The 119,544-nt window shown below is 45.3% G+C and overlaps 1 protein-coding gene across 2 annotated transcripts; it reads left to right on the forward strand.

The window, feature by feature from the left end:
• Window positions 1-2,645: 2,645 nt before the first annotated feature.
• On the forward strand, window positions 2,646-85,840 carry LOC142290619 (phosphatidylinositol 3,4,5-trisphosphate 3-phosphatase TPTE2-like). Of its 2 annotated transcripts, none has more exons than XM_075334588.1 (19): window positions 2,646-3,032; window positions 17,638-17,707; window positions 27,932-28,006; window positions 32,123-32,170; window positions 42,370-42,531; window positions 48,789-48,908; window positions 53,608-53,707; window positions 57,287-57,350; window positions 58,709-58,773; window positions 60,057-60,117; window positions 60,422-60,503; window positions 63,844-63,932; window positions 64,567-64,628; window positions 65,400-65,480; window positions 73,061-73,166; window positions 74,814-74,911; window positions 78,476-78,571; window positions 83,618-83,688; window positions 85,537-85,840. In XM_075334588.1, exons 2-19 carry the CDS (start codon window positions 17,658-17,660, stop codon window positions 85,634-85,636), a joined length of 1,530 nt encoding a protein of 509 aa, XP_075190703.1. In that variant the 5' UTR covers window positions 2,646-3,032; window positions 17,638-17,657; the 3' UTR covers window positions 85,637-85,840. The 2 variants fall into 2 exon arrangements, with proteins under 2 accessions (XP_075190703.1, XP_075190704.1); XM_075334589.1 differs by lacking the exon at window positions 2,646-3,032 and adding an exon at window positions 3,147-3,230.
• Window positions 85,841-119,544: the final 33,704 nt, after the last annotated feature.

Consider the following 119,544-nt stretch of genomic DNA (forward strand, 5'->3'; position numbering starts at 1 on the left):
ATATTGCACTGCACTTGGATGTCATCCAAGTGCAGTCCAATGTTTCACTCGCACCCATAAACTTGTATGGGTGCGAGTGACACGGCTCTCGCAGACAATCGCAGCATGCTGCAACTTTTCTGTCATCCAGAATCTGGATGAGAAAAATGCTGACCATATGCTCTCCCTCATTGACTAAAGGGCCATTTACATGCTGCGACATCGCTAACGATATATCGTCGGGGTCACGATGTTTGTGACGCACATCCGGCGTCGTTAGCGACATCGCAGCGTGTGACAGGCTGGAGTGACCATAAACGATCGCAAAAGAGGCAAAAATCGTTTGTCTGAGAGAGGTCGTTTATTTATGAAAAATCGTTGTCTGGTAAGTAGTGATGTTGTTCCTCGTTCCTGCGGCATCACACATTGCTATGTGTGACACCGCAGGAGCCACGTACATCTCCTTACCTCTGTCCACCTGCAATGAGGAAGGAAGGAGGTGGGCGGCATGTTCCGGCCGCTCATCTCTGCTCCTTCTCTGCTATTGGACGGCTGCCGTGTGACTTCGCTGTGGCGCCGCACGAACCGCCCCCTTAGAAAGGAGGCGGTTCGCCGGCCAGAGCGATGTCGCAAGAAAGGTAAGTCCGTGTGACGGGTGTTAGCGATGTTGTGCGCCACGGGCAGCGATTTGCCTGTGACCGCACAACCGACGAAGGCGGGTACGCACGCTAACAATATCACAATATCGATACCGATATCGCAGCTTGTAAAGTACCCTTAACATTGGTCCGAGTGCAATACGAGATTTTCTCACACTGTACTCGTCCGACTCATACACTTGTGTGAGCATACCCTAATACTGATGTCCACTGTGAGTCTTTTTATGCAGAGGACAATGACCGGGGGGGGGGGGGGGTTTGCGATTTTGTCATTTACAGTATGTAATTTCTCTTGTGGCAAATCTGTGTTTTATTTGTAAAATTTTCCTATTTTCTTGGATGAGATGTGGAAAAGCCACAGATAAATAAATACATATATACTTATAGTGCATTTGTCGCGGGTGGAGAGGGGTTTTCGGGAACGCCGCTCGCCTGGGGGAATCTTTGGCGCTCGGGTCCGATGCTTCTGCTCCTCGGTGGCTCGAGCACGGGGCCGAACCCGGGGGCTCGAGCAGCACCTCCTCGCCTACGAGTGAAAGGGGAAGGTTTGGTAGTGGGATGTCGGTTGTGACACCACCCACGGGTTTGTGGTGATGGTGGGCACCACCGCTGCTGATGACGGGGGTTCCCGGGAGTGATGGCAGGGAGCAGCTGAGGTGTTGGCCCCTCCGTGGGTAGGGGCGGTTGGTCCTGGGGCCCCGGTTGGGGGGAGAGGTGTTTTCTTAGATGGATGTTGGTGGGTAGGGGCTAGGTGCAGGTGCCAATGCGAGGATGCAGCGCGGCAGCGATACGGTTCAGCGCTGTGCCGGATGGCACTGGTGTACTCACTCAGGTAGTCAATAACAGAGTCTCTGGTAAACTAAACGGCTGGATGGACGGGGCCCACAGTCGGCTGCGGCGTCTTCACTCTCCCCGGAAGGGTTGATGGCGGCTGTCTTTCCCTGCACCTGTGTGTGTTTGACCCCTATGGATTCCCACGCGTGGTCTGCTCCCCAGCTTGTACGTGTCGGGAGAGCCCGTTTTGCCCGCAGGGGCTGGCCCTTGGATCTCTGGCCGTTGGCGGTGGCTCTTATCCGGACGGGTTGGGCTGTTGCCTTCTGACGGGACTTAGGTGGGAATGAACCCCTGAGGTCCAGACCGCAATCAGAGAATTTGACCTTTACGGCGGCTTCCGAGCCTAGTCGGGGTCTGAGTACCCTGCCTTGGTGCTTAGCTTCAATCCGCTCCCCGGTTCGGTACCGGCGGGCCACTGCCCGACCCCGGTCCTACGGTTCCGCAGACGTCCACTAACTCCTTAGACGGCCACCACCGTCTGCCGACCTTGCTGATGGTGCCTGGGCTCCAACCCAGACACACACAGTCAGCACTTCACTCCTCAACTCCAACTCTCAAACTGCAACTCCACTCTCTACTTTTCCCGCCTCCAGGCCTGTGAAATCCTCGGTGGGTGGGGCCAACCACCTGGCTCCGCCCCACCTGGTGTGGACATCAGACCCTGGAGGGGGCAACAAGGGTTTTTGTTTGACGGATGTTCCCTACCAGGGGTGGGTGTTTGTGTGTGTGTGTGTGATGTTATTCTGTGACCCCTGGGGTCCAGGGCGTCACACATTTCTGCAAGATTACATGTCTAAGAGTGCTCATATACAGAGTAGTCTCAGTGAAGACATTGAGCCTACAAGGAAAGATGTTTGATTACAGCTCTGAAGCTTACAGAAGTGTAAATGCAGTTTGGACAGTAATTCAGGATCAGGATCTGTTCCCTGCAGTGATATCCTCGTACATGAAAGTGACTGCTGCAGCCAATCACTGCCCTCAGCGTTCTGGTATGGTAGGTATAGTACAGGACAGCTGAGGTCTGTGATTGGCTGCAGCGGCCACTGAAAAAAAAGACTGAGACCGATGGGGACCATTAGAGTGGCAGGTGTGGAGTTAAACAGATGAGTGTTAGTTTTTATTTTCAACTTTTTTTGCACAATGTTTTTAAGATCCCGGACGCCCTCTTTAAGGGCAGAATTGGCGGAACATCTGGCAAGTCACGAGTTGCTTAGTCCTTGCTGGGAATAATCATCAGAATGAACACGCGACAGATTCCTGAAACTTCCTGGTCTTGGAATTTGTTACAATAGTAGTAAAAAGCTTAAAGTGCACAAGAGATAATGTCAGGGACAAGGATGGCTGAAGCAAGCCAGAGTCAGCAGAAGTCAGCAGAGGAAGTGGAAAGTGCTGGGTCTGCACTCACAGGAGAGGGAAGGGGGGCAGAGGAAGAGGAGACAGCAGGAAAGAGGAGGAAGACAGGAGTACAACATCCTGAAAGCCACTGGGATGGAAAACAAGGGGGAAAAGAGGTGAAGAAGAGAAAGGATTAAGGAGAAGAGGCAGAAGCGGTGTACAGAGGTGAGCACAGACTTCACCAGTGTTTTTGTTTCTTTAGCACACTCACCCTCCCCTTCTCAGTCCCTAAGTCCTTCCTCCCTAATCAAGTTCATTCAAGAAATGTGAGGAGGTGACATGATCTGGAGCGCTCCAGGTGCAGCCATCCAGCCCTGACACTTTATTGATGAGCAGTGTACAGAAGAGGAGCTGGCGGCAGAGGTAAGACTACAACACCCATCATACACCCATCCTACAAGACCACACTCAGCTATCACCACTCAGACAATGGCTCTTGGGACTCCTTTGTGCGGTGCTATGAAAGGGATCAGATATTTATTTCAGATTTGACCCCAGTGACCATGTACAATGTAGGAGGATGGAAATCTCCGAAATGTTAGAAACACATTACAACAAATGGTCAGATATTATCAGTGATCACAGCCTTGTGTCCATGTAGGTATCCCAAAAATGTACGGGAGATCACAAGGAATGACCAATCTCTAGTGATTCTTACGTCTCACTTTATCATGTACAGAATCTAATACACACGAGTGGGAACCAATGTATGTGATCACGGGATATAATACACAGGTATACACATCCTTCTGGAGTGTGTATGTGTATATATATATATATATATATATATATATATATATATATATATATCAGATGTACAGTCTGGCGGGTTTATATACAGATATTCTCTGCATATACCCACATCTCATATAGATCTGATAGGTATTTATACACACATGTCAAGTATATACATACACATCACACATAGTATTTGTATAAACACACACTATATACATACACATCACACAGAATCTGATGGGAATGTATACACACTATATACAAACACATCACATATAGAATCTAATGGAAATATACACACACACACACTATATACACACACTATATACAAACATGTCACATATAGAATCTGCTGGCAATATATACACACGCACACACTATATACATACACATCACACAAGATATGATGGGAATATATACACATATACACACACTATATACAAAAGTCACATATAGAATATGATGGGAATATATACAAACACACTATATACTAATACATCACATATAGAATCTTATAAATATACTAGAAGGTGGCCCGATTCTACGCATCGGGTATTCTAGAATTTACGTATTGTGTAGTTCATGTATGATTTTTGTTATATATATATATATATATATAGATGTTGTTGTGTGTAGTTACCAAGTGTTTGTGTAGGGCGCGATGTGTGTGATGGGGGGTGAGAGCAGTGTTGTTTGTGTGTTGCGTTGTTTGTGGAGCGCTGTGTGTGTAGCGTTTGTGTGTGTTGCGCGGTTTGTGTGTGTGTGGTGTGTTTTGGGGGGAGGTATGTTTTGTGCAATGTGTGTGTTGTGCGGTATGTGCGTATATTTGTGTGTGCAGCGTTGTCTGTGTGTGGGTGTCTGTGTAGGGCAGTTGTTTGTGGATCCCAGTGTGTGTGTGTGGTGTGTTGTGCAGTGCACGCACGCGTGTGTGTGTGTGTTGGGGGGAGGTGTGCACTTCCCATCGTGCTCCATCCCCCATGCAGCGCACTCCCCATCGTGCTCCATCCCCCATGCAGCGCACTCCCTATCGTGCTCCATCCCCTATGCTGCGCCCCCCCCCCCCTTCGTGCTCCATCTCCCATCCTGCGCACTCCCAAACGTGCTCCATCCGCCATGCTGCGCACTCAGAAACGTGCTCCATCCGCCATGCTGCGCACTCCCAAACGTGCTCCATCCGCCATGCTGCGCACTCCCCATCGTGCTCCATCCCCCATGCTGCGCACTCCCAAACGTGCTCCATCCGCCATGCTGCGCACTCCCCATCGTGCTCCATCTCCCATGCTGCGCACTCCCAAACGTGCTCCATCCGCCATGCTGCGCACTCCCAAACGTGCTCCATCCCCTATGCTGCGCACCCTCCATCGTGCTCCATCTCCCATCCTGCGCACTCCCAAACGTGCTCCATCCGCCATGCTGCGCACTCCCAAACGTGCTCCATCCGCCATGCTGCGCACTCCCAAACGTGCTCCATTCGTCATACTCCGCACTCCCCATCGTGCTCCATCCCCCATGCAGCGTACTCCCCATCGTGCTCCATCCCCTATGCTGCGCACCCCCCATCGTGCTCCATCTCCCATGCTGCGCACTCCCAAACGTGCTCCATCCGCCATGCTGCGCACTCCCAAACGTGGTCCATCCGCCATGCTGCGCACTCCCAAACGTGGTCCATCCGCCATGCTGCGCACTTCCAAACGTGCTCTATCCGCCATACTCCGCACTCCCCATCGTGCTGAATCCCCCAAGCTGCGCACTCCCAAACGTGCTCCATCCGCCATGCTGCGCACTCCCAAACGTGCTCCATCCGCCATGCTGCGCACTCCCAAACGTGCTCCATCCGCCATGCTGCGCACTCCCAAACGTGCTCCATCCGCCATGCTGCGCACTCCCAAACGTGCTCCATCCGCCATGCTGCGCACTCCCAAACGTGCTCCATCCGCCATGCTGCGCACTTCCAAACGTGCTCCATCCGCCATGCTGCGCACTCCCAAACGTGCTCCATCCGCCATGCTGCGCCAGCATCAGCCTCTCTACCCGCAGCATCAGCCTCTCTGCCCGCAGCATCAGCCTCTCTGTCCCCAGCATCAGCCTCTCTGTCCCCAGCATCAGCCTCTCTGTCCCCAGCATCAGCCTCTCTGTCCCCAGCATCAGCCTCTCTTCTCCCAGCATCAGCCTCTCTCATCCCAGCATCAGCCTCTCTGTCCCCAGCATCAGCCCCTCTGTCCCCAGCATCAGCCTCTCTGTCCCCAGCATCAGCCTCTCCTCTCTGTCCCCAGCATCAGCCTCTCTCCTCCCAGCCTTCCCCAGCATCAGCCTCTCTCCTCCCAGCCTCCCCCAGCATCAGCCTCCCCCAGCATCAGCCTCTCTTCTTCCAGCCTCCCCCAGCATCAGCCTCTCTCCTTCCAGCCTCCCCCAGCATCAGCCTCTCTCTCCCAGCCTTCCCCAGGATCAGCCTCTCTCCTCCCAGCCTCCGTCCTCCCAGCCTTCCCCAGCATCAGCTTTCCTCTCCCAGCCTCCCTCAGCATCAGCCTCTCTCCTCCCAGCCTCAGCCTCTCTCCTTCCAGCCTCCCCCAGCATCAGCCTCTCTCCTTCCAGCCTCTCTCAGCATCAGCCTCCCATTCCCAGCCTTCCCCAGGATCAGCCTCTCTCCTCCCAGCCTCCTTCCTCCCAGCCTCCTCCTCCCAGCCTCCTTCAGCATCAGCCTTCCCCTCCCAGTCTCCCCCAGCATCAGCCTCCCCCTCCCAGCCTTCCCCAAGATCAGCCTCTCTGCTCCCAGCCTCCTCCAGCATGCCGTGCTCCTCTGCCGACACTCACACACACGATCGCATACACTCACACACACCCGATCCCGACACTCACACACACCCGATCCCGACACTCACACACACCCGATCGCATACACTCACACACACAGACACTGACGATATTGCACATACGCGCTCACAGTCACAACATCCGGAGATACCACATGCTTTTGGCCATGTGATCCTCCGTCAGGTCCTGGAAGGTCACAACAGCACAGTATCGAGGCCGAGAAGCAAGCGATATCGCCGGATGCTGTGAGTGTGTGGATGCGATGTGATGTGTGTGTGAGGTGTGTGTGTGAGAGTGAGTGTGATCTGATGTGTGTGTATGTTTGTGTGTGTGCTGTTATGTGTGTGCGTGTGGATCTTCCGCCGCTGCAGGACCTTGATGCGCTTGTAACCATGCCAACGCATCCCGTCCCCCGCTCGCACGGGAGCCCACACCACTCCCGTGCGAGCGGGGGATGGGGGACGGGGGGGGGGAGTACAGTACTCACCTCCGTGACAGCCGTGTCAGTTCGGGGAATGCGCGGGGGGGGAGAGGCGGGGGGGGGAGTACAGTACTCACCTCCGTGACAGCCGTGTCAGTTCGGGGAATGCGCGGGGGGAGGTGGGCGGGGCCAGAGCTAGCGTGCGTTGCGTGAGGGGGGCGGGGCGTGGCGTGGCCGAATTGCCAATGCCTGCAGGGTGCCGGGGCGAGAGGCCAATCTGTGGGGGGGGCGGAGCCTGGGCGAGCGGCTGGCCAATCCGTGTGGGGGCGCAGCCTGGGCGAGCGGCCAATCTGTGTGTGGGGGGCGGGGCCATGGCGAGCCCAGCGGACAATCAGCTTTGTGTCACCGTAAGGACACAATTTTGGAGCATGACAGACAGACAGACAGACAGACAGATAGACAGACAGACAGAATAAGGCAATTATATATATAGATAAACATACACACATCATATATAGAATCTGATGGGTGTATGTACAAATCTGCTGAATGTAAATGTCACATTTAGAACCTGATGTGTATATATACCAGGTCCTTAGTATATGCACATCTCACGTAAAATCTGATGGGTTTATACAAATATCATTACATACATGTCACATTTAGAATCTGATGAATATATATATATATATATATATATATATATATATACTGTATATATATATATATATATATATATATATATATATATATATGTGCACGCATCCTCTATATGTGCAGGTCACATATACAGTAGAATCTGATGTGTATATGTGTGTATACACATGTCACATATGAAGGCTAATGGGTCTACATATACACATACTCACATCATATATAGAACCTGATGGCTATGTATGCACATGTCCCATATAGAATCTGATGTCCATATATACACACATGTCTTCGGTGTATATATACACAGGTCACATATAGAATACAATGTACATACACATCCTCAGCATGTAAATATGTCATACAGTTTTCAGTGTACACATATAAACATCCTCAGTATACATACATATCACATAAATAATCCAGTAGACATACATTTGCTTTTATGTGACATGGCAATTAGTATTGTATACTGGTATATTAGTATATTATTTAGAAATGCATACCTATAAATATTGCGCAAAATGTGGTTAAAAAGTAAATTAATAAATGTTAAAAATATTGGTCTGAACACCACGTCTGCAGAAACTCTGAACATCTTAGGCTATGTGTGCACTATGACTTTTTTGCACTTCTCAAAAACGCTGCGTTTTTGGCCGCAAAAAACCGCACCCGCTGCAAAAATGTAGCAGTAAAAACGCATGCGTTTTTACGTTTTTACCGCATTTCGGTGTGTTTTTGGCTGTGTTTTGCTGCATTTTTGATCACTGCGTTTTTCGTTTAATATTTCTTTATTGTTTTCAAGAAAAATTATATAACAAAGCATGAATATAGATAATTTTGTAGTGCCCGGTTTTACAGAATATGGAAAAGTTGCAGTTTGGTCTGGGCATTTAAATCTTATACAGCATATACTACAGTGAACTTTATCGTAGGTCTTACAAGAAAAATTCTTCATAACATCCTTAATGACATCTTATCCCAAGTATATATCAATCGTTTATCTTTTGTTCTATTTAATATGTAGATGCCAATATCATTCTGTATAATCTTGCCATATATTTCAACAAGTAAACCTATGTACACTAATTAGATAAGCAAGAGAAGGAAAAGAGGGGAAAGAAAGAAAAGCAAGGGATGAAAGGAGAAGAAGAGGGAGAAAGAGAAGAGAAAGAAGGAAAACACGAGAAAGAGAGAAGGGGAGATTCTGTAGGGTTCTGTAACGTGGATCTCTGCGTTTTTCTGCATTTTTCCAATGCATTCCATGGGTGAAAAACGCAGTAAACATAGGAAAGAATTGACATGTCCATGTTTCTTTATTTTAGCTAAAAAACGCAGATAAAAAAAAGCTGTGTGCGGACAGTAAAAATGAAAAGTCATAGACTTTGCTGGGGAAGCAAAGTCATGCAGTTTGGAGCCCAAAAACGCACAAAAACGCACCCGAAAAACACGCAAAAGCGCTCAGTGCGCGCATAGCCTTATTGATACATTGAGCTCACCTTCTTAGTATGTAGGATGCACAGCACACAGTGTATAGTAGGTTGGGTGGACGGGCGGGATACCACTCTGTATTTAAGTCATCAATTAAGACCCTGGCTCTCTGTGTGCCACTGGTACTTCTTTAATGGGCAATTCAATAGATTTTCAGTCTATATTGTCCGACCTTCATCAGGCTCATCAGTCAGAGAAAGGCTCGAGCAAATATAGGATAGCGCTGTAAGGCAAAGCCATCACTGCCGCTGGCGCACATAGCTCTGGAGATGTAGTATATGGATACATGAGCGGCCGGTAATGTTTATTTTGGTTTCTAGGTGTATTTTACTACAGACGTATCTTATTGAAGTCGCTACTTTTATCTGTAACTTCTGGGAGATCCCTGTGTGTAAGCCGCATATGAGGCAACGTTAGTATCTCAGCAGCCTCCATTGCAGAATATGTCCTGTTTGATGTGAATAGTAGTACTATGGGCATAACGGTGGCTCAGTGCTTAGCGCTGGGGTCCTGGGTTCAAATCCCACCAAGGACAACATCTGTAAGGAGTTTGTATGTTCTCTCTGTGTTTGCCTGGGTTTCCTTCGGGTTCTTCCCACACTCCAAACACTGAAAGGGACTTTAGATTGTGAGCCCCAATGGGGACAGTATAGATATAGTATAGATCTAATATAAACAGTGGGACTAGTCCAGAGAATATATGCGCCACTAGTCTAGTCCTGACTAATTACGGTAGCGTTTAATCAGCAGTGATATAAAAGTGTTCCGACCACTTGACGGAAACTGGTGGTATTTGGGGGCCTTGGCTAACCTGACGGGTCCCTTTAACTCTTGGTCTTCAGTTATTTTACTTATTCTCCATATAAACAAAAAAGAAGGAGGGTGGCCGATCTTTCCTGAAAGACCAGAAAGACTAACCGATGCCCAAGTTTAAAATATAGGCTCCTAAAATATTTCCATCTTCCTAGGATGACCACATCTGAGATTAATCAAAGCCCCCCATTACACGGACAATCTGCTTGGCTAGACAGCCTGTTATTTCAGGAGGAAGGGGAAATCTGTGGACCTCTCTGGCACTTCCAGAAAAAGAATACTCTGAACAGGGATAAACCTTCAATGCTTTGAACTAGTTTAGAAAAACATGGTTATTTTGTTTCCACAGCGCCACACCTGGCTGCAGGTTAGATGTGGTACTGCAACTCAGCTCTGTTAACAAACAATACTTATATGTTAATGGTGTCATGTAAATAATATGGGGGGCTGCCATTTATTTGGGGTGACCACATGTATCCGTTATAAATCTCCAATGAATTCACATAGACTAGCACCATTAAGTTTATGGTTTGTTTGCCATATTGCTCTCCTGGAGTTATTAACTCATTTATAACATGTCCTCACATTGAAGGAGAGGAAACAGATACCGGATAAGGCATTGTAATTGCTACTGATACCTGGCATTGAGCTGGTTAGTTTATTACGTACCATTTCAGACACAATTGGATGGTAATTAGGGCTGACATCACTATAATAGATAATTACTGGATAAAGGAGTTGTCTATCTTCAGACAAGATTGGCCTTCAGTACTTTAAAGTACCTAGTTAGGCATTACTCCCTGTCTTGGACCCTGCAGCTTCAGCGCTGTCTCTGCTTCTCCAGCCTCTGTAGACAGCGCTGCAGCCAGTGGCGCAACTAGAGTTTGATGGGCCCCAGTGCAAAATTTGGACCTTGGCCCAACATGTTGGTCAGTAGCTTTACATTTAGCGTTCTAAATGCTATAAAGACATATGAGTTGCCCTCCCCCCATTATGTAGTAATGTTCTCCATTCTGTACAAATATACCCTATCCTGGGCTTCTTCCTGATAAATATGTTCCCCATCCTAGTAGATATGTCCCCCATCCTGGTAAATGTCCCCCATCCTTGGCCCATCCTGGTAAATATGTCACCCATCCTTGTATATATCTCCCATTCTGGTAAATAAATCCCCCATCCTGGGCTCCTTCCTGGTAAATATGTCCCCCTTCCTGGTATGCATGCCTCACATCCTGGTAAAAATGTCCCCCCATCCTGGAATATATGTCCCCAATCCTAGTCCCCATACTGGCATATATGGCTTCATCCTAGGCCATATCCTGGTAAACATGCCCCCCATCCTAGAATATATGTTCCCATCCAGGTTTATATGTCCCCCATTCTGGTGAATGTCCCCCATCCTTGACCCATCCTGGTAAATATGTGCCCCATCCTGGTATATCTCCCATTCTGGTAAATATATCCCTCATACTGGACTCCTTCCTGGTAAATATGTCCCCCATCCTAGTATGTACAGTATGCCTCACATCCTGCTAAAAATGTCCCCCCATCCTGGTATATATGTTGCCCATCCTAGCCCCATGCTGGTATATATGTCCCCATCCTAGGCCAGAGCCTGGTAAATATGCCCTCCCATCCTAGAATATATGTTCCCATCCTGTTTTATATGTCACCATCCTGGTAAATGTCCCCCTCCTTGAATATATGTCCTCATCCTCGGCTCCTCCTTGTATACATGTCTTGGTTTATTTGTCCCCTCTTGGTTTATTTGTCCCCCCTTCTGATATACATGACCCACTCCTGGTTTATATGTCCCCCTCTTAGGCCTCTCCTTGTATATGTCCCATTTTGTTTCTTATAGCAAAAATATAAGAAACATCATACTCACCCTTCCTGGCTCCAACATTGCACAGCGTCCTCCTGTGTAGCCAGCCCAACTTGGCCTCACAGCTGACATAGGCATCCCTGCTATAGTGACGCATGACGTCACTGTCATGCACCGCCCTCAGTCACGCTGTTAGCTGCCAGCCAAACAGCTGGCAGCTTGCATTGCAGTACAAGAACTTGAAAAATGTCTCTGCGCTGCGATGCATTCAGCTGGATGTGTACCCTAGGATGCATATCCTGCTGAAGCAGGCGCTGGAGTTGGCAGGCCCCCTGCACCCCTGGGCCTGGTCATGATCCATGTAACCGCGATTGTTCTCCCTCTGCACTATGTGTTAGAGTATCTAGCAAATTATATGAATATCCTAACATTTCCCTGCAACCTGAAAAAATGTAAGACCTGCCCATTTATATTGACAACGGACAAGATACAGATTCCCAGATCACTTCAGGACTACAAGATCCCAGGTACCTTCAGCTGCACTACAACCAATGTGGTGTACTTAATTATATGTACCAAATGTCCAACTGGGGGTCTGTATGTAGGGGAGACAGGACAACAGCTCCGGACAAGGATGAATTCTCACCGCCACACAATTAGAGAAAAAAGGATGGTCTTACCTGTGGCCAAACATTTTTGTAACCCAGACCACAGCATCATGGACATGAAATTCCTGGTATTGAAAGGGAATTTCAAGTCCCAAAGAGACAGGAGAGTCTGGGAGTACAAACTTATGATGACTGGTGACACATTCAGAGCAGGAATGAATGTGTCTCATGGATTTATGTCTTTTTACATCAATTAAGAAATGTGCTCTTCAGAGCATCCGGGGGCATCCTAGCTCTGGACGAGACCCCAATCAGAGGACAATAAAACTTTCACACTGCTTATCTATGAACTGCAGCAATATTTATGGCCACAACAGTTTGCCCTCTTGCCATAGTGATAGTTCTGCTTCATATAACTTGTTTTTTTTGGGGTTTTTTTTTCACTGCACTATTCTGTCCTGTTGTGTATAAATATGACTCTTCAGATTTTGTGTTATACCATGCCTGATGAAGAGACCTGAGTAGTCTCGAAAGCTTGCTATTATTACCATCTTTTCAGTTAGCCATTAAAAGTATCAACTACTGAGGACCTCAGTTCTTTTAAACAAATCTTTTTTTTATGAATATCCTAGACAATCCCCTAAAACAAATGTGCTAATTGTGCACTTTTTTTCCCTGTCTTGTAGCTGCCATTCACTGACATATAAATTGGTTTATTCAATCTTTTATTAGAAAAGATTTTGCTTCCGAGTTTGACTACAGTTAGTTATACGTCTTCATCATTAACTCTGAGTTTGTGTATTAATTAACACAGTAACTATTATTGGCGTATAGGACGCGATGTTCAGTGTCTGTACACACGAGTACGGGGAATTCATGCACTTGTGACCTAGAACTGCAGGAGATGATTGTTGTTTTATGCAACAAAGATTATATGATAAGGAAGACTTGACTCAACATGGAAACATCACTTTACAACTAATCCTAATAATTACTGGCTGACTGCGGTCCGGGCAGATACAGGAGCCTTAAGGCCCTGTCACACACAGAGATAAATCTGCGGCAGATCTGTGGTTGCAGTGAAATTGTGGACAATCAGTGACAGGTTTGTGGCTGTGTACAAATGGAACAATATGTCCATAATTTCACTGCAACCACAAATCTGCCAAAGATTTATCTCTGTGTGTGACAGGGCCTTTAGTGTGCGTTTAAAAATTTGATGGATTATAAGGAACAAGGGTTCTAAGAAGAATCTTTTCCCAATAATCGTGAAGTCTAAACAGGCGACTAATCATCATAGGACATGACAGTCAATGGACACGAAACAGAATGCCCTATCCTGTCTGAATCCATAAGTCTGCAGTCACTCTATGTAACTGCAGACTCCTGAATCCTCACATCACACGCACTGTTCAGATTCACCGGTGTAAAGGCTGCTTTACACACAGCGACATCACTAGCGATGTCGCTCGTGAAAGCACCCGCCCCCGTCATTTGTGCGTCACGGGCAAATCGCTGCCCGTGGCGTACAAAATCACTAGTACCCGTCACACATACTTACCTTCCTAGCGACACACAGGAGGCGTCCAATAGAAGCGGAGGGGTGGAGAGCTGCCACATGAAAGTCACGCCCACCTCGTTGCCGGAGGACGCAGGTATGGTGTAGTTTGTCATTCCTGGGGTGTCACACGTAGCGATGTGTGCTGCCTCAGAAACGACGAAAAACCTGCCTCCAAAATCAGCGACATTTGGGAAATGGACGACGCGTCAACAATCAACGATTTGCTGAGTAGTTCTGATCGTTAGCGGTCGCTCGTACGTGTCACACGCAACGTCGCTAACGAGGCCGGATGTGCGTCACGAATTCTGTGACCCCAACGACATCTCGTTAACGATGTGGTTGCGTGTAAAGCCCCCTTTAGAGCCAGGAACTGCGGTCACGTAGCCATGAGTATCCAATATGCAGACTTCTGGCCAGAAGCCGACTAGAGGGGCAAAGCCTCACTCAATGCAAGAGTATTGAGCGAGGCCATATCCCTCTATTCAAGATGTGGCCAGAGCACATCGTATACTCACAGCCATGTAAGCGCTGTTCCTGGCTCTTAAACTGGCGAATCTGAAAAGTGCATATGTTTGAGGATTCAGAAGTCTGCAGTTATATAGAGTGACTGTAGACTTATGGATTTAGACCAGACAACCCCTTTAAAGGGATTCTGTCACCAGGTTTTTGTCACGTAATCTGAGAGCAGCATATTGTAGGGGCAGAGATCCTGATTCCAGCAGTGTGTCACTTACTGGGCTGCTTAGTGTAGTTTTGATAAATCACTGGTTAATCAGCAGTAGATTAGCATTAGAGGACTACTTGGCGTGCTTCAGGTAGTCCAGCATATTTATGAACTCTGTATAACTGCTAGATCTGCAGCAGAGAAAACATTGATTTTATCAAGATCAAGCAGCTCAGTAAGTGACACATCACTGGAATCAGGGTCTCTACATTATGCTGCTCTAAGATGGGGGAGCAAAAACCTAGTGACAGATTCCCGTTAAGGGAAGTGTCTTTGTAACATTACTCGGGGTGATGATTGTGGGGCAGGTACTTGTTTCCATGTGTTGGCACGCTACAGAAAGATGCGGGTCCACAGTGTGTGTTTGGTTGTACTGTTGCTGCTGTGGACATCTTCAGGTGCAGCCCTGCCGTGCTCTGAGCCGTGCCAGAACCCTTTACTACCAAGATGAGGAATCCAGACAAGTTTGTAAAATCAGAGTCCTTTTTACTGGAGGCTAAACTTAGGTACAAAGGGTAGTAGGTATTACACTTGTAGGTTCCTTCTGCGCAATACAAAGGCACATGCATAATGGTTCCAGATGGCGACACAATACTTGTGAATGTTTCAGATGAACAGCGTGTCAATAGCGGTGACTCCAAACTCTTAGGAATTAAAAAGGTTGTCCGACCTCGAAATCAAACATATTTTTTAAGCTAATCTGTGCTGTATTGTAATATATGACACCCCTATAAAATTAGATTTTTCTTTTTACCTTTCGTTCCTCCTGAATTTCACTAAATTCTCTGCAGTCACTTTGTATATTTGCACCTCTACCAAAACTCGACAGCTCCCTATGTTTGTATACCTATCATCACAGCCAGAGCTGACATCACCTGGTCTCAGTGTCCAGTCCTGTTAAAAAAACAGTGTGGGGTCCCCCCATTGTTCATAATCAGCCAAGGTACAGCAGACAGCTGGGGGCTGGTATTATCAGGCTGGAAAGGCCCATGGATCTTTGGCCCCTCCTAGCCTAAAAATAGTAGACTGCAGCCACCCCAGAAGTGGCAATTGCATTAGATGTGCCAATTTTGGTGCAGTACCCGTCTCTTTGCCACCGCACCAGAGCAATAGGAATCAGGGTAATGGTTCACGGGGTTGTGAATGGACCACTAGCATCAAGCCCTGGTATTAGCAATGGATGGGCATCTATCAGATGCCCCCATTGTTAGCCCAGTAGATGTAAATAGAAATAAATAACACAAAAAAATATTTTATTTTAAAAAACACCCCCTGAGTCGAGCCGTCATTCCCCAATTTATTAAAGTTTAAAAAAACTCTTGAAGTTCCACCATAATCCACATAGAGGTCCTATGACGTTCCACAAAAACGAACTTGAAAGATATAAAAAATGAGAATTAAAGAAATAAAGACAGGACAAAGACCCTCATACACCAATTTATTTAAAAAAGCAAAAAAAAAGTTCCGCCGTAATCCACGTGGAGGTCCCACATGCTACTGCAGTGATCTCATGAGGTCACCACAGTTCACTGCCAGTGGCTGTTCTCACACATCAGCCAGCAGTGGCTGCTGTGCCAGCCTATGGGGTTCGTTCTCTGAACATTCTTCATAGGCTGGGCCACTGAGTCAGGGAACGTAGTGAGACCTCCATGTGGATTGCGATGGAACTTTTTTTTTTCTTTTTTTTTTTAACAAATTGGTGAACAAGGCACTGTGTCCACCAAGCAGGTCCGATGTAGTCCACAGCAAATCTGACGAACAATCTTTATGGAGCAACTTTATGACAGACTGACATCAGTAACGTTAACGCTCATCAGTGTCTCCGAGTTATGAACAGCGTAGAGGGACCTTGAAAAAGCATTATCATTACTGGTGTCACCATTTTTTGGACGTTTAAGGTCAAAAGTGACAGGGTGACTCTGAGGAGCAGTAACGTTACTGCACAAGCCCTAACATAGTATATATTACACACCTTAGGGCTCTTGCAGACGACCGCATAAATCGGACAAGTGCTATTTGTCATTGTGACAGATGGCGCTCCTCCCCATGTTATTCTGTGTTATGCATGTCTGACTTTTTCCTATAGGTTTATGAAAAAAATCGGACCACACTTGAATGACATCCATGCACCTAATCACGCCACTACTGCCATGCCCACGGTAGTGACGTCCATTAAACCGGGCCCTCTAGCTAGACAAAGTACACCATTCCACAGCGAAAGATACAATCCTAAAAGCACTGCAACAATTTATTCCACGTGGCTCTCCTCTTTTGGTAACTCCCTTGCCTTAATTTACTTATCCACAATGTTTCTATCCCCAACCTTTATAGGCAACAGCCCTCCTGCCCTCATTTATACAATTGTTTCCCATCATGGTCCCCATACTGACCAGATTTTACTGCCTTTCTTTTTTCCATATGTCTTTGCACATATACTGTATACATTCAATGACCTCTGTAGTCTCCTGGGGAGACTCTCTGTTACTTGGAATTTATGTTTTTCTATATAATTCATAGGTTTTATACAGTATGTCTTGTATTATATTTTCCCATATACCTGTATCTTTTCACAACCCTATCATTTTAATGTACCTGTTTGAATTTCCTTTTATGCAATATGGCTTTTATATACCCCCTATCAAATGTTTCCATGTCTTTTGTGTTTTTTTTGGTTGTTTCCATCATTGCCTCTTTTTTGCCTACTTTTATGTTTCATTCCATGTCGGTTTTTTCTTACACTGTATATTCTTTTTATTGAGTATTGTTGTCAATTTATGTTTACATTTTGCGATAAAATTGTTTTTACATTCCAGTGTACATTTCAAAAAGGTCATTGACCTGAAGCATCACACATGTACCCACACGCCACGTTATCCTTAAATAAAGCCTAATTTTCATTTCTCTGAGTGCCGGATTCCTACAATTTTTCCATGTATGTGTTTAAATGCTCCGTCACATTCTCTATGAAGTATTACAGATTATGTTGATACTATGATAGTAAAGAAGAATGAACATGCACAATAACTTCAAACCACATTAAACCTGTGGGTTATGAATTCTAAAAACAAAACTGCATATCTGAGAATGTACCATGTTTTAGTTATTTTTTTCCTTTTCGTCTTAGCTCCAGCATTCATTGACAAGATGTCAGCTGTAAGATTTGCTCCGAGGGCAGAGGTCGTTGAAGTCAATGGGTGAGTGATCAGCTCTGATAATATTTAAACAGTGTGTTAAGTATTAATATAGTAACAAAAAGGAGATAGCTGCACTCTGTTTTGCTAAGATGTCTGAAACAATGAATATGGGAATATAGACATGCATTACTGCTATGAAAAACATGTCAAAATTGAGATACGTAGCAAACAAAATTGGCCAGTTTTATGTGAGCCCAACAGCCAATTACAAGGCCACCTCATTTTTGTTGGGTCCCTATCAAACTAATGCCTTTTTTTGGGTTAAAAAAACTAGCAATTTATGGGCGGACAGGAACCTGCAAATGGAGAATTAAAATCGCCTGTGGCTGAAGAGCATGAGTACTCAATCAGAAAGCAAAACCCAAAAATGAGGTAGCCTTCCCGTTGGCTGTTGGGCTCACATAAAACTGGCTAATTTTGTGTGCTAAGTATACCCATTTTTACATTTTTTTTTATAGCAGTAATACTTCACTACCCCTGTGCTCCTCTAATGCTGCAGAGGCAAAGCTACCTCTGCTACTAGCCTAGGAGAGCACGCAGTTCAGACTTGGAGAGAAACCATGTTGCTTATCTGAACAGTCAGTCTTTAGGTACGCACGGCACAACCTTCTGGAAGGTGGGACGTAGAAGAGAGTTGGGCTTCTGAAGATTGGATGACCCCTTTGAGTGATTTCTTCCTTTTTACATTCTCTTGCGCTGATCACAGATTATACAGCTGAATGTAACCCTAGCAATCATCTCTAATCTATGGGGGAAAAGTTGAATTCAGCTGATGAGGCAAAAAGGGAAATTTAAGGAATCCTCTAGTTTGTCTCATTTTCATTCATCATATTGCAAAAATTTTTCAAGTGTACTGGTATTTGTATCACCATCATGCGGTAATTATCTAATTACCGTACATTCGTTGAGAGTGAATGGAGTGACACAAATATTTTATTTAGAAAAGCCCCTTTCCACACTTTCCCTAGTTCACCATTTTATTAAAAAAAAAAAAACCCCATGCAGGTCCGCTGTAGTCCACGGAATCCGATGTAGTCAATAAATGGAAACCTGAAAGACATAACTAGAGAGCGATAAAAACAAGACACTGTCTCTCATTCACCAATACATTAGAAAGCAAAATTTCCTGGTTCGAAATAGTCCAGCGGTTCCCATGATTTTCCTTTCTGTACATTCGATAACCAAGGGCCTTCCCAGCCTGATAATAGCAGCCCGCAGCTGTCTTGCTGGATTTGGGACCCCACGTCATTTTAATAAATTATTTATTAAGTTAAAAATCCTTTAGTGCCACATGATAGGTACTAAAGGGCGTAAGTGTATAATATGTAGGGGTATGACATTATATAGCTGCAGGATATCTATCATCTATCTACCTATATGTTTATGGGTTTTTTTTGTTGTATATGTGTGTTTGTGTATTGGGACATTGAACTCTTTGCTCTTCCTGGTTGTTCTGCTACCTGTGTTTAATCCAACTTTATTGAAACCTGATAAGTTTTCTTTAGATGCGTTTTTGGTGCATTTATGCTGCATAAACACACTAAAAGGCATATATTTTTTTACCTGCGGATTTTCCACATCTAATGCAAGTCTATGGGGAAATTCCGCACTGAAAACTCAGCTTACCTGCAAGATAAATTGACATTCTGCTACTTGGAAAATTGCACCACAGGGGTGTTTAGTGTTTACGCAGCGTAAAAAAAAGAAGCACAGTGGACATGAGATTTCTATTAGTCTCATCCACTTTGCTTGTACTGTAAAACGATGCATTTTTGACACAGCAAAAAAACGGGGTCAAAAACGCGAGTGGCACTCATCGTGGCCACGTACCCTAAGAGGTACTTTACACGCTGCGACATCGCTAGTGATTGCTAGCGATGTTGAGCGCAATAGCTCCCGCCCCCGTCGCTTGTGCGACATTTGGTGCTCGCTGTCGTAGCGAACATTATTGCTACGGCAGTGTCACGCGCACATACCTGTTCAGCGACGTCGCTGTGACTGCCAAACAATCCCTCCCTCAAAGGGGAGGTGCGTTCGGCATCACAGTGACGTCACTGCACAGTGACGTCACTGCGGTGTCACTAAGAGGCCGGCCAATAGAGGTGGAGATGAGCGGGACGTAACATCCCGCCCACCTCCTTCCTTCTGCATTGCCGGTGGAGGCAGGTAAGGAGAGGTTCCTTGTTCCTGCGGTGTCACACATAGCGATGTGAGGTGCCGAAGGAACGACGAACAACATCGCTACGTACGAAACCAACGATTTTTGTCTCTTTTGCGATCATTTAAGGTCGCTCGTACGTGTTACACGCTGCAATGCCGCTAACGACGCCGTGTGTGTGTCGCAAACACCGTGACCCCGATGATAAATCTTTAGTGATATCGCGGCATATAAAGTACCCCTAAGACTCATCGTGGCCACGTACCCTAAGACTCATCGTGACCACGTGCCCTAAGACTCATCGTGGCCATGTACCCGAAGACTCATCATGGCCACATACCCTTAGACTCATCATGTCCACATACCCTTAGAATCATCGTGGCCACATACCCTAACACTCATCGTGGCCAGATACCCTAAAACTCATTGTGGGCACATAACCTAACACTCATTGTGAGTACGTACCCTAACAGTCATTGTGAGCACGTACCCTAACACTCATTGTGAGCACGTACCCTAACACTCATTGTGAGCACGTACCCTAACACTCATTGTGCGCACGTACCCTAACACTCATTGTGAGCACGTACCCTAACACTCATTGTGAGCACGTACCCTAACACTCATTGTGAGCACGTACACTAACACTCATTGTGAGCACGTACCCTAACACTCATTGTGAGCACGTACCCTAACACTCAATGTGGGCACATAACTTAACACTCATTGTGGGCACATGACCTAACACTCATTGTGGGCACATGACCTAACACTCATTGTGGGCACATGACCTAACACTCATTGTGGGCATATGACCTAACACTCATTGTGGGCACATGACCTAACACTCATTGTGGGCACATGACCTAACACTCATTGTGGGCACATGACCTAACACTCATTGTGGTCACATGACCTAACACTCATTGTGGGCACATGACCTAACACTCATTATGAGCACGTACCCTAACACTCATTGTGAGCACGTACCCTAACACTCATTGTGAGCACGTACCCTAACACTCATTGTGAGCACGTACCCTAACACTCATTGTGAGCACGTACCCTAACACTCAACGTGGGCACATAACCTAACACTGATTGTGGGCACATAACCTAACACTCCTCGTGGGCATGTACCCTAACACTCATCGTAAGCACGTACCCTAACACTCATTGTGGGCATGTACCCTAAGGGTGCATGCCCACGATCAGTGTTTGCAGCGTTTTAGACGCAGCCTGCGTCCAAAACACTGCAGTGTACAGTACAAGCATAGTGGACAGGATTTCTAGAAATCCCGTGCTCACTGTGCTTGTTTTTTTCCGCAGCAAACACTGACCTGTGGAATGTCTTTCCAGACCACAGCATGTCAATTTTTGCTGCGGAATTGCATGCAGCGAGTCCTGATTGTGGGCACATACCCTAAGGCTATGTGCGCACGTGTGCGCTCTGCACCGCACCTAAAAGGTGCGCTTCAGAGCGCAGCTGAAAAGCTCCGTTCTGAAGCGCATGGTGCCGGCAGACAACGTGCGCTCTGCATGCTGCCTCTCCCTATAGACAGCATGCAAACCGCACGGAAGAAGTGACATGTCACTTCTTAGAACGCAGCGATTCGGACAGCAGCCGAATCGCTGCGTTCTAATATGCCATGTGCGCACGACTCCTGCACAATCTCCATAGACTGTGCTGGGGACGCAGGATGCATGCAGTTACGCTGCGCTGCAGATCGCAGCGTAACTGCATGTAATATGCACACGTGCGCACATTGCATAACACTCATCGTGGGCATGTGGTCTAAGATTTAGGAATCTGAGAGTGGGTTAAGTATTGAGTCAGAACTGTCTCCATCCCTTTAATTGCTTATTCAAAACATGAGAGACACCAATATCTTACACAAATAGTGATGACTATAAAGACTGAGCTATGTTGACATTCTTTATTGCTTTGTATTTCCACTCACAGTTTTGTTTATCAGTGTCAGAGGTCGCTCTTGGATCTGCTTTGTGAGCAAAGTATATTGTAGGCGAAATTAGAACAATGCAAATAACTTGCTGAAAAAAATATGCAGCACTTCTAGATGCAAAATCTTTGGTCTGGTATAATTATTGTATGGGTTCAAAATACGACTCATTGCTGAGATAATCCTATTTCTAATTTCATTAGACAAAATATATATTCATTTGTTCCGGGGGTATATTTCTAACGTCTTTTCATCATGTGCTTGGATGTTTGTTCAGTATATACATTAGTATATGTTTAGTTCAACTTTCCAAAAAAAAAAAAAACAAACTTCAACTTTCCAACACCTCTTTTGCTTACAGTGAATTTCTATTGCAGACACCTCCATGGAGTTGAATGCGTCAAAATTGGACATACTTTTTGCAGCACTGTTTAAACATGTACTCTAATTTATGAAGCTAGCCTTAGTGGCTCACAAATCAAGTTACATAAAGCAATAAATTATACATAAGATAGATATGTCCTTAAAGGGTTTCCACTACTAGGATAACCCCTTCTGATTCTGCTTATTTCCTCCAGTTAAAATAGAAGACTCTATTCTCACCTCCCGTTCTGGCGCCATTCCAGCACTGTCAGTAACTGTGGTTCGGGCTCACGTGACATCACTTGAGCCCCAAGTTCAATCACCACCGGCTTCTCTCTTCCCGCCTTTGCACCAAATGAGTTAACCAACAGGAAGTGACGCTGTGGCTGCCACTCCCTTCCTGTTGATTGCTCATTTGGTCCAAAGGCAGGGAGACAGAAGCTGGTGGTGATTGGACGCGGGGCTCGAGTGACGTCACAAAGTCATGTGAGCCCCGAACCATGGTTACTGACAGCACTGGAACGACGCCAGAATGGGAGGTGAGTACAGGGTCTTTTATTTGAACTGGAGGAAACAGGTGGAATCAGAAGGGGTTGTCGTAGTAAAGAAACCCAGAAAAAATAGTTAACAACCAATATACAAGCCACAATAACTACCATTTCTTATTACTTCTTACTATTTCTTCTGTGACTGTCAGCGTTATTGGAGTGCCGCAAGATGCTGACCCCTGTGACAGACATTAGTGGCATATCACTAGATTATGCCACCAATGAAGGATCAAATTAGAGATGACCTTTTTAACTCTCTGCCTAGCTAGAAGAATGCTATGGTAGTTCATGTGTATTCTTCTCGGCTGCTTTTCAGGCAGACGCTTGGTCATTTATTAAAGGGGTAGATAGCAGCAAGCGGCCCTGAGTACCCCATTTTAATAGTGTGGCGCTCAAGCATGTGCCCTACTGCTCTAATCAAAGTCTATGGGACTGGCGGACATAGCTGACAAAAATGTTTGACAACCTTGATCAATCGCACTGCGTTTGTATGAGTACATGTGCATGAAAAGCCTACAAATTTTTTTCAAAAGAATGAACATAAGCAATTGAATGTAAAAAGGACTTGCTGTTACAGCTTTTGAATGTCTTTAAGGCCTCTTTCACACGTCCATGCAAAACACACACGTTTTGCATGGTCTGTGGTGTAGGTGCACATGCGCATCGGTGTGGTGCGTGTGTCCGTGTGTGTGTGTTCAGCATGTGCTGTTACTGTGCTATCCGTGTGACATCCGCATAGCACACAGACAGCATGAACTTCTATACTCACCTGTCCCTGATGCTGCTGTCTCCAGCGCTGCTGCTGCTTCCAGATCCATGGTGCTGTGAATATGCATGAGCATAATGAGCAGGCCTGGAAGCAAGTGACAGCAGCGCTGCAGACAGCAGTCGTGGAGACAGGTAAGTATAGAAAAGCATTTAATTTCAAAGATACGTGTTTTCTCTGGTACGTGTCACACGGATCACATCAGTGTCCGGGATGTGTGAGACATTAGTGCTGCCAGAATAAAATGGACATGTCGCTGTGTGTCGCACACGGACATGCGTGTGCTCCACACGAACATGTGGTCCATGTCAAAACACTAAGGTGCGCGCAGAACCATTGATTTTATTGGGTCTATGTGTGTCCGTTATGTGTGAAAACGGATGTCAGACGTACCAAAAACACGGACGTGTAAAAGAGGCCTTAAACACTTTCAGGTTTCTAAAAACGTCTAGCAGTTAAAAGACGTGACATGTCCAATCTTATGGCATTTGCCACTTGGAAGACGCTCTATACTTTAGAATACAAGTCAGTAAGAGAGCTCAAAGGATGCCCGGAAGACACCCTGACATATTTGGAGCGTTTTTCCATTGCTTGTGCTTAAAAAATAGTAGCAATTTCTTCATTCTTTAACGGAGTGAAAAAACGACAATGGGAAAACGACACTAAACATGACTTCCCAAAAACCATGGGAAAAGCCTAAAAAAACAAAAGTGGATAGAACCATCAGAAGGATGCTCAGGAAAAAATGACCAAAAGACACTTTAGGAAAATGTTCTGCATGAAAAACTCGGCATGTTCGCCGAAGTTTTAAAGATATCGCGACTTGAGTGATCAGCAATTCGTCACATATCCAGACAATTGTGGCGGAAGTGATTTTACTAAAATGTTGAATCTTTTTGCAAAAACTTTACTCACCTTGAAATCTTTTTTATTCTGTTAAGTTTTATTCTGTTTTTGAAAACAGGGAACAACATAGGTAAATGTGTCTCAAAATGTAAAATACAATATCTGTACAGAATTGCAGATTTTCCTTCTATGTGAATTTCCAGAAGTTTGAACTTTGAGATTATTCAACTAAAGCAGACATAAGAGTTAATGCGAAATGAGTCACGGGATTATTGCTGACAAATAATTCAGCGTAAATGAGTCACAGGGTGGTTGTGACTGCAAGAGGCCAAGTCATCGTCAGTCTTATTATGAGCGCACTGGTTTGCATTTGTTCAGTTTCATTTACGTAGAATGTGATGATAAGGATCAGCCCTTTTATGAATGAATGATATATACAATCATAGAAATACAATGGCGCACAGATGTAGTAGGGGCAGTTATTTTTCACGTCTCGTCTTTACAAATCATAATGGAAGGAATCCCAGCAAATTAGAGAAGACCTGTCACAAGGCTCACAAGATAATAATGCAGAGCAAGCCCCCAGAGAATCCTTTGAGCCTCACCCCCTTGGTAAAAAACATAAAAACTAGCAAAAACAAACAACAGATTACTCAGAGTAGTATCAGCAATAAAGCCAAAGAAAAAATGTGCACTTTTGACCCGGTCACAGGATTTCTTTAACTATTTATGGACTGCCCCCGATGATAAATGTCCTGGTGGTCCGTTTTCTATTCTGTAGTGCAGGGGCAGACATATTATTGGTGCAACCTGTGCAACTTCACAGGGGCCCAAGAGGAAACAGGGCCCATTTCCACCTCTAAAACAGGTGGAATTGTGCATTTTCATGAGCTTTTCGAAGGGCCCATATATTGTTCTTGCACAGAAACCCTTTTCTGCCTGTGTCCACCAATGCTGCAGAGACATTGTAAAATGTTAGTGTCGCGGGCGGAGGAGGGGACGCTGCGCTCTCCCACTGCTCGGGTCCGGCCGCTGCTGCTGCTGCGGCTGCCGCTGCTACTCGGTGGTGGCTCGAGCGGTGGGCCGGATCCCGGGGACTCGAGCGGCGCTCCTCGCCCGTGAGTGAAAAAGGGGATTTTGATTGTGGGGGTTTTGATTATTGTCCGTGACACCACCCACGGTTGTGGTGATATTGGTGACACCACCGCTGCTCTAGACGGGGATCCCAGGAGCGGTGACAGGGAGCAGCTTTGTTGTTAGTTCTCCCCTCCGTGGGTAGGGGGTTGGTTGTCCCGGGGCCCGGTGATGGGGTAGGGATGGATTGCAGGCGGGCTACGGGGCCTGGTGAGGTGCAGGGTCGCGGGGGCAGCGCTGTGCCGCACGGCACGGTGGTACTCACTCAGCCAATGATGAGGACACAGTTCTCGGTAAAACAAACGGCTGGATGGACGGGTCCCACAGGCGGCTGCGGTGTTGTTTCTCCCGGCAGGTTGGTGGTGACTGCCTTTCCCTGCACCTATGTACGGTAGATGGTTCCAATGGGTTCCCACCGGTAACCTGCTCCCCAGCTTGGATATGGGCTGGAGGAGCCCCTTTTGCCCGCAGGCTCTGGCCCTGAGAAACGGTTGCCTTGGCGGTGGCGGTGTCTCCCTCTCTTGGTTGGGCTGTTGCCTTCTGTCGGGACTTGGCTGTTGGGAAACCCAGGAGGTTCCCTTCACTAATGAATTCGGCAAATTCACGGCGACTCCTTGCCTTGCCGGGGTCCGTAAGCCCCTGCCAGATGGTGCTGGCTTCTTCTTACGTACCGGTCCGGTACCGCCGGGCCACCGCCCGTCCACGGTCCTTACGGTAGACTCCGATAGGCCACTCCTTCAGACGGTCACCACCGTCTGCCAACCTTGCTGTACCGCCCGGGCCACACACCCGGACGCTGTCAGTTAGTTGCTCTACTACCACTTTCCTTCCTCTCACTTTCACCTCCAAAACTAATCTGCCTGGTTTTCCCGCCTCCAGGACTGTGAACTCCTCGGTGGGCGGGACCAACCGCCTGGCCCACCCCCTGGTGTGAACATCAGCCCCTGGAGGAAGGCAACAAGGGTTTTGTGTCTGACCTCGGTGTGCCTGCTGGGAGTGTGGGGTGTGTTGATGTTGTGCTCTGTGGCCCCTGGCTTGTCCAGGGCGCCACATTAGCGCATTGTAGAGTAGCTGAATGATAATTTGCAGCTGTTGGAGTGGGGAGCCAGCTGTCAGACACAGCCAGACTCCCCAGAGAGAAGGCAAAGGCAGTTGGTTTCCATCTTTGCTTTGCTTATCTCTGCATATACTGTGATAAACAAGGGCTGTGTATACAGTAAAGGAAGTGCTAATGGCGCTTCCTCCTCTGGACCCAGTGGTCATGTGATCGTGGGTGTATGAAGGGAGCAGGAGCTGTTGAGTCCTAGGAGACCCAGTCAGCACTTCTGTGCATCTAGGAGGCTGAATTTCCCCTGTAACTGGGGATAATATACAAATGTATAGTATATATCACTGGGGATAATATACTAATGTACCAATCGCTAATCGTCATGTCATTTGGATTCAGGTAATTGATCTTCTATATCAGTTGAATGTGATGAAAATTGAAAATAATAAATAAATGATAACTCTAGTGTGAAGATCTTGGCAATCTATTTTTTGTGCAAGGATCTGCTGACTCTAAGATGATCTGGGTTTCTTATTGATGGGATTTTCTGCAAGATCCTATTTCTCCCTAAAGGAGATATGATCTCCAAAATCAGCACTTGGGGGCACAATCTTAAGTGCACATATTAATTAAAGGGATACTCCAACTATAGACAAGGAACATCCACAGTATATGCTCTAGATATCTGATTGGTTGGATTCTTACTACCGTTCAGTAACCCAATAGGATAGAGGACTGGTAATCTATGTCAGTTACAGAAGAGTGATCAACACACATACACAGCCAGCTCTCCAGTTTACCTAATGTAATATGCTGCCGGCTTTGGGTTGCCAAATGGTAGTCAGTGTAATCTTAGGTTAGGAGATAATTTGCCGATTGCTGTTGGTCCAAACACTTGGATTCTCCAAAAATCCCAAGAATGGGATTCCAGAACCTCACAAAGCTGTTTTGCATGCTTGCACTCCATACTTTGTGTGATTGATGGAAAAAGTCAAGTACTACACTCAGTAATTTCCAGCAGCATCACTGACAATGAATAGAGCGTAGGCCAAACATCTGCATCTCCACTTGGCCCACACCATACATTATGCAGAGCTATGTTTAGGGGGTTCTGGAGTCCAGTTCTCGTGATCGCAGGGGGATCCCAGTGGTCGGGATCCTATCATCCTGTAGATGGGAAATAACTTGCAATTTTGAGAAAATCCCTTTAAGTACCCTCATTTTCACATGTTTATGTCATATTGAAATACACAGTTATTTTATAAAAAAAAAATACATAAAAGTGTACAATTTAGTTTTTTGTTCTTAGACTTACAAATCATTTGCTCTTAGAGATTTAAAATAATTAATTATTTATTATTAATATTCCTAATATTATATCTAACTTTTATGGTAAATAGGTGTAAAAAAACAGAAGAGAAAGTGCAGATTGACGATGGAAAGACTGAAACAGAGGAGCCGGCAACATGGAGCAGGTTGGTGCTGACTGACTGTAAAGAGCCATTGACTACACAGCTATATACAGTTAGGTCCAGAAATATTTGGACAGTGACACAAGTTTTGTTATTTTAGCTGTTTACAAAAACATGTTCAGAAATACAATTATATATATAATATGGGCTGAAAGTGCACACTCCCAGCTGCAATATGAGAGTTTTCACATCCAAATCGGAGGAAGGGTTTAGGAATCATAGCTCTGTAATGCATAGCCTCCTCTTTTTCAAGGGACCAAAAGTAATTGGACAAGTGACTCTAAGGGCTGCAATTAACTCTGAAGGCGTCTCCCTCGTTAACCTGTAATCAATGAAGTAGTTAAAAGGTCTTGGGTTGATTACAGGTGTGTGGTTTTGCATTTGAAAGCTGTTGCTGTGACCAGACAACATGCGGTCTAAGGAACTCTCAATTGAGGTGAAACAGAACATCCTGAGGCTGAAAAAAAGAAAAAATCCATCAGAGAGATAGCAGACATGCTTGGAGTAGCAAAATCAACAGTCGGGTACATTCTGAGAAAAAAGGAATTGACTGGTGAGCTTGGGAACTCAAAAAGGCCTGGGCGTCCACGGATGACAACAGTGGTGGATGATCGCCGCATACTTTCTTTGGTGAAGAAGAACCCGTTCACAACATCAACTGAAGTCCAGAACACTCTCAGTGAAGTAGGTGTATCTGTCTCGAAGTCAACAGTAAAGAGAAGACTCCATGAAAGTAAATACAAAGGGTTCACATCTAGATGCAAACCATTCATCAATTCCAAAAATAGACAGGCCAGAGTTAAATTTGCTGAAAAACACCTCATGAAGCCAGCTCAGTTCTGGAAAAGTATTCTATGGACAGATGAGACAAAGATCAACCTGTACCAGAATGATGGGAAGAAAAAAGTTTGGAGAAGAAAGGGATCGGCACATGATCCAAGGCATACCACATCCTCTGTAAAACATGGTGGAGGCAACATGATGGCATGGGCATGCATGGCTTTCAATGGCACTGGGTCACTTGTGTTTATTGATGACATAACAGCAGACAAGAGTAGCCGGATGAATTATGAAGTGTACCGGGATATACTTTCAGCCCAGATTCAGCCAAATGCCGCAAAGTTGATCGGACGGCGCTTCATAGTAAAGATGGATAATGACCCCAAGCATACAGCCATAGCCACCCAGGAGTTCATGAGTGCAAAAAAGTGGAACATTCTGCAATGGCCAAGTCAATCACCAGACCTTAACCCAATTGAGCATGCATTTCACTTGCTCAAATCCAGACTTAAGATGGAAAGACCCACAAACAAGCAAGACCTGAAGGCTGCGGCTGTAAAGGCCTGGCAAAGCATTAAGAAGGAGGAAACTCAGCGTTTGGTGATGTCCATGGGTTGCAGACTTAAGGCAGTGATTGCCTCCAAAGGATTCGCAACAAAATATTGAAAATAAAAATATTTTGTTTGGGTTTGGTTTATTTGTCCAATTACTTTTGACCTCCTAAAATGTGGAGTGTTTGTAAAGAAATGTGTACAATTCCTACAATTTCTATCAGATATTTTTGTTCAAACCTTCAAATTAAACGTTACAATCTGCACTTGAATTCTGTTGTAGAGGTTTCATTTCAAATCCAATGTGGTGGCATGCAGAGCCCAACTCGCGAAAATTGGGTCACTGTCCAAATATTTCTGGACCTAACTGTACATCATATATTATATATTCACATGTATTATAAGGCCTCCTGTGCAACACAAGCCTGATAAATAATATATGTGACAGACTGAACGTGACAGGGATCTATTGCCGAGCATTTTAGGAAAAGGCATTAGTATTATTAGTTTATTTATATACATGACACAGTATGCTGGAAATGTGGTGACAACAAAACACATTCAGGCTTATTTATTAGGCCTTTGTAAAAGTAAAGTTATTTTTGTTGCCTGTAGCAACCAATCACAGTGCAGCTTTCATTTTACCAGAGGAGAATATGAAATGAGAGTGGAGTTCTGATTTGTTGCCATGGTCTACCAGGGCAATTTTACTATTATGTGTAGGCCACTTATCGGCAAAACAAAATAGCCTGAGTTATGGTCAATTTTATAAGGTGTGTGAGAGGCGGGCGGCGCGGCTGGTGCAATCATGAGCCCACACATAGGAAGCAATAACATCATTTCATATTCAAAGTTGTGAAAGAGTTAACACAGGACCTTATGTAGTTCAATAAAGATAGTGTCATTTAGGAGGACGCGTCCATACAGTCATATTTCGCGGTTCTTATATAGACTGACTGCTGTTCTACTGACCCAAAATATCTTTTCCTGGGACAACACTGAAGATAGAACACTTTACAATGTAAAGTAGTCAGTGCACAGCTTGTATAACAGTGTAAATTTGGTGCCCTCTAAATAACTCAACACACAGCCATTAATGTCTAAACTGCTGACAACAAAAGTGACTACACCCCTAACTAAGTGAAAATGGACAATTTGTGCCGAAAGTGTCCATATTTTGCGTGACCACCATTATTTTCCATCACTGCCTTAACTCTCTTTGGCATGGAGTTCACTAGATCTTCACAGAAGCCGCTGGATCCTCTTCCATCAACAACATCATGGAGCTGAAGGATGTTAGAGACCTTGCTCTTCTCCAACTTCTGTTTGAGGAAGCCCCGCAAATACTCAATAGGGTTTAGGTCTGGAGACATGCTTGGCTAGTTCAGCACATTTACCCTCAGTTTCTTCAGCAAGACAGTAGTTGACCTCTAGGTGTTTTTGGGGTCGATATCATGATGGAATACTACCCTGCGGCCCAGTTTCCGAAGGGATGAGATCATATTCTGCTTCAGTATGTCACAGTACATGTTGGCATTCATGGTTCCCTAAATTAACTGTAGCTCCCCACATTCGGCAGCCCTCATGCAGCCCCACACCAAGGCCCTCCCATCCTCATGATTGATTGTAGGCAAGAAACACTTGTTTGTGTACTTGGTTGCCGCCACACACACTTGGCACCATCTAAACCAAATAGGTCTATCTTGGTCTCATCAGACCACAGGACATTGTTTCAGTAATCCATGTCCCTTGTCTGGTTGTCTTCAGCGGGCTTTCTTGTGCATCATCTTTAGCAGAGGCTTTTTTTCTGGGATGACCAATCTGATGCAGTGTGCAGCGTGTGCTCTAAGCACTGACAGGCAGACCCCCCACCCATTTAACCACAGCAGAACACCTATGTCCAACCTCTGGATATGATGCTGAGCCAATGCACTCATCTTCTTTGGTGGACCATGGCAAGGCCTGTTCTGAGTGGAACCTGTTTTGTTAAACCACTGTATGGTCTTGGCCACCATGCTGCAGCTCAGTTTCAGGGTGTTGAAAATCTTCTTATAGCCTACGCCATCCTTATGTAGAGCAACAATTCTATTCATCAGATCCTCAGAGAATTCTTTGCCATGAGGAGCCATGTGGAGCTTCCAGTGACCTGTATGTGAGTGTGTGAGCGAAAACACTAAATTAAACACACTTGCTCCCTATTCACACCCGATACCTTATAACACTAATAAGTCACATGACACCGGGGAGGGAAAATGGCTAATTGGGCACAATTTGACCATTTTCACTTAGAGGTGTACTCACTTTTGTTGCCAGCAGTGTGGACATTAATAGCTGTGTTGAGTTATTTAGAGCGCACCAAATTTACACTATTATGCAAGCTGTACACTGACTACTGTACATTGTATCAAAGTGTCTTATCTTCAGTGTTGTCCCATGAAAAGACATAATAAAATATTTACAAAAATGTTTTGGGTGTACTCACTTTTGGGATATACTGTACAATATATGCCTATGAAACCAGCTGTCAGTCCGGGCATTGTGGTACAGATGTGACAAGTGACATTTTATCATTATCTATTTTTTTTTTAAAAAAACAAAAAACCTTGTGACCTCAAAAGAAACTTCAATGTTTTATTACTTTATGTTGTGTATATATTAGTGTGGCTTGTTGATCTTTTATGTGGGGCTCGTCTAGGTCCTACAGTGTTATATGATACCCCACATAGAGGAGTATTTGTCTTAGATTTATGTTTTTCTTTATTTAATTTTATTATGTCTTGATTTTTAGCAAGGTGAAGAAATTTATTGCTCCCATCGTCACATCATTTGGATTTAGGTAACTGATTTTCTACCGTATAACAGCTAGAATGCATGAATATTAAAAGTAATAATTACATAAATGATAATTCTACATAAAGATCTTGGCAATCCATTTTTTTGTACAAGGATCTGCTAACTCTAAGCTGGTCTGGGCATCATCAGACCAGGGCTCACGAGCGCTGTAGTCCTAGCAGTGATTATCTCCTGGTGATAAAACATTCTTTGTGTGGAGACAACAGCACACAGCCTATTAAGTGACACATCCCTGAATTCAATGTTTTCACCCCTACATCATGTTGTCCTCAGATTACATAGCAAAAAAACTGCTGATAGATTACCTTTAAAACCCATAATTCTGGTGTTTTGATTTTTTTTCTCGTTATGCCGTTTACTGATCAGATTAATTTATTTTATATTTTGATTGATCGGACATTTCTGAAAGCAGAGATATCAAATATTTTTTTTAATTGTTTTATTTTTAATGGGGCAAAAGGGGGTGATTTGTACTTTAGTTTTTTTATGTTTTCATATTTTAAAAACTTTTTTTTCAAACTTTTTACTGCATTCAATAGTTCTCTTGGAGGACTTGAACTGGTGAACGTCTGATCGTCAAGGCTAGAAATCACAATCCCCTATGAACGCCGGCGTTCACAGGAGTATCATAATGAGAGGAAAGGAGGTCATCAGCAGACGCCCGGCTGTCATTACAACCCATCAGCGCCCAGCGATCACGTCACGGATGCGCTGAAGAGTAGAGGGAATGACGTGCTCCCCGCCGGTGTATGTTAAATCCCACTATCAGAGATTGACAGCAGGATTTATCATGTTAAGTGAAAGATGCAGGCTCAGCGTGCAAGCCTGCATCAAAGATAGGGACATGACTTTTGACGTACGTGTAATTCAAAAGTCGTGAAGGGGTTAATGCCACAGCCAACTGTGACCCTTTGGTACATTCATACGATTAAATAAATAAAATAAAAAATAAACAGATGGATTGCTAAGGACAGAGCCGCCATTATTTAAAAAAAAAAATGCAATAAAAAATGATCAAAACGTTGTATATGCCCCAAAATGGTGATGTCACGGGTAACAGACAGTCATGTGGTTTCTGGCTATAGAAGGTCACAGCGTTTGGCTGTGCAGAATGCTCCCTGACTTTCCATTGTTCCTGCTGTCAGTATTTATTGGTTTAGGTAGCTTTCCTGCTGGGTTCATACCTCTTCCTTTTGGACCCAGCAGGAGCTCACCTCCACCGAGCTGTTGATTGTCAGTATTCCCTTGGTGTTTAGATACTCCTTCCTTCCTGTGACTGGTGCTGGTGATATTTATTCCATTAATTCAAGGCTTGGTTGCAAGCAGGTGGCTTGTACTCCTCTGTGATATTGTTGCTGAAAACTTTGCTGAACTTCTTCTACCTGTGTCATCTGCAGATAAGAAGTTCATGCTTTTTCCCCAATGTGTCCTCCTTGTGTCATCTATAGTTGTTTAGAGGGGTTGACGAAGATCTCATCCCATCTGCTCCCTATTTAAGGCCCAGCACTAGGGATATCTAGGGTCAGATATGCGGCTCGGCGCATAGGTGCGGAACCTATCTAGGGTGGTGAGGGACCCCAGGGACCAGCAGTAGGTTTGATCAGGAGTCACCATCTTCCCTTTCCCTAGACACAGGGTTTCCCTTCCCTTTTGCCGTGCGCTTGGTACTTCTCTGTACCTAGCGTGACAGGTGCCAATAAAAATGCCATCTCACCATGTAAAAAAAAAGCCCACACACCCCTCCATTGCCTAAAAATGAAAAAAAGTTATAGGTCTCAGAAAATAGCAACAAATATAATTTTTAACCACTAAAATAATAAAAAAATACTAGTTTGCTATCGACTTATTCATACTGACCTGAAGAAACTTATTGCCGGTCATTTTTTATCAGAGAATGAACATCGTGATAGCAAAACCTTAAGACTGAGGCCACACAGGGATTACTGCAAGTCCTCGCATGACACTCGGCTCACGCTCACAGCACAGTGGGAGCTGAGTGTCATGCGACTATGGGTCAATCGTCCGATTAAACGACAGCTGCGGAGGGGGGGTCGGCGCTGCGGAGGGGAGGGACTTATGTCCTTATCTCCTCCGTTGCCGGCTGATGCGAGAATCGCACTGCTTTCTCGTTACACCGGCGAGTGCAATGCGATGTTTCTCTCGCCCCATAGACTTGAATGGGTGCGAGTGGAAAAGCATCGCCTTCCACCCACAGCATGCTGCGACTGTTTTCTCGTTCCGATTAGGGCTGAGAAAACAATAGCTCTTGGGTGCTGCCCCATAGAGTAATATTGGTCCGAGTGGAATGTGATTTTTTTTTATCGCATTCTACTCTCTCCGTATTACTTGCCGTGTGTGCTGACCCTAAAAACAATTTGCGGAATAGCAATTTTTTCACCATTTTATTCTACTTTTTGCCATTTTTCAGTACATTGCATAGTAAAATGAATGGTGTCATTCAAAGCTAAGACTTATCCTGCAAAAAAAGAACAACATCTGCTCATTTGATTATGGTGATCAAAAAATTAAAAAAAGCTATGAATTTGGAAGAAGGAGAGGAAAAACAAAACTGCAAAAACAAAAAATACCCAGTCCTTATTTTCAGATCTGGGAATATGTGACGAGTGATGTAAGGTAAAGATAAAAGTTCACTAAGCTATTTAACACAAATCATAATATCTGCACACGTGAGTTCAATGCGGCCAAATACCAAGAAGGAGTCTGTCTGTCTTGGTTCACCTTCAACCGCACTCGACAACATTTTGCCAGTGAGGGAAATGTCTTAGTTTACAAAACAGATGAAACGTAGACTTAGGTGGAGCAGAGATTTCCGTGACAGCGACGAAGAACAACATTTAGAGTACAATGAACTCGCCAGCATTGATGTTTATATTCTGGTGACTTGAAAATGAGATTAGCTGCAATGATTGTTTCAGTTTTTTAAGAAATCCTCCAGGGGTGATCTTACAGGTTTGGACAGACATTGGGGTAATTACTTTGAGTGCTATGTATGCTTAATAGCTTCCAGCTAGAAAAGCATTCCAGGCCACCAAGCTACGACAAGGACTAAGGTGTACTTTGCACGCTGCAACATCGCTACTGCGATATCGTCGGGGGTCAAATCGAAAGTGACGCACATCCGGCGCCGATAACGATGTCGCAACGTGTAAAGCCTAGATGCGCCGATTAAACGATCGCAAAAGCGTCGTAAATCGGTGATCTGTGTAGCGTCGGTCATTTTCATAATGTCGCACCAATAGGAGATACGATGTTGTTCCTCGTTCCTGCGGCAGCACACATCGCTGTGTGTGACACCGCAGGAGCGAGGAACATCTCCTTACCTGCCTCCACCGGCTATGCGGAAGGAAGGAGGTGGGTGGGATGTTTACGTCCTGCTCATCTCCGCCCCTCCGCTTCTATTGGCCGTGTGATGTCGCTGTGACGCTGCACGACCCGCCCCCTTAGGAAGGAGGCGGGTCGCCGGCCAGAGCGACATTGCAGGGCAGGTATGTGTGTGTGAAGCTGCCGTAGCGATAATGTTCGCTACGGCAGCTATCACAAGATATCGCATGTGCGACGGAGGCGGGTACTATCGCGCTCGGCATCGCTAGCCGATGCTAGCGATGTCGCAACGTGCAAAGTACCCCTAAGACTAAAGCCCCTAATACACGTAAAGGAAACCTGTCACCAGTTTTTCGGCCTATAAGCATTCTAACATGCTGTATGTATGTTAGAGCCCAGGCCGCTGGGTAGACTGTAAAAAAACTCTTTATAATACTTACCTAATGGTTGCGCTGCAGTGGATTTGAGTCATATGGGCATCTCTGTTGTCCGGTCCCGGCGCCGCCTCATTCGGCCATCTTTGTCATCCTTCTTCTGTAGCCGGGGGTGCATGACGCGTTCTACGTCATCCACACTTGCCGACATTAAGTCCTGCGCAGGCGCACTTTGATCTGCCCGGAGAAGGGCAGATCAAAGTGTGCCGCCCCAGCAGCGGATTGAACCGCTCGGATCCGGGGGTAGTGTCCATTCGTGGCTCGAGGGTCTCCGGACCCGGGGGCCTAGGGGCCACACTCTAAAGGAAAAGGGGATATTTACAGGGGGAGTTATAGTTCGTGATGCTACCCGTGGTGTGTGGTAACTGGGGATACCGCCACTGCCGTTGGGAGTACCCGGGGTGATGGAAGGGGGCAGCCAGGTGTCGTTGCCCTCCATGGGTAGGGGTAGGCCCCGGGACTCTGGATGGTGTTATTGGGTGCCGTGAAGGGGAAATCTCTCAGGTACTCACTCAGTCAATAAGCAGACGCTGACAACCGGGTAAACCAAGTCTCTGGTGCCACTGCCGTTCAAGGGGAGCTCGTCCGGGTCTCGTCCCTTGCAGTGTTGCCTGGTGATCCATGACCTGCTTCCTGGCACAAAGTGTAAATTCACCGTAGTGGCCCAGTAGTTTGGAACTTGCTGGGCCCCTCTCCCACTATGGCTAAGTGTGGGAGCTTGCTCTCAGGGCTCACGCACAGGATTTTTATAGGCCGCTTGTATGGAAGGCCCTATCCCCCTCGTTGCGCTAGTTCCCCGATTCTGGAGCTGGTGGGAATAGTCCATAAAAGCTCCGTTCTGCGCAGGCTAGTTGCCGGGTTGCCTGAATCTTCTCCCTGACGTAGGGTCCGTGTACCCCGCCGTCCCGGACCAGTGATAGGACCAGGCTGTTGACCGTCCTCTCTGACAGGTCCCAGGCACCTAGCCTCAATCCCCTGCGACCGGGGGTCCAACTCCTCTAGGTCCAGACCACCGTATGCAACCTAGTAAGCTTCTCCTGGGAGCCACTACTCCCAACCTCCTTCTCCTTACCCCTCCACTCGACTACTCTTTACTCTACTGCTCAAACACTCCTCACCCCTAGGTGGGTGGCCCTATTCCGCTCAAGCCGCCCACTGGTGTGCTTGGTGGGTGTGGTGCAGGGTGTATCTAGGATTTAATTTGCTGTTGGAGGCAACACTGCACGAAAGGGACCCAGAACCATGAGGGACTTGGATATTGTACTTAAGAGAAAGAGCATACAGCACCCTGTGACGACCTGATAGTCCAGGGGCGTCACATTCCCCCTTGGTTAAATGTAGCTCGTCCTTGAGCTACAGGACATCCAGAGGTTTATTTTGTAACTAGGGAAAAAGCAGAAGAAATAACATTTTATTAACAGGTTCTCTTCCCTCACAGGGGAGGCACATCACTTAAACGTTGCATTAACTTTGGAGTTCATCTTATTAAGTAACGCTGGAACACTACTGGTTATGTTAGTAGTGGAGGCTCAACCTGCTCTGTTGCAGCCTCTTCCTGTGACAGTCCAGTCCCAACGTCCCGGATCCCATTAACCTGCCACCCAAACAACTTGAACCCCACTGGTTCCTAATTGGTTCCGTGACAGGGTTAAAGTCCCGGATTTAAAACGACAACTCTGGTAACAGTCCTGAGCAACTGAGCAGCCTGGTATCTGTTGCCCTTTTACGCCAACCCCCACGGGGCCCCCTGGTGCTGTCTACCAGCACTGCACCATTCAAGGCTCTGATGGTCTTTTCCCTATAACAAAGGGTAGAAAAAAAGTTCAACAAGGAGGGCGCAGTCTAATAGCAGCATAAACTTTCCTGTCACCTTTCATCAGAGACCCTTCAGCCAATCCCTGATAGCCTCCTCCATTTGGAACACTGGAGATTGTTCAACAAAGGTGACAGTCCGCACAAAACTTTTATAAACTTGCAGGTTCCAGTCCCTTTAACGTTGGACACCTCCTGGACACACTCTGGCAAAGTGCCCTGGTAAGCCACAGCGACGGCATATAGGCACCACCACATCCATGGTAGTGATCGGGGCCTCGTCATCCGAAGTAGACTCGTCTTCTACCTTCATTATCTCCAATTCTTGTATGGCCCGTGATGACAAGGACATTCGATAGCCATTCCCTTCAAAGCGTGGCACCTAGGCAGCCTCTGGAGTGCTGGAACCTGAATCCTCTTCCTCCATTTCTGAGTCTATTATCACCGGGACAATCTGGTCAGGAGTTACGGCCTGACCTTCTTCAGCGGAAGATGAGGAACCCGCTGCCGGTGTTATGGGCAGCGTCTCGGGGTCAGCTGTGGCCGGGAGCAGAGGTGACAGGGCAATGGCGGTGGCTGGGTGCAGACTGGACTCCACAGCCGCATTGGCCGGGTCAACCGGAGCTGGGTTTCTGCTTACCCGCTCCACGCGCATGGCCTCTCTCTCTTGGGCCCGCACCACCGTGGCCGTCCTCCGCATTTCGATCCAGGCAGCTGTACCAGGAGCAGCATCCTCGGCTGAGCAGTCACGCCTCTTCGACATCTTTCCTCTGCGGTGCCCAGGAATGTTATGGCAGAGTCCTAGCATCCCTGCTCCACTTCCGCTGCTACATGCTGTCATGCCCCCTCGGTTTTCGCCAGCCACTCACTTCTGCGCTGGGGCCCTCTGGGAACTTCCGGTTCTGGGCAGACTCTCAGGATGAGGGGCGGGACTTCGGCTTTGCACGCTTTTGATCGAGAAGATGGCGTTTTGGTGCCAAAGATGGCGGAAAGTGGCTGGAAATGTCAGGAATGGGACTTTTGACACGCAGTTTTCAGATTTTAAGGTGCACGTCACCCAGGATCCTGTCCGAATCCTGTTCATGACGTCAAGTTTTTAGAGGGTGTGCCGCCCCAGCAGCGGATCAAACCGCTCGGATCCAGGGGTAGTGTCCATTCGTGGCTCGAGGGTCTCCTGACCTGGGGGCTTAGGGGCCACACTCTCTAAAGTAAAATGGGATATTTACAGGGGGAGTTATAACTCGTGACGCCACCCGTGGTGTGCGGTAACTGAGGATACCGCCGCTGCCGTTGGGAGTACCCGGGGTGATGGAAGGGGGCAGCAAGGTGTCGTTGCCCTCCACGGTTAGGGGTAGGCCCTGGGACTCTGGATGGTGCTATTGGGTGCCGTGAAGGGGAAATCACTCACATACTCACTCAGTCAATAAGCAGACGCTGACAACTGGGTAAACCAAGTCTTTGGTGCCGATGCCGTTCAAGGGGAGCTTGTCCGGGTCCCGTCCCTTGCAGTGTTGCCTGGTGATCCGTGACCTGCTTCCTGGCACAAAGTGTAAATTCACCGTAGTGGCCCAGTAGTTTGGAACTTGCTGGGCCCCTCTCCCACTATGGCTAAGTGTGGGAGCTTGCTCTCAGGGCTCACGCACGGGATTTTTGTAGGCCGCTTGTATGGAAGGCCCTATCCCCCTCGTTGCGCTAGTGCCCTGATTCTGGAGCTTTTGGGAACAGTCCTTAAAGGCTTTGTTCTCTGCAGGCTAATTGCTGGGTTGCCTGAAGCTTCTCCCTGACCTAGGGTCCGTGTACCCCGCTGTGCCTTTGGTCCCGGACCGGAGATAGAACCAGCTGCTCACTGTCCTCTCTGACAGGTCCCAGGCACCTAGCCTTAATCCCCTGCGACCGGGGGTCCAACCCCTTTAGGTCCAGACCACCGTCTGCAACCTAGTAAGCTTCTCCTGGGAGCCACTACTCCCAACCTCCTTCTCCTTACTTTTTATAGGCCGCTTGTATGGAAGGCCCTATCCCCCTCGTTGCGCTAGTTCCCCGATTCTGGAGCTGGTGGGAATAGTCCATAAAAGCTCCGTTCTGCGCAGGCTAGTTGCCGGGTTGCCTGAATCTTCTCCCTGACGTAGGGTCCGTGTACCCCGCCGTCCCGGACCAGTGATAGGACCAGGCTGTTGACCGTCCTCTCTGACAGGTCCCAGGCACCTAGCCTCAATCCCCTGCGACCGGGGGTCCAACCCCTTTAGGTCCAGACCACCGTCTGCAACCTAGTAAGCTTCTCCTGGGAGCCACTACTCCCAACCTCCTTCTCCTTACTCCTCCACTCGACTACTCTTTACTCTACTGCTCAACACTCCACACCCCCCTTCCTGACCCCTAGGTGGGTGGCCCTATTCCTCTCAAGCCGCCCACTGGTGTGCCTGGTGGGTGTGGTGCAGGGTGTATCTAGGATTTGATTTGCAGTTGGAGGCAACACTGCATGATAGGGACCCAGAACCATGAGGGATTTGGATACTGTACTTAAGAGAAAGAGCCTACAGCACCCTGTGACGACCTGATAGTCCAGGGGCGTCACAAAAGTATTGTAGTGCGCTTGCGCAGGACCGGCAAGTGTGTATGACGTAGGATGCGTCTTGCACACAGGCTTCAGAAGGATGCTGTATATAAGAGCCCACTGGTGATGGCCGCAGCTTATAGGCTGAAAAACTGGTGACAGGTTCCCTTTAAGAAAACTGTCTCTATCATTCGTCTGGCAGCAATCTCTGACTCCTCCATACACAGGAATGTTCTGAGATTGCTCCAATGTTCTCTACAAAAGAGCCACTGTCAGATACGTCTAACAGCAGGTTGTCTGTTAACCCCTTCACCCTCCCCGGCAATTTTCCGTTTTTTTGTTTTCCTTTTTTCCTCACCTTCTTCCAAGAGCCATAACTTTTTTATTTACAAAAATATATGAGGAGCTAACGCCAGCTTACCAATTTGATGTTTTCTTGTGAATCATAGCCTGTATTCAGAGTCTGCATGGAGGAGGGTGGAAGCCCGCCACACAAGTCAGCAAAGGAAAAAAGGAAGAGAATCCAGCGGACAAGAGAAATGGAGGAAATATGTGGGTTCCTTGACAGTTGAAAGTCTTTATTCATCCAAAAATGTAAAATTAAACTACTTCACTTCTATGGCAGATCACAGGGTGTAGGTCTAGTAGGGACAACGCATTTCGCCGCTACAATGTGTCTTCCTCACGGTTCATGGACAAATGCTTATGATTAAGCCGATACATTTATAATGCCTTTTTCCATGCATGAATTAAATAGTAAAAAAATAATGTATTTTTTTCATTTTTGGATTCTACTTCACTTGTTATTTACAGATAGAACATGTTCCTATAACCTATGCTGCTATTCACACATACGTGGTTTTTGTAGACCATGTGTCCGTGGAAGAATCATGGAGACATGTCCACTTTTTTTCCGGCAGAACATATTAAAAATACCAATACAAGACTATGGGTTTGTGATAAACACAGTCAGAAAACAAGTATAATCCCTCTTTAACATTGCAAAGAATAGGAGAAGCTTCAAGAGGTGGGTCCACCCATATTTATTATTGGCCACATCTATATTATGTTGAGAAACAAGGTTTCTCTCAAATAACTTGTGTTGCCAATAGTGCCTGTGAGTGGTGCTATTACAGTCCGCACTTCCCCGTCGCCTGACCCCCGGGCTCTGTGACCTCGGGGATCCGGTGATGTCACATCAACTTCCTGCTCACCTGATATCACCACAGTCTCTGTGAGTGATTGGGCTGTGGGCGAAGTTTCACCGCTCGTCACAGCCCAGCATCGCTCCTGCGCACACTCTGCAGCGAAGTACGAGGGAGCTGGAAAATGCTGTGCTGTGACGCTGCACTGTGATCAGCGGGGAAACTCCGCTGTGGTGTTTAGTTTGGAGGAGCTTTCCTTTTGGTGTCTATCTTCCCTTTGTTTGTCTCCCTTACCTTGTGTTGTATTACGGAAGTGGTGAGACTAGTGTTCTCGCTGGCCTTCTCACTAACCAGGTTGAGATAAGGGCAAGAGAAGACCTAGGTTTGTGGTGGCGATATGGGAAGGACCCATATAGGGACATTAGGGAGCGCAGGTTACAGACTCAGGTGAGTTACAGGAGATGTCCCCTCTCCCCTCTCCCTATCGCCAGGGCCTTCCTTCTATACCATTCCCGTTGTTACCTTTGTGTTGCGCCGCACGCTTTGACGTGACAGGTGTCCATGATTACTGGAAAACTACGTCATATCAGGCATTGTTTTTTTTTTTTTTTATCATGTTATTAGCTACCGTAAGTTGTGATATTGAAAAAGAAATTGAAATTGAAAAACCATTGACTTTAATGGGTTCTATTACCGCTCCAGTATTTTTGTAATACAGAATATGCTGCAGATTACGCTATTCTTGCCCTCTAAATAACCAAAATAGTCAATGAAAACCTCAACAATATAGTTTGTATAAGAAGCATGAAGCATTTACAAATATATATGGATCAGATTTGATGATATCACCACCGCTTCTGCTTTATGAGCCTAACTTCACATCTTGTATTTATTTCAGGGTATTTGGGGTTCTCCTCATCTTTGTGGATTTTGTGTTCGTAATTGTTGATCTCTCGGTCATGGACAAAAGCAAAGAGACAGCAGCCATCATATCTGGCATTTCCTTATCTATTTCAATCTTCTTCCTGATAGATGTCCTGCTGCACATTTTCGTGGAAGGGTACGTGACAGATACCTGTAATTTCTGGTATATGGTAAAACTGAATAGTGTAACACATGATGACTTCAACAGATTATTGAAAAAGCAAATATATCAACTTGATGGTAAACATGACACTGTGTACATCTGATCATTCAGCTAAATTATTATCCAAACAGGCCATAAAATAATAAAATACATTAAATGTGCTAATGCCTGTTCTGACATACTTAAAGGGAGTTTGTCACCCCAAAATGCAAATTAATCTTCTTATACAGTTATTTAGGGGATTTTTCCTTTAAATCATGCCTGTAAAATAAATTTCAGTGTTTTAGTGGCTGAAAATAAGCCTTTTATTTCATATGCAAATGAGCATTCTTCTGTGCTCCCTTAGCATACACCAAGAGCTCAGTGCACCATTACGCTCCCACAAATTGCATTCGGAGCATGTGACCTTATCCTGATTGATAGCGCCTGCTTGACCACATTAAGTGCTGACTGAACTCAATCCGCAGCACATTATGAAAGAGGTGTCAGGGTAACTGGAGCAGGGACCTCTACACTAGTCCTCAGACTAGGGACCCTGTGCTGTCCCTTATCCTTGAGGTAGGCTTGGTGGTAGCCAGGTCTGGACCGCCAGTGTGACCTTAATTTCTGTCTGAACCCTGATCTAACATCCACTCTCCCCCACCCAGGGAGTGGAGATGCAAACTCCACAAATACCACAGACAGGAGGAAAAAAAAAATAGTACACACTGCACACAAACACAAAAGAGAGACTATACGTGTATGGGAGGGAATAAAGTATAAGGAAGGAAGGAAACATACAATGGGGAAACTTGCACACTACCCAAATAGCAAACTGCTAGTCACCAAATATAGGTTCGCCACAAAGACCGCAATCGCAGAAGCATAAGCTGAAGCTATTATCGGTAGCAACAAACAGACTCCCAAACCTTAAATAAGGAGGAGAAAGCTGAATAGGAATTAGCAACCTGAGTCTCAAGGAGCCACATAACACTCCACAGGAATTATCTCCAGCAGCACTGGAAAAGACTCAGCCGACGCCCGGCTGAGGCTGAGCAACTAGGAGAGACTCTGTCAGACCCTGCAATGTAAGTCCGATGCTGTGGCACCCCGCGAGTGTGGACCTGATGACACACATTGGCACTGAAAGAGCCCAGCATTGCTAACACATTGGCAGTGCAGGTGCATTCACAACCATATTGCAAAAATATGTACACCCCAAAGAAAGTCTTAGGTGCAAAACTTAATTCTAATGAACAGGAATTAACAGTTAAGCCTAATTATGTTAATAAATTTGTCCAACAGACATTTGGCTATAAAAGGGCATAACTTAACATAGAAAACCCCTTCCCATTTCATGCTGACAGCAATAGCACCATATGAAAGAGAAATGTAACAAGACCTGTGAAAGAAAATAATTGCTTTATACAAGAAAGGTGAAGGCTACAAGAATATCAGCAAAGCTTTACTTCAGTCAAAATACTATAGCAAAGATGATAGAAAAATTTAACAAAGAACTGAAACCATCTCACAGAGACGTTCAGGCCAACCATGGAACCTAAACAGGAGCATTTTCTAATGAGAAGGGTTGAAAAAAATCAATGCAAGTTCACTGCAGTTAGCTAAAAAAGTAGAAAGCTAAACCGGTGTGAGTGTTTCCCCTGACGCAATATGTGTACACTGCAGAGGAACTGCATGCATGGGTGCTGCCCATGAAGGAAGTCTCTCCTAAAGCCAATGCACAAAAAAGTACAGTTTTCCCGGGCCCATGCTGGAAAATATGATGACTTTTGAGATTCTATACTGTGGAGTGATGAGACCAAGATAACTGTTTTTGGAACTGATAGCTTCAAAACTGTAACAATTCATGGTGCCTATAGTGAAACCTATCCTACTGTGGGGATACATGAGCGCTGCTGGAGTCAGGCAGCTACATTCCATGGATGGTATCACAAATTCACAGATGTACTGCTCTATATTGAAAGAGAAGATGCTGCCATCACTCCATGCCCTTGGTAGACGTGCCCTTTTCCAACATGACAATGATCCAAAACACACATCTAAGGCCATTGTTGCATTTCTGAATAAGAACAGGGTGAAAGTGATTCATTGGCCAAGTATCTCCTGATCTAAACCCAATTGAATACCTATGGGGAATTCTGAAGAGACAAGTTTGTCATCACTCTCCATACAGCATCCAGGCTCTAAAAGAGGTCATTCTTGAAGAATGTAAAAAGTCAGATAGCGCAATTTCACAAACTTGTTCATTCCATGACTAGAAGACTTGGTGCTCTTCTTAAAAATCATGAAAGCTAGACAAAATACTAGAGGTAGTAGCTTTTGATGTTTGGTGAATTCATTTTTCCATCAATTAATTTGAGTAAAGCTGAAAATATTTCCATTAAAGTTATATTATTTACCTTACTTTCATGTTATGGGTTACAAAAATGTTCTAAAAAAACTCAGTCTTGTTACAATTTTCAAAATTCTCTTGTGTTCAGTGAGATAATTAATATCTTCCTTTTCAAAAGGATGTTCTCATTTATGCTAAGCACTGTATATCTATGTATTTATATACACTCTATATATACATACTGTATAGCTATAAGTGTTGTTGCAGAAATACTGAGTTTAATAGAATTCATTTGTAAAGGTTGTCTGTAATTGTTAGAAAAAAAAAGTCTTAAGGCCGCTTTATACGCTACGACATCGCTCAAGCGATCTCGTTGGGGTCACGGAATTTGTGACGCACATCCGGACGCTTTAGCGTCGCAAAAACGTGCAAAATCGCTAATCGGTGACATGCCCCCCTATTCCCAATTATCGTTGCTGCTGCGTGTACGATGTAGTTCCTCGTTCCTGCAGCAGCACACATCGCTACGTGTGACACTGCAGGAATGAGGAACCTCACCTTACCTGCGGCCGCCGGCAATGCGGAAGGAAGGAGGTGGGCGGGATGTTGCGTCCCGCTCATCTCCGCCCCTCCGCTTCCATTGGGCGCCCGCTTAGTGACGTCGCTGTGACACCGAACGAACCGCCCCCTTAGAAAGGAGGCGGTTCGCCGGGCACAGCGACGTCGCTAGGCAGGTAAGTAGTGTGACGGGTCTGATCGATGTTGTGCGCCACAGGCAGCGATTTGCCCGTGTCGCACACAACCGATGGGGACAGGTACGAATGCTAGCGATATTGGTAACGATATCGCAGCGTGTAAAGCAGCTTTTAGAGCTAGAAAGGTGTTAATATACTAAAATAAGCATTATTTACCTATTCAGACCCCACTACTCCAGTGGCAATGAGATCATGTAGAGTATTCAGTATGACCACTGCAGTCAATCACTGTGTTCAGAAGTCACATGTCATACACCTGTGAGGGAGGCCAGGGGTGGTAGCCGTGGTTGATGCCCCGTTCATCCCCACAGGGTGAGGGATATTGTGTGTGATGGTGTGGTTGACCTGGTTGGTTGCGAGGATTTGAATGGTACAGTTTGTACTTTTGGGGCGGCATCATATCGCCAGTGTCTACAGTAAACTTAGTCCCATCTGCAGTGAGTAAATTAGATCAACCACTAACTGCAGCTGTTAACACGACCTGGACATCCGAATTCAACTGTAGTCAAACCCTATTTGAAGATCTAAGATGGAGTCAGTCCTGTTCCCTGCAACTTGCTACTCCCACATCTTAACTCTTGCTTACTTGCCCTGTAGTCCCCTTCCACAGGGCAAGTCCTAACTAAGCAACCTATACCTACATTCCCATTATATACACATGCATTCCTACATAACAGGCCTACTCTCTATATTCTTATCACTCTACGCTATTGTTGAAGTAATTCTCACTTTAATTAAAGGTTTCTGGGATTCTTTCTACAGTGCTGGTGAGAATTAAAGAAATACACAAGCATGTGCTTTCCACTGATTTTAATGAGCATCATGTTTTTATAGTCCTCGGAAACAGGCATACCATCATAAATGTAGGCTTCTTGTGACAGCAAAGAGCAGAATACATAGCTGCATAGTAAATGCAGACACTCCTAGAGTCCACCCAGCATAGCCCACTACCTTCTCCTCCCCCCAAGCAGTTCGTTGTCCAAGGAGTGGACTCTCACCCCCTATTAACAGGTTGTGGCAAGTTTGAAGATTTTCAAATCCTTCCTTACTTTAAAACCGTATACTGTATACAGTGGGGGATAAAAAGTGTTTAGTCAGCCTCCAATTGTGCAAGTTCACCCTCTTAAAAAGATGAGACAGGCCTGTAATTAACATCATAGGTAGACCACAACTATGAGAGACAAAATGAGAAGACAAATCTAGAAAATCATCTTGTCTGATTTGGCAAGATTTTTTTTTGGCAAATTATGGTGGAAAATAAGTATTTAGTCTCCTAAAAACATGCGAGATTTCTAGCTCTCACAAACCTGTAACTTCTTCTTTAAGAGGCTCCTCTGTCCTCCACTCATTACCTGTAGTAATGGCACCTGTTTGAACTTGTTATCAGTATAAAAGATACCTGTCCACAAACTCCACTATGGGGACGACCAAAGAGCTGTCGAAGGACACCAGAAACAAAATTGTAGCCCTGCACCAGGCTGGGAAGACTGAATCTGCAATAGGCAAGCAGCTTAGTGTGATTAAATCAACTGTGGGAGCAATAATAAGAAAATGGAAGACATACAAGACCACTGATAATTTCCCTCGATCTGGGGCTCCATGCCAGATCTCACCCCGTAGGATCAAAATGATCACAAGAACGGTGAGCAAAAATCCCAGAACCACATGGGGGGACATAGTGAATGACGTGCATAGAGCTGGGACCACTGTAACAAAAGGCTGCCATCAGTAACACACTACGCCTCCAGGGACTCAAATCCTGCAGTGCCAGACGTGTTCCCCTGCTTAAGCCAGTGCCTGTATGAAGTTTGCTAGAGAGCATTTGGGTTATCCAGAAGAGTATTGGGAGAATGTCATATGGTCTGATGAAACCAAAGTAGAACTGTTAGGTAGAACTCATTGTGTTTGGAGGAGACAGAATGCTGAGTTGCATCCAAAGAACACCATACCTACTGTGAAGCATGGGGGTTGCGACATCATGCTTTGGGGCTGTTTCTCTGCAAAGGGACCAGGACGACTGATCCGTGTACATGAAAAAATGAATGGGCCATGTATCGTGAGATTTTGCGTGCAAACCTCCTTCCATCAGCAAGGGCATTGAAGATGAAACGTGGCTGTGACTTTCAGCATTATAATGATCTCAAGCACACCACCAGGGCAACGGAGTGGCTTTGTAAGATGCATATGAAGGTCCTGAAGCGGCCTAGCTAGTCTCCAGATCTCAACCCCATAGAAAACCTTTGGAGGTTTGCTCTAGAGGAGATCTGCATGGAGGAATGGGCCAACATATTACCAACAGTGTGTACCAACCTTGTGAAGACTTACAGAAAATGTTTGACCTCTGTCATTGCCAACAAAGGATATATAACAAAATATTGAGATGAATTTTTGTTATTGACCAAACACTTATTTTCCACCATAATTTGAAAAAAAAAAATCTTATCAAATCAGACAAGGTGATTTTCTGGATTTGCTTCCCCACTTTGTCTTTCATAGTTGTGGTCCACCTGTGATGTTAATTACAGGCCGACCTCATCTTTTTAACTGGGAGAACTTGCACAATTGGTGGCTGACTAGTGACTTTTTTTTCTCCACTGTGTGTATATATATATATATATATATATATATATATATATTTTAATATGCTTGTGCCTTCAGTGGCAGGAAATCGGTCACCTCCTCATACCCGTAAAGGTCAGCGCTAAGACTGGCGAGGGTCCGCAGAGGTCACATGAATGATAGATATCATCACTGTATAACAAGTAAGGACCACTACAGTGACTCCTATAATGCAGTGGGGTATTGAATAGATAAGTAATATTTATTTTATTATGTTAACTCATTTCTAGCTTTTAGCTAGTTTTATGAAAATTCTTAACAACCTCTTTAAATATGATAAAGAGAGAAAGGAAGGAAGACAGTGGTATTTATCACCAGGACAGTGTTAAATGATCTCTATGAATTATTTAGATGATGACCTGCAGTGACATTTTCCATTTCCTCGTATTTCCTCATTGTTCCTGGCTCTCCATCATCACATCTATCACTCATTGTCCAGAGCTCGTCTCATGATCAGGTCATGTGCTGATGTGATTGACTCCATTAACTGTTTGGTTCTTTTTGTTCTCATGTTTGTCTTCCAGATTTAAGAAATATTTTAGTGCTAAACTGAACATCTTTGATGCAGCTATTGTTGTGGTCACGCTCATCGTAACGCTGATATACGCATTTACAGATTTTAGTGGAGCAACAAATATTCCAAGGTATAATGTTATTTTCTGAAGTATTGTTTAATCTTAGGAGATATTTTATGCTTAATTTAACAAGGTACAAAGTGCCACTATACAGATTTAGTGCTGTTATTTTGCAATTATACAACTATCATAGATGTGTATTATATCTACAGTATATATTCCGTAGATTCCTAGCTGAGTCATGCCTAAAATGGCTGACCCTATAAGATAGATGTCCACTTATATGCCCTTTGCTTATTCCTCCACCTAAGGCCTGAAACACACATCCGTGAAACACGTGCGTGTTTGGTCCGTTTCCGTGTATACTGGAGACACGGCCAAACGTGCACCAATGTTATTGTATGATAAAAGCTCCACGTGCGTTTTTGATGCATGTCCAATTGTCCGTGTCCGTGATCCGTACCTGTGTGCGTTTTGCACGGCAGCATGTCCGTTTTCTGCACGCAACACGCAGCACGGACCCAATGAAAGTCAATGGGTCTGGGCGCACGTCCGAGTGACACGAACGCATCTCTGTTTGCTCCCTGTACGTTTTGTGCTTTTTTCATGTGATGTCGGTCTTTTTTCTTTTTCTGTTTCGTTCTCTCCCTCAGTCCGTCGGTCGGTCTCTCTGTCTTATCTGTCCCTCTAGCTGTCTGTCGGTCAGTTCCCCCCCTCTCTCATACTTACCGTTCCCCGATCTCCGGCGCGGCGCTGCACGGCTGTTATAAAAACTTCGGCGGCTTTTACTATTTTAAAAAAGCCGGCCGCTCATTAATCAATCTCGTATTCCCTGCTTTACCCGCCCACCGGCGCCTGTGATTGGTTGCAGTCACACACGCCCACCATGCTGAGTGACAGCTGTCTCACTGCTCCCAATCACAGCAGCCGGTGGGCGTGTCTATACTGTGCAGTAAAATAAATAAATAAATAATTTAAAAAAACGGCGTGCGGTCCCCCCCCATTTTAATACCAGCCAGATAAAGCCATACGGCTGAAGGCTGGTATTCTCAGGATGGGGAGCCCCACGTTATGGGGAACCCCCAGCCTAACAATATCAGTCAGCAGCCACCCAGAATTGCCGCATACATTAGATGCGACAGTTCTGGGACTGTACCCGGCTCTTCCCGATTTGCCCTGGTGCGTTGGCAAATCGGGGTAATAAGGAGTTATTGGCAGCCCATAGCTGCCAATAAGTCCTAGATTAATCATGTCAGGCGTCTCCCCGAGATACCTTCCATGATTAATCTGTAAGTGACATTTAAAAAACACACACACACCCGAAAAAATAATTTATTAGAAATAAAAAACACTAACAAAGTCCCTCATCACCAATTTATTAACCCCGTCAAAGCCCTCCATGTCCGGCGTAATCCACGGACCTCCAGCGTCGCTTCCAGCATGAAGGTGACAGGAGCTGCAGAATACACCGCCGCTCCTGTCAGCTCCACGCAACAAATGAGGTGAGTAGCGCGATCAGCTGCTGTCAGTCAGGTAACTCGCGGCCACCGCTGGATCCAGCGGTGGCCGCGGGTAACCTCAGTGTCAGCTCAGCTGATCGCGCTACTCACCTCATTTGTTGCGTGGAGGTGACAGGAGCGGCGGTGTATTCTGCAGCTTCTGTCACCTGCATGTAGCAGAGCTGGAAGCTGGAATGTTAGCTATAAAGCCCCTTTACACACTGCAACATCACTAGCGATATTGCTGTAACGTCACCGGTTTTGTGACATAATAGTGACCTCCCCAGCAGCATTGCAGTGTGTGAAACGCATCAGCGACCTGCCCCCCCCCCCCCCGCTGTGAGGTTGCTGATCACTACACATCTCTCAGGAACTTTTTTTGTTCCTTTGTTTCCCGCTGCGCAACAAGCATCGTTGTGTTTGACACTGTTACAATGACTTTGTTAGCGACTTCCATTTAAAATAGCTGCTTTGACATGTCCCCAACGACCAGCAAGGTCGTTCTGCAGGTCCTGATCGCTGCTGTGTCGTTGGCCAGGTTTGCCTGTTTGACAGCTCACCAGAGACTTTCCAGGTCGGGATCGCTGGTGGGATCGCTAGAAAGTCTCAGTGTCTAAAGGGGCCTTAAGCCTCTTATCTTTATCATTAGTGGATCTCAGTTGTGCATGAGCTGTAGTCCGATTCCATCCCCCTCTGTGATAGCAGCTTCTGTCTATGGAAATGTACACTGAAAGCCTGGTGTGGGAGGGGGCAGTTGTCAGAGCGCTGTTACATGCAAAATCTCAAATCTTTCACTGTGTTAGAATGGCTGCAACCGCTAATACACGTGATACATCGTTGAACTCAGGGCCTCTTTGCCTACATCATGCTGCTCTCAGATGAGGTAGCAAAAACCTACTGACAAATTCCCTTTAAGAAAAAAATCCAACCCATAATGACACCCTCTTACCATACCATAATTAACCCTTACTGTGCTCAAACTCCCTTAATGGCATAATTTCCCACCCCAAACCCTCTCATATTGGCCTCCATTTTATGGCTGTGCTCCAGTAAGGCCTCACTGGAAAAACTGTTCTGTGTCAAACACTAATCAGAAGAGGACATGCTGGAGTCAGGATTGAGAGTGCAGATGAACACTGAGGCCCTATTCCAATATGAAGTTTAATTGGATGACCCCCCCCTTAAACTTATCCAATTTTTGTCCCCATTTATCTCACTTGTGTATATTTATATTTTATGGACGCATCATTATGTGAATATTTTATTTATTCTCATTCTATCACAGTAATCTTTTTGCTTGCAGACCCTTTGGGGTACTTTGCACACTACGACATCGCAAGTCCGATGTCGGTGGGGTCAAATCGAAAGTGACGCACATCCGGCGTCGCTGTCGACATCGGAGTATTTGAATTCTTTTTACTACGATTAACGAGCGCAAAAGCGTCAAAATCATATGATCGGTGTAGTGTCAGTCATTTCCATAATTTTGGAAGGACCGATGTTACAATGTTGTTCCTCGTTCCTGCGGCAGCACACATCGCTGTGTGTGAAGCCGCAGGAGCGAGGAACATCACCTTACCTGCGTCCCGGCTGCAATGAGGAAGGAAGAAGGTGGGCGAGATGTTTACGTCCCGCTCAACTCTGCCCCCCTTTTTCTATTGGCCGCCTGCCGTGTGACGTGGAAGGAGGCGGTGGGCCGGCCAGAGCGACGTCGCCGGGCAGGTAAGTGCATGTGAAGCTGCCGTAGCGATAATTTTCACTACGGCAGCTATCACAAGATATCGCAGCTGCGACGGGGGCGGTGACTATCGCGCTCAGCATCGCTACCATTGTCAAGGGAGGAATTTGGGTGAAAACTGCTAATGGAGTCTTCGTTTGGGATATGCAGAGACGGTGCCGTATTAGCTGTATATCAGTGCTGATATTTCAAGGTATCAGACAATGAATACATGAGACATGTTCACCTTGAGCCAGCGTCATCAACTGAACTCGTGTATTGCAAGACACCTAATTATACAGTTTGCATCTCTAACCTTGAAGCTAGACAGGGAGTACTTTTACTCCTTAATTTCTCACAGCGCAGTGTGTTTCTTGTACATTATTTCTGTGTGAAAGCTACTGATAAGACTTTGCAGCTTCACATTCTGGCTTTATTATCTTTGGTTAACTCCTTCATGACTATACAGCTTTGAACAGGGAGTATTATAAATCTGTGTAATTGCTACACAGACAGACAGATTATTATACAACTACATCTACATTTTGATTATTTACATACACAGATATTCTTATTACGTTTAAACAAACATACTACAGCTCAGGCGACCTCCACACCACCGGCTTGCGATGTCGTAGTGTGCAAAGTACCCCTTAGTTGGTAGTTGATAAAAGTCTACCATGACAATTCCTATGCCTCTGATGTCAGCAAGCTCTTTAGTAAATGTAAAAAACATTGTCCCTTGGTTACTGCACCACTAATTGTCATCAAAATGCAGGTTTTTATGCTTGCCTCAAAATCATTGGGCTCTTAAAAGACCAATGTTCTTGATACATTTTTTATAAATTTCTAACTAAATTCAACATACTTAATGGTAATGCAGGTTTGGGTAAACCTCTAGCTGCCACAAGGGAACTTAGAAAACAATGTTTACAATTTTGTACTCGATAGAGTTAAGCAACAAGATGCAAAGGACCCTGGTCTAATGGTCAGGTTTGTGGATGCCAGAGAGAGCCTGAAAACCTCCTCCTCCCTGGGGCATATGCACCTCACCACAATGTAACTAATCGGTAGGGGTACGAGAGATGTTACAAGTAAGAGGAGGTTCTCAAGGCTCTACCGGTAGTATGGCGGCCATAGACTAGCGATAGACCCCTGGAACACAAGCCTAGGACAATTTTTTCTAAACTCTAATGGTCAACATTGATGGGCTTCTTATAGTTTTCAGTGAGTGCCAAAATCCCACAATTCAAGCCTTCTTTGCTCTGACATCTGCTGTCTGGAAAAAGCCAGGACAGAGCAATACACTTGCGATGGGATGTCTGTTGTACCAAAATTCAGCCAATATTCAAATCAGTATGTGTCCACCTTAAGAAAAATTTGCATATTCTTATTTTAAACTATTAAAACATTGCATCTTTGTTCTTTTAATCAATAGATTTGCTTGCTCAAGGTGTTCCAGTTAATAAGTAGAGTTATTGACAACACTATACAAAATGCATGCAAATAAACAACTAATAACTATTCATACGCTTTTTTTTTTCCCTTCTAGGCTGGTAAATTTCTTCCGAGCCTTGAGAATAATTATTTTGATCAGAATATTCCGTCTGGCATCTCAGAAGAAACAGCTTGAAAAGGTTACTCGTAGAATGGTGAGTAACATATTACTTGGCTCAAGTAATTCGATTTGATTACTTCACCATTATTTAGCCGGTGACTGATCCAAGAAGAGGTGATCTATACATATAAATTTGTGCTGCGAATAAAAGGTATTAGGCTTTGTGCGCACGTTGCGTTTTTTCACGCGTTAACACTGCGTTTTGAACTGCAGCATTTCAGTGCCAAATAGCATGCATTCTGCTTCCCCAGCAAAGTCTATGAGAAGTCCGAAAATTCAATGCGCACGCTGCGTTTTTAAACGCAGCGTTTTGGATGCCAAAAATCGCTGCGGATAAAAAAGCAGCATGTCACTTCTTTTGTGCTTTGTAACTGCGTTCTCCACCCATTGAAATCAATGATGTGGGTCAAAACGCAACCAAAATGCACTTGGATTGCATTTTTCTTGTGTTCCGCATGCTTGTTTGACAAGCAAAATGCAGGTCTTTTCAATCTCTCTCTGTCGATGTCGGTCAATCTCTGTCTGTGGATGTCGGTCAGTCTCCCTCTGTCTGTCAGTCGGTCTCTTTCTCTGTCAGTTGGTCACTCTGTCTGTCTCTCTCTCTGTCCGTCAGTCTCTCTCTCTCTGTCTGTCCCTCTCTCTGTCTGTCGGCCTGTCTCTCGTCATAAACACATACACCCGATAAAATCCTTTATTTGGAATAAAAGACAAAAAAACACCCTCTTTCACCACTTTATTAACCCCCAAATACCCATCCAGGTCCGGCGTAATCCACACGATGTCCCACGACGCTCTCAGCTATGCTACATGAAGCTGACAGGAGCGGTCACAGACCAAACCGCTCTCTGTCAGCTCCATGCAACAACTGAAGTGAGCCGCACGATCAGTGATGGCGTAAGTCAGGTTACCCGCGACCATCGCTGGATCCTCCAACTGTGACAGCAAGTTGTCCGACTGACTGAAGTGAGCTGCGCGATCAGCGATGACGTCACTGGTGAGTTGTGGTCTCGGGTGGAGGACTCCAGCTGGCCGCGGGTAACCTGAGTGACTCACCGGTGAGTCCTTCCCGGGTAACCGCTAATGAGGAAGTGACACAGACAGAGCCGCGGTATGACAATGAAGTCAGGTGAAGTTCATCCGAGTTCATTCTCATCGCGCGACTCTGTCTGCTGTCAGCAGGCATGTAGCAGAGCTCAATTGCCGTGGGACCACACTGCAAAAAATGCATCCAAAACGCATGCAGACGCATACAAAATGCATGCAAAATGCATCCAAAATCCATCCGTTTTAGATGCATTTTTTTTGACAAATGCAGTATTTACAGTTTAGAGGGTGCATTCTTTTCCGCACTGTTATGAACGCAATGTGCGCACATACCCTTAAACTTTCCTTCACAACAGGGCCGGATTTAGATAAGGTGGGGCCCTGGGAAAAAGATAAAAGTGGAGCCTCAATTACTAACATATTGCACCATCACATACAAACATTTAAGTTGCATTTACAGGAGCCGATTTTAGACCATTAAACCAACACGATCGACTATTGTAATGTCATCCGGCGCTTGTGTATAGGCCTGTTCACACGGGCGGACAAAGAACGAATAGATCATTCTGTTCCTATACAGATCATATCATTGGAAGCACATCTGCACTTCACACCGGCTGATGTCCTGTTGAGAAAAATGGCCCCGATTCATTATCATTGTCATGCCAGTCTTAATAAATGAAGCCACTAGAGTATTATTCACCCAATTCATTAAAAGGCGCACACCACTTCATGAATTAGGAATCTTACAAGTCTCTTTCACCTCAGGCAAAAATGTACATACACACACATGCATATACCCACAGAAGAAACATACACTCACACATATATATATATATATATATATATATATATATATATATATATATATATATATATATATATGTATATGTGTGTGTGTGTGTGTCTAAAAGTATACAGTGCTTGCAAAAGTATTCATCCCCTTTGCTTTTTACCTATTTTGTTACTTTCCAACAAGAAGACAGGCACCCGGCTGTTCGTTCATTCATTCATTTATTCATTTCTAGGGGAAATAGTAGAGGAAAAACACAAAGCAGTGTAATGGGAAAAGATGTTCCAGTATTGATATTTTTGTGGAGAACTCATTAAGTATTTTCTTAAAGAGAATCTGTCACATCCAAAAATGCTTTTCACCTGTGAACAGATTGGTAATCTACAGGTATATAGCATATAAATCATGTCTGGCTGCCTTACTGGAGCAGTGGCCATAGGGAAAAAAATGCAAGTTTTTATCCTCTTAAAAAATTGCAGTCATCATAGTATAAGACACCGTCAGCTTACAATTGCTCATTTTGCCTTTCTACCCAGTTAATTCTTCTCTTTTCTCTGCTCGTTTTAGAAACAGGAAATCACTTTTCCTGCATGAATCATTCCCTTCTTGAACTCCTGACTCAGCTGCTCCGCTCCTCACCCCGCCAGGGACTTTTGCTGTGACTCATGACACATGCAGGGAAAAGATAATTCCTGTTTCTACATAGAGCTTAGAAGGATTCAGCTAGTCTGTTTTTAATCATGTGATGTCATAGACCTAATTGAAAAAAAGAATAATTAACTGGGTAGAAGAGTAAAAGGAGCAATTGTAAGTACACAGTGCTTTATAACATGATGATTGCAATATATTAGGAGGATAAAAACTTTGATGGAAATGTTTCCTAATGTTTTACTCTCTCTGTAGCCGCTTGCTTCCAGTCATTGGGGCAATGCAGAGAGCGGTTACAGTAATCACTCACTACACAGTATACATTATGTTATCACTCCTTGGCAAATTGATTGACAGTCTGCTCTACAGAGTATGTGTGCAGCATAGTCCGTCTGTCAAGGTGCAGGGAAAGTGATTACAGCATTGGTAACTATTTAAAAAGTGGTGACTGTTACAGCCATCTGCACAGCCTCAAACACTGAAAGCGAACGGCTGCAAGGAAAATAAAACTTAATTTTCTCCCTGCAGCCGCTGCTTCAGTGAGGCAGCCAGACACAATTAAAATGTTATCCCAGTAAATACATATGTTGATGGCAGAATAAACAAGTAAAGATACATAAGCAAAATATATCAAATTACATATAATTAATAAATAATTAATTTACACCTATAAATATATGAAAATAATCATTGCTCAGCACAGTTGGAATAAGATGAAACCTGTAGGTATTATGAATGGATCATATCAGGGGTAAGGAAACCCCATATTACAAATAAGATACAAAAATTAGTATCATTGTTATAAATATATAATACAATGGGACCTAGAGGACTAAAGGAGGCAATACTCAGGGAGAGACAAAAGAAGGGGGGCGCATAGTTGTTATGATTAAAATGTTATTTACATGCAGATTACCACTATATCTGAAGGTAAATGCCATTTTTGAGCTGACAAGTTCCCTTTAAACAGACATAACATGAGTCAGACACTATTGGGCACTCTGTATAATAATATAGTGCCAGTGCCTACATGGGCAGTTATCCTCCTAACCTCGCTATAAGGATAAGATCTTAGACAGAATGAGAAGTCATATATATTTTTCAAGAGTAATATTTGTTCTTTTGAAGGTGTCTGAAAACAAAAGAAGATATCAGAAAGATGGATTTGACCTGGACCTCACTTATATCACTGGTGGGTGTCACAGATTGTAAACCATAGAGTAATAAAAATATTCATAAGCATAAAACGTAATAACACCAACCAAGTAATAAGAGAATCCATGGTCAGCGAGAAAACTGAGATCACTTAAGCAAAAAAAACAAACCCTAAAGAAGATTCTGTATCCATAGGCTGTTGATCCCTAGTGTTTATGTGGCGCCCCTGAATACATCAGGGTGCCACAGGGAACTGCATCCTTACCCAGGGTGCAGGGCCTACCCCCCATGGTTCCAGGTTCCCAAGAAACCGATGTCTCTCCCATCTGCACCACAAAACCCAATCACCTCACATCAGTCACTGCCAGACACACCAGGGGGGTTGGACTAGCTGGAAAATGGGCTAGCCACTGGGGAACAGAGCAGACTGTGAGAGGGAGACAGAGAGTGAAGAAGTAGGCTGCAGAGAGAGAGGAGCTGGGAGAGTGAGCTCCTGGGGAGCCAGGGAAAACTGGCTGGGTCGCAAGCAGTGATCCGGGTCCAGAGGAGTCGGGGACCGGTAGCAAGGACATTGGACAAGGGTGTGATGTATGTAGTCTTTTGGGACTGTCGGCACCAGAAGGGCCCAACAAAACTGACCAGTACCGAGCACGACGGGGTACAGGACCCTAGGTCAGGAGCAGATTTAACGTCCTGACAATTCACCTGAAAGGGAGAGCATCTTCAAGGACTTCCTTAGATGCTCAGAGACCACCAACGGATAATAAATTGTGCACGGAGGCAGGCTCCGAATCACTAAGTGACACCGGTGGGACCAGGTACTTGGACGGGCTCCCGGCAGCGGCAGCTGTACACAGAGACTTTGGTTTACCTACAGTGTGTGTGTGTCCTTTCTAAACCTCATCCAGCACCACGACTAACCGCGTGAGTACCCTGGTCCCTGCAACCTGTCCTCCCAAATCTACCATACCCCTGAGCCCGGGGCCTTCCCTACCTGCGGAGAGACTGACACCTTGCTGCTTCACACTATCTGCCCCGGTACTCCTACCAGCAGCGGCAGTACTCCCATTACCGCAACCCGCAGGTGGCGTCACTAACCTCTCCCCTGTAAATATCCCCTTTTACGGATCAAAGTGTCCACCAAGCCGGGTCCAGACCCCTCGAGCCATGACGATCCCGGATCCGAGCAGCCCGACTAACACCGAGGTGGCACATTTATAATATGGGTGACTTCCTATAGGACCTTTGGCCCATTGACATAAGTTCAAAAAGCTAAATTTTATTAAGAGTTTATACAACAGTATCGGAAAAACAAACCATCCTATAAGTAATTAGATCAAATTTGTAGGTTCTAGTTTATTAACACCATTTGTATTTTCTTTCTGATATTTATAGACAGGATCATTGCTATGTCGTTCCCATCATCTGGAAAACAGTCCTTCTATCGGAATCCTATAAAGGTATGTCTTCAGTAGTGCATTGTTGGAAATCATTCCTATGTTCACAAGCCAAGTCTTCTTGAGAGCTTCTCTTGGAGAATGTTAAAGATTTGTTTATGAAGGGTCCCCATAAACATCACATTAAAATCAGCCAACCGTCTAATGTGTATGGGGTCTCACGATTCTCCCCTGACAGACCGTGCTGGGCATCTTAAAGCTCATCTGTCTAAAAGGGAACCAGTCACCAGACTTGTCCCTTGTAAGCTGCGGCCACCACCTCTACACCCTTATATACAGCATTCTAGAATATTGTGTATAAGTGCCCAGGCCGCTGTGTAGAATGTCAAAAACAGCTTTTATTATACTCACCTGTGGGACAGTCGGGTCCGATGGGCGTCACTGGTCTCGATCCAACACTTCCTCTCTTCCTTCCATCGCCATCCTCCTTCTCAGCGCCGTGTGGATGACGCCACCTTCGTCATCCACACAGAGGATTCCATTGCGTGCGCGCACTTTTCTCTGCCGTGTTGAGGACAGATCAAAGTACTGTAGTGCGCATGCTTGGGCGTTCTTTGACCTTTCCCTGCGCCTGCGCATTACAGTATATTGCTCTGTTCTCGGCAGGTCAGAAAAAATGCATAGGAGCGCAATGGACGACTCTGTTTGGATGACGAAGAACTCATGTTCCACCCAGAGCTATGAACGAGGAAGGCAATAGAAAAAAAAGAGGAGGCGCCGGACTAAGAGCAGCGGCACCCATCGGACCAGACCGCCCCCTAGATGAGTATAATAAAGGTATTTTTTACGTTATACAGAGCGGCCTTGGCTCTTATATACAGTATTCTAGAATGCTGTATATAAGAGCTTACCGGTGGTGGCCGCAGCTTATAAGGGACAAATCTGGTCACAGGTTCCCTTTAAAGTCTGGCTGCTGTATGTAAGGGCAGCATTTTACAGGGACTGGTTTACTTTACTATTAGCCAAAATAGCATAAAAAATGTCTTTTGGCTAATATACTCAGTAATAAATATGTATTGAATTTATAGTCCTCTGTATGTATGAGAGGAGCGATCTCCCTTTCCTTTTTATTGGTGACTTATATGAAAGATAATTCAATTCTCTATCCTCTATTTTTCTCCTTTAGGTTAATCTTCTATTTTCCGCTTTCCACTTTGATGCCTTTTTTTCTGGTAAATTGTCTCCTTTCCCTCCATCCTTAGAAAACCTGTTTTTCATTGTTTTTGTCTTAATCATTCTCAAATTAAAATTTTATACCTGAATTTATGATATTTTTTTTTTCTCAGGAAGTTGCACGATTTTTGGACTCTAAACATAAAGATCACTACAAGATCTACAACTTGTGCAGTAAGTAGTGACTGAGAAAATGACATGATGTTTGGGTGTAGATATTAGATAATACACCCTTCATACATAGACAATTAAGGAAGCCATTTTTATTCCTATTTACCGCAGCCATATTAATATTGTTCTTAGTAACTAATGGGCATTATCATGAAAAGGTGATGCTGGAGAGGGGCAGTGATTGTGGCATTTTAGTTCAGATATATTTGCCGGAGAGTCGTTGTACATGTACATAGTTGTGTGTGCGTTCATAATTCTGATTCCATGTGTAATTTATAGTTTTTAGCTCATGAGATCTCTCTTACAGGTGAGAAGGGCTATGACCCGGAGTTCTTCCATTACAGAGTGGAGCGAATCTTTATAGATGATCATAATGTGCCGTCTCTAGAGTAAGTCTAATGAGCTTAAGGGTAAACTCACTCAAGCGTATGACTCGGAATAGTGCAATGCGAAAAAATCTCACATTGCAATCAGACTAATGTTATTCAATGAGGGAGAGCAGATGGTCAGCTTTTTTCCCCATCCAGATTCTGGATGAGCGAAAAATCGCAACATCCTGTGATTGTCAGCGAGAGACGTGTCACTCGCACCCATACAACTCTATGGGTGCGAGTGAAACATTGGTCTGCACTCAATTGTCACCTGAGTGCAGTGCGATAATCGCATTAGCTGACAATGGAGGAGATGGGGAGATTAATAATCCCTCTTTCTCCTCAGCAACTGTGATCCGATCACAGGATCGGATCAGTCGCATGACACTCGCATCAGAGCGGGAGCCAAGGGTCATTAACATATCGCATCTGATGCACTCACATCGGATGCTATTCGATTTTGTGACTCGAGCCCTATAAGTCTACTCTTCATGGAAAATGGAAGACATTGTCTCGTTTAGCAACTTGTCCACTGTTTTTGCTTATTAGGCCTCATTCAGATGACAGTTTTACATTTGAGAAAATGATTAGCTGTTTTAAATCCGTGTGCTGGATCCGATTTTTGTCAGTCTTTGGCCCATGTGTCAATTTTTACTGTCAGTTTGGCATCTGTTTTTCTCATATGCAAAAAAAATAATTCAAAGCTTCTCCTACCCATTAAAACAGTAAAAAGTAGACAGCACTCAGATCACAGACATATGGCATCAACGTGCTAGCAGTTTTTTTCATTATCCAACTGTCTTGTATTGGGGAATTTGCTGTGTGACTCAAATCAAAAAGCAGAGGTCTCCACTTTCTTTTTTGTGGACTCTCGGCCCTCAGAAATACACCAGCTCCATAGGCCATAATGGGTACTTGTTCTCTTAGAATAAAACATGTACAGAAAAAATAGACATTTGAAAAATAAAATCAGAAAATACTAATGGAATACACATGTGAGTGAGGCCTTGTACCGAGCAAGTCAGGAACCGTTTCCAGCCTTTAAAGAGAACCAATCAGCAGGATTTTCATATATAGAGTAGAGCCAGTGCTATACTGGCGCTAGGATGCTAAATGTAACCATACCTTTTGTTCTGAATTTCGTGTTGACGGGCTACCTGGTTGATCCTTCCAGTAGCATATGCTTGTCTCAAAGATTAAGCCATGCAAATGTCAATACACATGGTCGGTACACTAAAACTGCGTATAGCTCACAAAATCAGCTCGCCGCAGACTGCACCCAGAAGAAAATGAGCTGCACGCTTCACATGAGACTGCTGAGCTGATTTTGTGGGTGGTTTGTAGTTCTGTTGTGGCCGTGCACGCTCCAACGATCACAACGAGAGCAGAGGATGCAAGGACGCATGTACCGCCTTCACATAGCGTATACGGTCGGTCCACTGAAAGAAGACAGTGTTCACAAAGATGGCACCAGTGATAGCGCTATGCGCAGGCACCGACTCCAACGCCATCTCAGTGAAGACTTTTATGCAATACTTACAAATCATAGTGCGCAGGCGCTGAAATTAACGTCTATGATGGCGACAAAGGGAGGAAGGTCAGGCAGCCATTGAGAAGCGGGTATAGATAGCAAGACCCGACCCACATATTCCTGCCCCTGTTGCAACTGTCAATCAAATATCAGTGTGTTGCTGGAACTTTACTTGCACATATTTCTGAAATAAAATATCCAATCTCAGAACAAAAGCTATGCTTACATTCAGTATCCTAGCTCCAGCTTAGCACTGGCTTTACTTTATATATGAAAATCCTGGTGGTTTATTCCCTTTAAATAATATAAGGATATTTCCATTTACTGGCATCCAACCGAGATCTTGAACATGATGAGGAAATAAAGCAAAGTATATTTTTTACATATAGTTACATAGTTACTCAGGTTGAAAAAAGACCTAGGTCCATCTAGTTCAACGTTCCTCTACCGATTCTACATTTTGTCCCTAAGTGTGGCTTTACAAGCTACGATATCGGTACCGATATCGCTAGCATGCGACCCACCCACATCGTTTGTGCGAAACGGGCATATCGCTGCCCGTCGCGCACACAATTCGGCACCCCCGTCACACATACTTACCTGCATAGCGACGTCGCTGTGACTGGCGTACCGCCTCCTTTCTAAGGGGGTGGTCCGTTCGGCGTCACAGTGACGTCACTAATCGGCCGCCCAATGAAAGCGGAGGGGCGGAGATGAGCGGGGCGAACATCCCGCCCATCTCCTTCCTTCCGCATTGTGGCCGGTGGCAGGTAAGGAGATGTTCCTCATTCCTACGGGGGTCACACATAGCGTTGTGCACTGCCGCAGGAACGAGGAACAACTTCGGCAAAGCGATAGCATCGATACTTGGGAGCGGACCCCCATGTCAACGAGGAGCGATTTTGGACGTTTTTGCAACGATCCAAAACGCTCCTAGTAGTAACACACAACGAGTTCGCTACAGCGACCGGATGTGCGTCACAAATTCCGTGACCCCAACGAGATCGCTGTAACAAAATCGTAGTGTGTAAAGCCCGCTTAAGTCACTTATAACCAACAATGTTGTGTGTACTGAGGAAATCATCCCGCCCTTTTTTAAAAGCCGTTATAGTATCTGCCATTACTACCTCTTGTGGTAGGGTATACCACAGTCTGACTGCTCTAACTGTAAAGAACCCTTTCCTATTTAGCTGCTGGAATCGCTTTTCTTCCACTCACAGTGTATGCCCCCTGGTCCTTAGTATTGTCTTTGGAAGGACTAAGTCATGTGCCAGTCCTTTATATTGACCACACATGTATTTATACATATAATTACCCTATATAGTTTATACCCTATATCCTGTAGGGTATGTTCACACATAACAGGTTCTGTACTATAGCATCTGAATAGGTTTGTGCAAATCCAATGTACATGTTGCTGGAATATCCCCAGCCAGATGTAGGGGGATTGGTAGTGTGTCAGGATAAAGTAGTGCTCTGTCCACACTGCATGTAGACTAATCCAATTGCCCGCTCTATGGGTTTATTCTTCATGCACTGTGGACAGCGCACTGCTTTATCCTTACACACCACCAATTCCCCACTTACTGACACCTGATCAAGATCGATAAGGTACATCAGTTTTGTGACAAAGGTGAATGTACATATACATTGTCATGCTTTAATTACCCATATTGGGCGCCAACACAACTCTCTTCCTTGTAAATTCCAGCCTAAAGTTTTGAGATAGATATCTGAAATCTGTCACATGAGAACATACCTTGCCATATTTTGAACAACCTGTCAATTAACTAATAGATTAGTAACTACTATTTTCTTCAAATTTAGGGACATGTTAAAGTTCACTGCCAGTGTACGCTCTTGGATGGCACAGGACCCAAAAAATGTTATAGGCATTCACTGCAAAGGAGGAAAAGGTAGGAAAGTAACAGGGTGACATAATAAGGAAGGGGTCTGTATTTGCAAAACTTTCTCAATGTTCATCCCCATAAAGCAGTATTCCTGCAATCAACATTTATCACCTATCTACAAGATGAGTGATAGAAGTTTGATTGCTTGGACCAACACTGAACAATGAACACTAGAAGGGGTCCAGAGCCCCTCCTTCCTCCTCAATGCACCAGCACGGTGAGGAGGAGAGATTGGAGCGGAGATCGGACATGGACCCTATCACTTCATTCAATATCTAATGGTAGCATGAAGATAGCCGAGAACTGCACGTTCCCTGCAATAGTCCGCCGCCCCCCGGGATAGTCGAAATCTCAGCATGAAATCTTAAGTTATCATTAACTCTGAGGATCTTATTTACCATCCCATAAAAATAAGTCCTGTAAAAATATATTGCCTGGACAAAATTAGATAATTGTTACCTCTTCTAACGGTAGGTTGGCCATTTTGTAATATTACGGTGAAATTAGCCAGACCGCTCGGGCTCAGTAGTGTTCTATAGTTATGTAAGATTAGTCCTATACAACCTTGGGAGGTCCAAGAACTGGCCGGGAAGAGATGTCATTATTTATTATTGCTGTGATATTATTTTCTTTATTATAGGTCGGACTGGCACTATGGTTTGTACATATCTCGTTGACTCAGATCAGTTTGAGAGTGCAAAGGTATGTAGAGTGTGAACCAGCATTGCATTATCCTCAGTGCCCAATGTGTTAATTATAGCTGATGGAACATGGCTTCATTTGGGAATCTCTTCCTCCCAAAATAATTGCTTAGCCTCATTCAGATGTCAGTGATTTTTTTGGTAGACAAAAAAATTGAACGATTTTCATCAGTGTTCTTGACCCAGTTCATCTGTATTTAGTCATGTATGTCAGTTTTTACCATCAGTGTTTCATCAGTGATCTTGTCTGAAAACATAAAAAGATTACAATACTTTTTCTATTCATTGCAAAGTTTAAAACGGACAGCACTTGGATGAAACTGTGTGGTGTCCATGATTTTTCACAGACTCATAGACTTGTATGGGTAAATTTGATCCAAGACTTGAATAAAACATTAACATCCCTCCAAAAATTAACATCCCTCCAAAAATTAACATCCCTCCAAAAATTAACATCCGTCCAAAAATTAACATCCGTCCAAAAATTAACATTCCTCCGAAAACACACAGACATTTTGTCAGTTGTATAAATTATAATAGGTCCGTGCTCTATCCGTGAAAAACAGGGATATAATAAGTACGTGAAATACGGATGTCTGGATGAGGTCTTACGGTGCAAACACTAAACAGCTTGCTGATATCATCATATTCAGCCCCAATTTGTCGACTACAGGATGAACACTTTATAGTATAAGAATTAAGCCATTGTTATCATTTGTGATATAATGGTAGTCTTAGATGACATACTTATTTGTTGTTTTTTTTTTTTTAGGAAAGTCTAGATTATTTTGGAGAACGTAGGACGGATACATCTGTCAGCACTAAATTCCAAGGTGTAGAAACACCATCCCAGGTGAGTCTCCGAGTACTAGTCATTGTATAGCAGTGGTTTGGATGACAATATTAGCATAGAGCCAAAACTTTTTAATTTCATTCTTGCCTTAAACATAAAGGCCCCATTTCATTATTTGCATTTTGTCTAAGTGACTTTTGTTTTATGGTATTATTTGCCATTATTTGCAACAAATTTTTCAAAATGGAGTACGGGGTTGATTAATTTTTGAGTAAAGTCGAAGATGCTTAACTTTTTTGTCTTTTTACTTTGTGGCATCTTTGTAGAACAAAAAGTTCCATGTTCCTTTAAAATTCTGCATGTTAATCTTCAACTGCTCAGTAATAAAATCACATATTTAATACTCCACTACAAGAGTATACAGTAATTGAGCAAAACCTGTGCCACTTTTGGAAAAGTCACAAATGATGAATTAGGCTAAAACCTTTGGATAAGGAAAATCATACCCACATTGTCAAACAAAAAAAAACAGATGAAACCAAGTGTAATGCTCGCAGCCGGTGTAGAGGGAGTGAGCGGGAGAAGTGTACCCTCTGGACCACAGGGGGAACCCGGGCTTACCCGTTAGTGGGAAGTTCTTAACTAAGCTCCTGCCGCAAGGCGGATGTCAGGTACCACTCCCAGGGCAGTGACAGGGACTGTGACAGCTGATCCCCAGGGTAGGTAACGGACTCAGGTATAGATGGGTACCGGCTTTTCTTTGTCGCTCTATTGGGAGACCCAGACAATTGGGTGTATAGGCTATGCCTCCGGAGGCCGCACAAAGTATTACACTCAAAAGTGTTAAGCCCCTCCCCTTCTGCCTATACACCCCCGTGCTCCCACGGGCTCCTCAGTTTTTTGCTTTGTGCGAAGGAGGTCAGACACGCACGCACAGCTCCACAGATTGGTCAGCAGCAGCTGCTGACCATGTCGGATGGAAGAAAAGTGGGCCCATATAGGGCCCCCAGCATGCTCCCTTCTCACCCCACTCTTGTCGGCGGTGTTGTTAAGGTTGAGGTATCCATTGCGGGTACGGAGGCTGGAGCCCACATGCTGTTTTCCTTCCCCATCCCCCTCAGGGTTCTGGTGGAAGTGGGATCCTATCGGTCTTCAGGCACTGAGACCGTGCTTCATCCACAACTCCTGTGGAGCCTGCTGGATAGGAGCCGGGTATCGTTCAGGGACATGGCCCTGCTACTTGGAGGTACTCTGTGTCCCCGTGGGGACCGCGCACAGCAACACTCCAGCTTTGCTGGGCATGCTAGTGCACCGGGGACCGCGGAGCTGACCGGGTTAATATGTGCCATTACACACTCAGCGTTGCTGAGTGTGTTTATGTATAGGGACTGCCGCATTGACCGCCGCTGCCTTGGAAATACTGCGGCGCGGCTGGGACTTGTAGTGCGCCGGGGACTTCCACGCCGGCCGCGCTTTTACGGCGGCCGCGTTTATTACTAGAGTCCCCGGCTTTTTGCGGCCTAGTTTCCTTTCCTCCCGCCCATAGCCCTGACAGGCAGGGGAAGGGCGGGACGCTGCATAGAACGAGCAGCACTGAGGGCTGGAGCATGCTTTGCATACTCCACTCCCCTCACTGTGCACAGTGCAGGCACCAGTTCCCGCTCTTTCTGGGTCACGCCCACGGCTCCCTCCTCTCCTCAGGACGCATTCCTGTCAGCTCCTCGGACGCTGCAGAGGGGGAAAAAATCTGGGAGACCCAGGCAGGGACTCTGGTGGCCTCACAACCGCTTTAAGCGGGTGGTAAGCAGCACCTGTGGTGCTAGCCCATTGTGCAGTAGTGTAACATTATATGTTTATTTTACACTGTATAGTGCACAGTTGATTTCTGGCTATATACCCTATTGTGTTGCTCAGGGAAGATAATAGCATGGCGCCCACGAAAGGCAGGGGTGCCAAAACACAGGCTTATTATGTTGCCTGCGCCGCATGTACGACCCCGCTACCGGCAGGTTCCACTGACCCTCATTGTCTGCACTGTTCGGCCCCTGTGGCACTTGCTCAGCCAGAGCCTCTGCTAGGGGGGGCCCAGGGGGAGCCACCTGCTAACACTGTTCAGGTGACAGGGACGGAGTTTGCAAAACTCTCTGAGACTATGGCTAAGATACTAGAAGTCTTGCAGTCCAGGCCGGTATCTCAGCACAGGGACTCTGTTGATTCTTTGTTCCCGGGCCCACCTCAGCTGGACCAACAATGTCCTCCCGGGGTATCTCATGGATCCCAAGCTGAGGGTTCTGACACAGACCCCAGCCCCAGACCGACTAAGCGAGCTCGCTTAGATTTTCCCTCGACATCATCATATTGTTCAGGGTCTCAGCGAGGGGAATCGCTGGTCGATGACGCGGAAGTAGCTGATCAGGATTCTGATCCTGAGGCCGCTCTCAATCTTGATACTCCGGACGGGGACGCCATAGTGAACGACCTTATTGCGTCCATCAATCGTATGTTGGATATTTTTCCCTCAGCTCCTCCGGCGGAGGAGTCGGCTTCCCTGCAGGAGAAATTCCGTTTCAGGTTTCCCAAGCGTACACAGAGTATGTTTCTGGACCACTCTGATTTCAGAGAGGCAGTCCAGAATCACCATGCTTGTCCAGATAAGCGTTTTTCTAAGCGCCTTAAGGATACACGTTACCCTTTCCCCCCTGACGTGGTCAAGGGCTGGACTCAGTGTCCCAAGGTGGATCCTCCAATCTCCAGACTGGCAGCTAGATCCATACTTGCAGTGGAAGATGGGGCTTCACTCAAAGATGCCACTGACAGGCAGATGGAGCTCTGGTTGAAATCCATCTATGAAGCTATCGGCGCTTCTTTTGCCCCAGCATTCGCAGCCGTATGGGCGCTACAAGCTATCTCAGCAGGTCAAGCGCAAATTGACGCAGCCACACGCACGTCCGCGCCACAGGTGGCGTCCATAACCACTCAGACGTCGGCATTTGCGTCTTACGCTATTAATGCTATCCTGGACTCTGCGAGCCGTACGGCGGTTGCAGCCGCCAATTCGGTGGTACTCCGCAGGGCCTTGTGGCTACGGGAATGGAAGGCAGATTCTGTTTCCAAAAAGCGCTTAACCAGTTTGCCAATTTCGGGCGAACGATTGTTTGGCGAGCGTTTAGATGAAATCATCAAACAATCCAAGGGAAAGGATACATCCTTACCCCAGCCCAAACCGAAAATACCCCAACAGAGGAAGGGGCAGTCGAGGTTTCGGTCCTTTCGGGGCACGGGCAGGTCCCAATTCTCCTCGTCCAAAAGGCCTCAGAAAGATCAAAGGAACTCTGATGCATGGCGGTCTAAGTCACGTCCTAAACAGACCACCGGAGGTGCCGCTACCAAAGCGGCTTCCTCATGACTTTCGGCATCCTCACTCCGCATCCTCGGTCGGTGGCAGGCTCTCCCGCTTTTGCGACACCTGGCTGCCATGGGTAAAAGACCGTTGGGTGAGAGACATTCTGTCTCACGGTTACAAGATAGAGTTCACCTCTCGTCCCCCGACTCGATTCTTCAGGGCATCCCCGCCTCCCGAGCGAGCCGAGGCTCTTCTGCAGGCGCTGGGCATTCTGAAGGCAGAAGGAGTGGTGGTCCCTGTTCCTCTTCAGCAACAGGGCCACGGTTTTTACTCCAACTTGTTTGTGGTCCCAAAGAAGGACGGGTCTTTTCGACCTGTCCTGGACCTGAAACTTCTCAACAAACACGTAAAGACCAGGCGGTTCCGGATGGAATCCCTCCGCTCCGTCATCGCCTCAATGTCCCAGGGAGATTTCCTTGCATCGATCGATATCAAGGATGCTTATCTCCACGTACCGATTGCTCCAGAGCACCAGCGCTTCTTGCGCTTCGCCATAGGGAACGAACACCTGCAGTTCGTGGCACTGCCGTTCGGCCTGGCAACAGCCCCACGGGTTTTCACCAAGGTTATGGCTACTGTAGTAGCGGTCCTCCACTCTCAGGGTCACTCGGTGATCCCGTACTTGGACGATCTGTTGATCAAGGCACCCTCTCTAGAGGCATGCCAACACAGCCTCAACGCTACCCTGGAGACTCTCCAGAGTTTCGGGTGGATCATCAATTTTCCAAAGTCAAATCTGACACCGGCCCAATCGCTGACATACCTTGGCATGGAGTTTCATACCCTCTCAGCGATAGTGAAGCTTCCGCTGATCAAGCAGCGGTCACTACAGACAGGGGTACAATCTCTCCTTCAAGGTCGGTCACACACCTTGAGACGCCTCATGCACTTCCTGGGGAAGATGGTGGCAGCAATGGAGGCAGTTCCTTTCACGCAGTTTCACCTGCGTCCTCTTCAATGGGACATCCTTCGCAAATGGGACAGGAAGCCGACGTCCCTCGACAGGAACGTCTCCCTCTCGCAGGCGACCAAAGCTTCCCTTCGGTGGTGGCTTCTTCCCACTTCATTATCGAAAGGGAAATCCTTCCTACCCCCATCCTGGGAGGTGGTCACGACGGACGCGAGTCTGTCAGGGTGGGGAGCGGTTTTTCTCCACCACAGGGCTCAGGGTACGTGGACCCAGCAAGAGTCCTCGCTTCAGATCAATGTTCTGGAAATACGGGCAGTGTATCTTGCCCTGAAAGCGTTCCAGCAGTGGCTGGAAGGCAAGCAGATCAGAATTCAGTCAGACAATTCCACAGCGGTGGCATACATCAACCACCAAGGCGGCACACGCAGTCGGCAAGCCTTCCAGGAAGTCCGGCGGATTCTACTGTGGGTGGAAGCCACGGCCTCCACCATCTCCGCAGTTCACATTCCAGGCGTGGAAAACTGGGAAGCAGATTATCTCAGTCGCCAGGGCATGGACGCAGGGGAATGGTCCCTTCACCCGGACGTGTTTCAGGAGATCTGTTGCCGCTGGGGGGTGCCGGACGTCGATCTCATGGCGTCCCGGCACAACAACAAGGTACCAGCGTTCATGGCACGGTCTCAAGATCCCAGAGCTCTGGCGGCAGACGCCTTAGTTCAGGATTGGTCGCAGTTTCAGCTCCCTTATGTGTTTCCTCCGCTGGCACTGTTGCCCAGAGTGTTACGCAAGATCAGGGCCGACTGCCGCCGCGTCATCCTCGTCGCTCCAGACTGGCCGAGGCGGTCGTGGTATCCGGATCTGTGGCATCTCACGGTCGGCCAACCGTGGGCACTACCAGACCGACCAGACTTGCTATCTCAAGGGCCGTTTTTCCATCTGAATTCTGCGGCCCTCAACCTGACTGTGTGGCCATTGAGTCCTGGATCCTAGCGTCTTCAGGGTTATCTCAAGACGTCATTGCCACTATGAGACAAGCTAGGAAACCAACGTCCGCCAAGATCTACCACAGGACGTGGAAAATTTTCCTGTCGTGGTGCTCTGCTCAGGGTATTTCTCCCTGGCCTTTTGCTTTGCCCACTTTTCTGTCCTTCCTTCAATCTGGACTGGAAAAGGGTTTGTCGCTCAGCTCCCTTAAGGGACAAGTCTCGGCGCTCTCTGTGTTTTTCCAGAAGCGCCTAGCCAGACTTCCACAGGTACGCACGTTCCTGCAGGGGGTTTGTCACATCGTCCCTCCTTACAAGCGGCCGTTAGAACCCTGGGATCTGAACAGGGTGCTGACGGTTCTTCAGAAACCACCATTCGAGCCAATGAGGGATATTTCTCTCTCACGCCTTTCGCAGAAAGTGGTTTTTCTAGTAGCAGTCACTTCACTTCGGAGAGTGTCTGAGCTAGCAGCGCTGTCATGCAAAGCCCCTTTCCTGGTGTTTCACCAGGACAAGGTGGTTCTGCGTCCGGTTCCGGAATTTCTCCCTAAGGTGGTATCCCCCTTTCATCTCAATCAGGATATCTCCTTACCTTCTTTTTGTCCTCATCCAGTTCACCAATGTGAAAAGGATTTGCACTTGTTAGATCTGGTGAGAGCACTCAGACTCTACATTTCTCGTACGGCGCCCCTGCGCCGCTCGGATGCACTCTTTGTCCTTGTCGCTGGCCAGCGTAAAGGGTCACAGGCTTCCAAATCAACCCTGGCTCGGTGGATCAAGGAGCCAATTATCGAAGCTTACCGTTCGGCTGGGCTTCCGGTTCCCTCAGGGCTGAAGGCCCATTCTACCAGAGCCGTGGGCGCGTCCTGGGCTTTGAGGCACCAGGCTACGGCTCAGCAGGTGTGTCAGGCGGCTACCTGGTCGAGCCTGCACACTTTCACGAAGCACTATCAGGTGCATACCTATGCTTCGGCGGATGCCAGCCTAGGTAGACGAGTCCTTCAGGCGGCGGTTGCCCACCTGTAGGAAGAGGCCGTTTTACGGCTCTTTTACGAGGTATTATTTTACCCACCCAGGGACTGCTTTTGGACGTCCCAATTGTCTGGGTCTCCCAATAGAGCGACAAAGAAGAAGGGAATTTTGTTTACTTACCGTAAATTCCTTTTCTTCTAGCTCTAATTGGGAGACCCAGCACCCGCCCCTGTTTTTTTGTGTACACATGTTGTTCATGTTGAATGGTTTCAGTTCTCCGATATTCCTTCGGATTGAAGTTACTTTAAACCAGTTTATAATTCTTTTTCCTCCTTCTTGCTTTTGCACCAAAACTGAGGAGCCCGTGGGAGCACGGGGGTGTATAGGCAGAAGGGGAGGGGCTTAACACTTTTGAGTGTAATACTTTGTGCGGCCTCCGGAGGCATAGCCTATACACCCAATTGTCTGGGTCTCCCAATTAGAGCTAGAAGAAAAGGAATTTACGGTAAGTAAACAAAATTCCCTTCTTTGACTGAGGCAAGCTGGACAGGCAGGTATGGACAGGAGTGGTGGATAGACAGGTATGGGAAGGCAGGCAATGATGACAGACACGGGTGTAATGGGACCTGACAATTAGCTAGCAGACTGATATACTACATAACTGAATGTGTTGCACATTCACCTCCCCTAATGGGAGGGTGCCTTAAATACACAGTGCATTCCTGGGAATGGCGCGCTCTCCTTTTAAGCGGAGGGCCTGTGTACGTGCGCTCACCCTAAGCACACTCCTTGGAGACCGGGGCTGTGTGAACAGACCCTGGGAAGGGAGGGAGACAGCAGCACACATGGATAGCCGGGGGAGTGAGGCGGAGGACACAACCCGGGCAGGATGGTGAGTAAGTCAGCGTCTCTGCAAGGATGCTGGCACTACACCAAGTAAAATTAACTTTAAAAAAGTACAAATTAAATAATGAAAAAATATATAAAAGTCATGAATAGAACCATTTTTACTACAAAAAAAGGCACTGAGGTCATAGAATTTTGTTTTGCTAGGGGAGCTCTATGAGACAAAATCTGCTTATTTTTCATTAAAGAGCACCACCCTCATTACAGGGACGTAATTTGGGACTGCAGTTCAGTTTTCAAATAAAATGTCTGGAATTGAGCTGAACAGAATTACCAACCTTGCCAATGGACAGGGGTGGGACATCTTCTGGGAAAAATAATCCAGTCTTTAGATTTCTTCCTGGGTTCTTCTTTCCCCATGATACTACTCCATGTTTGGATCATCTACATAAGCTGACCAGATACTTATGTAGTCAGTGCTTCTGCATTTCCAGATCTGACATGTCCTTCCTCTGTGATATTTCAGAGTAGATATGTATGTTACTATGAAATAGTGAAGAACAAGTACAGTTTGCAGATGCCTCCAGAGAAATCGCTCAGGATCCGGAGCATTAGAATCCACTCCATTGAAGGTAACTGTGCTCAATATCAGGTAGTTAGTGATAACATGACATCTGGATTGGTAGTTGGTAATGTCCGTCTCATAGTAAAAGGGGTTGGTGGTCCCGTGGAGATCTAAAGATGGGCAAACACATGGATTGGCTGTCGTCTGAATGACAACTGTCTCTCCCAACCCTCCATACACATGAGTTCTTGGCTTGAGAGAGAGAAGAACTACCCCCATAATATTTCTCCTCCGACATCTAGCGGTGTGTCGGGAGGCCCCCTTATTCATGAGATAGACGGCTGAAACTGGCTGGCTTTCATCTAATGTGCTCCTTTGCTTTGGCTCAAAGAAGAGAGTCCCGAGAAGGGAAATACCTTCTATATGTAGTATGCCCTATGAGGTTGTGTCGATGTAGAAACTTGGCACTCAAGATAAATGTGAATAGTGGTCTTTTATTGAGAAAAAGTTGTAGGATCAGCACAAGCACAGATGTTTTGGTCAAAGACCTTCATCAGTGTGCGTGCAGGGGTCCTCAGAAGGTGTAGCAACTGGCGTAGTCAAGTATGACGCGGTGCCCACCGCTGTTTATGTGGCAATGCCAAGTTTCTACATCTACTTGAGACGGTTTTGGACCCTACTTAAGCACCTCCCCAGAAGTGCCGTGTGTATCAACTCACTAATAGGTTATGTAGACATGGACTGTACTGCAGCAGCTATATGATGATGAGTTCAATGGGGCTTAAACAAAGCAAAGTCTGAAGGGGTTAACAAGTGAAAACTGCTTTGCTGCACACACAAGTTTAATATGTCAATGAACTCTCTTGATTCTTATGCTCTGTAACTTCCAATGCTCTTTTTAAGTGGGCAGTTACTATTCATGAGCATTCTGCCAGCACTATAGATGCAGGAACTTTCCTCTTGATCTCTTCCCAGTATGCATTGCTCATGTTATTGCTTGCCTAATGGTTTGCCTATCACAAAGCCAGCCTCTCAGTTATGCCAGTTTGACCTACAAGAGAGCAAGTACAGAAGGACAAACACCATCTCCCTCTTCCTATAAACTCTCTTGGGGTCTCTTCTGCTAGAGTCTGATTACACTTGTTAACACGCAGTGGACAGAAAGTCTTAAGCCCCCGTCACATTTAGCGACTTACCAGCGATCCCGAAAACGATGCGACCTGATAAGGATGGCTGGTAAGTCGCTGGGAGGTCGCTGGTGAGATGTCACATAGTCAGACCTTACCAACGACGCAGTAACGATACAGGTCGCAGTAGCGACCTGTATAACGTTCTCTGCTGTCATTGGGACCCTGTCACACAGTGTCAAACATAGCGATGTGTCCTGCCCAGCAGGACAATCGCCTTTGAAGAAAATGGTCCAGGACATTCAGCAACGACCGGTGACCTCAGAGCAGGGGCCAGGTCGTTGCTGGATGTCACACACAGCAACATCACTAGCAACATCGCTGTTACGTCACCAAAACCGGGACTCAGCAGCGATGTCGCTTAGTGAGACGTGGCCTTAAGATCTCTTTTTCTTGTTTCACTATGAGTTTTGTAATAGCTCCATTCTTATATGCTGAAATATTGTTCATAGGTATTTTTATCCTGTGTTACAGACTTTGCGGTGCTGTATGCCTGACCTGTACTTCAATCACTTATTATATTATAGGGATAGGAAAAAACAATGGGAGCGACATAAAGGTCCAGATAATAGTTAAGAAGGAATTGGTGTTCCAGTGTGTTTGTGAGACTCAAGACAATTGCAAGGTATGTATAAACCAAGCAGTATTAAATGGGATTGTGAGGAGCATGAATTGTAGGATTAAGAACAGTGATTGGCCACAGGGTGGAGAACCGCAAAAGATGGCAGGGTTATGAGTACTAAAAAAAGACCATAGACTTGAGAGAAGAGAGGGCCAAGAGAAGACACATTATAGAGCAGGGCTCCCCATCCTGTGGTTCAGGAGCCACATGTGGCTCATGGGCTTATGATGTGTGGCTTGTGGCTGACTACCAGCTTGGTGTATTAGCACCAGGTCCACCAAAGAGCTATGAAGACAAGGTCTTCAGATGGGGACTTTTGTGAGTAGCCCCATACAGAATAGCAGATCCCAGGTAGGGTAGGAAACCCCTGGATCTTGGTGTACTGCCTTGGTGTGATTTCTCTTTAAAAGCTTTGGCTGTTATTATACCGGTAATGGGTGCGAGGGGGGTGGCAGCTGGATTTGGCTCACGACCTTCACTCAAAGTTGAATGTGGCTCTCAAGGTCGGAATGGTTAGGGGTCAAGGCAATAGAGTGAAGAGGAGTACAGGGTGTTAGGATTATCTGACCAAAAGGTGACGAAAGAGTACATACAGATAAAGTCTGCACATCAAGTAAAAAAGTATAGAGCTTTATTTACCGTACATAGAAATCCACAGACAAGTATATAAACATGTAAAAAGAATTCAAACTTTCCAAAGATAATTAGGTTTCAGGTCTTTGTCAATAATAATAAAACCTCCCCACAAGGATAACAAATAACAATTGTATATTTAGCTCAGACTATGAGGCAACAAATCACTATCATTACCATAATAGTGATACAACAAGCGTTAAAGGGACTCTGTCACCAGATTTGGTGACTATAAGCTGCGGCCACCACTAGTGGGCTCTTACTGTATATACAGCATTCTAACATGCTGTATATAAGAGCCCAGGCCGCTGTGTAGAACGTAAAAAACACTTTATAATACTTACCTAAACTGTCGGTGCGGTGCAGACGGGTCAAATGGGTGGCTCCGTTCTTCGGGTGCAGCGCCACCTCTTTCGGCCATCTTCGTCCTCCTTCTTCTGAAGTATGGGTACATGACGAGTCCTACGTCATGCACATGCGCCGGCATTGAGGTCCAGCGCAGGTGCGGTACAATACTTTGATCTGCCCTGCTCAGGGTAGATCAAAGTGCACCTGTGCAGAACATCAATGCTGGCTAGTGAGCATGACGTAGGAAGCATCATGCACCCCAGCTTCAGAAGAAGGAGGACGAAGATGGCCGAAAGAGGAGGCGCCACACCTGAAGAACGGAGCCACCTATCTGACCCGTCTGCACCGCACCACCCGTCAGGTGAGTATTATAAAGTGTTTATGTTCTACACAGCGGCCTGGACTCTTATACAGTTAGGTCCAGAAATATTTGGACAGTGACACAATTTTTGCGAGTTGGGCTCTGCATGCCACCACATTGGATTTGAAATGAAACCTCTACAACAGAATTCAAGTGCAGATTGTAACGTTTAATTTGAAGGTTTGAACAAAAATATCTGATAGAAATTGTAGGAATTGTACACATTTCTTTACAAACACTCCACATTTTAGGAGGTCAAATGTAATTGGACAAATAAACCAAACCCAAACAAAATATTTTTATTTTCAATATTTTGTTGCGAATCCTTTGGAGGCAATCACTGCCTTAAGTCTGGAACCCATGGACATCACCAAACGCTGGGTTTCCTCCTTCTTAATGCTTTGCCAGGCCTTTACAGCCGCAGCCTTCAGGTCTTGCTTGTTTGTGGGTCTTTCCGTCTTAAGTCTGGATTTGAGCAAGTGAAATGCATGCTCAATTGGGTTAAGATCTGGTGATTGACTTGGCCATTGCAGAATGTTCCACTTTTTTACACTCATGAACTCCTGGGTAGCTTTGGCTGTATGCTTGGGGTCATTGTCCATCTGTACTATGAAGCGCCATCCGATCAACTTTGCGGCATTTGGCTGAATCTGGGCTGAAAGTATATCCCGGTACACTTCAGAATTCATCCGGCTACTCTTGTCTGCTGTTATGTCATCAATAAACACAAGTGACCCAGTGACATTGAAAGCCATGCATGCCCATGCCATCACGTTGCCTCCACCATGTTATACAGAGGATGTGGTGTGCCTTGGATCATGTGCCGTTCCCTTTCTTCTCCAAACTTTTTTCTTCCCATCATTCTGGTACAGGTTGATCTTTGTCTCATCTGTCCATAGAATACTTTTCCAGAACTGAGCTGGCTTCATGAGGTGTTTTTCAGCAAATTTAACTCTGGCCTGTCTATTTTTGGAATTGATGAATGGTTTGCATCTAGATGTGAACCCTTTGTATTTAATTTCATGGAGTCTTCTCTTTACTGTTGACTTAGAGACAGATACACCTACTTCACTGAGAGTGTTCTGGACTTCAGTTGATGTTGTGAACGTGTTCTTCTTCACCAAAGAAAGTATGCGGCGATCATCCACCACTGTTGTCATCCGTGGACGCCCAGGCCTTTTTGAGTTCCCAAGCTCACCAGTCAATTCCTTTTTTCTCAGAATGTACCCGACTGTTGATTTTGCTACTCCAAGCATGTCTGCTATCTCTCTGATGGATTTTTTCTTTTTTTTCAGCCTCAGGATGTTCTGCTTCACCTCAATTGAGAGTTTCTTAGACCGCATGTTGTCTGGTCACAGCAACAGCTTCCAAATGCAAAACCACACACCTGTAATCAACCCCAGACCTTTTAACTACTTCATTGATTACAGGTTAACGAGGGAGACTCCTTCAGAGTTAATTGCAGCCCTTAGAGCCCTTGTCCAATTACTTTTGGTCCCTTGAAAAAGAGGAGGCTATGCATTACAGAGCTATGATTCCTAAACCCTTTCTCCGATTTGGATGTGAAAACTCTCATATTGCAGCTGGGAGTGTGCACTTTCAGCCCATATTATATATATAATTGTATTTCTGAACATGTTTTTGTAAACAGCTAAAATAACAAAACTTGTGTCACTGTCCAAATATTTCTGCACCTAACTGTATATAGCATGTTAGAATGCTGTATATAAGAGTCCACTGGTGGTGGCCGCAGCTTATAGACCCCAAATCTGGTGACAGGTTCCCTTTAAGGTGCATCTACACCAAAAGATTATTCTTTTCATAGGAACGCTCTTTTCACAACAATTTTCCAGTGTTAACAGGCTGATGAACACCTGATGAATGAGCAAAATGCTCGTTCATTGGGTGAAAAGCTCGTAAATGATTAAATGAGTGCCTTTCTTGTAAATGGAGCTCTACGGTAGCGGTACCCACACCGGCTATCATTGGAAGGTTGGACATAACTTTTGTATTTAACTCTTTTTGTATACTTTTTACTTGATGTGTAGACTTTGTTCTATTTAGTTTCCTTTTGGCCAGTTTTTACTAGCTGCATACATTGGCTAGCACTCTTTATCCGTTGTTTTTTGCAGTTCTCTTTTTATATATTTGTGTTTTATGTGATAATGTGTCTATTGTACAGAGCCTTGATAGACAATTAATTAAGCTCTTTCTCCTATAATTAGTTATTTTTTGATGCTGGAAACAACTCAGTGGTCATCAGCTTGGAGGAGTGTCCCTTCATCTCTGGAGACGTCAAAGTCAGATTTGAATCTAGTGCGGTGAGTATATGCACATACAGTGTATACAATATATCTTATATTATTTGGATTATTGCACTGGGACTGAGCCTCCGCACATTATTCCACCATCACTACACTAATTTATGTATTTAGAAAAGGCTTCCAAAACAGTGAATAGAAGAGATATTATTTTTACATATCACTCACATATGGTGCTGGATGATGTGTTTGTTGTGTTTTTTCACTTTGACTTTTGGGACAAAAAGGGCAAAAATGTGAATACAAAACAAGACTGGATGTGCTGGTTTTACATTGTTAAAACAGGTCTGAGGACATATAGAATACTTTTCACATGTGATCCAACTTTGTCGGACAAGGATTGACAATAAAAGAAAATGTTAAATAGGGATTGCCACTTTAATTTATATTTCACGAATCCAAAATATTTCTTAAAATAAGAAACTTTGCTATATATATATGTATATATATATAGCAATGTTTCTTATCTTCATAAATATAAATATATATATAGTACAGACCAAAAGTTTGGACACACCTTCTCATTCAATGAGTTTTCTTTATTTTTGTGACTCTGAAAATTGTAGATTCACATTGGAGACATCAAAACTATGAATTAAAACATGTGGAATGAAATACTTAAAGTGTGAAACAACTAAAAATATGTCTTATATTCTAGGTTCTTCAAAGTAGCCACCTTTTGCTTTGATTACTGCTTTGCACACTCTTGGCATTCTCTTGATGAGCTTCAAGAGGTAGTCACCAGAAATGGTCTTCCAATAGTCTTGAAGGAGTTCCCAGAGATGCTTAGCACTTGTTGGCCCTTTTGCCTTCACTCTGCGGTCCAGCTCACCCCAAACCATCTCGATTGGGTTCAGGTCTGGTGACTGTGGAGACCAGGTCATCTGGGGTAGCACCCCATCACTCTCCTTCTTAGTCAAATAGCCCTTACACAGCCTGGAGGTGTGTTCAGGGTCATTGTCCTGTTGAAAAATAAATGATGGTCCAACTAAACGCAAACCGGATGCAATAGCACACCACTACAAGATGCTGTGGTAGGCATGCTGGTTCTGTATGCCTTCAATTTTGAATAAATCCCCAACAGTGTCACCAGCAAAGCACCCCCACACCATCACACCTCCTCCTCCATGCTTCACGGTGGGAACCAGCCATGTAGAGTCACTCCATTCACCTTTTCTTTTTTTTCCAAAACTTTTTATTAATTTTCCAATTTTTTATAAACATAACAAGATATTCAAGGTTACGCAAGGAAAAACATTTGTCTGACAATATGTGACATAATAGGGTGCAATGCCCCAACTTGATATTTTAAACTGATTATCTGATTGATATGGTCTCTATTAAACCAAGGCAAAAGTACTAAGAAATAACAGACGCGATACAAGTCAATTAGAGTCATTAAGCCCCTAAGCCAACCCCGAATGCTTCCAAATTTTCTGGCACGTCTTGTGGCTACCTTAGCGTCTCGTCTCCCTTTCCTCCGGAACCCACACCTCCGTGATTTTCAATTTACCCAGTTTGTCCTGGATATCATTCAGAAGGTACCATTCCGATTGTATAAAAGGTGTCATCAGATTATTTATTTCTCCCTGAGTAAATTGACTTTCAATGAAATTTCTCCATTTCCCAAAGAACTTGGGTGTCAACCTGTCTTTGTCCGTTTCCGCTTCCACTTTCTCCAGCCTCAATAAATTATGTAATTCCCCGATGACCTCTTTTATGGATGGTCCCTCCCTTTGTATCCAATGCTTTAATATGGACCGTTTGGCTATCATGGCTATGTCATGTACTATTGTATATTTCTTCTTTCCCGGCATGTCCGATCCCCCTCTTACTCCTCCCTCAAAGGAATGGAAAATCCACACCATTAGCTCTAGATTTCCAGAAATTCCCCATGTTGCCTGGACAAATAATCTAACTTGATTCCAGAACCTGTGAATTTCCTTACACTCCCATAGTCCATGTAGCATATCTGTTTTTTCTCTTTGACATTTAGGACACTGCATATCTCTTCCCGGAATGTTGAAGCCCATAATAGCCCTGTGTAAAATTCTAAATTGGGTGTCTCTCCATCTCTCATTGGTAACATGTTTCCGCATCTGTACCCATCCCTTCAATATATCCCCTACAACTTCCTGCCCTTTCAATTGTTTCCCCCACGCTGTTAGAGTACGGCTATCCTCCCCAGATATAAGCATTCCCCGAAATGTTCGGTAAATTTTGGAAACATTTACACTTGCTACATCACTTTCCATAAGCTCATCAATCAAACTCTTATTCAATTCCTTTCCAAGCTCCCCCAAATCTACAAATACTCCATGCTTCAGTTGTTCATACTGGATGATATGTGAGCTATTAAGTTCATACTTGTCAAGCACTTCCCGTCCTGTCAGCCACCTTCTCTCCTCCACATTCATGACATCCTTCATTCTCTCGACGCCCTTCTCTTTCCATCTAGTAAATAGCTTATTTTCCCGTCCCATGGGAAAGTTCGGAGATGCCCAGGGATTTAAGTACTTAGATACTTTCCATGACAGTCCCAATTTCTTTCTTACCAGTTTCCATGTTAGCATAGTGTCTCGGAATAAGATTGAGTTCCTTATATGCCCATCCGCCCTGGACAATGGGGAGTGTAAAATGGACGCCAAATCCCACGGTGATGCATACTTGGCTTCCATGCCATAGTCTGAGTGCCTGCTTGTTCCTCTCAACCAATCAAACACATGTCTCATTATACACACCAGGTTATAACCCCGAACATCCGGGAAACTAAGACCTCCTTCCTCCGTTGACTTCATCAATGTTCGTAACTTTATTCTAGGTTTCATTCCCCGCCATATAAAATCCGCATACGCTGAGTTGAGCCTATTTACGTCCCTCAGTTTTAGCAATATCGGGATCGTCTGGAATGGGTACAACAGTCTAGGAAAGCTCATCATTTTTATCAGGTGGCACCTTGCCAGTAGTGGTAGAGGCAGACCCTTCCAACCCTTTAGTTGTGCTATAATTTTCCTAATTAGTGGGCCATAATTCATCTCGTAAATTGATTCCACCGTTCTTCCTATATGAATTCCCAGATATTTAAGTGATGTCTGTGCTATAGGAATGCCACATATACAACCATCCCTTACATTCCCCCCTTTTAGGAACAGGATCTCACACTTTTTTTTATTCAATTTGAATCCTGAGACTAATCCAAATTTTTCAATTAGGGCTAGAGTCTGTGGCAAATCCACGCTAGGGTCCCCCATATATAGTATGACATCATCGGCAAAAAGTGCTGTCTTTATTTCAGTTCCCCTTACCTTAATCCCTTTAAAACTATTCGGGCCCTGCAATATTCTTGACAATGGTTCAATGGCCAAGTCGAATAGGAGGGGAGATAGCGGGCAGCCTTGTCTTGTTCCCTTCATCAAAGTGAACACGTCTGATAAAAAACCTGGAGTGTGTACCCTAGCTCCCGAGTTAGCGTAAAGATTCCTAATGTAAAGCCTCATTTTGCCTACAATCCCTATATCCATTCACCTTTTCTACAAAGCCACGGTGGTTGGATCCAAAGAACTCAAATTTGGACTCATCAGACCAAAGCACAGATTTCCACTGGTCTAATGTCCAATCCTTGTGTTCTTTAGCCCAAACAAGTCTCTTCTGCTTGTTGACTGTCCTTAGCAGTGGTTTCCTAGCAGCTATTTTACCATGAAGGCCTGCTGCACAAAGTCTCCTCTTCACAGTTGTTCTAGAGATGAGAAGGTGTGTCCAAACTTTTGGTCTGCACTGTATGTATATATATATATATATATATATATATATTATTTTTTTTCCTTATATATGTATAGAGTTCTCCTCCTAGACTAATCTTCCATTTCTTACATTCCCAATTCACAGATAAATTCCATCTTCAGTGAATACAGGCTTACCCATTACTGAGATAGGAAATGGCAGTTGGTTCTCATAAAGTTCTATGGAGAAATGTAATTGTCATTTTTTGGAGAACTTGCAGCAGAATGTCTCTGTCTGCCTTCTCCTCCTCCCTCCATAGAACTTAAAAGCACCAAGTAAAATTGTGAATGAGGGTAATGTAATATTTGCATGTAGCTGAATGGAGGCCCCAAAAGTCATTGTTAATGGGAATCTGTCAGGTGCAATATGCACCCAGAACCACAAGCATTTCTGAGTGCATATTTCTAATCCCCGCCTGTCCCAGCATCTAGTAGTATACATAAAGAGATCTTTAGAAAAAGTATTTATAAGGATCCTTTATGATATGCTAATGAGTGTGGAAACTAGTCACAAGGGCGTTATTTCCCCCGATTAGTCCACCCTCTTAGCATGTTAGTACACCCCTGTAAACATGCCATTCAATGCCCAATGTCACCGTCAGTAACGCGCGTACCTGTGTCCATTGTAACTGCCTCAGATGTCGTTCAGTGCGCATGATAAGAAGTCCAGGCACTTCCGGTCATGCGCACTAGACCTCTCTGAGGCTGGAATACGTACATCCAGCTTCATAGTACACAAGGAGTTCTGCTCATGCGCACTGACCCTAAAACCAGCGTCTGAAGCGCTGACAATCGATACAGGTACTCGTGTCACTGCCGATGACGCTGGCTATTGAATAGCATGTTAGTACACCAATAGGAGTGTGCTAACATGCTAAGAGGGTGGACTAGTTGGGGGAAGTAATGCCCTTGCAACTAGTCCCTGTGCTCATTTGCATATCATAAAGGATCTTTGGAAATACTTTTTCTAAAGATCTATTTATCTATGATACCAGATACAGGGACGGTTAGGCAGGGATTAGCAATATGTACACAGAACTGCTCGTGGTTCTGGGTGCATATTGCACCTGACAGGTTCCCTTTAATGGTGGGCCCTTGGCACCTCAGTCTGACACGCCTGTGATCACCCATCAGCTGTGCTTTCCACTTTAACAGCTTGAATTGAAGAACAGCCTGCCATTTAACATCTGAGCTTATGTCATCAGCAGTGATTGATAATTCCTGCATCTTTTTTTTTATATATGCTCCTTTTTTTTTTTTTTATCAGGGTCTACCAAAGGGCTATGATGACTGCCCGTTTTACTTTTGGTTCAACACGTCATTCATAGAAAATGACAGGTAAGTGCTCCATGTACAAATAATGGATGTGAACTCACCGCAATGGAGTAATAGTCCAACTTTGCAAATGTATGTGGAACCCATTATACTATGATGCCCGATAGTGATGTATGAAAAAAACATAGAAAAAAAGGAAGATTTGGGTACAGCCACTTATATAAAATCTAGATCCTTTATTAAAAATCCATTAAAACGGCTTCACTAGCATATACCGTACAAGTCATATCTAATTTATATTCAAGTAGATGTGGATGTGATTCTGTGCAAGTGGATGTACCCAAATCTTCCATTTTTCATATGAACTACACGGTAAAAGAATTTAAAGAGGTGGTCCAGGTCTTTCTCTTATTTTATTATGCGCCAAAAAAATTAATAGTCAGGTAGAGGCAACTACCTGCCTCTTGTATATGATGCTGGCACAGAGTAGTCACTGAGTGTTCCTGCTGTCGATTCAGCTGCACTTTATTTTCTGGGCTGATCTGTGGATAGGGCTGACTGCCGGCATCATGCTGATTGACAGCTGGCGCCCCGCAGTTAGATAATGGGGAGCCAGTTGTCAATCAGTATGACAACGGCAGTCTCTCTTGTCCCCAGAGCAGAGCAGAAAAGAAGCCACCAACCTGTTGACGTGAAGTCAGCGAAAGCCACTGAAATGCGGAGAGGAGCAGTCTGTGACCATCCTGTGCCGGCGGAGAACAGTGCCGGGCACAACAGGCAGGTAGTTAGTAACGAAATAGGCTAAGTTCACACTTCCGTTGTTTTGCATCAGTCACATGCGTCGCTTGACGCATGTGACTCATGCACTGTACAACGGATGACAACGGATGACAAAGAACAGAATTCTTTGTCGGATTCCGTTGTGTGCGGGAGGCGGAGTTCAGGGTGGGTGGAGCCGAGCGGGGCCATGGCATTGAGTACGTCAGTGCCGCGGGGACTGCAGGACAGGTGAGTGTGAGTGTGAGTGTGAATGTAAGTGTCGCCTGCCCTGCTGGCGCTTTGTCGCTGCAGCAGTGGGTGGTGCACAGTGCTGCACTAAAAGGTTTAGAATAGGGACCCAATCAAGAGGTTTGCCGTGACGTGGCAGTGGGCTTTATACAATCTGATCAGAATGGTAACAAAAGAACCTCATGTTCTATTTAATTTTTTGCCTAGCGGCTTTAGATCATTGTATTTTTGTGGGATGTGCGATCCATGTCTTTTTCATAGCATGTTATACAATATTCTATCCCCCTCTTTTTTTTGCTTGGATCTGCACTCCCCCCATTTGGCACAGGTGATTTTAATCAGCAGGAGACTGCAAGAGGGGTCAGCCTTTTTTGCTCCCAGTTCACATATGGGAGCCAGTGGGAGGTGAGTGCGCAGCTCCTCTCACTGTGTGCTGGTGCTGTGTGGTGGCCGCTGTTGCGGTGGTGTCGTGTCAGTGGGGCGGTGCGGCCTGGAGCCGTGGGGGCTTCGCTTTGCAGCATGGGTGCTGTGAGGCGCCAGGTCGCCTGCCCTGCTGGCGCTTTGTCGCTGCAGCAGTGGTTAGCGCACAGTGCCGCACTAAAAGGTTTAGGATAGGGACCCACTCAAGAGGTTTGCCGTGACGTGGCAGTGGGCTTAATACAATCTGATCAGAATGGTAACAAAAGAACCTCATGTTCTATTTAATTTTTTGCCTAGCGGCTTTAGATCATTGTATTTTTCAGGATGTGCGATCCATGTCTTTTTCTTCATAGTGTGTTAGTGATCTATAGTCTGCTGACCCAAATTTCTGACAAGCTCCACATGGCCAAATGCTATTATGCCTTTGGTTAGAAATTATTTTGACTTTGTCTTTACACCTAACGCCTTGTTTTTTATTTTTAGGCTTTACCTTTCTAAAAATGAATTGGACAATCCTCACAAAGAGAAATCAGGAAAACTTTACAGTGATAAGTTTGCGGTGGAATTAAACTTTGAATCTTGACGACCTGTTTTAGTGTTAGGCACGTCCCGAATGTCTGCACCTCACTGTGACATTACTGAAGACTCTGAAAGGCATCCATGTGCCATATTTTTTGTATTATACCCTTTTTATACAGCTGTTGATATGTACATAATACATATGTGATATAGGTATATGCATGTGTGATATCTTGTTTTTTATGAAGTAAACTCTGCTTTGATATAAGGTTGTGTTGATGACTATCACATGTAATATTTGCAGTCAGTAGGGCCGGTGCAGTTTGGTGTAGGCTTTGAATAAACTTGATTTGTCTTGTATGCAAAAATCGATCGGAGTTTCATCGGTGATTTTGATCAGATGACGTCAGATTTTGGTCCGTGTCAGTTTTTACCATCAAGATTTGGTCAGAATTTCAACAGTTTTCCTCAGAGGAAAGAAAACAAAGCCTGAAGGAGGGTTCTCAAGCGTCTCCTGTTAATCAGTCCATGAAAACTAGCCAATAAGTGGCATCTGAGTGCTGTCATATTTTTTCACAGATCCATAGACTTGCACTGGCGAGATTGATCCAACACTTGGATCAATATTCGACAAGTCTCCATGCTTTTGTGTGAACCACTTGGACTGAGGAAAAAAAGAAGATTATAACTACCCCATAGTCTATCATAGGCCCCCTCCCTCCTCCAGTCCAACAGCATTGATACCTCTGGCCCAAATTTAAAAAAAACAAGAAAGACTTATAAACCTCACTGTCCCTATGCTAACTAGGCCTATGACTAGTCGAATTGGCATTAGTTTATTAAACTAGTCGGCCCTCTTTCAGTGTTATCACTCCCCTGTGGGCGTAATAACATGATTTCCAATAGGTGGCATCCCCGCCAGCTGCTGGAAATCTTGCGCGTGTGCGGGTCATTATAGCTACATACTGTAAGTTTGCCTTTGAAGCCAGGTGTATGGTTCCAGGCTTCATTAGGTGCACTGAGGATGACTGGCAGTTTAGAAGGTGTGTGTCATGGATGTTAGACATTAAGGAATAACGTTTGGAACTCCATTCTATGTCTGAACTGGGTGCAAAAAACCTAAAAAACATCACTATGGGGAGATAAGGTATGCACACCAGTGACTATGGAAGGGGAATACATGGAATAGCAGAAACTGCTGTGTGAATACTGACATGAAAAATTCAATAGCTATTTGTAAGAATGAAATGTGAAAAATGGAACCTGCATTACTGCCATGAATATATGAATAAAGAGAAATTTAGCTACTGAATTGATCAATGCAGAAGAGCCCCAACACTACGCCAAAGTATTACTCTACGTTGGGGTCCCTAGCTTGTGTGTGTCCTCTCATGCAGTTAAAAAACTTACCGTGTATGGGACGCTGAGACCCAGGCTATATATACGATGTGGATTGGCAATAGGTGTGTGTGGGGAGGGTTCACAAACGAAAAAATACTAACAAATAGGAATAACGTTTGGAACACCATTCTAAGTCCGAACTGGGTGCAAAAACCTAAAAAAACATCACTATGGGGAGATAAGGTATGCACACCAGTGACTATGTAAGGGGAATACATGAAATAGCAGAAACTGCTGTGTGAATACTGACTTGAAAAATCCAATAGCTATATGCAAGAGTGAGTAGTATTGTTAGTATTTTTTCGTTTGTGAACCCTCCTCAACAACACCTATTGCCAATCCATGTCATACGCATAAATAGCCTGGGTCTCAGCTTCCCATACACGGTAGGTTTTTTAACTGCATGAGAGGACACACACAAGCTAGGGACCCCAACGTAGAGAAATACTTTGGCGTAGTGTTGGGTCTCTATTGCATTGATCGATTCAGTAGCTAAATTTCTCTTGATTCATATGTTCATGGCAGTAATGCAGATTCCATTTTTCACATATTCACTCTTGCATATAGCTATTGGATTTTTCAAGTCAGTATTCACACAGCAGTTTCTGCTATTTCATGTATTCCCCTTACATAGTCACTGGTGTGCATACCTTATCTCCCCATAGTGACACATTTTTAGGTTTTTTGCACCCAGTTCAGACATAGAATGGAGTTCCAAACGTTATTCCTTAATGTTAGTAGTTTTTCGTTTGTGAACCCTCCCCACACACACCTATTGCCAATCCACATCGTATATATAGCCTGGGTCTCAGCGTCCCATACACGGTAAGTTTTTTAACTGCATGAGAGGACACACACAAGCTAGGGACCCCAACGTAGAGAAATACTTTGGCGTAGTGTTGGGGCTCTTCTGCATTGATCAATTCAGTAGCTAAATTTCTCTTTATTCATATATTCATGGCAGTAATGCAGGTTCCATTTTTCACATTTCATTCTTACAAATAGCTATTGAATTTTTCATGTCAGTATTCACACAGCAGTTTCTGCTATTCCATGTATTCCCCTTCCATAGTCACTGGTGTGCATACCTTATCTCCCCATAGTGATGTTTTTTAGGTTTTTTGCACCCAGTTCAGACATAGAATGGAGTTCCAAACGTTATTCCTTAATGTTAGTAGTTTTTCGTTTGTGAACCCTCCCCACACACACCTATTGCCAATCCACATCGTATATATAGCCTGGGTCTCAGCGTCCCATACACGGTAAGTTTTTTAACTGCATGAGAGGACACACACAAGCTAGGGACCCCAACGTAGAGAAATACTTTGGCGTAGTGTTGGGGCTCTTCTGCATTGATCAATTCAGTAGCTAAATTTCTCTTTATTCATATATTCATGGCAGTAATGCAGGTTCCATTTTTCACATTTCATTCTTACAAATAGCTATTGAATTTTTCATGTCAGTATTCACACAGCAGTTTCTGCTATTCCATGTATTCCCCTTCCATAGTCACTGGTGTGCATACCTTATCTCCCCATATGGATGTTAGACAGTCATGTGGTTTCTGGCCATAGAAGCTCGCAGTGTTTGGCTGTACAAAATGCTCCCTGATTTTCTATTATTCCTGCAGTTAGTATTCATTGTACTAGGTAGCTTTCCTTCTGGGTTTCCATCTCTTCCATCCCTTTAGGACCCAGAGAAGCTCTACTTCCGTCCAGCTGCTGATTATCAGTATTCCCCTTGTGCTTGTTAAATACTCCCTTCTTCCCTGGACTGGTGATATTATTCAGTTCTTTCAAGCTCTGGTTGCAAGCAGGTGGCTTGTACTCATATTGCTGAAACTTTGCTGAATTTCTACCTGACTCATCTGTGGATAAGTAGTTCATGCACTTTTCCTCTGTGTGTCTTCCTTGTGAGGAAAACCTTCTTCTTTAGTGAGGTTGATGTAAAGCTCATCCCACTCGTTCCCTACCTAGGTTCCAGAACTCTGGACACCTAGGGTCAAGTATCCAGCTTGGTGAGGAACCTATCTAGGGTACTGAGAGACATGAGGGACCAGCAGTAGGTTTGGTAAGGGGTCACCATCTCTCCCTTCCTTAGACGCAGGGTGACAGAGGGTTTCCCTTCTCTTTCCTTTCACTGTTTGCTTAGTACTCCCCCGTACCTAGCGTGACAATATGTACGTGAACCATCTTCTATACTTTGGGTCATGCGCAGTGTACCTAATGAAGCCGGGAAGCGTCCACCCTACTTTTGAAGCGCACTGACGTGGCCAAAATGAGCTACGCGCATGCGCAAGACTACCAGCATACGCATCATGTCAGTTTATGCTTGCAGAAACACGAGTGTTCTTGGTGGGAGAACACAACAATAATCCACGGCACCCAGAATCCTGATCGTGGGCACGGACGCTGCGTTCTCCCGGGGTGAACAATCTTGTCTCCGCAGGAGATGACACTTTTGCGTCTAGAATGCAGCGTCCCCGGATCGTTGGCACATACCCGTAATGAATTTGGAGCATCTTACTCCAGCGTACTGTTCATCAAGATTAATAATATACAAGATTAATTGGGGCCATGCTATTTATGCTGTATTTTATATAACTTTCCTATAAAAATTACAGAAAAATATTTCAGTTTATTCTACAAAATAAAAAATAATTAAATCTAGTCACATGATAAAGAGTTATGGGACAGATTCTATTTTTCTTTAATTTCCACAAATCATCCCAGACTTATTTTTTACATTTTTAAGTAACAAATTATTTATTTTACATTAAAGCAGAAGTACAACAATGTTAAATTTCACATGTAAATGTCCAATACAATACTGTATTAAAAACACTATGGTTTTATAATAAAAAAACAAAAATGTTTTACCTGTTTTTATGAATTTTTTACTCCAAAGTTGTCATGAAGTTTCAGGTCAAGGCTGTAGTCGCACAGCCAGTTTTCTCAGATATCACACTGATCTATAAGGGTTGATTTATGAAGAAAGGTATCTTAATGAAGGGCTTTAATGAAGGTTTATCCTGAACAATTTGTTTAAGTAAGTGGCAAGTAGTCAAATATACGGTAACTACCTTTTTTAGCTGCCTGGACACTTCCTTATTGAATGGCAACTAGGGCTTATTTTTAGAGCAGGGCTTATATTTTAAGCATACTCCAAAAAGGCCGAAAATTCCTGCTAGTGCTTATTTTCAGGAAAACACTGTATTAGATATGGAATTGACATTTTTGGAAAAGCCTTACATGGCTCCCTGACAGACTCTGTTTACTTCCCTGCAGATGATTTTGTGACCACTGCAGCAAATCATTGGCCTCAGCGGTCATGTGCTGCATTGCTGAGATGGTCATTTAGATAGATGGCCTGTGATCGGCTACAAAGAAGTAGCCAGTACTTACATGAAGTACTGGAGTGTCATTGATGGAGCAATGAGAAAGCAACGGTTGGGTAATGTTTTTGTATTTTTCTTTTCTTTTTAATATTATATAATTCACTGCCTTTACAAAACGACAATTTATTCAGAGCAATTTTTTTTACAGGGAATCTATCACCAGGTTTTCACTCTTCCATTCCATCTGAGAGCAGCGTAATGTAGAGACAGAGACCCTGATTCCAGTGATGTGTCACTTACTGAGCTGTTTGCTGTCATTTTGATAAAATCAATGTTTTCTCTTCTACAGATCTAGCAGTTATACAGAGTTCATGAATATGCTGGACTACCTGGCAGCATGCCAAATAGTCCTGTAATGATAATCTACTGCTGATTAAACAGTGATTTTATCTGGGCTTCATTAAGGAGTCCAGTAAGTGACACATCACTGGAATCAGGGTCTCTTTTCTTTCACCATGCTGCTCTCTGATTAAGTGGCAAAAACCTGGTGATAGATTCCCTATAAGTAAGTGGAAAATAGTCAAATATAGCACACTGAAAAGAGAAAGGAATGGAATTCCTTTCAGTAATTAAGATTGGCATTAACTATATAAATGGTTATTCTCAAAGTCACATCTTATTGCCTATGGATAAGTGTTACGAGGGGGACCCGGGGAAGCGTGCCAAGATGGGAAATGGACTGCTTCCGCCGGTCAAGGTCCACTGTGCGGTGTAAGGGACCGCCGCTATGGTGGGTGAAGAGTGAGCGGGTTGCTGCTAGCGATCGTCTGGAATGTCACAGACGATCTATGTACACCGATCTGCCCTAACCCGTGAGGGTTGTATGGCACAGATCTCACAGCTCGGTGTACCTGTTGCACGGGGAAGCACAGAGGTGCCCACGCACGTGTGCCAGTGGAAGTCACGAGAATATGGCACGAGGGTAGCACAGAGGTGCCCACGCACGTGTGCTTTCAATAACCAGGTGAGTCCAATGGAGACTTGAGGAGCTCACCTGGGACAGGAACACGGCCTGTTGACGGGGGTACTGCCGGAGCAGCAAGACAGGAACACGGCCTGCAAACGAGGTACTGCCGGAGCAGCAAGGGCCAAGCCCACAAGAGACAGTAATGCCTGAGCAGTGGCGTGGCAGCACGCTGCCAGACATCCAAACATAGAAGGACGGTCGCGCGCCGCCATGATGGCAGGGGGAGCTTTTAAGGAGGTGCAGCTCCACCCGAGGGCGGGCGCGAGGCGGAGATGACGGACTTGACCCAATCAGGGTCCACGACGTCCCAGCCTGGCCAGTCAGGATTCACCACGTCACCAGCCTTGTCATCAAGCCGTGTGACGTCAGTGAGCGAATCAGGACCCACCACGCATTGCACATGCTCACCCTCCTGCTTCTGGGAAATAGAGGTGGGAGCCTCGGTCTCACAATGTGCAGAGATAACGGGAATCTCACTGCTTCCCTGAGCAGTAAACCTCTGCACATTGCGCAGCCTTGCAGACCTTCGGGGCCGCTGAGCAGGAGAGTCTGCGGCAGGCCAGGAATGGGAGACCGCTTCACTCCTTGTAACAGGAGAACCACTAGGTGTCACCCTTCTGCTGCCTCTCTGAGAAGGTATCTCCTGCAGTCTGGCAGACCTTCGGCGCCGCTGAGCAGGAGTGCTCGTGGCAGGCAAGGAATGGGAGACTGCCTCAGTCCTTGCCTCAGGAGAGCCACGAGATGTAACAGATAAGGGATAACTTTGCTGACCACTGGGGGTCCAATTATTGGGATAACCAGCGATCATGAGATTGAGGCTCTGAAATCTGGAGGATGTATAAATGAAGCAGAGGCAGGCATGCTCAGCCTCTGCTACAATGACAATTGGACTTGCTGGAAATAAATGAGCACAACTCAGTCCAAAAAAGAATGAATGGAGATGAGCAACTGCACTCAATTTATGTCAGGACTGCAGAGCTCCTTTCTCTGGGTTAGGCCAGAATCACACTTGTGAGAGACTCGCGCTAGTCTCGCATCGCATCACCCGGCATGGCCGCACACTCCCCAGGCAGGGGCGGGATGGCAGCATGTATTTCTATGCAGCTGAGAAGCTCCTGTCCGGAGAGCATCAGGCCGTGCCGGGTGATGCAATGCGAGTCTCTCACAAGTGTGACTCCAGCCTTAGAAGGCCTTTACTCCAGGATCACTGGGGTCCCAATGGTAAGAGCCCCAGCAGCCAACAAGTTATTTCCTATTCTGGGGGATAGGGCATAAATTGTTACTTTTTATCCTATGGATTGGGAATAACCCTGTAATGCTAGTTTGGATAAGGACTATTAAGAGCACATTTACTATCTATCTGTAATATGTTGGGTTTATGCTGCTGTTTTTAAAAAAATAAATAAAAAATAAATAAATAAAATGATAGTTTACAACTGAAATCTGTTTTTGCATTGAAAGCAAAAAGTTTTTGTAACCAAGGTCATAAGCTGCGTCTTCCTTTACAAATCTCAGGTATTTTCTGTTTTTACAAATATGATTCTTGTCAAAACATTGTAACCTGACAAGTTTTGGGTAAGGAATTTGTCAGGCTCAGAGGTTCAATCCTTCCTTAAGGCGATATTTCTTGTTTATTGATGAATAAAAATTGATTTACTGCAAAATGCTTGAAAATATTTTTGGTATTGTTGTGAAAATAGTTGAGAAGTGAGGTATTCATAACACCCATCCTCCTATCCATGCTTTCTATATCCGGCAGTGCAGTGTCAAGGTAGAACAGGGAATGTGGACATATTAGCACTGATCCTACGTAGGGGTGTAGCCTTATGGGGGCGGGGGTATCAGTCTCATGTAGGCCCAGGTGCCAAATAATGCCTAAGGGGTACTTTGCACGTTGCGACATCGCTACTGCGATATCGTCGGGGTCAAATCGAAAGTGACGCATATCCGGTGCCGGTAACGACGTCGTAACGTGTAAAGCCTAGAAGCACCAATAAACGATTGCAAAAGCGTCGAAAATCGGTGATCTGTGTAGTGTCGGTCATTTCCATAATTTCACTGCAGCGACAGGTACGATGTTGTTCCTCGTTCCTGCAGCAGCACACATCGCTGTGTATGAAGCCGCAGGAGCGAGGAACATCTACCTGCGTCCTGCCTGCAATGAGGAAGGAAGGAGGTGGGCGGGATGTTTACGTCCCGCTCATCAACGCCCCTCCGCTTCTATTGGCCGCCTGCTGTGTGACGTCGCTGTGATGCCGCACAACCCGCCCCCTTAGGAAGAAGGTGGTTCGCCGGCCAGATCGATGTCGCAGGGCAGGTAAGTGCGTGTGAAGCTGCCGTAGAGATAATGTTCACTATAGCAGCTATCACTAGATATCGCATCTGCGACGGGGGCGGGGACTATCACGCTCGGCATTGCTACAATCGGCTAGCGATGTCGCAGCGTGCAAAGTACCCCTAAGGGCCCCTCTGCTCTATAAAGAATACCATTCCTGTAAATGCCACATTTTTTTTATTAAAGGGAACCTGTCACCAGATTTGAGGCCTATAAGCTACCACCAGTGAGATGATGAGATATGGAGCCTGAAAGACAAAATTTCAAAATATTGTTACCCTTTCATTAGTGGACTTAAAGAAAAGTTTGGAAACCTTAAACCGAAGTGGCGAACATAAAGGTGAACACATAACACTTAAAAAAAGTTGTGAATAGAAAAAAGAATTTGGTGCAAACAAAAAAGAGGCACAAAATACAAAAAAAACCCAGCAAAAACAGGAGCAAATACAGCCATGAATTGGACCCAAAATATTGTATTGGCCTCTTTTGTGGACAAAAAAGAGAGTGGTAAATTTTCTATGCCCCCTGTAATGAAGAGGCACAAGTTCTCATAATCCAGCAGCTAAAGGGAAGGGACCAACCAAGGCTGCATGGTCTGTGTCTATGACGTCTATCTTCATCCTGTAAGGTCTGCCTGGGAGCACAGTCTCAGGATGGCTGTCACGGACAGACTAGAGGCAGGCAGCACACTCAGCAGGATCCCGAGAACCCCGAAACCCTTTAACCCCTGTACAGGGATCTGTAATTACTACATGGTCCAGGAGGTCGCTGCCTATGGAAGGGTGCAATCCAGAGAAGAGTAGTCATCAGGCAGGGTCAAACCAGGAGGTACATAAAGGGACAAAATCGGCAGGCAAGAAAGTAGTCAGGAAATCAGGCTAAGGTCAAACTGGAAATGGCAGCGAAGTACAAAAATGGCAGGTAGGAGAGTAGTCAGAGAGCAGGCAGTGGTCAAAACACGGGAATCAATAATACAGAGTAGGGTATGAATCAGAGACAAGGTCTAATAAGTAGACTATATCTGGCAGAAGACCACTGAAGGTATAAGAAGGGTGTGGTGCCTTCCCATATGTTGGAGCTGGAAGCTGATAACTTCACCTGGAAGGCACACACCACCACAGTCAGCCAATGAAACTGCAAGTCCCAGGCCTACCAAGTTTCATGGATGGGCGGAGACCACACTCACCAGAGCTATTGTACTGACTCCACCTCTATCACCGCCTCCACCTAATGTGGGAATGCGGCGGAACCTGGTGGCCGGAGCAGAAATTACAGCCACAGACCCTGGTGGAGATGTGACATCCTTTGGGATGACTCGTGTTCATGCAGCCAGTGGTGTTCGCTCTACATTTTACAGAACACAAGTAGGGCAGAACTAAATGTTCTCCCAGATGATGACTTCATTGTAAGTGACTTTTAGCACAGGGCTAAAGAAAGCTCCGGTACAGAGACTAGAAGGATCTGGTTTGTATATACGAGTACTGAGCAAACACTGTAATCAGGCATTGGTTGCTGTATCTGAAATGTTCTAGCTACTTCTTGCTAATAAAATTACAACAAACTGAAATCAGGACACGTTGTTCCGCCGGGCTGACAAACCGGTATTTATATCTGGGTGACACACTGCGAGCTTAAGCCAAAAAGCGCCTGTGACTCCTGATTATTAGGGGCGATTATTCTCATTCCACCCATGCTGGCATCACTGCAGCTCCGGGCCACAAAATATATTTTGGGCCCAATTCATTATTGCATTTGCTCTTTCTTTTTTTTTTTGCACAGAATTCATCTTTCCTTTGCGTCTATTTTATACTTCTTCATCCTTTATTTTTTTCTAGTTTGCCACTATGGACGGGGTTTAGGATTTCCGATGTTTTCATCTCTTAAATGGAATCTGTCAGCGGGTTTTTGCTACCTCATCTGACAGCAGCATGATGTAGACAAAGTAATCCTGAATCCAACAATATATAGCTTAGATTACTGGGTGCAGTGATTCTCATGCAATCAGTTTTTAGATTTAGCCATGCAGCAGAGCTCAGAAAGCTGTCCCCGCCTACACCAGGCTCTCAATGTACCATGCTATAGACAGTGAGCTGCTAATCAGAGGAGAGATGGAGTTGGACAACATGGCAGGAGCCAGCTTGCCATAGCAATAATAATGTCTTAATGATAAAGTACTTAGTTTAAGTAAACAACAGCAGAGGAGGTGTCATGTGACACATAGTTGAATTCTGTTTTAACCCTTAAAGCATGCTGTCCTCAGATTACATAGCAAAAACCTGCTGAGAGATTTCCTTTAATGTTTTTGTTTAAAAAGGTATACCCACCCTAATATAAATACATAATAACAACAATAAAAAGGCTATGTGCTCTAATTGTAAACTTGGAATGTTTCTTGTTCTATTGACTAGGACACCCACCTATAACTTAAAGGGGATTTGTCAGCAAGTTTTTGTTATTCAACCTGAGAAAGTACAGAGCATGAAAGCCTGATTAGGCTGTATGCTGTTGTTTTAATATAGTCAGTGTTTTATCAGGAGGAGATTATCAGTGCCTGGACTAGGTTTCATGAGCAGGAGAGTCAGGTCAATTTGTGTATCCTCACGAACACCACTGATTAGCAGGTTGCTGACAATTTACACTGTAAACAGGAAGCTGCTTGGTATGAGCAGGGTTATACACAGTCCAGGAGCCTTAGCTCTGCTACATCTACATCAGAAAACTACAAGTACAGTGGAACCTTGGTTTAAGAGTAACGTGGTTTGAGAGCGTTTTGCAAGACAAGCAAAGCGTTTTAAAAATTGCAACTTGGTTTAAGAGCAATGCTTTGCAATAACAGCAAATACTCACTGTGCACACTTCTAGTTCCGTCCACTCCTTTCACCACGTACTGACCCGCTCTGGAGGTAACGTTCTGTACATATGTACTGTATACAGTATACCATTGCACAGTACAGTATATACTATATAGCAGATCTATCAATTTGCATATGTGGATACAGTATTGTACTCTCTTTCAGCTAACCAGTACGGCACAATGCTTGTACTGTTCCTCCCGCACACCAACAATTCCATTGTAAGCTAACGTGCAGTTTAATTTGTTTTATATGTTTTTACTGTACAGTATTTTGTATTAGTGTACTGTGATTTTATATGACTACAGGATATAGTGCCTACAAGTAGTATTCAACCACCTGCAAATTTAGCAGGTTTACACATTCGGAATTAACTTGGCATTGTGACATTTGGACTGTAGATCAGCCTGGAAGTGTGAAATGCACTGCAGCAAAAAAGAATGTTATTTGTTTTGTTTTTTTTTAAATTGTGAAAAGTTTATTCAGAGGGTCATTTATTATTCAACCCCTCAAACCACCAGAATTCTGTCTGGTTCCCCTAAAGTATTAAGAAGTATTTCAGGCACAAAGAACAATGAGCTTCACATGTTTGGATTAATTATCTCTTTCTTCATCGTTCCTTATGGGAGACCCAGACCATGGGTGTATAGCTACTGCCTCCGGAGGACACACAAAGTACTACACTCAAAACGTGTAGCTCCTCCCTCCGGGCTATATACACCCCCTGGATGACAATCTAACCAGTTCAATGCTTTGTGTTCAGGAGGTCACACACACATGCATTTTCTGATTTTTAATTTTTAAGATTTTTGATTTCAAAGATATGGAAGAAAAGCGGGTCCAGTCTGGACTCCCGGCATGTCCCTTCTCACCCCACTGTGTCGGCGGTGCTGTTAAGGTTGACTTTACAAGGCTGGAGCCTTCACATGCCGCGCTCCTTCACCATCCCTCGGGCTCTGGCTTGAAGTGGGAGCCATCTCGGTCCTCTCTGCTTTGCAGGAGACCGGTCTCCATCCGCAGCCCTGTCAGGTTCCTGCCGGACGGAGCGTTTACCCTCTTCCCAGGGACTTGGCCCTGCGTCTCAAAAGCTAAGTATTGAGACGTTTTTCAGGGGTCCCGGGCACATTTATTATGGGGAGAGTGTGTTTTGTAACTCTGCTGTGTTTTACGGCCGGTTCTCTAGGTTTTTCCTGAGAACCGCGCCGAGGGTGCCTGCTCGTCGGCCGCATGTAAAAATCTAGGCCCCGGCTTCAGTCACGGCCTAGTTTCGGTTTCATTCCCTCTGCATGTCAGTTTTTGCAGGGGAGCAGTGCGGCGCCGCCCACCGGCCGTTCAGGAGAGGGGAGGACACTCCTCTCTGAGGAGATGTTTCCCTCCCCTGTATCTCTCCTTGGCCCTCCGGATTCCCGCTCTTGGGCTAATCCCCGCCCCCCCTCCTCTCTCCAGCGCCATTTTCTCAGCGTCCTCACACTGATCGGCGCTGGCTGCTGCTGCTGCTGCATACACTGGGGGTCTGAGCTGTGGAATCCGGAGGGCACACAAAAAGCGGTCTGGTAAGCCACAACCTCTGGTTGTGGGCTTTATTATACACTCTCAAGGGGTCATTCTATAGGAGTGTATTATTTACTGCAGAGCCTCCACCTCAGCAGCATGTCTCTCACTAGGAGCAAGGCTGCAAAGCTGTACGCTATATGCACTGCATGTAAGCTCATATTGCCTGAACCGAGCACATACCCACATTGTGATGCCTGTTCTAACATGCCTCAGCCTGGAGCCTCTTCAGGGGTCCCCCCGGCCGCTCCGGCCCCGGTGGCTGAACCCCCGGCTTGGGTAGCATCTTTTTCCAGTGCTATTTCCCAGTCTTTTGCCGACTCTATGGGACAGCTGTCCCGAACTCTGCTGACCATGCATCAGCCCCCTTCTCAGGGTGCCTCTGCTGCTCCGAGCTCTGCAGAGCTCTCAGAACATGTTTTAGGACCCCGTCCCCCTAAACGGAGACGCAGGGACCCTTCTCCTTCCTCGTCCCACGGCTCTGATTCACGAGCTGAGGTGCAGGGCGAGGAGGATACTTTTACTGTGGGCTCAGACGCTACCTCTATGTACCCCATTGACTTATCTGAGGGTGATGCGGATGTTAGTGATTTGATTGCATCCATTAACTCCGCACTGAACCTTAATCCACCAGTGTCAGAGGAACAAGCCTCTCTGGTAGAAATACACCAGTTTAACTCTCCTAAGAGAGCTAGGAGTACGTTTTTTAACCACTCCAGCTTTCAGGCCACTGTTACCAAACCCAGGGCCTGTCCTGACAAACGCTTTCCAAAGCGTAGTTCTGATGACCGTTTTCCCTTTCCACCTGAGGTGGTTAAGGAGTGGGCTCAGTCCCCAAAGGTGGACCCTCCGGTGTCTAGAATCTCAGCCCGGACAGTCGTTTCTGTGGCCGATGGCACCTCTCTTAAGGATCCCACTGACCGCCAGGTTGACCTTCTGGCCAAATCTGTATATGAGGCAGCAGGAGCCTCGTTCTCCCCGTCTTTTGCAGCAGTGTGGGCTCTTAAGGCAGTCTCTGCCTCTCTGGCGGAGATACATTCCCTCGCCAGGGACTCTATACCCGAGATGGTTGCCTTAACTTCCCAGGCTTCGGCTTTTTCATCCTACGCCATGTCTGCCATTCTAGAGGCTTCTCACCGCACGGCGGTGGCTTCCGCTAATTCTCTCGCGATCCGCAGGATCTTGTGGCTTCGAGAGTGGAAAGCAGACGCTTCTTCTAAGAAGTACCTTGCTGGGCTCCCCTTTGCTGGGTCCCGGCTGTTCGGCGAACAACTGGATGAAATTATCAAGGAAGCTACTGGCGGGAAGAGTACTTCCTTGCCACAAATTAAAACCAGGAAACCTGTCCAGGGCAGGAACCAGTCGAGGTTTTGTTCCTTTCGTTCCTCTAACTGGTCATCCTCTAAGCCCTCAGCTTCGTCCACTACCTCAGCCAAGGATCGTAAACCGAACTGGCGCGCGAAGCCGCGTCCTCAGAAGAGCGGAGGAGCCGCTGCCACCAAGGCAGCCTCCTCTTGACTATCTGGCCGAGCCAGCAACGTCCTTGGTCGGTGGCAGGCTCTCCCACTTTGGCGACGTGTGGTTTCAACACGTCTCCGATCAGTGGGTGCGGGATATCATCTCCCACGGCTACAGGATAGAATTTTCTTCCAGCCCGCCAAACAGATTTTTTCTGTCCACTCCCCCCTGTTCCAAGGCCGCCGCCTTGTCTCAGGCCGTGGCATCCTTGCAGGCCAACGGAGTAATTGTACCGGTTCCCGCCCGGGAACGGTTCAGAGGTTTCTACTCAAACCTCTTCCTAGTCCCCAAGAAGGACGGTTCCTTCTGGCCCATCCTGGATCTCAAGCTTCTCAACAAGCATGTTCAGGTGCGGCGCTTTCGCATGGAATCTCTGAGATCGGTCATTGCTTCAATGACCCAAGGAGATTTTCTAGCATCCATCGACATCAGAGATGCCTATCTGCATGTGCCTATTGCGGTTTCACACCAGCGTTGGCTACGCTTTGCAATAGGAGAGGAACATTTCCAATTCGTGGCTCTCCCCTTCGGGTTAGCCACGGCCCCTCGTGTTTTCACCAAGGTCATGGCAGCAGTGGTAGCGGTCCTGCATCTCCAGGGTTTGGCAGTGATTCCTTACCTGGACGACCTTCTTGTCAAGGCCTCATCCAGTGCAGACTGCCAGCGGAGTGTCTCGCTCACTCTCGCCACGCTTGTTCAATTCGGGTGGCTTGTCAATCTGACCAAGTCCACTCTGTCCCCGACCCAGGAACTCACGTACCTAGGGATGCAATTCGAGACTCTGCCGGCACTTGTGAAGCTGCCCTTAGCCAAACAGCAGTCTCTTCATCGGGCGGTGCGCTCTCTGTTGCAGCCCCGCCGTCATTCCATCAGGCACCTCATGCAGGTGCTGGGTCAGATGGTGGCGTCAATGGAAGCGGTTCCCTTGCCCAGTTCCATCTGCGTCCCCTGCAGCTGGACATTCTCCGCTGTTGGGACAAGCGGACCTCTTCCTTGCACAGGCTAGTGGCTCTGTCGCCTCAGACCAGGGGCTCTCTTCAGTGGTGGCTTCGGCCCCTCTCTCTGTCTCAGGGACGCTCCTTCCTGACTCCGTCCTGGGTGATCCTCACCACGGATGCCAGTCTCTCCGGCTGGGGAGCAGTGTTTCTCCACCACCGAGCACAGGGCACTTGGACTCCGTCCGAATCTGCCCTCTCGATCAATGTGCTGGAAATCAGGGCTGTTCTTCTAGCTCTCGTTGCCTTTCACCGCCTGTTGGCGGGCAAGCACATTCGAGTCCAGTCGGACAACGCGACAGCGGTTGCCTACATCAATCACCAGGACTCGCAGCCGCCTGGCGATGTTGGAGGTTCAACGAATCCTTCAGTGGACGGAGGACTCCAAGTCCACCATATCCGCAGTCCACATCCCAGGCGTAGAAAACTGGGAGGCCGATTATCTCAGCCGTCAAACCGTGGACAGCGGCGAGTGGGCCCTGCATCCGGCGGTGTTCAGGTCCATCTGCCGCAAGTGGGGCACTCTGGAAGTGGATCTAATGGCATCCCGGCACAACAACAAGGTCCCGGTTTACGTGGCTCGCTCCCACGATCCTCAGGCCTTCGCAGCGGACGCACTGGTTCAAGATTGGTCTCAGTTCCGTCTGGCCTATGTGTTCCCCCCTCTAGCTCTCTTGCCCAGGGTTCTGCGCAAGATCAGAGTGGAGGGCCGTCGGGTCATAATTATTGCTCTGGACTGGCCCAGGCGAGCTTGGTACCCAGATCTGCTCCGTCTGTCCGTCGAAATGCCGTGGCATCTCCCGGACCGCCCAGACCTTCTCTCTCAAGGTCCGTTTTTCCGCCAGAATTCTGCGGCTCTCAAATTGACGGCGTGGCTCTTGAGTCCTGGATCCTGACGGCTTCAGGCATTCCTTCTGAGGTCATTTCCACTATGACTCAGGCTCGGAAGTCTTCCTCGGCCAAGATTTACCACAGGACTTGGAGGATTTTCCTGTCCTGGTGCCGCTCTTCCGGCCATGCTCCTTGGCCGTTCTCCTTGCCGACCATCCTGTCTTTTCTACAGTCTGGTCTGCAGCTAGGACTGTCCCTCAATTCTCTCAAGGGACAGGTGTCGGCTCTGTCGGTATTATTCCAGCGGCGTATCGCCCGACCGGCTCAGGTGCGCACCTTCATGCAGGGCGCATCTCACATCATTCCTCCTTACCGGCGGCCTTTGGATCCCTGGGATCTTAATCTGGTCCTCACGGCCTTACAGAAACCCCCTTTTGAGCCTCTTAGGGAGGTTCCCTTGTGTAGACTTTCACAGAAAGTGGTTTTTCTAGTAGCCATAACTTCTCTCCGGAGAGTCTCTGATTTGGCTGCGCTCTCTTCGGAGTCACCTTTCTTGGTGTTTCACCAAGACAAGGTGGTTCTCCGTCCGACTCCGGATTTTCTCCCTAAGGTGGTGTCTTCTTTCCACCTTAACCAGGACATTTCATTGCCTTCCCTTTGTCCGGCCCCTGTGCATCGCTTTGAGAAGGCGTTGCATACCTTGGATTTGGTGCGGGCGCTCCGAATCTATGTGTCACGCACCGCCGCTTTTAGGCGGTGCACCTCACTTTTTGTGCTAACCACGGGTCAGCGCAAGGGTCTCTTGGCTTCTAAGCCGACCCTAGCTCGATGGATCTCTGATGCCTACCAGTGTTCTCAGGTGCCTCCACCGCCGGGGATTAAGGCGCACTCGACCAGAGCTGTCGGTGCCTCCTGGGCTTTCAGGCACCAGGCTACGGCTCAGCAGGTTTGTCAGGCTGCCACTTGGTCTAGTCTGCACACCTTTTCGAAGCACTACCAAGTGCATGCTCATGCTTCGGCAGATACGAGCTTGGGCAGGCGCATCCTTCAGGCGGCTGTCGCCCATTTGTGAAGTTAGGTTTTGCCTACTTCTCAGTTTGGTTTCTTTCCCACCCATGGACTGCTTTGAGACGTCCCATGGTCTGGGTCTCCCATAAGGAACGATGAAGAAAAAGAGAATTTTGTTTACTTACCGTAAATTCTTTTTCTTATAGTTCCGACATGGGAGACCCAGCACCCTCCCTGTTGCCTGTTGGCAGTTCTTGTTCCGTGTGTTTCACCGGCTGTTGTTGTAGACAGAGGTTCCGGTTTTTCCGAGTTTTACTCTATCTCTACTTATGGGTGGATGTCCTCCTTCAGCTTTTGAACTCTACTGGTTAGATTGTCATCCAGGGGGTGTATATAGCCCGGAGGGAGGAGCTACACGTTTTGAGTGTAGTACTTTGTGTGTCCTCCGGAGGCAGTAGCTATACACCCATGGTCTGGGTCTCCCATGTCGGAACTATAAGAAAAAGAATTTACGGTAAGTAAACAAAATTCTCTTTTTTTTCCAGCCTTTTCTGACTAATTAAGACCCTCCCCAAACTTGTGAACAGCACTCATACATGGTCAACATGGGAAAGACAAAGGAGCATTCCAAGGCCATCAGAGACAAGATCGTGGAGGTCACAAGGCTGGCAAGGGGTACAAAACCCTTTCCAAGGAGTTGGGCCTACCTGTCTCCACTGTTGGGAGCATCATCTGGAAGTGGAAGGCTTATGGAACTACTGTTAGCCTTCCACGGCCTGGACAGCCTTTGAAAGTTTCCTCCCGTGCCGAGGCCAGGCTTGTCCGAAGAGTCAAGGCTAACCCAAGGACAACAAGGAAGGAGCTCCGGGAAGATCTCATGGCAGTGGGGACATTGGTTTCAGTCAATACCATAAGTAACGTACTCCACCGCAATGGTCTCCGTTCCAGACGAGCCCGTAAGGTACCTTTACTTTCAAAGCGTCATGTCAAGGCTCGTCTACAGTTTGCTCATGATCACTTGGAGGACTCTGAGACAGACTGGTTCAAGGTTCTCTGGTCTGATGAGACCAAGATCGAGATCTTTGGTGCCAACCACACACGTGACGTTTGGAGACTGGATGGCACTGCATACGACCCCAAGAATACCATCCCTACAGTCAAGCATGGTGGTGGCAGCATCATGCTGTGGGGCTGTTTCTCAGCCAAGGGGCCTGGCCATCTGGTCCGCATCCATGGGAAGATGGATAGCACGGCCTACCTGGAGATTTTGGCCAAGAACCTCCGCTCCTCCATCAAGGATCTTAAGATGGGTCGTCATTTCATCTTCCAACAAGACAACGACCCAAAGCACACAGCCAAGAAAACCAAGGCCTGGTTCAAGAGGGAAAAAATCAAGGTGTTGCAGTGGCCTAGTCAGTCTCCTGACCTTAACCCAATTGAAAACTTGTGGAAGGAGCTCAAGATTAAAGTCCACATGAGACACCCAAAGAACCTAGATAACTTGGAGAAGATCTGCATGGAGGAGTGGGCCAAGATAACTCCAGAGACCTGTGCCGGCCTGATCAGGTCTTATAAAAGACGATTATTAGCTGTAATTGTTAAATCTGCAGGGGGTTGAATACTACTTGTAGGCACTGTATTACTGTAATAAGTTTGTATAAATACAGTAAATATTTTTGGGTTGTGGAACAAATTGTCTGCATTTCAAATATTTCCTATGGGAAAATTCGCTTTGATATGAGTTACTTGGTTTAAGAGCACAGTCCCGGAACCAATTATGCTCGTAATCCAAGGTTCCACTGTACACTATGAAAGCTACACCAAGCAGTCCAATAAGTGATACATCCCTGGAATCAGGCTTTCTTGCCTTATTTATGCTGCTTCAGATTATATTGCAAAAACCTGCTGATAGATTCCCTTTGACACTCGCAATATATATTTACATACTTGAAGTTCGAATTTCCACTTATAAGCAAATTGGCTGATATGATTGCAACAAAACAGATGTAGATGATTCTTATGATTGCAGGGGACCCCACTCCTTAAAGGGAATCTGTCACCAGGTTTTTGCTACCCCATCTGAAAGCCGCATAATGTAGAGACAGAGACCCTGATTCCAGCGATGTGTCACTTACTGAGCTGTTTGCTATCATTTTGATAAAATCAATGTTTTCTCTGCTGAAGATCTAGCAGTTATCCAGAGCTTATGAATATGCAGGACTACCTGACAGCATGCTTAGTAGTCCTCTAATGATAATCTTCTGCTGATTAAACAGTGATTTTATCAAAACTACACTAAGCAGCCCAGTAAGTGACACATCATTGGAATCAGGATCTCTGCCCCTATGCTATCCTGCACTTAGATTAGGTAGCAAAAAACAGATGACAGATTCCCTTTAAACTCTTACGATTACTAGAACTGGGGTCTCAAACTCACCTTAACTTGGATTCCCAGAAAAGTTGGAACCCGCCAGATAGCAGCCCTCCTGTAATGTTTTCTTTGCAATGCTGCTGAGCCTTGGCATCCAAAGGCAAATGTTGGGAAAACATTTTCATTAATTTATTAAAGTATGTCAAAGAGGGACAGAAGCACTGTGGCTTTCTTATTTCCTTCTTCGAAAACAAGTCTCTGCGTGTTGAAAAAAGCATAACTAATACTTTGAAGATATTATTTAGCTGCTTTACAAGTGGTGGTAAATATAAAAACCTGTTTAAATATTGTACAAAAAGGTTCAGGCATTAGACTTGCAAGGGTTGCACATGTCTGCTGATCAAACAGTATTAATTCTGACTGGATCGCACAAGTATGTGCATTACTGTCATCCTTATCTCCTATATGAACAAATGATCCGGTATTTAGAAATTCATTACTTCAGATCCGTTTCCCAAAAAGCAAATGTTAGAGACAGGCCTGTTCACACTATGTCTTATATGCACATTCAGCATAGGCCCCAGGAAATGTCCCCATATGTATAAGCCGCATTAATCCAACTTGGGGACTGCCACTTAATTATTGAATTTGGAATTTTAATTTTGTCCCATTGCCACTTATTGTCACACTTGCCAAGTGTGACGAGCGTGGCACGTGCGTTCAGACCTTTGCAGTCACCGCAACTGTCACCGAGACCCCGAGAAACCCTGTAGATGCTTTGGCTAGTGAGAGACAGGTGAGGTACACTAGACCCACCGCTGCACTAATAAGACACAAGGGAAGGAAAGACAAACCGGGAAAACAGAAACGAAAAAGGATAAAGCCCAAGTTCAGGACAACTCCTCAGCAGGACCTTCCACCAAGGCAGCCAGAGAACAATGAGTTTGTATCTTCAGCAAAGATTGTTGGGAAACTCTACCTCTTAAACCTTTGTGAAAAAAAATGTCTCCTAAAAAGCTCTCTGTGGTCCTGTATTAGGACGTCACCAGAGTAAAATGTCAGTTCATGACATTTCTTCCCACCTAAATATTCCATGATCACCCGTGAGTGATATAATTGAAAGGTGGAAGCTAAGCAACTCAGCCAGTAGAAACCACGTAAAGTTACAGAGTGGGGTTGCTGAGTGCTCAGGCTGATAAAGTGCATAAAAGCTGCCAATTCTCTGCTGATAATAATTAAAGAGCTGCAAACCTCCTCTGGCATCATCAGCACAGAAACTGTGCACAGAAAGTTTCACGGCATAGGTTTCCTTACATCACCAAGCACTATGCCACGCGATGAATGGAGTGGTGTAAAACACGCATCCACTGGACTGTAGAGTGGTGAACAAGTGTGCTGTGAAGGGATGAATTACTCTTCTCTACCTGGCATCTGATGGACAAGTCTGGGTTTGGTGATTGCCTGGAATGTATTGCCTGTCTGAACAACTATAATGTGGTGGAGGATGGATAATTTTGTGGGGTTGTTTTTCAAGGGTGGGTGAGGCCTCTTATTTCTGGTGTTGGTACATCTTAATTAGGGATGATCGAATACTTCAATTATCCGGCTTTGCGAATAATTTTCGAATACCTCGCTGCTATTCGACTATTCGAGAATATTCGATGCACAATGTAAGTCTATGGGAAACCCGAATAATAACTATTTGGAACTATTCGGTCTTCCCATAGAATTACATTGCGCATCGAATAGCGGTGAGGTATTCGGAAAATATTCGCGAAGCCGGATAATCGAAGTATTCGATCATCCCTAATCTTAATGCTTCAGCATACCTGGGGCGGACATGTCATTGGTGTAACTTTGCAGCTGGACATGGGCCTAAAAGAAGTTAGGGGGCCCACTTATGTCTTCAAAGTAGGCGGAATTGGGTATTATGATGAGCTATTGGATGGCAAAGGACCCAGATACTGTTCTTGCACAAGGGTCTCTTCTGTCTGTCTCCGCCAGTGCAGTATACCAAGATATTTTGGACAACTGTAGCTTCCAACTTCGTGGCATTAGTTGTGGAAGGCCAAATCTAAAAATGAAGGTCCATAAAAGCATGGTTGGGGAGATTGGTGTTGAAGAGGGACCAACTCCATATGTAGTCTGCTGTGCTTTCCTATATAGATTGAAAAAAAGTATACATTTTTGTCACTAATGGAAGTCTATGGATAACCTTGGTTAGTACATGGCAATAGTAGAGTGCCATATGTTGACTGCTTTTCTTGAAAGTATACAGAAAGGAATATTACCGAAATATAGCAACGGAAGCAAGGAGTGAAGTGTTAGCAGAGATTTACTGAAAATCCTGCAGAAATACATGTATATTGTATACATACATGTGTATTAAAAGGCTCAACATTTTTTCATGACTGGTTCCTAATCTATAGAGATGTACAAAAAAGTATTAAAAATCAATACTGCATCTGAGTCAAAGAATCAGAGACAAAATGAGATTACAGTGCTCCTATGTAATGCGATCAAATGATAAAAGTGGAAACCACTTTGAAGCAACCACAGAAGATTGCAGTGAAGTGATCGTCTCAAAGATTGCCAGCTTATAAGTACTGAACACGTCACCAATTTTAAATATATTTCTAAATGTGCTATTGACATTAATTTCTCACCAGATGTTGTTAACAACCCATTGAATCCACACATACAAAGAAATAAAACCATAGATGTCCATAAACTTAGTTATGTATAATGAGAATTGACAGGGAAAAAGTATTGAACACGCTTACTCAAATTTATTTAATGATTCATATAAAAACCTTTGTTAGCGATGACAGCTTCAAGATGCCTCAATTATGGAGAAACTAGTTGCATGCATTGCTCAGGTGTGATTTTGGCCCATTCTTCCTTACAAACACTCATCAAATCCTGAAAGTTCAGTGAGCTCTATCTATGAATTTTGAGCTTTACGGGCACTTTGCACACTACGACATTGCAAGCCGATGCTGCGATGCCGAGCGCGATAGTCCCTGCCCCGTCACAGATGCGATATCTTGTGATAGCTGCAGTAGCGAAGATTATCGCTACGGAAGCTTCACATGCACTCACCTGCCCTGCGACGTCGCTCTGGCCGGCGAACCGCCTCCTTATTAAGGGGGCGGGTCGTACGGCGTCACAGCGACATCACACGGCAGGCAGCCAATAGAAGCGGAGGGGCGGAGATGAGCGGGACGTAAACATCCCGCCCACCTCCGTCCTTCCGCATACCTGGCGTGAGCCGCAGGACGCAGGTAAGGCGATGTGCCTCGCTCCTGCGGCTTCACACACAGCGATGTGTGCTGCCGCAGGAACGAGGAACAACATCGTAACATCGGTCCTTCTGAAATTATGGAAATGACCGACGTTACACCAATGATACGATTTCGACGATTTTGCGCTCGTTAATCGTACCAAAAAGGATTTACACACTACGATATCGACTGCAACGCTGGATGTGCGTCACTTTCGATTTAACCCACCGACATTGCAGCTGTGATGTCGTAGTGTTCAAATTGCCCCTTAGTTCCTTCCATAAATGTTCTATTGGATTCAGTTCAGGTGACTGACTTGGCCATTCTAGCAGCTTTATTTTCTTTCTCTGAAATCAATTGGGAGTTTACTTGGTTGTGTGTTTGGGATCAGTGTCTTGCTGAAATGTTCACCCTTGTTTCATTTTCATCACCCTGGTAGATCGTAGATTTTCATAAAAAATGTACATTTGTCCATGAATCTATCCTTCAATTATGACGTTTGCAAGTGCCATATGCTGAAAAACAGCCTCACACCACAATATTCCCACCTTCAAATTTCACTGTGGGTATGGTGTTTTCGGGTGATATACAATAATCGTTTGATTACGATTATTGTTTATCACCCAAAAATTATATATCACTTTCAAATTTCACTGTGGATATGGTGTTTTTGGTATTTGATATACTGTACAATGCCTTTTGGCCTCAAAACATGGCATGCATTATGGAATCCAAAGACTTACAATTTGGTCTTGTCTGACCAGACTATATTCTCCCAGAATGTCACAGGCTTGTCTAAAATGTTGTTGAAAAACTTTAAACACACTTGGCCATGCTTTTTGTTCAGTAATGGAGTCTTGTGTGTGCGTACAGGCCATGGAGGTTGAGTGCATTATTATTGTTCTCTTTGAAACAATTGTACCGACTGATTCCAGCACTTTCTGCAGCTCTCCACATGTGGTTCTTGATATTGGACATCTCTCCTGATAAGTCTTTTCAGTTTTCTGTCTGAAATCTTGCGGGGAGCACCTGGTCATGGCCGGTTTATGGTGAAATTATGTTCTTTCCACTTCCAGATTATGGCCCCAGCAGTGCTCACTGGAACTTCAATAGTTTAGAAATTCTTCTGCAACCAATGCTATTAGTATGTTTTGCAACAATAAGGCGGCGAAAGTCAGGAGACAACTCATTAGTTTTACCCATCATGAGTGTTTCTTGTATGGCACCTTGGTAATGAGACACCTTTTTATAGACCATCAATTGAACCAGTTAATGTTATTTACCACTAATTGGCAGGATTGTTTTCTAATTACTGATAGATTTCAGCTGTTGTCATGGCTTTCAATGGGATTTTGCACCTCTCTTTCTCCATGTGTTCAATACTTCTTCCTTGTGTCAGTTCTTATTATTACAGATAACAATTTACATCTATGGTTTGGTTTCTTTGCCTGTGTGGACTAAATGGGTGGTTACCGACATCTGGTGAGAAATTCATGTCAATAGAACCTTCCAAAATATATTTACTTAGAAAATTGATGATGTGTTCCATACTTATTTAACCTACTGTATAATATATTTGGGAATTGTAAACATGCCTCAGAATATTTGGATAAGTGGATGTGCCGAGGATGTCTCTATCTTGTGCCTCAGCAGTAAAAAAGAGTGTACTGCCCTTACTTTGGACTGCGCATAGTAGATAAGACCGCCATACACTGCTTCACTGCACATGTGCCAGCAGTAGAAGTTGGAATGATGTAACTTGTTCTAAAGGGTACTTTGCACACAACGATATCGCTAACGATATATCGTCGGGGTCACGGTGTTCGTGACGCACATCCGGCGCCATTAGCGATATGATTGTGTGTGACTAAAAGGAGCGACGATCAACGATCGCAAAAACGTCAAATATCGTTGATCATTGACATGTCGCTCCTTATCATAATATCGTTGGTGGTGCATGCCGCTGGTTGTTCGACGTTCCTGCGGCACCACACATCGCTGTGTGTGACACCGCAGGAACGACGAACATCTCCTTACCTGCGTCCACCGGTAATGAGGAAGGAAGGAGGTGGGCGGCATGTTCTGGCCGCTCATCTCTGCCCCTCTTCTGCTATTGGGCAGCCGCTTAGTGACGACGAACAAACTTCCCCCTAAAAGGAGAGATTGTTCGATGTCTCCAGCGACGTCGCTAAGCAGGTATGTGTGTGTGATGCTGCCGTAGCGATATTGTTCGCTACGGCAGCGTTCACCCCCATGATGAAACAGCGATGTGGGCGGGTGCTATCGCTAGTAATGTCGCAGCGTGTAAAGCACCCTTCAGGCCCCTCCATAAAGCCATAGCAGGTACAGTGCCTACAAGTAGTATTCAACCCCCTGCAGATTTACACATTCGGAATTAACTTGGCATTGTGACATTTGGACTGTAGATCAGCCTGGAAGTGTGAAATGCACTGCAGCAAAAAAGAATGTTATTTCTTTTTTTATTTTTATTTTTTTAAATTGTGAAAAGTTGATTCAGAGGGTCATTTATTATTCAACCCCTCAAACCACAAGAATTCTGTTTGGTTCCCCTAAAGTATTAAGAAGTATTTCAGGCACAAAGAACAATGAGCTTCACATGTTTGGATTAATTATCTCTTTTTCCAGCCTTTTCTGACTAATTAAGACCCTCCCCAAACTTGTGAACAGCACTCATACTTGGTCAACATGGGAAAGACAAAGGAGCATTCCAAGGCCATCAGAGACAAGATCGTGGAGGGTCGCAAGGCTGGCAAGGGGTACAAAACCCTTTACAAGGAGTTGGGCCTACCTGTCTCCACTGTTGGGAGCATCATCCGGAAGTGGAAGGCTTATGGAACTACTGTTAGCCTTCCACGGCCTGGACAGCCTTTGAAAGTTTCCACCAATGCCGAGGCCAGGCTTGTCCGAAGAGTCAAGGCTAACCCAAGGACAACAAGGAAGGAGCTCCGGGAAGATCTCATGGCAGTGGGGACATTGGTTTCAGTCAATACCATAAGTAACGAACTCCACCGCAATGGTCTCCGTTCCAGACGAGCCCGTAAGGTACCATTACTTTCAAAGCGTCATGTCAAGGCTCGTCTACAGTTTGCTCATGATCACTTGGAGGACTCTGAGAAAGACTGGTTCAAGGTTCTCTGGTCTGATGAGACCAAGATCGAGATCTTTGGTGCCAACCACACACGTGACGTTTGGAGACTGGATGGCACTGCATACGACCCCAAGAATACCATCCCTACAGTCAAGCATGGTGGTGGCAGCATCATGCTGTGGGGCTGTTTCTCAGCCAAGGGGCCTGGCCATCTGGTCCGCATCCATGGGAAGATGGATAGCACGGCCTACCTGGAGATTTTGGCCAAGAATCTCCGCTCCTCCATCAAGGATCTTAAGATGGGTCGTCATTTCATCTTCCAACAAGACAACGACTCAAAGCACACAGCCAAGAAAACCAAGGCCTGGTTCAAGAGGGAAAAAATCCCAGTTGCAGTGGCCTAGTCAGTCTCCTGACCTTAACCCAATTGAAAACTTGTGGAAGGAGCTCAAGATTAAAGTCCACATGAGACACCCAAAGAACCTAGATAACTTGGAGAAGATCTGCATGGAGGGAGTGGGCCAAGAGAACTCCAGAGACCTGTGCCGGCCTGATCAGGTCTTATAAAAGACGATTATTAGCTGTAATTGCAAACCACGGTTATTCCACAAAATATTAAACCTAGGGGTTGAATAATAATTGACCCACACTTTTATGTTGAAAATTTATTAAAATTTAACTGAGCAACATAACTTGTTGGTTTGTAAGATTTATGCATCTGTTAATAAATCCTGCTCTTGTTTGAAGTTTGCAGGCTCTAACTTATTTGCATCTTATCAAACCTGCTAAATCTGCAGGGGGTTGAATACTACTTGTAGGCACTGTAGATGAAGAGTGTGGAAAGCTTCGATTTATGTGGACATTTTTTGTCATTGAGCAAAGAAACCCAAACAAAAACAGATTTCCCAGGGTCACATTTATTGTAACGTTTCTCAAACCGCAAATGACAAATCATTGCTATAAAAGTGCATAGTAAACAATACAAAAATACATTTTATGCAATTCTTCAAAATAAATTTTATGGTCATGTCATATAATGGAGTGTTACTGATTGCCAGTGTTACCACAGTGAATCCTGAACAATCTTTGTAGCCATTAAACAATGAATAACATAAAAACCAGTCAGTGGCATGCGCTTTATATCAATTAGACACTTAGACCTACAAACTCAGGTACAGCATCCACCACAACATTGCGGAAAATAACCTTTGTGTGAATAAAATACCCACTAACACAGTGGAAATTCTTTTCTCTCCCTGTGGTAATGACACATCAATGATTCATCTTTCAGTTGTCCTCTTACTTTAGTAATAATTTGGTGAGCAGGGTCATGCTTTTGTTTAGACACTAAGGACGCGGCTCCAGGGTGACAACGTTCCTGTGAAGGTCCAACACAAACCGAACAGAAATATCAATAGCACAAATCTACACAATGTAAGGAAGATGGATCATGAATTCTTAGGAAAATATTTCACTGCATTATTTTTGTGTTGTTGGGGGAGCAGCAAATAAAGGACTTTGTTTTCTTCCTCCTGGAGTGTTTCTTTAATGGTTACAGCACAATCTTTGGATCATGCATGGGAGACTACTATATAATAAACATATGTCTAAATAGAACCTACTACCATCTGCCGGACAACCAGCGAAAAGGGAACCTGTCAGCAGGTTGCTGCGACCTCGGCTGAGAGCAGCATGATGTAAACAAAGACTCTGAATCCAATAATGTATCACTTCGATTACTGGCTGCAGCCGTTCTGAGACAATCTGAATTTTTAACTTCAGTCATATAGCTGAGCCCAGGGAGCTGTTCCCACCCACACCAGGATCTCTATGAAGATAGTACATTAAAGGGTGCTTTACACGCTGCAACATTGCTAGCGATTGCTAGCGATGTCGCGAGCGATAACACCCGCTCCCGTCGTTGGTGCGATATGTGGTGATTGCTGCCGTAGCGAACATTATCGCTACGGCAGCGTCACACGCACATACCTGCTGTACAACGTCGCTGGAGACACCGAACAATCCCTCCTTCAAGTAGGGGGGTGCGTTTGGCGTCATAGCGACGTCACTGCGGTGTCACTAAGCGACCGCCCAATAGCAGAGTAGGGGGCGGAGATGAGCGGGACGAACATCCCGCCCACCTCCTTCCTTCCTCATTGCGGGCGGCCGCAAGTACGAGGTTGTTCCTCGTTCCTGCGGTGTCACACATAGCGATGTGTGCTGACGCAGGAACGACGAACAACCTCGCTACTGGCCAGACAACGATTTTTGGTAAGTGAACGACCTCTCACACACCAACGATTTTTGCCTCTTTTGCGATCATTTAAGGTCGCTCATATGTGTCACACGCTGCGATGTCGCTAACGGCGCCGGATGTGCGTCAGAAACACTGTGTCCCCGACGATATATCGTTAGCAATGTCGCAGCGTGTAAATGACACTTTACAGTGAAGTGTCAATCACAGCATAGGGCGTGTTGAACTGTCATTCACATGAGTTTCTAGAAAGAGTCCTATTGATTAAACAAACATAGAAGATAAACAAAAAAACTGATAGAACAGGCATGCCTGAATTTTCTGTGTTAACCCTTGCAGCATGCTGGCTTCAACTTACATAACAGAAACCTGCTGACAGATTCCCTTTAAAAGGAAACAGTCAGGTCCAATATGCAGTGAGAACCACGAGCAGTTCTGGGTGTATATTACTAATCCCTGCCTAACCGTCCCTGTATACACCAGCATAGATAAAGGGATCTTTAGAAAAAGTATTTCTAAAGATCTATTATCGTATGCTAATGAGCGAGGGGACTAGTCCCAAGGGCGTTGCTTCACTGGCTAGTCGGCCCCATTAGCATGTTAGTATGTTCCTGTGGGTGTGCTAACATGCTAATGAATGTGCAGCATCACAGGATGATCTCACTCACCTCTCCGCTGCCATCGCCTCCCGATGCTGGATTTCAGCTCAGTGCGCATGATTCCGGAGTTTCGGTCACACACACTATGAAGCCGAATGTACACGTCCTGGCTTCAAACTGAAGTAGTGCGCATGAGCGAATGTCCGGGGTCATGTGCACTGAGCCGAAATCCAGCATCAGGCAGCGATGGCAGTGGAGAGATGAGTGAGATCATCCTCTGATGCTGGGCATTCATTAGCATGTTAGTACACCCACAGGGGCATACTAACATGCTATTGGGGCCGACTAGCCAGGGAAGCAACGCCCAGGGGACTAGTGTCCTCGCTCATTAGCATACGATGAAAGATTTTTAGAAATACTTTTTCTAAAGATCTCTTTTTTCTATGCTAGTGTATACAGGGATGATTAGGCAGGGATTAGAAATATGCACCCAGAACTGCTCGTGGATCTGGGTGCATATTGCACCTGACAGGTTCCCTTTAAATACTGTTTGCAAAGCATATGTATTGTAGAAGGTTTCCAGGACCCTCAGTCTGAATGAAATGTTGTAAAGGAAATAAATCTACTGTATTTGCTCTCTATAGACATTTTTTTCCATAAATAAGGGTAAATCACGCTATACACTATGCATCATTCTTGAACATTTTGGGTGAGATTTTTCATAACTAGTGCAAGGTAAAAGTGCTGCAGTTAATTACAAATGAGAATACATTTGTTATTGGTCCTTTGGAAAATAAAATAATTTTCATAACTCTATTGTATATTAGTTTTTCACTTTTTTAATGTGCAAGTACTTCATTGTCTTAAAATGGAGGCTAGACACCCCTAAAGATACAACGAGGTACCAGGGACAGAACTACATACTCAAAGAAAAGTGCAAATTAAAGGGGATCTCGGGGATAAATCCACCAGTCTGCAGTCACTGTATGTGTCACACTATGTGACTGCAGACTAGTGCATCCTCACGTCGCCCGCACTAGGCACTCAGGATTCTCCCGTGTCAGAGCTGGGAGAAGTATGTGATATAAATCCTCCTGGCCAGAATCCGACCAGACGGGGTGAGGCCTTACTCAATACACTTGCATTGAGTAAGCCACGTTCATCTACTCGGATTCTGGTCAGAGTTTCAGTATCACATACTTGTGGCCACGTGACCGGCGTTCCCAACTCTGACACCAAAGAATCCTCACAGAGCCCAGTGTGCGAGATGTGAGGATTCATAAGTCTGCAATTACATAGAGGGACACATAGAGTGACTGCAAACTTGTGGATTTACAGCGGACAACCCGATTTTCACATTGGCCCTGATTCATCAAAAGTTTTGCCAGAATTCTGGAGTAAATTGCTTTGAAAAGTTGCAACTTGGAGTTGAGCAAAAAGTTTGCGACTTTTGGCGTTTTCATTAGCTTCTACCAGCTCTGCCAAAATGGTTGGAGCTTGGGCGGGATGGGGGCATGACACCCCAGCTCAACTACGTCAAGTCATTACTCAACTATGTCAAGTCAGAAACTTGAGTAAGACCGCGCTCACATCAGCGGTATTTTGCCGCAGGGCCAGCTCAATTTACCTCCAATGGAGTTGCGGCGGGATGCGGTCACATGCACCGCATGTGACCGCATGTTGCCGCGATTCCATAGGAAATGAATGGAGCTGAAACGCATTTGTACCGGATCCGACCCTGCGGCAAAATACCACTGATGTGAACGCGGCCTAAGATTTCTCATGTGGTGTACGGTGGCATGTGCCACTGGTTAGATATTCCTAATTCATTAAGAGGCTAGACGCTCCTAACTCATTAAGAGGTCAGACGCTCCTAACTCATTAAGAGGTCAGACGCTCCTAACTCATTAAGAGGTCAGATGATCCTAATTCTTTGGCTCCAACGCTAACATGTCAATCCATAATTGTTTACAAGCGGAAGTGTTATTTCCATAACTGCCGATCCGAAGGGTAAATCACCACAGGTCGGGCTTTAGTAATTTTTTGTGATCATTAGCTATGGTTAAGAGGAAGCATTTCCAAAAATATGGCATAGGGTGCCCATGATAAGTAAATGGAATAACCCCAAATATCAGAAACACATGTATATGGATTTTATGTGTCCTGCTTTTTAGGCCTTGGAGTGCTTATGGTTATCTTCCATTTGTCAATATAAATAATTTGGAAGGGTCACATATCCATCAGCCACAATCTCTACTGTGGAGTCTGTTACTGATCATGGCTAGTGGGAGTGTTAGGTTAGGGAGTGGGGGTAGAAATTACTGAATTGTTGCAGATTGCTAGTCTCGCTTTTGATAAAAATAAAAGAAACAAAACAGTCTAAAACGTATAATGACGACATTAATTATCTCTGTGCCCTTTTGCCTGCATGGATTCATAAACAATCACCGCAGTACCAGGGAACATGGGCCAGTAATATAGAAAGCTGTGAATTTTGGAGGATCCCACTTACATGTATGTGTAAATGTTATAGCTATAATATTATTAACATTAATAATACTGTCTATATTAGTAAATTAATAACAGCAGTACCCTGGGCTACCATTGTCTGCTATAGGCTGTTTCTATCCCATAACTTGCTCTGGGATAACTGAAGTTCACGAAGAACGTTGTGCAATATCTAGTAACATGATGGACTCATGTGGACGTCTTAAGGCCCTGTCACACACAGAGATAAATCTGCGGCAGATCTGTGGTTGCAGTGAAATTGTGGACAATCAGTGCCAGGTTTGTGGCTGTGTACAAATGGAACAATATGTCCATGATTTCCCTGCAACCACAGATCTGCCAAAGAGTTATCTCTGTGTGTGACGGGGCCTTTAGATATCTCTGGAGCTGCTTAGTCCATATACTATAGTCCAGAAATCACTAATAGCTTAGGGCATACCACAGAAATAGTACATTACAGCATGTCGCATACACAGAAAGTGTTACCAGTTGAAAGCCAATTTCAAGGTCGAACAAGCCCCGTGGTTCAGATAAGGCACAAAAGGTTGGAAAAGCAATATAGAAAAACTCCTATATCTTAATAACATTTCTTCTACAAATATATAAAGGGGATGTAACATTGTTTTATGATAACGCGACCTCTACATGGAAGCAATAATGTAACAGAACTTTATCATTGTTATTAGACATTGATCCGCATTGACCCTGTCCTTGTAAAGATCATAATAATCTGTAATTTAACACTGTAAGATGCCTTCAATCTGCATAGCTAACACTTTATGGTAATTAATGCGCTTGCAATACCAAGCATGACCACATGGAGTGCTGTTAGGCAACAGATCTAGCGGCAGACATTGGAGGTATTGAAGTAATTGCAGTCATTTTTCAGCCCCGTCTCTGCTTAGTATGCTTTTATGGATTCCATTTAAAGAAACCAAGACAGATTTGATGGATCCAATGGATTGAATTGATTTATACTACCTATTTTTTCCATTCTTTTCTTTTTTTACTGGGTAACACAGAGCAGAATTCTATGCTACTGTCCTCATTAGGGGCCTGTAAACCTGATGGTACTGAATCCTCACACTTACTGTTATGTTCGTCTATTTAGAGAAGCGGAAGCTGAATCTGTCCTCCGAAAACATTCCAAAAATGTTAAGACTAACATATTTTTTATGCAATAACTGTGGAAGAAGACATGGGCCGCACATCCAAAAATCACAATTTGATCTAATGCGACTAGACAAAAATGTATGTACCTGAACATGAGGTTCTTGGTTTAGCATTCTGATCAGCCTGTATGAAGCCCACTGCCACGTCATGGTGAACCTCTGAGTGGGTCCCTAACATTTTAATCCTTAAGGGTGCTGTGCCATGCCCCAACTACTGCCGCAACGACAGTGCACCAACAGGGCGTGTGACCTGGTGCCTCACAACACCATGCTGCAAGGCTGAGCCCCCATGGCTCCAGGTCCCAGCGCCTCCAAACCACCACAGGAATGGCCGCCACACAGCACCAGCATCCATGTGAAAGGAGCCGAAGAGCTCACCTTCCACAAGCTCTGTGTGAACTGAGAGCAAAAGGTAGATCCCCTCCTTGCAGTCTCCTGCTATTTAAAATCGCCTGTACTAAATGGGAGGAGAGCTGGTCCAAGTTAAAAAACAGAACACGGCACAGTACCCTTACGGCTTAAAATAACTTAGGGACCCACTCAGAGGTTCGCCGTGACATAGCAGTGGGCTTCATATAGTCTGATCACAATGTTAAACCAAGAACCTCATGTTCAGGTACATAAATTTTTGCCTGGCGGCATTAGATCAAGCTATGATTTTTGGATGTGCGGTTCATATCTTTTTCTTCAGTTATTGTACAAAACATAGTTTTTAAGTTATGATGCACATTACTGTACAACCATGATCCTATTGATGAATTTCTGGAGAATAAAACCAATATAGATAGGATAAACCCGATCTTGTTATTGGTTATCATATAGCAAAGACCGATTTTGTACTATAAATAAAGGCTCACGCAGACGTCCATGAAGCTTGGTTCAAGTATGGACCGCAATGCACGGATGGTCCAAGGGTCTCCTAACCTAAAGTCGACAGCCTCATATATGATAATCATTGAAAAGGAGACAGGGATTGTAAGGCATATGGAGAGATTATTTTGATCCAATAATACGATTTTTATTATGATTCAATAAATTTCTAATTTTTAAAAGACAGCGGTGCAGGATATGTTTCCCTCCCTGTCTCCTTTTCAATGATTATCTCAGCTGTGGACGCCAACTACGGATACCGTCTACCGACCCAAATGGATTCCTATACAGAAGAGTGGGGAGCTGGAACTTGTTTTTATGTTATTTTAGCCTCATATATGCCTCGAGTTCAGGTTGGGAGACCCACTGGCAGTCTGTGCAAGGCAGGTTGTGCTCGCACCGAGTTTCACGGACGTCTAAATGATCTCTCTCTCTCTCTCTCTATATATATATATATATATATATATATATATATATATATATATATACTGTATATGTATATATATACAGTTAGGTCCAGAAATATTTGGACAGTGACACAAGTTTTGTTATTTTAGCTGTTTACAAAAACATGTTCAGAAATACAATTATATATATAATATGGGCTGAAAGTGCACACTCCCAGCTGCAATATGAGAGTTTTCACATCCAAATCGGAGAAAGGGTTTAGGAATCATAGCTCTGTAATGCATAGCCTCCTCTTTTTCAAGGGACCAAAAGTAATTGGACAAGGGACTCTAAGGGCTGCAATTAACTCTGAAGGTGTCTCCCTCGTTAACCTGTAATCAATGAAGTAGTTAAAAGGTCTGGGGTTGATTACAGGTGTGTGGTTTTGCATTTGGAAGCTGTTGCTGTGACCAGACAACATGCGGTCTAAGGAACTCTCAATTGAGGTGAAGCAGAACATCCTGAGGCTGAAAAAAAAGAAAAAATCCATCAGAGAGATAGCA

The sequence above is a fragment of the Anomaloglossus baeobatrachus genome, chromosome 2 (assembly GCF_048569485.1).
Source record: "Anomaloglossus baeobatrachus isolate aAnoBae1 chromosome 2, aAnoBae1.hap1, whole genome shotgun sequence".
In the NCBI taxonomy this organism is placed as follows: Eukaryota; Metazoa; Chordata; class Amphibia; order Anura; family Aromobatidae; genus Anomaloglossus; species Anomaloglossus baeobatrachus.

Coding starts and splice junctions, on each gene's coding strand:
- LOC142290619 (XM_075334588.1), top strand. CDS start 17,658: ATGTCAGCTGTAAGATTTGCTCCGAGGGCAGAGGTCGTTGAAGTCAAT. Junction 17,708..27,931: donor GAGGTCGTTGAAGTCAATGG/GTGAGTGATCAG, acceptor TATGGTAAATAG/GTGTAAAAAAACAGAAGAGA. Junction 83,689..85,536: donor TCATTCATAGAAAATGACAG/GTAAGTGCTCCA, acceptor TTTTATTTTTAG/GCTTTACCTTTCTAAAAATG.